The sequence below is a fragment of the Sciurus carolinensis genome, chromosome 11 (assembly GCF_902686445.1).
Source record: "Sciurus carolinensis chromosome 11, mSciCar1.2, whole genome shotgun sequence".
Classification (NCBI taxonomy): Eukaryota; Metazoa; Chordata; class Mammalia; order Rodentia; family Sciuridae; genus Sciurus; species Sciurus carolinensis.
Window position 1 is genome coordinate 62,462,334 of NC_062223.1, and position 144,179 is coordinate 62,606,512.

The 144,179-nt window shown below is 37.4% G+C and overlaps 2 protein-coding genes and 1 non-coding gene across 3 annotated transcripts; all 3 read left to right on the top strand.

The window, feature by feature from the left end:
* The first annotated feature begins 30,895 nt into the window (after positions 1 to 30,895).
* On the top strand, positions 30,896 to 42,776 carry Psma1 (proteasome 20S subunit alpha 1). Its single transcript, XM_047519472.1, has 10 exons — positions 30,896 to 31,028; positions 32,397 to 32,441; positions 32,696 to 32,797; positions 32,913 to 33,016; positions 35,194 to 35,282; positions 36,029 to 36,099; positions 36,221 to 36,350; positions 38,880 to 38,959; positions 40,517 to 40,627; positions 42,408 to 42,776. The coding sequence occupies exons 1-10, from the start codon at positions 31,026 to 31,028 to the stop codon at positions 42,462 to 42,464; spliced, it is 792 nt and encodes a 263-aa protein (XP_047375428.1). The 5' UTR covers positions 30,896 to 31,025; the 3' UTR covers positions 42,465 to 42,776.
* Positions 42,777 to 47,036: 4,260 nt separating this feature from the next.
* Positions 47,037 to 86,215, top strand: Copb1 (COPI coat complex subunit beta 1). The gene is given in 23 exon segments (XM_047518382.1): positions 47,037 to 47,197; positions 47,890 to 48,038; positions 52,593 to 52,822; positions 53,244 to 53,413; positions 55,186 to 55,300; positions 57,420 to 57,512; positions 61,882 to 62,019; positions 62,906 to 63,025; positions 65,104 to 65,211; positions 65,310 to 65,456; positions 66,531 to 66,676; positions 68,745 to 68,841; positions 70,715 to 70,875; positions 71,953 to 71,981; positions 71,984 to 72,072; positions 75,273 to 75,500; positions 75,645 to 75,824; positions 77,066 to 77,210; positions 81,459 to 81,578; positions 83,138 to 83,283; positions 84,113 to 84,202; positions 85,205 to 85,360; positions 85,831 to 86,215. Coding segments are annotated over 22 exon segments (2,859 nt in total). The 5' UTR covers positions 47,037 to 47,197; positions 47,890 to 47,947; the 3' UTR covers positions 85,891 to 86,215.
* Trnaa-agc (transfer RNA alanine (anticodon AGC)) lies at positions 69,137 to 69,206 on the top strand. Its single transcript has one exon. It is a non-coding gene; the product is annotated as a tRNA-Ala (tRNA).
* Positions 86,216 to 144,179: the final 57,964 nt, after the last annotated feature.

Consider the following 144,179-nt stretch of genomic DNA (forward strand, 5'->3'; position numbering starts at 1 on the left):
TGGCAGCTGGGTTTATAAAGCCCTATGCAAAAAGATTTCTCCTGATGGGGAAACTTACCAGTATAAGAAAAGAGACCTTCAAATAATGCCATTTGTGGGTTCCTCCTCCCCCCATAAAAGGACTGTGATGCTATTGTGAAGCCCAATAGCCAATATGCTATGCCCATACACAGTGAGTACTTAAGTTCTTACTCGTATATGAATAGACAAACATTTGTGAAAAGTTTCTAGTGTGAAATACAAAGAAACAAGAATTCGAAGGGAGATAACAATGTAGGAAATAGAAGAAAACTTCAAAAATTATAATTAATATATTTAGAGAAAATACTACATCCATTAAACAAAAATAGAATATCATTTAAAACAAAACAAAACAAAAACAGAGTTGAGAGTAGAGGGACACTCAGACAGAAAGAGCTTTTAGAAAATACAAGCATGATCACAGAAAATTCAATAGAAAAATTTAAGATAAAAATAAGAAAATTTCCTAGAAAAAGAAAAAGGAAAGATAAGAAACTAGAAGATCAGTTTAGTGATCAAATAACCGAATCAGGATTTCTTATTTAAAATAAGAATATACATGATAATTCCTCAAAACTGAAGAAAATGCATTCTCAGATTGAAAGGGTCCATTGTGTTGAAGTTCATTCTTCACAGTGGTTTAAAACAGACATGGTATTTTAAAGTTCATCATCATGAAATTTCAGAAAAAAGATTCCCAAACTCTGCAGAGGAGGTATTAATGTCAAACTACTGAACAACAACATGAAAACCTAGAAGACAATGAAGCAATGCCTTTAGAATTCATAGAGAAAATTATTTCCAATCTAGATGTGTGATATGCATTAAAGACATTTTCAGTTATGCTAGGTGTTAAAACATTTTACTTTCCATGAACTTTTTCTCAGGAAGATATTTCAAGATAAGCTGCACGAAACCCAGTGAATAAACCAAGAGGAAAATATGAGGTCTTGGACAACAGGAGATCAAACAAAAGAGGGATGGAGAAAGAATTTCCAAAATGATGAGAAATCTCAGACAGTTGAAATCTTTTCAAGTAGTTGAGTAGGGGGCCTAGCAAGCAACCAGTTTGAATCAGAGCTGGCCATGCAGGAAAGGGCTCCACCATGACAATTAAGAGCAATGTTTGTGAGAAAAGAAAACTGATAGAGATTTATAATGCTATCAGAAGGCTTGAGGAGAAATTAGTGCTTACTGCAGGGAAATTTCATAGACTTAATAATGTAAACATTGAAAATAGATTTAACCCAAATTATGATATAATGGGAGAGTAAGGAGACATATAGGGCATGTGTTGTAGTGGATGGTATAAGAAAACTAAATCTTAACCTCCATACTAAGAAATCAAGAAATAATATCTAATACTGAAAAGTGAAGGCAGTAAAAAATATAAACAACTAAAGATTTGACAGTAGTTGGCTATGTGGAGCAGAAATCAGAGGTGGGGAGATGTGGGCAAAGGGACTGCCATTTTGTTTTGTTGTTTCAAGTATTTGACTTTTTAACTATGTGCTTGTATATTTTGATTTTTAAAGACTAAAGAAAAGAAGTTGAGAGGAAATAAGAGTGAAGAAAAAATGAGGGTAGAAAAAATTAGATGACGTCAGAAGCAATATTAGGTCCAGTGCAATCATTGCTAAAGATAGGCTGAAAATTGGGTGGTGTGAAACCAAGAAAGTAGACAGGCAGCTTCTCCAAAAGGTGGGTGAACCAAAAAAAAAAAAAAAAAAAAAAAAGGAGTGGGGAGTGGGCTGGGTATATGGCTCAGTTGGTAGAGTGCTTGCCTGGCAAGCATTAAGGCCAAAGGCCCTGGGTTCAATCCCCAGCACTGCCAAAAAAAAAAAAAAAAAAAAAAGGGTGGGAGGAACTTTACTGGAATTTAAAACTGGACATTCAAAGCAGACCAGGGACACAGGAGGTTGAATATAATAAAATAAGGAGAAAATCCCCAGTGGCAAAGCCACTGCCACAGTCAGGCTAGAAGCTCCAGCCAGAAAGGGTCTGTCCGTGAGCATAGTAGAGGGATAAGGGAATTAAAGGAACCCACATTTTGTGGAGGCCCAAGGTATGTCTGGGTATGGAGCTTTTAGAGACCAATGACATTGTCCAAGAAACCTGAAGGATACGCTGCACGACATCCATCTTTCCCATGTGTGGGGAAAGAAGCCACCATCTCTCCAGGTGGCATTCAGAGGACAAAGGAAGGAACCATTTTGCAACTTCAGCTGGGGGGCTGGCAATGGAGGAAGTCGATTGCTTGCAAACCTGGGTTTGGCCCAAAATACAGACCTAGTAAACACATGCTGCACGACACAGAGTTTGCTTAAGTGACAGAAGAAAATCAAATGTGAAGAGAGGTTTACAAAGGGGACAACTGGTCTCAGAAACCCAGCTGGCTCTACCTCTCCCTCTCCAATCTGACTGCTTGCAGGACTGGCTGGGAGAGACACATCTGGCCTGGAACTTGAAAGGGCAGCGTTGGGAGAGATTGGAGACAACCTGAGATCAGGAAACGCGGGGTCTGCAGGTGACATAGGGGACAAAGAATTGGCTCCCCCACCACATGAGTGGAACCTATGGGAGATCCCTGGGGTAAAGACTTCCAGTGTGGACCAGCAAATACTGGGCACTGGAGGTGCACTGATCTAAAATTTCCAGGCCAATTAGCATTCAGCGAAGAACCTGGGGCCTGCCTAAGCCTGAACCCTGCCTCCAGGAACTCTGCCTATGGGATTACCTCTCTCATTCCAGCAATCCAGAGGGTGGAGCATCACACCCCGGAAGACCCCATCTTACACTGCTGAGAAGAGAAGCTGAGAATATTTTGAACTCAAATGGAAAGAATTTTTTTAACTTTTCATCAAGATTTCTTTTCTTTTTAATTCTTTTTCATTGTTTAATTGTGACCTTAATGGTACATGAACATTTACACAGTTTTCTTTTTTTCTTCTTATTTCTAGCATTTTTGAAGCCAGTTATTTTACGTGGATTAGTTTTTTTGAACTAGGATGTTTGATTAGTATATTTTAGTTTTGTTTTGTATTCTTTAATTTTTAATTTTTAAAAAAATTTGCTTTATGTATATTTTTTTCTCCTATCTACCTTGATTCTATTGTTCTTTCATTCTTCCTTTAATCTTTTACTTCTGTCTTTTCTCCTCCTCCCTCATATCATCACTTTCTTTATCACTACTGTTCTCTCCCTGTCCTCCATTTGAAAATGTAAACCCTTTTGCAATAACTGATCATATCATTTCTGTTTATTGTGATAACTAACATTGTAGACGTCATAGTAGGAACTATTTGATTTAATGCTGTAAATTGTTTGCATTTGTTGTTATTATTTGTCTCCCCCTAGACATTGAGGTACTGGAAACCTTCAGGGACACTATAAGTCCACAGGGTAGAAACTCTACTGCCTCAGATTCATACTGTTAGATGGGTAGACCCATAAACAATATGAAAAAGAAGGGAGCAAACCAAGATATTCCAATAACAGAATCCATTGACACCACAGTGGAAGAAATGTCAGAGAAGGAATTTAGAATGTACACAGTTAAACTGACCTGCAAAGTAAAGGATGATGTAAGAGAGCAAATAAAGGTAGCAAAAGATCACTTCAATAAAGAGATAGAGATTCTAAAAAAAAAATTCTTGAAATGAAGGAAACAATAAGCCAAATAAAAAATTCAATACAGCTTGGAAGGCTGAGACAGGAGGATCACAAGTTCAAAGCCAGCCACCGCAATGGTGAGGCACTAAGTATTATCTTTAAATAAAATACAAAATAGGGTTGAGGATGTTGCTCAGTGGTTGAGTGACCCTGGGTTCAATCCCCAGTACCAAAAAAAATTAAATTCAATACAAAGCATCACCAACAGACAAGACCACTTGGAAGACAGAATCTCAGGCAATGAAGACAAAATATATAATCTTGAAAATAGAATTGACCATGGAGAGATGTTAAGAAACCATGAACAGAGCTTCCAAGAAATATGGGATAACATGAAAAGACCAAATTTAAGATTTATTGGGATAGATGAAGGCATGGAGGTACAAACCAAAGGAATGCACAATCTTTTTAATGATATAATATCATAAAATTTTCCAACTATAAAGACTGAAATGGAAAATCAAACACAAGAAGCTTATAGGACCCCAAATGTGCAAAATTACAGCAGACCCACATCAAGGTACATTATAATTAAAGTGCCTAGCATACAGAAAAAGGATAGAATCTTAAAGACTGAGAGAAAAGCATCAGATTACATATAGGGGGAAACCAACACAGATCTCAACTGATTTTTCAACCCAGACCTTCAAAGCTAGGAGGTCCTGGAATAACATATACCAAGCTCTGAAAGAAAATGGATGCCAATCAAGAATCCTACATCCAGAAAAATTAAGCTTCAGATTTGAAGATGAAATAAAAAACCTTCCATGATAAACAAAAATTAAAAGAACTTGCAACCAGAAAACCTGTACTTCAGAATATTCTCAACAAAATATTCCAAGAAGATGAAATGAAAAAAAAAGTGAAAACAAGTGAAGAGAGGAACTACACTAAAGGAATAGTCAATCAAAAGGAAATTAATTCAAATTAAAAACTAGAAATAAACTACAATGACTAGGAACACAAATCATACCTCAATAATAAACTTAAATATTAATGGTCTAATATTATCATCACTTAGAAGACACAGACTGGCAAATTGGATTAAAAAACAAGACCCAACAATATGTTGTCTTCAAAAGACTCACCTCATAGGCAAAGACATCCACAGACTGAAGGTGAAAGGACGGGAAAAACATATCACTCACATGGATAGCATAAACAAGCAGGGGTTTCTATCCTCATATCAGATAAAGTGGACTTCAAGTCAAAGTAACTAGAAGAGACAAAGAAGGTCATAACATACTGCTTAAGGGCATTATATATCGACAAGACATAACAATCATAAATATTTATGCCCCAAACAATGGAGCATCTACATACATCAAACAAACTCAACTTCAAGAATCAAATAGAGGGGCTGGAGACATAGCTCAATTGGTAGAGTGCTTGCTTTGCAAGCACAAAGCCCTGGGTTCAATCCCCAGCACTGCAAAAAAAAAAAAAAAAAAAATCAAATAGACAAACATTTGAACATTTTTGGGTTTGAACATTTTTACCCATATGTATGAATATAAATGTAAAAATATACATGAAAATATCTAAATGGATATGGATTTATATACAGTTATTTTTCTTTTGAGATGGATGTTTACAGTTTTGGTAAGATATAGGATATGATCATGTAACTGAAAATATATGAAAATTTATGAGTAGGATTTGGGTTGCCATTAGGGTATGTACATATATTTATATGAATGTATATAAACATATGAAATATATATGTGAAAATACATATGAATATTCTGTAATATTTATAATTTTTGTTTAAAAGGCTCACAATTATGGGTAGGATTAGGTTTAGGCTTTGGTTTAAGGGATGGGTTACCTTTGGAACATATATATCAATATATATGAATATAGAGGTAATATATATCAAAATTTATATATATACTTTTATCTAGGCATTTTTTTAAGGTAAGTAATATTGTTAAATTTCATGTGAAATCTGAGTTATGCTTATGGAAATGAGTATATGTATAAAATATCTATGGGTTTTTATGTGAATTTATGAACTTATATCCCCACATACATAGGAAAATTCATGTAAAATATTATGGTTTATATGTATAGAGGTTTCTCTGAGGTGTATTGTTAGGTATAGGACTAATGTAGAAAAATAGGGTTAGTTTAGGGATTGAACATTTTAATTCACTTGTAGGAATACAAATATGAATATATAGCAAAAATATACATGAAAATATTAATGGATATAAATTTGTATATAGTTATTTTTCTTTTGAGATGAAGGTTTACAATTTATTTTAGTTATAGTTAATGATTATGTAACTGAATATATATGAAAATGTATGAGCAGATTTGGTTGCTGTTAGGGTATATTCATATGTATATATGAATGTATATAAACATATATAGGAATATATATGTGAAAATATATATGGATATTCAAACTAAAAAATAAAATAAAGATCAAAGGGAGATCAGTAGAGGAAAGGGACCATAGGGTGGGGAGTGGAAAGGAAGGAGGAAGTGTGGGGAGTGATATTGGCCAAATTATATTGTTCTGTTGTGTGCATGTACTAACATGTAAAAACAAATCCCACCATTATGTACAACTATAATGCACCAATAAAAAATGTGGAAAGAAAAAAAAAAGATAGGCTGAAAATTAGGTTCTAAGCTTTTTAGCAACCAGCACAAAGTGGGAAATGTAATGATTTCTACAGTTGCACAATGTCCTAGAGATAAAAACAGACCACTTACTCAGGAGAAATATATCTACTTCTGGTACTGAAATGAGAGACAATTTCCCATCTGTCCACCTAAAGAGGACACCATGTGACATAGTGAACCTTACCCTCATCAACTTCCCTATATTAAATGCAACAATAAGTTTCATAGAGCTGTTTTTTTCATGTGTCTGAAAGTAGGTAGATGGCAAAATGCCAACAGAGTCCAGTAAAAGGACTATGAGGAGATCAACATCTGTTCACTTATGAGGCAATAAAGCATACTGGCTAGGTGGTTAGACTGTGTTCCAAATCATTCTCAAGCAAGTTACTTTGTACTCTTTACTCAGTTTTCTAATCTATACCATTTTATAGAATTTTTGAAGGTTAAATGAGTTTACATATGTGAAGCACATAGAATAACACTTGGCATATGTAAGCACTTAAAAAAGAGAAAGAGATCCCTTATTCAAGTCATATGTGGTGGCCAACACATATTTTCTTGGCACTGAAGAGGTCAAGGGAGGAGAATTGCTCAAACACAAAAGTTTAAGACTAGCCAGAGTAACATGGCAAGATCCAGTATCAAACAAAACAAAACAAACTAATAAAAGATATTATTTAGTCATGTATTTTTAAAAATACTTTTTATATTAAGACTACAATAAAGAAAACAGTGTGGTATTGATGGAAGAATAGACACATAGACCAATAGAATAGAGTAGAGAAATAGATCTGTATAGGAATGACCAATTCTTTTCAACAATGATGCAAAAACAATTCATTGGGGGAAAACAGTCTCTCAACTAATCATGCTAGAACACTGGAACATCCATGCAAAGAAGTTTTTTTCAACCTAAACCTCATCATACCTTATACAAAGATTAAAGTACGTAAAAGGTTTAGTTAAAATATGTCAAATTATAAAATTTTTAGGTGAAAACAAAGGAGAAAATCTTTTGCACTTAGGACTAGAACTGTTCAAAGATGACACCCAAAGATGATCCATGAGAGAAAAGTTGACAAATTCCATTTTTTAGAGCTTAAACTTTTTCTTTTCCTTGTGGTGCTGGAGATTGAACCTAGGGCTTTGTGCTTGTGAGGCAAGCACTCTACCAAATGAGCCATATCCCCAGTCCTAGAGCTTAAATTTTCGCTCTGCTTGTTAAGAAGATGAAAAGACAAGACAGACTGGGAGAAAGTATCTACAAATCAAAAAGCATCACAGAAAGTATTGCAAATCAAACAACTGACAAAGTACCATAAAGAACTAAAACCATCATCAGTAAAAAAAACAAACAAACAAACAATCCAAAGCATCAGGAAAATTTTAAAAAACCAACAACAACAAAGAGAAAAAAGAAAGTGATCCAATTAGAAATTAGAAAATGGGCAAAAGATATGAAGAAACACTTCTGCAAAGAGAATTAAAAAGACGGTAAATAAGCAAACAAATAGATTCAACATCATTAGCTATTAGGAAAATGCAAATTAAAACCACTGAGATAACACTAGCCTATTAGAATGGTTAAAATAGTGGCTGGTGGAGAAAACTAACTCTCCCATATATTGCTAAAGGTAATATAAAATGATATAACCCTCTGCATACACTTTGGCAATTCCTTTAAAAAAATAAAACTAAACCTACACTTAACATATGACCCAGTCAGAAATGCAAATAAAAAATCACACTTCAGTCACAATGGCAATTATCAAGAACACAAAATAATAATATGTGTTGACTAGAAAAGGTACACTCATCCATTGCTGGTGGGACTGCAAATTAGTGTAACCACTCTTGAAAGCAGTATGGAGATTAGTCAAAAAACTAGGAGTGAAACCACCACCTGACCCAACTATCCCACTCCTCAGTATATATCCAAAAGATCTAAAATCAGCATACTATAAGGATACAGCCACATCAATGTTTATAGCAGCAAAATTCATAATAGCTATGGAAGCAACCTAGGTGCCCTTCCACAGATGACCTGAAAAGGAAAATGTAATATGTATGTATATACACATGTGATGAAACTACATAGAACTATGTTCACATATACACAAAAACACAAACACACATACATGCATGTAAAAGTGATGAAATCCAGGGGCAGGGGGTGTAGTTCATGGGTAGAGCACTCGCTTAGTATGTCAGGCCTGAGTTTGATCCCCAGCACTGAAATCTGAATAAGGTGATATCTGAATAAAGTTTGTAGTTTACATCAGTATCAGTTTCCTGAATTTGACACAGTAGCCTCAAAATAAATAAATAAATAAATAAATAGGAATAAATTTAACCAAGGAGGTGAAAGATGTCTACAATGAAAACTATAAAACACTGAAGAAAGAAATTGAACAAGACCTCAGAAAATGGAAAGACCTCCCATGTTCATGGATAGGCAGAATTACCATTATTAAAATGGTCTTACTACCAAAAGAAATATACAGATTCAGTGCAATCCCCAAATACTAATGACATTCTTCACAGAACTAGAAAAAAATCCTAAAATTTGCTTGGAAGAAGAAAAGACCCAGAATACTCAGAGCAATTCTATGCCAGAATACTCCCATAATGGTTGACTCAGGCTCTTGTGATGCATGGGACTTGGGGGCCTAGGATTGAGGATCTAGCCTCCCCAGACACTCCGTGCAGCAATTCCCCTTTGAGGTCTTGCTACATCCATGCTCTGACATCTCACCTCTCCAGTCTCAGGAAAGAACATAAAGAAGCCACTTACTTTTCTAAGATCCTTTCTCCTCCATTTCTCCAGGACACCCAGCATCATCTTATCAGTTTAGCTTTTCCAGATGTGGGAAATGAAATGACACCCAAATTCCCATGGTAAGGAATTATAAAGTCTCACTAACTTAGGAAATGTGAAGAGAAAAATTTAGGGAAAACAAAATGAAAACTAGATCAAATTAGAAAAGTCACCTTATTAATTTGCAATGAATGTGGCAACAACAGGTTACATCCACATAGCTAGTCCATTCTTCCCTCTTTAAAATAAAAATTCAAAATCCTAAGTAGAATGTTGCCTGGTGAGCTTGCAATCAGAACTAGGGGCATAAGAAAAATTCAACATTTAAAGGGGCCAAGATATCATAGCCTGATATATTAATCCCACAGTAGAATTCTTGGAAACACTGGAAATTCATTGGCTGAAATCCCTTGAAACCATGTCCACTTTGAGAATGTCCTTGCCAGTGAAACTGCAACACTCAGGGACATTTGGCTAGTACTTTGTCTCCCTGGAGGGCACTTGGATGAACATTACCAACATTTGTCCTAGAGACTATTCCTTTTCTATGCTTCCACAACTGAATCCTTCCCATCAAATAACAGACTAGTCCTGATGGCTTATGACTCATCTCTCTTCAGAATGCTTTTGTATAGATCTGTTTTCAATCAGTGTCCTGAGGACTTTAAATATGAAGTCTCAAAGATCCAATATAATTTCTTCATTCTCAAGTTAGCCTTCATATATGCCTACCATATTCTGATAATGATTTGTCAACTTTGCATCACTATGACCAAAATATCTGACAAGAACCATTGAAAAGAGTTAAAGTTCATTTGGGGCTCACAGTTTCAGAGGTCTCAGTCCAGGTCAGCAAACTTCATTACTCTGGGCCTGAGGTAAGGCAGAACATCATGGCAGAAGGGGTGCTCCTCCTGGTGGCCAGGAAGCAGAGGGGCAAGGGAGAGGAAGAGAGAAGGGAACCAGAGGGATAAGATATAATTCCCAAGGACACTGCCTTTCCAGTGACCTATCTCCTTCAACCATGATCCATTTAATTACAGTTACTACTCAGTTCATTCAAACTAGGATGGACTGATTAAGCTACAGCTTTGATAATCTAATAATTTCATCTCAACATTCCTGCATTAACACAGGAGTTGGGGTGGGGGGACTATTTTATATCCAAACCATAACAATGTTTCATATAAAACAACCCATATTAGAAGATCTTCAATCTGGGTTTCTAAATACCAGAAGCATCCAAACAAAAAAAAAACTTAAATTATTTAAAAATAATTATATATTTTAAAAACTACTTCATGGTGTACATGAATATCTATGAAATACATGATTAAAAATAATGACTGTGCTCAGAATCTGTTCAGATGACCATTTCACCAAGATACATTTTGTTAAATACAGAACACAAGGCATTAGGAAAAGACAAGACTGAGAAGAGTTAACATGCTTTGATTTGCCAAAATCAAAAAGGATCCTGGCCCACATATTTCCTGCTTGACTCCATTCTCTTACAGTCTGAGCATCAGGACAGAATCTGTTCATATTCTCATGGCCCCAGCCGGAGTTCTGACCTTGAGCACACTCTGTGACACTCATTTGACCAGGAGGATCCAAAAGGCATAAGGAGAGCTGCCTACTGTTGCTATGTAATATGAGGTGGCAAAAAAGTCTCTTTAAATTTGGTTTACATTACAAGAAACAGCAAAATTAGATTACTGAAGATAATGGGGACCACTCTGAGAGAACAGAGTGAGACTTAGAAGACGTTCAACCCACTTACAGTTCCATTTCAAATATGGATGAAACAATATTGAGCAAAGGAAGTTAATCCACATCTGGTAGATTTTATTAAGTTAAAAAAAGTTGTACAGACTCCAGGCAATGAGTTTCATGTTAAAATTCATAATAACCCATAGGTATATCTCATCAAAAGCCATAAATGGACATTGTAATATATGTTTTTCACTAATGACTCTACCTTGATTATGAATGAAAACCAAATAGTAATAGCAAATATCAAGCTTCTTTTAAAAAAATTAGTATTTTTCATTTAGCATCATAGCAGATTTAGGACTCATAGGGACCTTCCATGAGGTATCCAGAGAGTAGTATCATTTTTTTCTGTACTGAAATTTAGCTTACCATTTTATAACAAGTATCTTCTAGAGTAATTTTTTTATTTGATTTTTTGTTCAGTCTAGACTTAGTATGAAAGAAATTAGGTCAAAATAAAGTTATGCAGTCAAGAAAAGATCATTTATTTCTTGTGTTTAGTTTTTAAAAATGTTTTATGTTAAGATGTTTTTAAAAATTTGTTATTTATACTGTGAATTAACTTATATTTTTTGTTACATGTTTATCCATATGATGTATCTATGTGATATGTATATCCAGTGAGGTACTAAAAGTCAGTCCTTCAAAAAAATTAAGTCCTAATTCATGACTTTTGCCCTGTTCCATGCTGTAATTATCCCTAGCTTGGCCAGTTTCAATCTATCAATGTAATGCTACTGAATGTTGAGCTGAGAATGGATGTCCCCATTTGTCTCTTGTATACCACTACCAACAGGTTTCAGCACACCACTGTATCTTTGTGTGTGTGTGTGTGTATACAACACATATAGAGACACATATATCCCAAGAGACCTATGGAGTAGCAATGAAGACTGAAGTCAGTGCCTACCTTAAAATCACACCTCTACCACTCACTAGTTGATGAACTTGGACAAATCACTTAACTTTTCCACATCTCAATTTCCACTTCTACATAATCAACATAATGTTACTCCTTGGTAGGTGTGTTATAAGGATTAAATAAATATACACAAAGTGCTAACCACAGTAACATATAAGAGCTATTCAAACATCAGCCATCATTGTCGCTGTCACTGTTACCTGAATATACTACTCTATACATACATACAGCAATTAGTCAGAATATGGCCCACGAGAAGCAGTTGATGCTCCATCTCTACCTGTCTCTTCCTTTACTCCTCCACCTCTGATTCAGATCCCTCTCTTCCCATCTGTAGGTTCAGATTAGCCTTGTAGAAATTAATTTCTGTCCAATCAGAATCACAGCAAATCTTTAGACCGAAGGCAGGAACCGTTTCCTTACTAAGTCTCATGGCTGTCCCTGTCAATCCCTGGAGATCTCTTGGTACTGAAGTATGACCCTGAGTATTTGGTACTTTCCTTTGTCCCCCTCAGAATCTTTGAACTCATCTGATCGCTATTTTTCCTCTTGATTTCTGATTGGTGGCTTGCCACGATTCCTGCTCAGAGTATGTATCTGGATCTCTGGAGCTTGACTCCTAGGTTCTGATCTCCTGGCTCTGCTTCATCTGGGAATCCCGACTGATGATCTGGACCTTCCCCAATTTCTACCAATTTTTACTGTACTACCAATTTTCTTGATCTGGGATACTTGCCCTGAAATGACCAGTGAATCTGGGTTTTCCAGAGAGGTTCAATTTTAAATATTCTATCTTTTTTACTCTACTCTTTCAGTACCTGAAATATATTTCCCAGAGAATTTTTGAGAAGAGAAAGTAATACAAAATCCCAAAGTCAGAACTTTTGGAGGGGGGTGGGATGGGTGCTAGGGATTGAACCCATTGTCTCTCATATACTAAGCAAGCCTTCTGCCACTGAGCTGCACTCCCACTCTCTTTAAAACAAACAAACAAACAAACAAAAAAAAACCCATATATTTTTAGTTGTAGATGGACACAATACTTTTATTTATTTACTTTTTGTGTGGTGCTGAGGATTGAACCCAGTGCCTCACACATGCTAGGCAAGTGTTCTACCACTAAGCTACAACCCCAGTCCTCCCAGTCTCTATCTTTTTAAATTAAGAAAATGATCATTTAAACAAAGATTTATGTAACCTTTTAAGTGTCAGTTCTGAAATGACCACCAGTCTTATGCTGGATTCTAAACCACAGTCCAGTTTCTACTTCTAACAAGCAGTACCATATTACATGGTGGAGATGATTTGGAAAGAAGGCAAAGTAGAGAGGAGGACCCAGAGATCTCCCTGCTCCTACTTTCAAGCAATGGCCAGAATGTCTCTTACTTTAAGCTGATTGCAGTGGTGTATGCCTATAATTCACTGGAGGCTGAGGCCGGAGGATTCCAACTTTGAGCCCAGCCTCAGCAACTTAGACCCTGTCACAAAATAAAAACTTAAAAAGCGCAGGAGGTGTAGCTCAGTGGTAGAGTGCCACTGGGTTAAATTCCCAGTACCAAAAAATTTAAAAATTGTCTTATTCTATTTGTGTGTGTCTAAGGCAATTATCTGATATTTGTTGTACTTTGAATATTATGGAGACAAATAACTTGATTGCCTGTGTTCTCCTCCATTTTATCACTTAGTGACCACAAATGTATTAGCACCTGTTACGGATCTTTATCATGTGGCATGCTCTGGTGGCTACCCTCTAAATCAAAAGGACTGAATTTCCATATAGTCCAAAATAAGTGTTTGAGTTTGGTTACCTCACCCTTTCTCCAACTGACTCAATCTCTGCTGGCAGCTTTTCTGCCTTACCAAGCATTCAAAGGCAAACTGTAGAAAACATTACATCTGAGGAAACTTCAAAATTCACGTATCTGCTAAAGTTCTAAACAATAATTATTTCTCTAAATTAATGTCTTCTGCTGATGAGAAAAACAACATCATTTAGTGGTGATGCTGTATATGGGTTGGGTTTTAGTCAGCTTTTTCATTGCTGCACCAAAAGACCTGACAAGAGCAATATTAAGGAGGAAAAGTTTATTTTGGGATTCATGGTTTCAGAGGTCTCAGTCCATAGATGGCCGACTTCATTCCTCAGGTCCTAGAAGAGGCAGAACATTATAGCATAACAGTATGGTGAAGGACAGTGACTTAGGGCATTGCCCCAAGAAGCAGAGAGAGAGAGGGGGTGAGAGTGCTCCTCACCACCTGACGAAATGTAAACCCCCAAAGCAGTCCTTGGTGACTCACCAGTTCCAGCCACACCCTATCTGCTTTCAGATACCACTCTGTTAATTCCTATCAGGGAATTAATTCACTGATCAGGTTAAACCTCTTAAAACCCAATCATTTCATCTCTAAACTTTATTGCATTGCCTCACACATGAGTTTTTAGAGGACACCTCCCTCACATCTAAACTGTAACAGGTTGTATGGATGGTACTGAGGGAATGGGGCAGGCAGGAAGAAGAAAGGAAGGGTTCTAGTCAAAAATCCTCTTTCTTTGGAAGCTCCCATCCCCTCCCGCCCTCTTTTTTTTTAGAATTAACTCATTCCAGCAATGTTTTTGTTTTGTTTTGTTTTGTTTTCGAGGTAGGGGTCTTACAATGTTGTCCAGGCTGGCCTCGAACTCCTGGACTCAAATGATCTTCCTGCCTCAGTCTACCAAGTAGCTGGGATTACAGTCATGCACCACCATGCCTGGCTCAGTCTAGCAGTTTAAATAAAATGCATTTTCTTCCACCTAATCCTTTTTATTAAAAGAGAGGGGATAAAAGGTATAATTAGGTAGAAAGAGCACTGGACTAAGAGTCAAGAAGCCTGAACTCTGCTAATGTTTTAAACCTGGGATTCATGCACCCTCAAGGGGTCAAAGAATTCAGAGTGTTCATGGAACTTGGAAGAAAGAACAAAATCACATAATTATTGTCACTGACATCTTATTGAAACTCAGCATTTCATTCAGGGTCTCCCCAACTTCTGCTCTATCTTTCCCCTCCCCTCACCTATAGTTATTCAATTATTAATGCAGACAAGAAACCACAGTGTATTAGCAGTTCTTATGACTTTCACCAATAGAAATCACAAACACTTTCTTATTGCTTCTACATTTGTTGCAGGTATCTCAAAATATCATGTATTCTAACTACTATGTCAAAATTATGGTACTTAATAGATGCACTTAAGATCTTAAGATTTCATGTGTTAATAAACACAATTTCCACAAATTTGTTTCCTAATATTCTGATAATAGTATTTCAATAGACTTTCTTTCCTTTGGATTCTTAGGAGGGGGCATTGTTTGTTTTGGTATGGGGGATTGAACCCAGGGGCACTTAACCACTGAGCCATATCCCCAGCCCTTTTTATTTGGAGAAAGGGCCTCACTAAGTTGCGTAGGGCCTTGCTAAGCTGCTGAGACAGGTCTTGAACTTGTGATCCTCCTGGCTCAGCCTCCCAAGTCACTGGGATTACAAATGTGTGCCACCATGCCCAGTCTTAGGTATTTTTTCAAAACATCTTTATTGAGAATTGATTACTTTGAAGTGTACAAGTCAATTGCTTTAATATATTCTCAGAATTATACAACCTTCATTATAATCTAAGTTTAGAATGTTTTTATCATCACAGAAAGAAAATTGGGACCATTAGCAAGACTTCTCACTCTTTCCCTTCACCCTCCAGCCCTTTCGAACTCAGTTCTTTTTTTGCCAAGTAATGTTCCACTGTAAGGACATACCATATTTTGTCTATGTTGATTGACATTTAGGTTGTTTCTACTTCTTAGCTATTATAATGCTGTCATAAACATTTTATGTTTAAGTTTTTATGTGGATGTATGCTTTCTCTTGGGTTTATACTTAGGAGAAGAATTGCAGCGTCATGTGGTAACTCTGTTCAAACCTTTGAGGAACTGCCAGATCATCAAAGTGGTTGCACCATTTTACATTACTACCAACAGTGTTTAAAGGTTCCAATTTAAAGATTCCAGTTTCTCAATGTACTTTCCAACTCTTTTATTATGTTTTTTTTTATTATAGCCATCTTACTTAGTAAGTATGAAGTGATATCTCATGTTGGTTTTGATTTGCATTTCCCTAATGGCTAATGGTATTTAGCATTTTTACATGTGCTTATTGGTCATTTATGTTTTCTTTGGAGAAAGAGCTATTCAAATCCTTTGCCTTTTTTTTTTCCTCTCAGCAATAGAAGTTGAACCCAAATACTGGTGCACAGTAGGCAGATGCTCTACCACTGATCTACATCTCCAGCCCTTTTATTTTTTTAGACAGGGTCTTGCTAAATTGCTCAGGGTAGCCTTGAATTTAAAATTCTACATCCTTAGCCTGCTGAGTAGCCGGGATAATAGGCATGTGCCACCCATCCAGAACTTCACCCATTCTTTGTGTTATCTTATTATTTGACTTTAGGAGTTCTTTATATATTCTGGATACAAATTCCTTATCAGGTATATGGTTTGCAAATATTTTCTTTCATTCTGTGGACTCCCTTTCCACTTTCCTGATGGTATTACTTGCAGCATAAGTTTTGGAGGTAGTATAATTTATTTTTATTTTATTGGTTGAGATTTTGCTATCATATCTAAGAAGTTATTGCTTAGGTGATGGTTGTACAACTCTGTGAATATACTAAAAACTATTGAATAGTACACAGCAAACAGGTGAATTGTAAAGTATGTGATTTCATCTTTATAAGAATTTTTTTTTTTAAGTCAAAATCCAAAAGATGCACATGCCTGTAATCGCAGCACCTCGGGAGGCTGAGGCAGGATGATCGCAAGTTCAAAGCCAGTCTCAGCAAAAGCGAGGTACTTAACCAACTCAGTGAGACCCTGTCTCTAAACAACATACAAAATAGAACTGGGGATGTGGCTCAGTGGTTGAGTGCCCCTGAGTTCAATTCCTGGTACAAAAAAAAAAAAAAATCCAAAAGATAATAGAGACCATGGAAACAAAATGATGTACTCCATTTGTGTACAATGAATTAAAAAGTAGTCTGTAAAAACTTAAAAAATAAAAAGAGATAATAGAGAAAAATCCAGATCTTGGTATCATTGCTTGACCTTCTCTGTACAAAAGCCAATAAATTATTATTGTTTTAAAAAACATCATTTTCTAAAATTAGATCCTGGTGTTGACTGTGGAACTCTGTAAATATTACTAAGAACAAATGAATTGTGTATACTTCAAATGGATGAATTTTAAGCTGTCTCTAATAAGGCAAAAGAAACTATTGCCTAATCCACAATCATAGGATTCACTCCTATGTCTATGTTTTCTTCTAAGAATCGCACAGTTTTAGCTCTCACACTTAGGTCTATGATGCATTTTGAGTTGATTTTTGTATGTGGTTTTAGAAAGGGGTCCAATTCATGGGATTTATTTTATGCTCTTAAAAAACATTATTCTGAGAGGGAATACATAGGCTTCTCTAGCCTACAAGGCAATCTACAGCAGAGGAAAAGAGAACTCTTGCTCTAGAACTTGGACCTTTATTTCTCTGACCCTGTTTCCTTCCGGAAAATATATGGGATTGAGTTGGGAAGACCCTTCTAGCCTTGTGGTGGCATTTACTGGGCAGATATTGTGGGTGGAGAGCAATAACTCTTAAGAAAACACCTCAAGTCTCTGACACCAGTTGCTTCTAAGTTATTTTCTCCACCAAAGCAAGCCATTGTCTGGGGATTACAGGAGGGCTCAACCAGAACTTTGAGAGAAGTGTGTCAGGGGTAGAGGTGACACAATAGGGGAAGGAAATATTGTTTGTTGAAAAACAATCAATTGCCTTCAACAAGTTCCCAAAAAACTGGAAAGCTTGTTTTGTTGATACAGATTAATGCCAGCTCTTGGAAGGTAAATAAGAATAGGCAAAATGAATGGATAATAGACACCCCCATATGAGAAAGGGGATTGTTTGTACAAAGTTAGCAGGAGAAGTGATGCTAAGCATGAAACTTGAGTCATTATCACTGAAGTCACCAAAGGGGATCAAAAATCTGGAAAATACAATCAAATCCTTACTTTTACAACTGTAAAAGTACTCCTACAATTTTCCAAAATTGTTCCCTGCATTATTTCCTTTTTTAAAGAAAATGTCATGGAAGTTTTTAAATATAGATTGTTTATGTCTCTTTCAAAATTAATGAAATAATCATGAGATAAGTTAGCACCAAGTTCTATAAGCCATTTGATTGTCTGTTGCACTGCAGTTCTTTCTAGAATCTATTTCTATACAGAATATTGACAATTACAAAAAGACAAAATGTATGTTTTCAAAAGTTCCATTAAATATGGAGTTTTTAAAAGACCATGGGATATTTCCAGAAAAGCTAGCATGGTCTCCTGAGGTTTATGAACTAGCTACTCTAATGCATAGACCATGCTAACTTCTCCATGTGTTTGCAAATTTTCCATGCATGTGTTGACATCCTTTTAAATTAATAGTCCACTTTCTTATGAAGTGGGGATGTGGTGGGGGGGGCAGGAATCCTAAGAGAACCCAAAGTCAGGAGTCCTACTTTTCTCTCCCTTGTACTTATTTCTCAGGTTTTTCCCTGTTCTAAGAGGTACCAACACTAAGGGGAAGAAGAGCACGGACAGTGAGGAAGCAAAGTCAGAGATCATATGAGCCCTGCCAAGTATTTAAGGTCAACTTGGAAGGAACTGTCAGTGAAAGGACAAGGAAGCTGAACTGCTCTCAAGCCAGCTGAGCTGGATGGCAGCCAATTTCTATCTCTTTTTTTTTTTTTTTTTTTTTGGTACTGGGGATTGAACTCAGTGGCACTCGACCGCTGAGCCACATCTCCAGCCCTACTTCGTATTTTATTTAGAGACAGGGTTTCACTGAGTTGCTTAGGCCTCACTTTTCCTGAGGCTGGCTTCTTTGAACTTACGATCCTCCTGCCTCAGCCTCCCTAGTCGCTGAGATTACAGGCGTGCTGCCACCACTCCCAGCTCTATCTCCTTCTTAGGCCAGAAGAGGAGCTCTCCACAGTTCTGCGTATCCCTGCACTAATGCAAAATCGCTCTGTAGAAACAAGTGAAAAGACTTTAGGTGAAAAGACTGAGCCAGGTTTCAGCAAGGGGTTGAGGGGCAGAGAACAGAGAGGACAAAACTAGCTTACAAGTTTATTTGGAATGAATGAAAGTAAATAAAGTCTTCTTATTAATGTAGGACCAGAGTTGTGCAATCTGGTCAAAGGGTTTTATGCAAGGATGCCATATATATGTGTGTGTGTGTGTGTAATATATATATATCATATATATATAATATATATATGTATATATAAAATCTCATGGTAATGGATAAAGTAGAGAAAAACACAGTTTTGTTATTTATTTATTTATTTATCAAGGATTGAGCCCAAGGGCACTTAATCACTGAGACACATTCCCAGCCCTTTAAAAAATTTTTTTTTAATTTGTATTTTGAAACAGGATCTCAATACGTTGCTTACAGCCTTGCTAAGTTGCTGAGGCTGGCTTTGAACCTGAGATCCTCCTGCCTCATCCTTCCAAGGGAGGAAATTATCATTATATACTAAATCATAACCTTTCTCATTTCAGCAATTTTTTTTTCCTTTTACACTAGAACAAGGGAATGATGCTCTCATGTTTTTGCACCCTTGCCTCCAATGGACAAAGAAAAGTAAATTTCTTTTCACAGAAATAAAGTGTACTATAAAAAAAAAAGGAAAAGAAAAATATCAGTAAACCAACATCGTATGACTTATTCTAAAACAGATTTTCTCTAACAATTGACATCTAACTCCATGTATTAGTTCCTGTTTTGCTTTCATAAATTTTCCCCTCACATTTCCTTTCTGGTGGGAATAGTATTTTACGGTTCTGTGATAAGTCAATTGCAATCCATCAGGTATCAGTTATCAGTTAGAAAGTATGTGTCAAACTGAAAAAATGTTTATATCCAGAAATGACAAACTTATTTGCTCTTTCTGCATTTGGGTGATCTCAGCTTATTTGCTGGAAATGTGCATTGAACCGTTAAGTGATATCATATCTCTCCTGAGACATAATCTTTCGGAAATGCCTATCTAGTTCACTGTTTTTCACAGAAGGAAGAATCCTGAGGATCGGGTCCTACCGGGAAGAATGCTACCCAAGGTGGCCTGAGATACGATGTCTGTATGTAACAGTCCCAATTTTCATGATCTTAGCTGCAAGAAGACAAGGTCATAGCACAGAAGGCAACTTTGTACACTTGTGAATGAGGGAAAAGCAGAAAATACATAGGGAGACTGAAAACAAGGGAGTGAAGATCTGATCAGAGCTGGATGGGTGGAGAGGGTCAAGGGAAGCATTTCAGTTCTGAAGCCACAAGTGAATCTCGAGCCAGAGTGCCCCTTTAATGTTGGCTGTTGAGAGAGGGTCAGCTGCTTAGAGTAGACACCCACAGATGACTCCAGGCTAAATGGTATAAGTCACTACATAGATCAGATCTATTTTTATTTTCTTTTATATATTTCCATTTTTTAATCTTGGTGCTATGATTTTTTAAATCCTTTAGTTCTTCCTTGAATGGGTCTTGCTTTTAAGTTCTTCCTCACAGTTTTAGCTTCCTTTGGATTTTTTTTTTTTTTCTTTTTCTCTTCGAGAGCTCTCTAAAAGCTAGCACTTGGTAGAGTTTACCCCACTTTGTTCACATAGTCTGTAAAGCAGGACTTATGTTGGCCTTGATTTCTCAGATCTCTAATCAACTCTGCAGAACATAGAACAACTTGCAACAGGAATAATAATAATAATAATAATAATAATAATAATAACAGTCAGCACAGAAAAGTAAGAGGGAGAGTGACATGAAGTCATAAGCTTTCATTTGGAAATATCTGTTCTGCTCAACTGAAATGCATCCTTGGAGATCAGTTACTAACATCTGTCTAGGTGGAAAAAAGCAAAGCCATAAGGAAATTCTGCCTTCAAGTGTTAAGTCTGCTTTTGTGGATTACCTTCTGTTGAAATTCCCACATACAAACAAACATTTGAAAACAATGGCTGCCACTAATAAGATTTCCAAGGGTACCTTTTAAACAGAGTAGATTTGTTTTCCTATCACAACTGCCTCAGAGCAGTTCCCGCTTAAATACATGTATGGCTATTTTATATCTGCCATTATGCATTTTTGTTTGCTTAACCTAAGTCTTGTCAATGAGTTATTTTAAAAAATATTTTTTGAAATTACCCACACCCCAAACAGTAGAAATGCTCTGTGAATACAAATGCTCTGGTAAGGCACAGCCAGGTACTACTGGGTGTAGGCACAGGACAAACCGCATGGTCTGCCTTGGCAGCCCTGTCCTCACCTGCAAGCTGCCCACACACACTCCTTTCCAAACGGCACTTCTCTGATGCCAACTGGCTGAGCTACTGAGAGGAAGCCTACGGTGGGTGGGGGAGGTGACATGGATAAATATTTTATAAACTTAACTTCAAGCTTAAAATTTGATTTACCCTTTCAACCAAATTCACATTAGAAGTTCCACCTCTTGGGCTGGGGTTGTGGCTTAGTGGTAGAGCACTCGCCTAGCATGTGTGAGGCATTGGATTTGAGCCTCAGCACCACATTAAAAAAAATAAATAAAATAAAGGTCTTGTGTCCATATACAACTGAAAAAATATATATATAAAAAAAGGAAGTTCCACCTCTTAAAAATCTAGGACATTCAAGAGTTAAAGGAGTATGGAAGCTGGTGCAGCCCGGGGCTGTCATCCAAGGCCAGCTGAACATGCAGCAGGAAGGGTTTGGTTCTGGCTAGGCTACAGACAAGACATCTGGATGCAGGAAGGGTCTAGAACGCCAGAAGCAGCTTTGCTTTTTGGTGTTAGGCTTCATTGAGTCCAGCCTGGGAGAATATTTGGTTTAAGATCCAAACTGAGCTTCTTCTTTGAAGAGGGATTTGATATTTTGAATTTTATATAAAACAAACATCATATATATATATATATACACACACACACACACACACACACACACATATATATATATATATATATATATACACAAATATATATGTTCTTCTTGGTGAAGGTTATAGGAGCAACAATATACACAATTAAACATACTTAGAAAAGGATGCAGACCAGATTCATTAGATTTCTAAATACATAGAACCTATTGTCTTTAAATAATTTTGCTAGGAATCTGGATAAGTTGCCTGAAAAAAATTTTTGGTTTCTATATTGTACTTCTCTTATTACTCTTATGAAGAATTTTTTTTTCCCTTACAGGTCACTTGAAAAAGCAATTTTGCCAGAATGAAATTGCTTTTAGGTCTTTAAAATTCTTTTCCTTCTCCATTTTTATTTTATATTTCCTTATATTATATTTATAATTAATTGCATTAGGCAGAATGTTGGGCCAGTTGTAATGCCTTTCACAGAAAATTTTTCTTTACTAAAACTAGAAAAAAATACAGGGAAATTATTGCAAATTCCTACTCTATATTGCTCCTGAATATACACTCTGGAAACCACCTACTTTAAAAGACATGATCTATTCTTTTTTAGCTATAGCATTCTATTTTTTATTTATACATGTAATTCTTAACAATTAAAGAAAAAAGACAAATGTAAATTCATTTACACAAAGTGGGAAAAAAGAATATTATCCTTAAGAGACTTCTCACCTTAAAGAAGAGAAAATGCACACATCTTTCTGGTTGTGAAAAATCATTGGTAAGGGAAGGGTATTTTTGTTGCCACACCCCCCACCCACGCCCGCCCGCTTCTCCAAAGCATTAATTGCCACCTAGCAGTAGAGAAAGGAATTGCATACTTAGCTTTGGATAGAATTCTAGAAAACAGCTGTAAAGAGGCACATTACTTTTAGAGTGAACAATATCTTAGAAATTATTAGCCTACTGGTAGACTAGGGATTAATTTTTTTCTCTCTCATCTTGAGAAAAGAAAAGGAAATAAAACAAGTGAAAGTGTTTGGCTTATGTATAAAAATACTTTCCATCATAAAATGTCTGCTCTTTTGTTACCTTTGCCACCCCAGCAACAGCCCAATGAAAAAGAAATTCTGAAGACATCCCTGATGCTAAAAAAATGCTGGCTGTGACCCATCAGAGGAATAAATACTTGCTTTTAGTACAGAAAGCAGTTTTCCAAATAATCTCAGAATAGATTTCTAAAGAAATAAAAGCAAAATTTTCTTTGTTGTTGTGAGTACAGTAAGAGGTTCATTTTTTAAAATGAGATATTTTATAAAGAATACAATAATTTCCAGTTAAAATTATTATTCAGATTTATTAAAGAAAGGTGTCCTTGGGCTGGCATTGTGACTCTGTGGTAGAGCACTTGTCTTACATGTGTGGGGCACTGGGTTCAATCCTCAGCACCATATAAATAAATAAAATAAAGATATTGTGTCCATTTACAACTAAAAATAAAGAAGACTTAAAAAATTAAAAAAAAAAAAGGTGTCCTTGATTCAAACCCCACCAACTATATATTTTTTTTAGCAGTCAGCCACCTTGAATGTTAACACTTTAAAGGGTATCTTCCACGATTATGCTTCGTAGACTGGCAGCTAACTAAAAGTACATCAAAGTAGTCAAAACATATAAAATCAAAATTAAATATTATGAAAAAGGTGGGTTTGGCTAAAAGTGTAGCATTTCAGAGATGAGATTTGAGTGGGGAGAATACAATTATGGTTTGTCACTCTATCTAAATAATAGGCATTGCTACTATTGTGATTGTATGAATATGTATTACACTAAGGCAACCAGCAATATTTTGGAAGACAAAAGCTTATTCCAAAAGTAGCAACAATAATAGCTAATATTTATGGAGTACTTACCACATGCAGGTAGTATACTAAGCACTATAAATGAGAAATTCTCCAAATCATCACAATAATCATCAAACACACCAGCCAATGTTATTTCTTTTTTTTTTTTAATTGTAAACAAATGGGATACATGTTGTTTCTCTGTTTGTACATGGCGTAAAGGCATACCATTTGTGTAATCATAAATTTACATAGGATAATGTTGTTTGATTCATTCTGTTATTTTTCCCTTCCCCAACCCCTCCCACCCCTCTTTTCCCTCTATACCGTCCTTCCTTCTTCCATTCTTGCCACCCTCCCTAACCCTAACTCTAACCCTAACACTAACCCCTCCCATCCCCCCATTATGTGTCATCATCTACTTATTAGTGATATCATTCGTCCTTTGGTTTTTTGAGATTGGCTTATCTCACTTAGCATGATACCAATGTTATTTTTTGTTTTGTTTTGTTTTGTTTTTTTGGGTGCTGGGGATCGAACCCAGGGCTTTGTGCTTACAAGGCAAGCACTCTACTGACTGAGCTATCTCCCCAGCCTGTTATTTCTATTTTACAGGTTTCATCAACACCACCACCACAAAGATTCGAAGAGGTGAAATAAGTCATCAAAGATCTCCAAACTTATAAGTAAGTAAGCTCAACTATTAACCAAATTCTTTTTTAATATTGGAGTGTCGCAGCATTCAATCCTCCAAACTCTTTTCTGTCTCTTCTCACTCTAGTCTCATGGCTCTAAATAACTTCTCTACAAAAGTGACCCCAATTCTGGATCTCTAGCCTAGATCACTTCACCAAACTCCAATTCATATGCTAATCAACTACCCCATATTTCCACCTGGATGTCTAATAGGCATTTCAAACTTGAAATGTAAAAGCCATATTCATTATCTTTTCCCAAAAAATCTATTCCTCCCGTCACTTCAGTTATTGAAAACTCTGTTCTTCCATTTGCTCAGGTCAAAACACTGGAATTTGAATTCTCTTTCTCTTACACACCACATGCAAACCATTATCAAAAGACTGTTGGCCTTCAAAATATATCCATAATCCAACTACTTTCTACCACCTCACCATTACAACTCTGAACCAGGATATCGCCAACTCTCACTTGGATTGCGATAAGAACCTTGATCTTGTTAGCATGCCTGACCCCCTGTAGTCTGTTCTCAACACAAGTATCAGGATCTTTTAAAAGTGTTAGGCATGAAATTCCTCTGTTCAAATTCTTCTGTTGACTTTATATCTCAAAGTCTTTATTACAGACTGAAGGTCAACAACATCTGTAATACCTAACCCATCTCCTCCCTGATTTCATTCTTTTTCTCAGGAATATTTGTCTGTTTTGTTTACATAGATATTCTTGGCGTCTTACTAATAATGCTTAGCATAAAGTGATGAACTAATACTTGCTGAATGAATGAGAAATATCTGATTCCAATCCCCACCCTTTTCAATACTTCTTATGCATATTTTGGAGGCACTGTGAGGAGAAGGCAGTGGGCTGGACTCTTCAGAGTGGCTCTTATATAAGAGCCTCACTTGGGCACCAGAAAAAGAGATATTTGGTCTCTTGGGGTTTTAACGGTTTTTCAGCTCCTCTAAGCATGACTTAGGGATTTTGGCTCCAGGATACACCCTGATTCCTAACCAGTAGTTGCAAAATTGATCAGTAAGAGTATTGTGTAGGAAGAATAATCGAGAAAAACACACTACTTTTCTGAATTAGATACTGCTGTTAGTTATTTCAGGATTTTTTTAGAATTAAAAAAAAAATCTTAATAAGAGCCAAACTGAAAATCTCCCATAGACATGTTTTATTGTTACTCAACTATCAAGATGACGTTCTGTAATAATTGCTTAATTTCTGGAAAAAAAAATTTCTAAACAACTCAAGTATGCCAATGGCTTTTGTACAGGCCTCCCTCGGTCACATACAGAGAGAGGGAAATTATACAACTTAGTTGTAACTCTAAATTATTATTCTTCCTAAGTATGTCTATTAACTCTGATTTGCCCTGTTCCAAATGTTGCCTCCTACCAGAAGAGAACCTTAGCATCTGAATAGCTAGGAAAAAAAGAAGGTAGGAGTGGGTACAGACAAGCCTAGTTTAGAGTGAGCTATGTAAGAGCTATGAAATATTGGCCAAATAAATTATCAAAGTCATATGATGGAATACCTTATAGACATTTAAAAGTATGGGACATGAAGAAATGTTTGTGGTACAATGTTATTAAATTAAGTTTGGCCTTAAGCTGTTTCATACATATTTTAATTTTGGCCTAATGGTTTCTTATGTATATAATGAATTGTTATATAACCTGTAAACAGATTGTAGCTTAATCTAAGAGTATATTCTTTCAAGCAGCAACCAAGTCTCAGCTAATCATAGCTGTTAAACCTCTAGCCAATCAGAGGCTGAAAGCTGTCCCCCACACACAAAAAAAGTGACCATATAGGGCAAATGCCAACAACAACCAATCAGGTTGCTTTTTCTCTAGCTATAAATAAAACCAGTACCTGAGGTGGGGTGGAGCTTTGTGAAACTTTATGATCCAGATTACTACCCAATTCATGAATTCTTTGCTCAGTTAAACTGCTAAATTTAAAGTTTTCCTTTAAACATGTAAAAGCAGGTTAAGGGCTGAAGTTATAGCTCAGTTGGTAGAGTGCTTGCCTCGCATGCACAGGACCCTGGGTTCAATACGCAGCAAAAAAAAAAAAAAAAAGAAAGCAGGTTAAAAAATAATCATGTCTCTTGAGAACAAGATCTCTTTGTAGCAGTTTATTTTGTGCACAAATAATCTGAGGTAAATACTGGTATTTCTGCAATAACTAAGACCTTAGAAACTTTGTACAATCCTGAATGTAAAGGAAATGCTCAATGATAATTGAGATTGAATTCTCTACCTGCATGGCAAAATGGGAACTCAGTTAGATTCAAGTTAATCTAGAGAAATGAAATATTTCCATGGAATGAGAATCACACCCACAATGTGTACATGAGCAAACACATAAACATACACATGCAACTAGAAAAATATATTCTTGGGATAATTTTCCTCCCTTCTCTAGACTGATATTTGAGGGGGGAAATTACTAATATTCTAACAGTGATTTTTCTCTACTTTGTGAATTATAGAGATATTTCATACCATCTCTGTTTGAAAAAAAATTAAATGTTTTATATATCTTTTAATTTTTATTTGTTCTAATTTGTACATGACAGAATGCATTTAAACATTTTGATAGATCATACATAAATGAAGTATAATCTCTCATTTTCCTGATTATACATATTTTTTAATCAGAAAAAATATAAAGCCCACTGTAAGCTGAGTTTTTTTTTTTTTTCTTCTGAATACTTGAGCAGGTAGAAAACAAGGAAGGACATATGCCATTAATTTAGGTTCTGTTTTCCAGTTACTTCAAACCTACCCATATTTTTTCCTAAAAGTATAATAAATATAATAAAGATATATAAATTCAACTTTAAGAGTTTAAGTTTACTTCACAGAAAAAAGTATTAAATACCTCTGTATCCTGAGAAAATAAATAATAGTATCAGTCGTTGTCTAAGAATGAAACAGTACACTCCAAAGAGGAGACAAGAGAGTATAATAAGGGCGAGCAAACAAGAGATGGCACTACCATCAACAACCAGGGGCCAACACAGAGGGAGGAAGGGTAAGTAAATAAATACTGATCTCACTCTCCTACTGTTTTCCCATTTCCTGCTGGTGCCTTCATTAGCTAAGCTTAACTGAGAGTGGAAGGGACTCTACTGATGCAATCCCTTAAGAGTGAAGTAGATCTACAGGGGCAAGCAGGAATATTGAGTACAATAACTTTAAAGTGCTAGCAACCCATAACTTTGCTAATTAAAAAAAAAAATCTGCTAGAAGAATACTAGAAAAAAGTATTGCACTTCAACCTTTGGTACTATGTAATGTACTTGGAATTATTACAAATATTAAAGCACTTCTATTTATTCACTAACTCTTTTAACTAAAATTTATCGGGAGTACGACGTTTGACACATTAGATGTATACACAAAGGGAAATGTGATACAGTTCCTGTCTTCCAGATGCAGACAACTTGTATATATGGAAACAATATGCAAAGAAATAAGTGCAATTAAGTATTATATGGCACTCTGTCTCATTTTTGCCATCTATTTCCACATTCCACAATAAAATGGAAAACCACCAAACAGAAATTGCCAATTAAGGGGAAAGGGGGCTTCTTTTGCAACTTTAACTGTCCACACTTACGTCAGAAAAAAGTTGGAGTTTAGAAGAGTTTGAGTTTTTGGTGTGCTGTGAGTGGTCATTGCTTTTGCCTAACTTTATGCTTAGGGAAAGAGGCTTTTTTCACCTCCTGGTGTTGAAGATTGAACCCAGGGCCTTGCACCTGCTATGCAAGTGTTCTACCACTGGGAGCCATTCCCAGCTCCAGAAAGAAGCTTTCAGACTTTAATGGACATTTGACATATGGTCCCTGGAGCTGAGGGTTGGGGTTCACAGTGGACTAGTATCTGGCTCATATCTGAGGAACTCATTGATTTGGTACTTACATAGTGAGTTCCTACTATATGCCAGGCTTTGTTCCACATACTAAGAATATTTCAGTAAAATTTTTTAAAGCAAAAAATTCCTGCTTTGGAATATCTATGTGATTCCCTATTACATATTTATAGCCACTCCCAGCTTTTACTTAAGCTAGCTTCATTAGGTCTCTTTGTACTCAAAGAGTTCCTTCTATGAAAGTAATAATAATAAGAGATCACCATCCCTATTGGCAGGGAACTCTTATAAATCAACAATAGAATGATTAAAACAATAAAAAATTAAGAAAGTAAAATGACAATTCACTGACGTAACAGCCAATAAATAAAAGAAAAAGCTTTGTTTACTAGTAATCAAAAAAATAAACATTAAAATTAAAATTAGTAGGTTTTTTCTTTTTCTATCAACTTAAAGGTAAAAAGTACTTAATATCCAACATTGGTGATGGTTTGATGAAGGTGAAATGTCAGTACAGTTAAATATAAATTGATGTAAAACATTTTTTGCAACTTTGCTATATTTATCATAATTATAAATATGATCCTTGACTCATTATTCTACTTCTAAGAATTCATTAGAAGGTGGCAATCAGGAAAATACATAAAATATGTTACATGTACAAGAGTAATCATTACATTATTTTTATAACAGCAAAACTTGGAAATACTTAATTTCTCATCAATGAGTAAATTGCTGTATTTCCACACAATGGACCACTATGAAACTACTGAAAATAATATAGATCATTATTTGTAAACATAAGATGGCTGTAACTTTTAATTTTTTTAAATTTTAGTTGTAGATGGACACAATACCTTTCTATTTTATTTATTCATGTGTTGTTGAAGATTGAACCCAGTGCCCCACACATTCAAGGCAAGCACATAACCACTGAGCCACAACCCCAGCCCTGGCTATAACTTTTTAAATGTGTTAGTTAAAACAATTTAGTATGATCTTATTTATAAAAAAAATTTATTATACATTTGTGTGATACACATAATCAGAAAGATATACAGAAAAGATTTGTGAATATATTCACATTACATGACAATTAAAAAAAATATTTTTAGTTATAGATTGACAATGATACCTTTATTATCTATTTATTTTTATGTGGGGCTGAGGATAGAACCCAGTGCCTCACATGTGATAGGCAAGCACTCCACCGCTGGGTCACAACCCCAATCCTACATGACAGCTACATGACAATTTATAAATAAACCATTCATTCAGTATTCATTTTTCATCCATTCAGCAATGTTTATTAAGCACATAATATGTACTAGATGTGGGACAAACAAAAGAGAAAAGTCTGTTTAAATTGTTAATTTAATCTGCTAAATTATCCGGTATTTTTTTAAAAATGGTAATACCCAGTTTTGGTGAATCTAAAGATAAGGGCAATTTTGTATACTATTAAGAGGCTAAACTGGTAAAAAATATATTTCTGAAAGGCAAATAAGCACTTTTTATCAAAAGTTTTAAAAATATCCATTTCCTTTGACACTGCAACTCCATTTTTTAGGAATTTATTCTTTAAAAAATGAGTATGAATTACACAAAATTATAAAGTAGTTTATAAATGAGTTTTTTGGGGGAACCTATATATTAAACAATAGGGATCTGGATAGATGTCATATATTTATAATGCAGACTACTGTGGAGTAGTGTTTCCCCTGGAAAATGTTTAACATGGAAAAAAATGCCCCAATTATAAACATGAAAAATTTAAAAGATACTAATTTGCTGTGAATTTCGAGCAATCAGTCAAGTGATCTATTTCACCATCACCTACAAAGCTCAGATCCTTAAGAACCCTTACCTTACCTGAGTCTAAGTACTCTTCTTCTTTACAAAGAAAATTAGCAGTCGGTAGATGTTAAGTCAGCAGCTGTTTGCAGAGCTGTCTGTCTTAAGATAGATCACTTAAGGATTTACCAGATGCTTCCAAAAGAGAAAATAGGTAATTCGTAAGAAAATGTCAGTTTTTTCGTCAGTGGGTTAATCTACCAGGTATAGTGCATGGTTTTGAGGGCCGACTGTACCCTCGTGAAGCTCAAAGTCTGGCGGAAGAAACCGATAATAATAACAATTTGTGATCAATGACAACAAAGCCTTGAAAGATAAGATCTCCGGGGAGTAAAGAGGCGTATTCCAAAGTAGAAAAAAAAAAAAAAGCATGTACACAAACAAGATACTCGAGGAAAGGTATAATTGACACACACAAACAGACCATTATTTTGTGGGCTTTTCTGGATTACACAACTCCCAAATCTCTTTGAACAGTGAGTGAGATGTTGAGCGGCACGTGCGTATCATCCAGAGTTGCAGCTATAGTTTGCAGCAATTTCCGGCTCATTCAGCCGGTTGGATAAGAAACTGGCTGGGCTCTACAATAGACGGCGAACGTCGCTGAGGATCCAAAAGGGCGACGCGACGGGGCGAACCGGCAGCTCTTAGTTGCGGCGGGGACTCGGGGATCAGGGTTCCCCACCAATCTCAGTCCCTTGTTCTTCCAAGGCCCCGCCCATCCCCGCCGTGCGCGCCGGGAGTTTTAAGGGCGGGGAAGCGTTGAAAGCCTATCGATAACTCTGGAATAGACTGCCCTACCCTGCGCCACCGCCGTCAAAACGCCGCAGACTTCTCTATCGGTCGCCGAGCCGTGGTTTCGGCAGCGCTCCTGGATTCGCCCGCTTTGCCGGAGCTCACAGCCAGGTCCGCGCCGGAATTATGGTGCGTTAAATCCCGGTCTTTGGAAGCTTTAGGGCAGAGGTCCGATGACTGGGAGAAGGTGATCTGCCGCTCTTGTCATCCTTGAGGCGGCCTGGGGCTACGGGCCAGGGAGCCTTAACCGACGGGAGGGCTCCGGCCGTGATTCAGCATCTCCGGCCTGTCTGAAGGAGTGGCGGTCGGTAGTCAGTGAGGCCTTTTCGCCGCGGTTTATTTCACCTCCAGGGAAGGAGTCTCTAGCATTTCTTTCTCCATCAGTTAGCCGAGTTCGCCCCAAATTCCTTAAGAAAAATAGATTCCGAGAGGTCGTGAGTGAACCCTCGTGCTATGTATGGGAGAGGAGAAGAAAGGGACTTAACTTGGAGGCCTCCCCATCACGGACTTGACTCCAGGATTTGTGCTATTGAACCATGTCCACTTTCCTGGTGTCCTGCTTTACCTGTCATCTAGAAAAGGCCCGTTTCAATCACTTTGTTCAGTCATCTGGCTACAGATGAGGAAAGCTAGACTGAGGGAAGTGTTACGTCAGGGTACAATATAGGTCTCTGAACTTCAAACGAATCTGTCATTTCTGCACTCGACCTTCTCATCCCCACGATTATTCTCCAAGTACTGACAGACTTTAATAATGTCATTATGGGCGGTAATGTTCTATCACTGTAGCTATTTGTATCCACCGCTAACTTCCTGAGAACATTTTTGTGTTCATTCAATATGAATATTTACATGTGCATAGTGAGATTTCAAAGATAAATCAGACAAGTCTCTAATCATAAAGACAGAGATGTGTAAAGAACTGTGGGACTACGTGTTGGGGGAATTTGGGGAGAAAACATGGAGAAGACTTCAAGAGATAGACATTTGAGCTAATTTAAAGAAAAGGAATGTTTTTGACCGTTTATTAGTGTCCTTTGTAAGACAGCAGCATAAGCAAAGACTGGAGAAAAATTAATGCATATGAACTTTAACACTTACTCACCTGGAGGGAATGCTATGGAGAGTGGCGGAGTAGGAAACTGGGAAGATAGGACCTATCTAATCTAGTCTGTTCTTCCCTCCCTCACCACTAAATGGTAAATGTAGAATTGGCTTGTAACAGTATAGTAATAAAGTTCCAGCCACGTTGTGTTAACAGAATTGCTTTAATATTGAATGGAAACACATGGAAGCACATTTTTTGCTGTTAAGAGTAGGGGTTTGGGCTGGGGTTGTGGCACTTGCCTAGCACATGTCAGGCACTGGGTTCGATCCTCAGCACCACATAAAAATAAATAATTAAAATAAAGGTATTATGTCCATCTACAACTAAAAAAAATTTTTTTAAGAAGTTGGGTTTATAATATACTTAGATCTTTTTTCTTTTACTTTCAGTTTCGCAACCAGTATGACAATGATGTCACTGTTTGGAGCCCTCAGGTAAAATAATGTTTTATGCCATGTCTGTGAAGAGGCTTTTCAAGGCTGTAATAGGTTTAGAAACTTGTGTGATTATAGACTGTGAGGAAATTAAATATCATTTTGAACATTTCTGGAACTTAAATTTATAACAAAAATAACTTTCCTAGTTTTAAAAACATCATTTGAAAAATAACTATGCTTGTCTGAGGTTTGGGAACTCTTGATTTTTAATTTTCTAAGGTGACTCATGATGTGTTATTTTTTCTCTTTAGGGCAGGATTCATCAAATTGAATATGCAATGGAAGCTGTTAAACAAGGTTCAGCCACAGTTGGTCTGAAATCGAAAACCCACGCAGTGTTGGTTGCACTGAAGGTAGGTAAAGCCATACGTGTATCTTCCTCCTTTAGAAAACAGAACTATGTAAATTTCACTGTATAAACAATAAAGTTTTAAATTTACTTTTACATCTCATCATGTCTTTATTTAGAGGGCACAGTCAGAGCTTGCAGCTCACCAGAAAAAAATTCTTCACGTTGACAACCATATTGGTATCTCAATTGCCGGGCTTACTGCTGATGCTAGACTGTTATGGTAAGTAGAATCATGAAAAACAAAAGTATCTCTTAATTCATAATTGATTTCTTTTCTAGAACAATTGAGGTAAGATATACTAACACTTGAGAAATCACTGAATAATGTACTACTTGTTAACATAATGTATTATTTGAAGCCATGTATGTCTAAGAAGAGCTTGACATTTTTGTCTAATATAGAGAGAGGTGAGCCACCCTTACTTTCTTTAATACTTCAGTATTTATTAGACTTTTTTTTTTTCAAAGCTCCACAGTGGATAATGTTGAGTATAGAAAGGTGATTCAGATTTGGATCACGTCTTCAAAGAACTTAAAATCCAGTTAATCTAGGTAGGAAGTAGAGAGTAACAGGTAAATTTCTATGAGCAACAAAAGGAGATAGAGATTGTTTCTGGTTAAGAAGCAATATGTAAATGAAGAAGTGAGGCTTTAAGATCAGACAGATACAATTCCTATTTCATCATTTAATTTCTGAGATTGAGCTAATTACTTAACACTCAGATTTTTCAGTATTTTATTTTTCAAGGATATCTTGAAGTAGGCACTTAACACAGTGCCTTTCAGGTAGCATGTGAGTGTTTGTATGTTAAGGGTAGAAGGTAGTTAGCCAAACTTTTAAATTCATGATTTGATTAGGAAAGAAAGAATACAAATAGTAAGGGTAAGCCTTTTGTTTAAGAGTTTCAAGTTATCCAGCCAGTCCCTTCCTAAGTCAACAGTATAGTGAAGTAAATATTATGGGATTCTGTTTGCTTCTAAAAATGTGAAATGTGTAATGTTGTCAATCATTTAACCCATTCTATCTAAAATATTGCTATGCCAACATATATTTAATGTAAAAACTTTATTAATGAGATATTATACATTGGTGCAAATCTTTGAAATTTGATGTGCATTATATATGTACATCTCAATAAAGCTACTTCTCAGTGGCTTAGTTTCCACATATCATTAGTGTCTGCCATATTGGAGAGTGTGGTTTTGGACCACCTTGGGTAATTGACTTTTAAAACACGCTAAACAGATTGCTTGGTTCCTCTTAATACACATTTGATTATCAGGGACTGCGTAAGTAGCTCAGCGGTGGTACTCTAACATGCATGAGGTCCTGGATTTGACTTCAGCATTGCAAAACAATATAAATATATTTGACCATCAGACGTGACATACAGATACTGGACAAAGCAACATGGAAAGAAGGAGCATGTTTATTTCTTGTTATTTAATCCTCTAATAGGTATGAGTTCCTTTTTCCCCCAATGTTAACCTCACTTAAACCTTCACAGGTTTAACAATGAGATTCAGCAGGCTAGTGTCTAATATCTAATGCAGCTTATGATGAAAAGTAACATCTGCATAACGTGTAAAAACATCCTCTGTTGGGCTAGGGTTGTAGCTCAGTGGTAGAGCACTTGCCTAGCATATGTGAGGCACTGGGTTCGATTCTCAGCACCACATATAAATTAATAAAATAAAGGTCTGGGGCTGGGGAGATAGCTCAGTTGGTAGAGTGCTTGCCTTGTAAGCACAAGGCCCTGAGTTCGATCCCCAGCACCCAAAAAAATAAAATAAAATAAAATAAAATAAAGGTCTACTGACAACTAAAAAAAAAAAAAAACAAAATCCTCTGCTTTGGATTCTATTTCTTGCCATTGCTCTATTGGAGAGATTTTAATCTGTTTTCAAGGATAAACAAAAAAGAGTAGGTTTTTTTTTTTTTTTTTTTTTTTTTGGTTAAGACTTAGAATTAAAGACCTGCTGTTGCTGGCAGGGTCCTGTGTCACGTGCCTCTAATCCCAGCTACTCAGGAATTGCTGAGGCGCGAGGATCATGAGTTCAAGTTGCCCACGAGTTCAAGGGCAACATTGCAAGACCCTGTCTCAAAATAAGGACAAGAGAAGAGACTGAGAAGAGAAGAGACTGCTATTTTTCTCTTCCACCAACCTTCTGTATTCTATAAGTGCTCTGAGACATAAGATTTTCTAGAGCTAAGGAATAGTCAGTTGTAAGACCTCATATGGACCTAGAATTTAGCACCTAAATGTATCTTCTTACCTTTCTGGTTTCATTAAATGGATGTGATCCATGAAAATGTTTGGAAGTGAATTCAAACTGCTTTATTTGGATTAGCTCTCTGTGATTTGAGATTACTAACTTTTCTTGTTTCTTTTTTAGTAACTTTATGCGCCAGGAATGTTTGGATTCCAGATTTGTATTTGATAGACCACTTCCTGTGTCTCGTCTTGTGTCTCTAATTGGAAGCAGTATCCTTTTTAACATTAACATTTGTGGCTGTGAACTTTAAAGGGTTTTGATACTTCTTCCCTAGGGTATTAGGAACATGACTGTAAAACATGAGAATGATTCTAAAAACTTTTAAGGCATTGCATTGCTCTTTCACTAGCCATTATAAGCAATTTATATTTTCCAGACATATATAAACCCAGTTTTATGAAAACCATCCAAGCATAATTTTTGAGGAGATTTAAAGTTTCTTATTGATTCTAGATATCCCCAAAAGTCCTTCACCTCTTATATCCAAAACAAATGAGGTTCTATATAGAAAGAGATCATTTTGCTAGTATGTATCCTTAGGTTTGATGGAAAGTCAAACACATAATATTGAGTCAAAGTAGCCCTGTTCTATTTTATTTTCTCCCTATGAATTATGCAGTGATTAAGGAAGAAGTTAGAGGTCTTTGTTAATAATGTTTAATTTGAAAATAAAGTTAGTAGTTTAAGCTGGGTGCAGTCATGGACCCCTGTAATCCCAGCAATTTGGGAGGCTGAGGCAGGAGGATAGTGAGTTCAAAGTCAGCCTCAGCAGATTAGCGAGACCTTAAGCAACTCGGTGAAACCCTGTCCCTAAATAAATAAAAAAGGGACTGTTGATGTGGCTCAGTGATTAAGCGCCCCTGGGTTCAATTCCTGGTACCAAAAAAAAAAAAAAAAAAAAAAAAAAGATAGTACTTATTCCTTGGTAGAAACAAGCTCTTTAACTAGTTTTAAGAGACCCAGATACCAACACAGCGGTATGGCCGGAGACCCTATGGTGTTGGGCTGCTTATTGCTGGTTATGATGTAAGTTGATAGGGTATTGTTATATTTTAATGATTTTTTGAAACTAGAAAATCACTCATTTTTAGCCCAACCAAAGTCAAGAATTATGAGGTGTGTTTTTTGTTTTTTTTGTTTTTTGTAGGATATGGGCCCTCACATTTTCCAAACTTGTCCATCTGCTAACTATTTTGACTGCAGAGCTATGTCCATTGGAGCCCGTTCTCAATCAGCTCGTACTTACTTGGAGAGACATATGTCTGAGTTTATGGAGTGTAAGTGACAGCTTTTTTTGTTTTGTTTTGTTTTGCCTCCTCCAGTCTTTGTATAGTGAACAAATGGTAGTGTACTAAATAAGGAAAACTTTCAGCCTTACAGAAGGCGTTTTTAAAAAATTAAGCCTATGAAGTGTTTATTGTTTCTGTTATACATACTAGATTTTACTCATGGTTACCATAGTCATCTCAATCACTAGTAGACCTCTTTCAATATATAAATGTATCCCTAGCCTTAAAACTTCTTGATTCATTTGGTCTGAAATATGTCCCAGCCAGAGTTGGGAAGCATTTTCCCAAGTTGCTATTTGTAAGTTCTCTGTTTACAACTTTCAGTTTTCTGTGATTCAGTTCCTATTTTAAGCCACATAGACATTTCTGCATTAAGTAGTCCATAAACAGAAGTAAAAGGCGTGTAGCAATGGCAAAGTAAAGTAAAAGATGTAAGATGAGAGATAGGGAAGGTTTTCAAGTGCTTTTCTTCACATTGAAAGGAGAATCATAGGGCCATATAAACTTGGGAAGCACTAATTAAAGTTTAACATTTCAAATTGTGATAAATGGGTTGGGAGTTCTCAAGATAACCCTTAACATCTGGAGATTTGCTAGGACTCAAAGGACTTAGTGTGTAGTTGTACTCACAGCTAAGGCTTAAGCAATATGGTAAGGATATATAGCTGAATCATTAAGGAAAGAATCTAGAGGAGGCTTCCTTATGTTCTATCCCTTCTCAGAAAGAGTCACAGAGCATACTTGAGAGCATGTGTGTAATATTTCTGACCAGAGAAGCTCATTAATGAAACTTGGGTGTCCAAAGTTTGATTGAAATCTGGTCACATGAGCATGCTCTGCCTAACACATCCCAATCTGGATAAAATATTAATAAGGATTATATTGAATCTATAGATCATTTGGGGAGTACTGCTATTGTTATTATCCAGATGGTCTACTACTTAAGAATGGTTCAGTTTAGGATTTGACTTTATGATGGTGTGAAAGCAATATTTATTCAGTTCAAACTGAACTTCAGATTTTGAATTTTGATCTTTTTCTGGGCTGGCAATATGCAGTAAGATTCTCATGATATAACATCAGTGAGCCATAGGTCTCAGTCAGCTACACAGTTCTGAGGGTGAACAACTGTTATCTATAATGTACTGTGTTGCTAAGCTATGACATTTGATAGGATAGGTGTATTAAATGAATTTTTTCTTACATTTCAATTTACAGTGGGTTTATCAGGTTGTATTCTGATCATAAGGTGCATCTATGCAAATCTTCTGACCTCTGAACATGGGTGTCTTTCCATTTACTTAGGTCTTCTTTAATTTCTATGATGTTTTGTAGTTTTCAGTGTATAAGTCTTATATCTTGTTAAATTTATTCATGAATATTTTATTTTTGGTATTACTATGAACAGAATTTGGAGATTCTTAAGATCCAAGTCATGTCACCTAGGAATGGAGAGTTAGTTTACATCTTCCTTTCCATCTTAATTGATGTTCTTGCTAGACCCTCATTGTAATGATTAATAATTAGATGTGATAAGAGCAGACATCCTTTATTTGTTCCTGATTTTAAGGGAGAAGTATTATTTATTTATTTTGGTTCTAGGGATTGAACCCAGGGGCACTTAACCACTGAGCCACATCCTCAGCCCTTTTTAAAAAATATTTTATTTTGAGACAGGGTCTTGCTAAGGTGCTTGTGAGTCGTACTGAATTGCTTAGTCTGGTTTTGAACTTGTAATCCTTCTGCCTCAGCTTCATCATCTGCTGGGATTACAGGGGTGCATCACCGAGACTGTCAAGGGAGAAGTTTTATTAAGTATACTGAGTTTTCCTAAATACTCCCTTCGATTATTATTTTTATTATGCAAGCATTTGGGGTTTTATCACATGCTTTTTCTGCAACTCTTAAGGTGATTGTGCAGGTTTTTTCCCTTTAGTCTATAATGTATCATTAAATTAATTGACTTTTCAAATGTTAAACCAACTTTGCATTCCTAAGGGAAAAAAATCCCTTTTTGTCATGTTGTATAATCTTTTCAATGTTGCTGGATTCAGTTTAGATTATTTTGGTAAGGTTTTTTGCACCTGTATTCATAAGAAATATTGGTTTGTAGTGTTCTTTGATGACTTTGTCTGGTTTTGGTATCAGGGTAATACTGGCCACAATTGGAGACTACTTTTATATGGAGCAAATATGGGATCTAGCATTTTACAGAACACATTCTACAAAATTGTGAATGACATTTTCAAATCAGGGTTTCGATTTAGCCTAGCAAAATAACAGGTCAGGGTTAATAATAAAAATAATGGGTCATCTCATTAAGTAAAATAATAGCAATATTATTGCTGTTTAAAGAGTATATTACTAGCATTAAACACTTGGCTGTTATTGTTGTAATAACAAGAGTATGTAACTAACATGATTTCAGACTATAGACTTGATATAAGAAGCCTAGTATGAAATTACTTCATGAATTTCTTAATGAAATTAAGAAATAACTTAATTTATTACATACAGGCAACTTAAATGAACTGGTTAAACATGGTCTTCGTGCCTTAAGAGAGACACTTCCTGCAGAGCAGGACCTAACTACAAAGGTAAATATTATGTTTTCCAATTGTAGATAATAATATTACAGTTTAATCTAATATTGTATAAACTGGTAATTAAAGTGTGTATATTTATTTAATTTGGGAGGTGGTTGCCTTGGTTCACACTTTCCCTTTAAGTTGTTCAGAAAGTGATCTGGTTTTGAAATGCTATTTTTTAAACATGTCTTTTTGATATAAAGCAATAAATCATTAAGTCTAATGTAGAATATCCTTTTTTTCTCTGAGTAAATAGTAAATCTTTCTTTTATTAATGTAGTTAACAAATATGTATATATTGTGACTTACCATGTGCATACACTTTCTAAGCATTCAGCATATAGCAAGGACAATGAATAGCTGGACTTTTTTTTTTTTTTTTTTTTTTTCCACAGTAAAAAATAACAGTTTTATTTGTGACAAGCCCAAACTTTAAATACTCTAAAAATCCATCAACAGGCAAATGGGTAAACATCCTGTTGAGTATCCATACAATGAAAGATTACTCAGTAATTAAAAGAAATAAACTATTGTTACATGTTATAAGATGAATGATCTCAAAATTAGTATAACAAGCTGGACGAAAAAGAGTGATACTGTACAATGCCGTTATGTCAAATTCTAGTATACAAACTATACTAACAAAGAGTAGAAAAGTTCCCATGCCTAAACATGGAAAAAAAGGGCAGGAAATCAGAGAAGATTTACAAGTGGTCATGAACAGATTTTGGGAGTGACAGATATTTTTTTGATCTTGATTGTAGTGATGGTCCACGGACAGGGTTGCTACATTTAGCAAATAAGCATACAGGGTACCCAGTTAAATCTGAATAGTGGATAGAAAATATCAGTATTTGTATATACCATGTAATGTTTGGCATGAACTTATCCTAAAAAATGATTCATTGTTTATCTGAAATCCCAATTTAACTGGGCATCCTGTATTTTATCTCAAAACTCTTTTCATGTGTGGAATAGCTGGACTTTTATTGAACATTCTAGTGAGAGGAGTTAAATTGTATACACTCATAAAAATCATATAGGGTATTAAAAGATGATAAATGCTATAGAAAAAAATTTTTAAAAAAATGAATGATCAATTGGATGCAGGAAGATAATGTGGTAGACATAACTTAAAGTAGGGTGATCAGCTGGGCACAGTGGCACATGCCTGCAATCCCAGCTACTTGGGAGGCTTAGGCAGGAGGATTGTGCATTCCAGTCCAGCCTAGGTTATTTAGCAAAATCCCATCTCAAAAAATAGGTTATTATCATTTAATATCTCTGTGGAGACTTTATAGCTTATATAATCTTTTTTAGTCAGTGTTTACAGACAACAGACCATTAAGGTTCACTCAGGATAAGTAACAGTGAATATTAAATCTGTGTATGGCAGCAAGTGCCTACTAGTGTTCTTTACATATAAGTAGTTTTTAAAGTCTTAAATTCAAGTACTATATTTTTATTGTGATATTTTCACTTAACTTTTTATCATAAGCATTTTTCTGGCTTAAATTCTCTTTACTTATTTATTTTTTTGTTATCACCTGCTCCCCCCACCTTTAGAATGTTTCTATTGGAATTGTTGGTAAAGACTTGGAGTTTACAATCTATGATGATGATGATGTGTCTCCGTTCCTGGAAGGTCTTGAAGAACGACCTCAGAGAAAGGCACAGGTATCTAATTAGTTACAACAAAAGAGGTTTTAATTTTGTCATAAACTGCTGTTCCTAACTACTGTGTTAATCTACCATTTTTCTCTTTAATATCGAGATAGGCCCCTCATTCAAATAGCAACAGAAAAATTAAGAACTGAGTAAAGTAAATATTGACAAAAGGGAAAAGAATTAATGATTTGGTTATCTATTCCTGTGTAATAAGCTACCCCAAAACTTACAAATTTAAAACAGCAAAATTATTTCTCACAATTCTGTGGCTGACTAGGCCTCAACATTGATGGTTCTTTTGCTTGTGTCTCTTGGGATCTCATGAGTGCTATAGTCAGATGTTGAGGTGGAGCCAAAACATCCAAGAAAAATTTACTGTTGTCTTCTTTAGTCACTTTCTCGGTGTGTTAAGAGAATCATCTAGAATACTGGGTCCTGTGCTAGAATGACTGTGCCTCTGTTCATGTAGTCTCAAGGCCTCTCCTTCAGCAGGTTCTCTCTAGCAGGGTGGCAACTCAGAGCTTTCAAAGGCAAGCTGTCAGCTGTTCTTAAGGCTGAGACCTAGCATGGCATCATTTCTGCACATTCTGCTGTTTAAAGCAAGTCATGGGGCCAGCATAGATTTCTTTGTGAATAGGTACTGGGAGAAGTATTCACTGGAGACCATTGAACACTAGGTTGGCTTTTCATAAATAGTGACAAAAACCAGGTGCAGTGGCACACACCTGTAATCCCAGTGACTTAGGAGGCTGAGGCAAGAGGATTGCAAGTTTGAAGCCAACCAGGGCAACTTAACAAGACTCTGTCTCAAAATAAAAAAAAGAGCTCCTGGGATGTAGATCAGTGGTAGAGTACCTCTGGGTTCCATCCCCAGTACTGCAAAAAATAAAATTAAATATAAATAAATAAATGAGTGACAAGTATCAAAAAGTGTTTGTGAAAAAAGAAAAAAAAAAACCCTTTGATATGGATCTTGTTGCATATCAATGGATGTTTAGAACTATACACATTTGCATTAATAGATGGTTATTTGATAGCTATGTACCTGAAGATATAGTGTCTGCTACATAAATTTCTTCAAACTCGAAAAGATACGGTTGATAATGTGGGGGAACAAGATTTGCATTGTGTAAGTTGTCATAGCACTATTAGGAAGAATGCAGAACTTGCCATGCAGCTGGTTGGTTTGATTTTATTTTTGCTTTGTTAGCAGTAAATGGGCAAAGAATGTTTAAAAAAGTGCTGATTGGGGCTGGGTTTATGACTCAGTGGTAGAGAGCTTGCCTAGAATGTGTATGGCACTGGATTCAATTCTCAGCACTGCATATAAATAAATAAATTCCATTGACAACTAAAAAAATATTTCTTAAAAAAGTGCTGATTGTGTAGTAAGCTTAGTAGTGATAATACAAAAAAGGCTTTTAACTCTTGAGCAAGAGAGAGTCTGATAAAGTGGTGGAATTGTTTGATGAGTTTTAAGCATCAGAACTGAAATTTAATGTAAATCTTAAAAAGCTTTATTCAGGCTGGGTGCAGTGGCACATGCCTGTAATCCCAGCAGCTGAGGAGGCTAAGGCAGGAGAGTCTTGAGTTCAAAACCAGCCTCAGCAAAAGCAAAAGTGCTAAGCAACTCAGTGAGACCCTGAGGGCTGGGGCTGGGATTTAGTGGTTAAGTGCCACTGAGTTCAATCTCCAGTACCCCCCAAAAAAGCTTTATTCGGAAATTCAGTATTCAAAGTATCTCTCTTAACATCTTCTTTCTTTTTTTTTTTTTTCCTTCCCTATTAAGCCTGCACAACCTGCTGATGAGCCTGCAGAAAAGGCTGATGAACCAATGGAACATTAAGTGATAAACTTACATTATGTGTATTATTGAATATTTGAGAATGCAGAAACACATACTGATGACAGTAATGTATACTTTGAACCAAAAGATGCAGGGGTGGAGCTATCAGTCCAGACTGATTTTAGGAATCAGTCCAAATGTGTTTTTTCCAAGTAACTTCCCCAAACCATATAATGGGGTACATTTTTCTTTGAGAGGGTCTATATAATCATTTTCTAGAAAATATAGGTATACCCGTGTTTTTATATGAAGAAAGTAGTGTCTTTGGGGTTTTAAAGACAATTGTGAAATAAAATTGTTTCACCTTCTGGTGTACTGGGTTTTTGTTTTTTAAGTAACTTCAACTATGAATAGTAGTCTGGGATTACAAGTGGTCATTTGCCACATTTGCAAGATTATATTATCTTGTTTTTAATGATATATAAAAATGCCTCTTACCACTACAGGCTTATAACAGCTTCTAGTATATGGACTGGCTGCATGAAAATTCATGGAGATTTGACTCAGACTGCAAATTTCAGGATAGAGATTATTCTGATTAAAATCAAAGAAATAGCTAGGTACACTAGCACACACCTGTAATCCAAACTACTTGGGAAGCAGAGACAGGATTGTAAACTCAAGGCCAGGCTCAGCAATTTAGTGATAGCCTATCTCAAAATAAATAAAGGGCTAGTGCTCATTGGTAAGAGCATCCCTGGGTTCAATCCCATTACTGGGGGGAAAAAAAAAAAAAGCCTACTTAAGAAACACCACTTCCCAACAAAAGTGGTGAGATTGGACTGGGGCTATAACTCCATGGTAGAATTCAGGCTTAGCCCACTCTAGGCCCTAGGTTCAATCTCTAGCACATACAATAAAAAGCAGCAATATTATTAGCGTATGAACAGTTTTTCTATCCAGCCAGCAGATGGCAATAGTTAGAACTCTGAACTTGGGAGTTTTTGCAAAGATAATAAAAGATTTTTTTTTTTTTTCTCAAACTTCTTATCCTACCCAGGGCAACTCCAGCATAATTTGTAGACTGCCTTCTATTCCCATGAGCTATGTCCTCAGATATTTCAGAAATTTTTATCTTAGATCATGCAGAATTAAATTAGGAAATCATAAAACAAAAAATCAAAAATTTCACTACTCCAAAACCTAGAAGGTTTATTTTCTTTTCTGAGATAGTACGTATTTCTAGAGAGGAGAGGTTTTATTTGTAAATACTAACCCATATTTTTAGACCTAGTTCTACTAATTAACTGCTATTGGCTTTGGGCAAGTTACTTAGCCCTGTTTTAAGGAAGCCCATTGGAGAATTTAAGGATAAATGAAAGAATTGATAGCTTCTAAATTTACAAAATGTTAGTTTGTTTTTTTCAAGTTTCCCAAAACTTAAAAAGCATCAGTTTAAATCTCTGTGACTACTTTTGGGAAAGTAATGGTAAAAGAAATTGGCAGCCCTGTTGAAGGAAAAATCTCTAAGCATTGTGAGGAGTTAGTCCCTGCTCTAGAAGTAGCCTCAAGGGTCTGCCATTTAAGTTCAGGAACAGACCACAAGTATCATGACTATCTGAACTACAATGGAATTTCATCAAGTACATATAACTTTCACACATAACAAAAAAATACAGTTAACAGAGGGACTCTAACCACCTACCTCCACACTCAATGCATGTATAGTCTGGGGAGGGAACAGAAGTCGGCTATATGATAAGCTGCTCTTTGCTTAGAAAAGTCTATCACCTGTGCCTTTCATTGGGTGAGTTGTCTGCTGAGTGATTCTGTTTACTGTGTGTGCTTATTTTTTTGTACCTACTCCCTAAATGCAAACTACTAATAGTTGACTGGAACTCAGCTGAAAAATAAAAAACAGTGGTCTTTATTTTACTTTGGAGGCAATGTCAATTTTTTCAATAAGTTTTTTTTTTTTTTTTTTTTTAGTCTAGCACACTGACTTTAGGACTTAAAATTCTTGGTGGGCTTGGTGGCATACACCTGTAATCCCAGCGGCTCAGGAGGCTGAAGCAGGAGGATGACGAGTTCAAAGCCAGCCTCAGCAAAAGTGAGGCACTAAGCAACTCAGTGAGACCCTGTCTGTAAATAGAAAATACAAAATAGGGCTGGGGATGTGGCTCAGTGACCAAGTGAATGCCCCTGAGTGCAATCCCCAGCACCAAAATAAAAAAAGAAGAACTTAAAATCTCCATACCCCAATAAGACTTTACCCCACTATGTTACAAAGTTTATCATTATGCCCTTTGCTTTGTCTGGTCTGTAGTTATTCCATTTAGTCTGTGTGTTGAATAATGACAACCCATAAGAGTCCTAATGTCTTATAAGTCTTACCACTTTGATATAAAGATAACAGTTTACTTGGAATTTATTAATCTTCTATTATGTGCAGCTCTTAAGAACCAGCATGGTTAAAGGCCACAAATTAGATTACAGGATTCAGGTTCTAATCCTACATATTAGTGTTTGACAATTACATGATTTGGGGCAAATCTCATTGTTAGGTCTTTATTTCCTAGACTTCTAAATGCTTATGATTCTTAATATATAGAAAGGGCTTTGCATTCAAATTGGTCATAATTTTTAAAGTATTCAAATTATATAATTACATGATACAGTAAAAAGATCCAAAATTGCATTTTGTAACAAGTAGAGAAGAATTGGTGAGGTCATAAATTGTCTTTACATCTGTTCAAGAAGTTCTACATTTAAGAATATGTAACTAGATACTACCAATGACACTTAGGTGCAAACTAAAATGCCTTCATTTCATGTTTTCATAGTTTCCTTAACTCAGGGTCATGATAAACCCTGAAGTTTAACAACCCCTGGGATAACTCAAGTGCTGTGGTTAGTCCCACACCATATGGTCCTAAAGTCTATCTTTATACCTTGTTTAGCCTAATTTTACTCTTCGGTAAGTCAAGTAGGCTTGGAAACCAGATAACTGCATTTGCAAAGATTCCATGGAAAATGCACAGAAAAGAAACTGTTGAACGCACATCTTGGATTGATCTTGGGGAATTTCCTGAGTAAGAGCAAGTCAGGAAAGATTACATTGTGTAATTCCACTTAAATAACATCATTGAAATGATAAGACATTGGTAGTGGTTTCCAGGGGTTAAAGGAAGGTGGCTGTGACTAAATGACTAGAGGACGGCATGAGGAATCCTTGCAATGGAACAATTGTGTATCATATATATATATATTATATTAGTATTAGTAATATATATATATATTAGTAGATGGACACAGAACTGTTATTTTACTTATTTTTATGTGGTGCTGAGAATCAGACCCAGTGCCTCACACACACCAGGCAAGTGCTCTACCACCTAGCTACAATCCCAGCCCCAGTAGTTCTGTTGACTGCTAGTGATCATACAAATCACCTGTCTAGAACTAGACATAAGTAAGTGAAACTGGAGAAATCTGAATAAGGATGGGTGAATTGTATCTTAGTTTCCTGAATTTTATAGCATACTATAAATATGTCAGGTATTACTATTGGGAGAAACTGGACGAAGAGTATATGGGATCTCCATGTTCATTTCACTGCAGTTATTTCTTTTTTTTTAGTTGTTCAGTTATTGTGTTTATATACAGTGCTGAGATAAAAAGCTTTTTGAAAATGAGTGCATAGAGCTGAAGAAATAACTCGTTTTGGAGAGCACCCGCGGTGGAATCCCCAGCACCTTAGAGGGGTGAAAAATAAAATGAGTACACTGGAGGAGGGCATTCTTCAAGTGCTGTAGACATGTGATCTTTATATTTTGGGAGCTTGAATTTTTTGTTTAATGGTTTAAAAATCAAATCTCAAAATAGCTGGAGTCTATGTAGATGAGATTCTATTTGTGTTATATCGCCCCAAATGAGGTGACCCTATTAACAGCCACAGGTTGGTCAGACCTTTTCTTTGTTTTTTTCCTAGTGGGGAGCAGGGAGTGAATTCTGGGACCTCAAATGGGCAAAACCTAAGGTGCTGACTGTAGCGTTAATCTTTGGAGATAGGTAAAATACTTAAGAGGGACTGTCTCCCTTTATTCGTTTTTTAAAAATTTAATCTACTGGGTACTCAAAAAGGATAACGAAGTCATTACTAAATAGCAGAAATTACACCAATGCAATTCCAGCTCAACTGCAAAGAAGATTCAGACTACTGGAGATGTTAGGAACAGAAATGGGTCTTTATATTATCTAATGACTTAACTTAAAGAACTGAAATTACTTTCCCAATGGTAAGTAGTTACTTTTCCAGTTTATTAGTAGGAGACCAAGAAAAGGGACTCCAGCTCCCAGTCCTGGGTTCCTCCACCGGATACAGTACGGAAGAATTACATGCCCTCTCTCCAAGCGCTTCCTCCCTTCGGTTTGCGTCCCTGGAAAAATAATAATTTCCGAGTAACTATGAAATGACCACAAGGCTTAGATCTGCGCTTGGCTTACGGGAAACTTTTCATAAATACGTATTTCCACTCTTCTTTGCGGTCTAAACCAACCATGGACGAAAAAGAAGGGGAAAAAAAACCGGACATGCTTGCAGCGCGCAACTGCAGGACCAAGAAAGCATGTCCTCTCTGCGTCGCCGTAGAAGCTAGGTGGCTGCGGCTACGGACGTCTCCCCACCCACTTCCACGTCAGCCAAGGACTCTGTGGAGCTTTCACTGCTGCCGCTGTTTGGAGCCGGGGTAGAAGGTCCAGCGGTTGCTTTAACCGCTGCCCCTCGGAGCCAGGTAGCGGGCCACGAGCCCCCGGTCGCGGAGGCGTGGTGGGCTGTACAGAGTCGAAAGAACTGGTTCTGTAGCAGGGAGACGCGGAGCCGGAGCTACTAGGCCGCCGGCGTCGGGGCCTGGCAAAGGGGAACGGTGGGGGTGGGCCTGGAAGCTCTGGGCTGGTCGCCCTGTCGGGGCCTGCTTACTGGCTAGGGGTCTTCGCTCTCTCTAGACCCCGGCTTCGCGCTTTGAAATCCGGGCCTGCTTGAGTGGAGGAAGGGAAGGAGCTAGTGGGTGGGGCGAGGTCGGGGTGGGGGTGCAGCGCTCAGGGTGAGCGACCCACTGCGGATCGCAGCAAACGCTCCGAAGTTTTGACAGTATTTATGCATAGGATCTCTTACTTGAGCAGTTTTGGGAGAAATGACTGTTCTGTAACAGAGTGGGGTTGGGGGATTATCACTGTTTTGTACATTTCCAACCCTGGGCCCGGGAAAGGTATGAGATAGAGATTTTAAACCTTAGGCTGAGGCTGACAGGTGGGTTTTTTATTAGAATTTACTTTTATGACAATGCAATATAATAGGTTGATTCTCCCCTTGTAAGATTTTAAGACTCAAGGGCCAAACTGAATGAACTTTATATAAGAATGATTATTCATTTGTGGGATTAAAAAAAAAGACAACTTGTAATGATATCACTATTTATTTTTCTAGATTTTCTGGCATCTACATCGCTAAAATCTTGTATTGGGGGTTATCATAACCAGAAACCATGACGGCTGCTGAGAACGTGTGCTATACTTTAATTAACGTGCCAATGGATTCAGAACCACCATCTGAAATTAGCTTAAAAAATGATCTAGGTAAACTTCTATAAAGTTTAAGTTAAACTTGAATTTTTAACAGATATAAACAAATTTGCACATTAACGGGGTACTATGTGATGTTTTGATACCTGTTAACATTGCATAATGTTTAAATCAGTTTAAATGAATCACAGACATTAATTATTTAAGGTGAAAACATTTCAAATCCTTTCATCTAGCTTTTTAAAAAATACATTACTGGGGGCTTGGGGATGTGGCTCAGTGAGACTGGAGGTTCAATCCCCAGCATTGCAATCAGTCAATAAAATATACAGTACATAATTGTTGTCTGTAGTCACCCTACTGTGCAGTAGCATGCCTGAACCTCTTGCTGCTATAAGGTAGTACCCACTGATCAACTTTTCCCAGCCCCTGGGAACCAGCTTTCTACTCTCAACTTTGTAAACTCTGATAATATTTTGAGAATGAAATGAAAAAGAAAAACTCATTTATATTTCATGATCCTTCATAATTAGAAATGCTTAATTTTCATCTGAATATTTTTTCTTAGAATGTCTTCAATAGATCTTATGAAAAATGAAAACTTGTTACCTTTAGACTTTCAATATTGGTTTATGGAACTAGAATAACATCTCAGTTCATCTTAGGCAAGCTAAAGAAATGTAATCATCTAAAAAAAGAAATATAATCGATCACCTAATTGTTAGATATTCTTCAAAATAAAGTAATTGTTTCTGCATTTTAATGTGTTATATTTAAATGTAGCTGACAATTCTTAGGTATCAGGTTGAAAATGTGGGGTGGAATATCACTTTGTTCAGTTAACTTACTTAGCTTATAAAATCAAAAAGAACTTTATTCTTTGGGTTTCTGTTCCAACAAATGAAGTCAACACTGGAATAAACATGTATTTTCCCTAAAAGTTTAAGCTTTTCATTTTGAAAGTTTTTTTGCAAGAAGAAAACAAGAACTTTATTTCTGAATTTTAAAATTGTATATTGTCTCTACTTTTAAAGTGCATACTTACATAAGTGATTCTGTCAAGGAAAAAAAAAAAAAAACTTTTCCCCCACAGTGCTGGGGATAAAATTCCAGGCCTTACACATGTTAGGCAAGCACTCTTATCACTGAGTTATATTCCTAGCACACCCCCCCCCTTTTTTTCCCCAAAGTAATGCTTCTTATTTAATTGAACTATTAAGAAAAACTATAAATTAAACTGATAGTTTTAAACACAGCTGAGTGAAAATTATACTTCAAATATTGTTAAGTATCTTTTAGAAGGCAGTTTTAATGAGACAATATTTCGCTTACCTGTTCCCACCTCTTAATTAGCATTAATGGAATACCTCCTGATCTTATGTTACTTAGTATTAGATGCCTGTTGAAGTCTATTTTTACTTTTTATTTTTATTTTTTGTCAGTACTGGGATCCAACCCTCTTGCATGCCAGGCAAGTGCTTTACCACTAAGTTCTACCCTCTGCCTGAAGAGGTTTATTTTCAGAGAAGGGAAAAACAAACTCGCTTTTATGGCATTTAGCTGATACTATTAGATACAAAGCCATGTAAATTTTCCTTTTTCCCCCATATTCACATAAGATAGTTGAATGGAATACAAATTAATAAATATACTTTTATTACTATTTTTTCATAATAAAAGTTTTTTATTATTAGATCCCCCAAATGCTTACAACTATAACTGGAAGGGTAAAGAACTGACTCATAATTGGAATATTACCCTTGTCTTAATTGCAGTTGCTTTAACTGTCTTCTAACAATACTTAAATAAATAGTCTCTAATTTTGTGTATATTTTTGCCTTTAAGAAAAGTTGAGGGCTGGGATATAGCTCAGTGGGTAGAGTGCTTGCACCCTGGGTTCAATCCCCAGCACCACAAAAAAAAAAAAAAGAAGAAGAAGAAGTTGAGAAAAAAGAACTAGTTTCTAATTTTGAGTAATAACTTCTTTGTTTGGTTAAATATTGTGTTACTCCCACAATTTACCATTTTTTTTCCCTTTAGTCACTGAATCTGAACTCAGATAACTGTACATTCCCCAAAATAGGAAGTGCTTAGTATATTATTGTGAATTGAATTGATAGTTGAAATTTTCCATGTGTTTTATAGTGTTCATAGAGAGCAAAAGTTCTAGAAATTGTGAAGATATGGAAAGAAACACATATCCTTCTTTCACCTTGATTTGGATTGTTGGAATAAATGAAAATTGAGATGGAGGTTTTTGTTTTGTTTTGTTTGTTTTTGTTTCAGGGCTGAGGACCAAACTCAGGGCCTTGTGTGTGCTAGGCAAGCATTCTGCCACTGAGCTTAAATCCCCAACCCCTGGGGTGGAGGTTTTTAAAATATAAATGGCACAGATTTTTTTTACAAGTTTACTGTTAAACTTACTTTAAAAAATTTTTTTAAGTATTGTTACAAGTGGAGTTTAGCCTACTAAATTACATTTAGGAATTTTCTGCTTTGCGAAAAATAAAAATACTAGAGCAAAAGAAGCCATCAAGATTATAGTGTTACAATTTTATGACTTTTGAATTTTGTGTACTTAATGTTATGAAACAGGATATGAAAAAAAATTTTTTTAAATCAGGGGTATTTGGAGCAAAGAGGAAAAAACTATTTACACCTAGTGAATACAACTTTAGCCACTTAGAACTTTACCTGATTAGTCCAAATATCTGAGGGTATTCTCTATTCTGCAATATGTGAAAAATATCATACTAACCTAGTAATAATAGTCTTTAACAGCTTAGAAAAGTCTAAATTCATTTTTTTTTTCTGGAGTTTAAGCCCTTCCTGTAACCCTACCAAGTGGTCTTATATAGTCTCTTTCTCTTTGGCAATAGGAAGTCTTTAATAGACACTTGACTTTAGTTGTTAGAAATTTATTTCTCACCAGGCATGGTGGTACATGCCTATAATACAAGCAACTCTGGAGTCTAAGGCAGGAGAATTGCAAGTTCAAGGCCACCCTGGGCAATTTAGCAAAACTGGGTAGTTGGACCTCAGTGATAGAGCACCCCTGGGTACCTAGTACCTCAAAATAAAGAAAGAAAGAAAAGAAAAAAAGATTTATTTCTCATATTTTGGCCCAAATCTGCTTCCTGGTAACTTCGACTTGTTTCTTTCTTTGTTTTTTGTGGTACTAGGGATTGAACCCAGGGCATTTAACCATGGGGCCACATCCCCAGACCTCACCCCCCCCCCCCTTGTTTTTTTTTTAAAGAGACAGGGTCTCACTGAGTTGCTGAGGCTGGTTTTGAACTCAGTTCTCCTGCCTTAGCTTCCCAAGATGCTGGGATTACCGGCATGTGCCACCACGCCCAGCTCCACCAGTTTCTTCTAATTATTTTCTTCATGAGAGCTTTAGGATTATTGAAGTCTCACTCAACATTCTTCTTTATCATCTCTCCCACATATTTATTTATTTATTATGATCTAGACAAGTGTAGGACTGGAAATGTAACTCAGTAGTAGAGTGCTTACCTACCGTGTATAAGGCTCTGGGTTCAGTCCCCAGGACCCCTCCAAAAAAGTATAGTATACAACTGTAGTAGCAATGTGTTTGTTTTGTATTTCTTACTTTGAATTTTGAATTGAAGAGATTTTTAGTACCATAAACTTTTTAGCATGTAATGATAATAATGTGAAGTTATAGATTATTTTGCATAGAGTACTTTGTATTCTACAGTTTTTAGCTAAAGTTAACAGTAAAAATATTTTATCTAAAATACCCTTAATTCTAAACAGTGATTACTAATATGGAACATTTTAATTCTCTTCTAGTTTTTCAGATGGTATCTTGAGAGTCTAAAATTGTGTCGTCTGTAGAAACATGATAGGATTGGAATTATTTACTCTGTTCTCAGCCTTAATTTTGAGTATTCAGTAACTCTCCTCCTAATATTTATAACAGGTCACCATGTCCCCCCACTTCCCATAATAGTGGTTGTAACTTTGAGAAAATGCACACAAAATGAGCTGCTTTAAATTCAGAAGCATATATCTTAACATCTGTTTATGTATTGAAAAGTAGTTACATGTATGTTTGAAACACACCAGGTAACCAAGTAGATTCATGAACTCTTATGTTAACTCAGTTGATAGGGCCTAGAAATCTAATCCACTGTCTTCACATTATATGTAAAGAATCCGCAGTTTAGAGATAAATGAATTGTGCAGAAGTACATAGCTCGTTTGTGGTAGGGCCAAGTAGAGAAAACTTGTCACTTGAATTTGTGCCTTTATTACCATTGCAGATAATAAAGTATGTTTTATTTTGTTAATTTGTTTTTAAAATTATCCAGGAAGCCTGGCACAGTGGCGGATGCCTGATATGCCAGCAACTCTGGGGGCTGAGGCAGGAAAATCACAAATTCAAAACCAGCCTCAGCAACTTAGGGAGGCCGTAAGCAGCTTAGTGAGACCTTGTCTCAAAATCAAAAATAAGGACTGAGGATCCTTGAATAAACTGGGTTCAATTCCCGGTACCAAAAAAAAAAAAAAAAAAAAATTACCCACAGAATTTTCTTTTGAAATAATTGTGCTTTTTTTTTTTTTTTTTTAATGACTCAGAAAAAGGAGATGTGAAGTCAAAGACTGAAGCTTTAAAGAAAGTAATCATCATGATTCTTAATGGTGAAAAGCTTCCTGGACTTCTGATGACCATCATTCGTTTTGTGCTGCCTCTTCAGGATCACACCATCAAAAAATTACTACTGGTATTTTGGGAAATTGTTCCTAAAACAACTCCAGATGGAAGACTTTTGCATGAAATGATTCTCGTATGTGATGCATACAGAAAGGTAAGCCAAACCATATTTATTTCTGAATATTGCTTTGATTTTAAATAATTGTAAAATTAGTGGAATGGGCCTCATTGGTTTTTAAAATTAAATCTTCGATAAGATGTAAGCTGTGGATATTTGGAATGGAAGTTATGAAGTGTTACAAAAAGTTTTCTTGTTTACTGTTTTTGACATTTTCTATGCAGTTTATGTATATGTGTTATTAGTTGAAAGTTGTAAAATGTATGTATATATCTGTGTGTATATACATATGTAAAAATCACTCTAATCAAAAGGAATCTGATAGAAATTGTCTGATAAAATAGGTCTTTTTCCTTAAACTTACTTCGACTGTTTCCTTTGAAAAATTTTACTATTAAAATTAATTTTTGTAAAAAAGCTGAAACTCAGCATTTCATTTTTTAAATTTTTGTGCCAGGATCTTCAACATCCTAATGAGTTTATTCGAGGATCTACTCTACGTTTTCTTTGCAAACTGAAGGAAGCAGAATTGCTGGAACCTTTAATGCCAGCTATCCGTGCTTGTTTGGAACATCGACACAGCTATGTTAGAAGGAATGCTGTTTTAGCCATCTATACTATCTATAGGTAAATAAAGATACTTCTTTGTCTTGGTTCTGTGACAACCTTTTAGCTTTTCAGACTGGAGTTTCCGAAGTGGTTACTTAAAGGCTATATGTATTGACCAGCAAAATATTTTTTCCTTATTAAGTTTGGCATTGGAAAGTCAAAAAGAAGTGGCAACACTTGGCCCTAGTTTCTGCCTGACAACAATCTGCTGAAATTGAATGATGCTGGCTCCACTTTAAAAAGATTATAGTGTAGCTCAGTGGTAGAGCTCTCACCTAACGTGAATGAGACCCTGAGTTCATTCCTCAGTACCAACAAAAAGAATTAAAAAGTTAAATTAAAAAAAAGTCAACAAATTTATACACTTTAAGCCAGTACCTGTCATTCTCAATTGTATTACTTTGGTCCACTTTTCATTGAAATATATTTGCTTATCCCCTAAATACTTTAAGCTTTGAGTTGTTCACCATATCACCCACCCCCTACTGAGGATCAAATCCAGGACTTCTTGCATGCTAGGCAAGTACTCTACCACTCGGCTACCTCTTCAGCCACCACCACCTGCCTTTTTTTTTTAACTTCATTTTGAGACAGGGTCTCACTAAGTTTCCAGGGCTGGCCTACTTGCCTCCCAGCCCAGCTCGAGTTTTTGACCTTGTTTTAGACTTCTCTTTTTGTGGATGTGGATCTTACCTTTTTACCCTTAGAGGCTTTGATGAGGGAACTTTTTTAATGAGAAGGGCTGCAATTCTTAACTGATTCCTATTGTTAGAAGGCTGAAGTATTTGAACTTTTTTTTAGAAACAATTGAAAGAAGTTGTTAGATGAGGCTGCAGTGCTTGGTTTTTATAATCAATTGGTGTCAATTTATTTAGAATTAGAATATAATTTTATAAACATCTTTGTACTTCAGTATCTTACTTGACTTGAAATATAATTTCACAGGTACCATAATGTTATAGTAGACTTCATCTGTTAAGAAAAGTGGTATTCTGATTAATAACAATTTAATTCTTTGAATGTCAACATACAAACCATACAAAGTTCAGGATTTAAATTACAGGGCACACAAAATAATGACATTTATAAGAATATTGGAAATTTGAACAGTGACTGGCTTTATGATGGTATTAAGGAATTCTTAATTTTTATAAGTATGATAATGAAATTATAATTAGCTTTAAATTTTAGAGAAACATACCAATGTTATTTACAGAAAAAACAATAAATTGGGATTTTTTTCAGAATAACATAGAAGGAGAGGTAGACAGGGATATAGGTAAAATAAAACTTGCTGAGAATTAATTGTTGAAACTACGTGGCATTTTTATTAATCTAGTGTTTATCATTCCTTGTACTACAATACTTTTAAAATTTCTAAAATAAGACGTTAGTTAGTAAATAAGTAAATACAGTGCACAACCAATAAAATTCAAGATAATTTTTTTTCTCTCGTAAGAATTACGAGAGGATTATTCCTTCATTAAGAAAAAGTTTTAACTTTCTTAGTATGTATTCCTGAAGTATATGACAGATAATTATTAGAGTTATCAGTCAAACAAATGTATGTCAAATAAATCAACTCTTTCTATATTGAACTAGAAAACAAAATTTGATAACTTCATGAATGAAGGTATGACCTTATGATTTCTTCCCCTACTTCTAATTGATTTTAAAAAGCAGAAGAATCAATAGTGTTATAAAGTTTAACTTTAATTTTGTTATTATCCAGAAAGTTACTAAAATAGTAAAGCACGTTTTTAATAAATATATCACTGTTTTATTTAAAGAAATTTTGAACATCTTATTCCTGATGCTCCTGAATTGATACATGACTTTCTGGTGAATGAGAAGGATGCAAGTTGCAAAAGGAATGCATTTATGATGCTAATTCATGCAGATCAGGTGAATACTAAAAAATACTTCTATGACTGTATTTAAATGAGAATAAAAGTGTTATGTAGTCCTGATCATGTTTTCAGTTAGTAATTTTGTTTCTATTGTCTGTGATTTGAGTGTTCCCATATTTTTTAGATTTTTGATGTAATTTATATAGTTTATATGATTTCTTAACCCTCTGAGCTATATCCCCAACCCTATTAATTTTATTTTGAGAAAGGGTCTCACTAATTTGCTAAGGGTCTTGCTAGGTTGCAGAGACTGGACTTATACTTGCAATCCTTCTGCCTCAGCCTTCCAAGTAACTGGAATTATTAGCATGTGCCTCTGTGCCTAAGTCATATTTATTTTTTTTAGAAAATAAAGAGACATTTCAAAAAAAAAAAAAAAAAAAGAGGCATTTCCTAACAGTCACTTCATAGTTTTGGGTCATGGGGGAAGGTTGGTGCTGGGGATTAAACCCAAGACCTTACACAGCTAAACATGTACTCTGTGTTTGAGCTATGCCACCAACCCCATTTAATAGATTTTCTAGATTGAAGTTGTTATAGCTGTATTCTGTGGCACACTACTCTAGGACTTCTTTGCTTATTTTTCCTTATATAATCTAAAAATGTTTAATAGAAAAACAGAAGTTAGTTTGTATAGGTCCACCCTTAGCCACGTCTGTGGAAATAAGATGGCCTTTATTAGGCTCTACTAGTTTGATAAGAAGAGACCAATTCCATATCCAGCTCTGCTTGGGGTTAAAATATGTGGATCTGCTTTTGGTTAGCAGTGATTCTGCATCTGCTGGTGGCATCTAATTTGGAAACTTTGATACCCAGTATTGATTATCAAAATGTGGGAAATAATATGAAGACTGAAAAATACGGAGTCTGTCCATTTCCTCTGAAATCTATATACTGTCATTTTCCCCTCAGATCTTCCATTGTTTTTTTTTTCCCATTTATTTTCTGTGATAAAATACATATAACATAAAATTTACCATCTTAACCATTTTTAACTGTGCAGTTTAGTGGTATTAAATACATTCATGATGTTGTGCAGCCATTATCACCATCCATCTCCATAACTTTTTTCATCTTGTGAGACTGAAACTCTGTATCCATTAAACAATAACTCCTATTCTCATTTCTCCCTGCCCCTAATAACCACCATTCTACTTTCTGGGCTCTGTGATTTTTTTTTCCTATTCTAAGTACCTCATATAAATGGAATCATTTAATGTGTCCTTCTGTGACTGACTTATTTCACTTAGCATAATGTCTTCAGAGTTCATCCATGTTTTAGCATGTGTCAGAATTTCCTTCCTTTTTAAGGCCAAATAGTATTCCACTCTTAAGTATATACCAAAACTGCTGGATTATACGGCAATTCTTTTAATTTTTTGAGGAACAACCATACTGTTTTTCATGGCCATTGTAACACTTTATATTCCAACTAGCTGTACAAAATGGTTTCAGTTTCTCCATATCTTTGCCAGCACTTACTATTTTCAGTTGTTTGATGGGTATGAGGTGATACTAGGTACTATCATTTAATCTTCCTAAACAAAATTATGAGAAAGCTACTTATATGACCACAATATTTTGTTCTCTTATAGAATTGGTTTTACTAATCTATACTTTTTTTTTATATTGTTTAACTACATACATAATAAAGGGCATAATCAAAACTACTTCAATTAAATTTATTGATATTTTTCCTGGAGAGTTATTGTTGAGGCCCTAGTTCCCCAAATCACAGTATATATAAGGATCTACATGAAATTTTTCTAGATCTCGGTAATAAGAATACTATGTTTGTAAGTAGCTAGTTTGTTTTGATTGCGTGAATACACTGACTCAGGTAATGAGTAGTATTTTTCTCTTTGGTTTAGCTGCAAAAAAATTCAGACCCTCGATTTGTGGCCTGTTTCTAGAAAAATGTATTTGACTTTCTGTTTTATATTTTATGTTAACTTCTTACTTGGTTTCTTCATTTTTTTTCCCAATTAATTTTTCTATGCCCTGATTTCTTCATTTATTTTATATTTAAGCATAATATGTGTATTTTTAGAAGTTGCATTAAATAATTGTATCAAATGAGGTAGGGTATGATAAATATATTCTTATTTCTTTAGGATCGCGCTTTGGATTACCTAAGTACGTGTATTGATCAAGTTCAAACATTTGGAGACATTCTACAGTTGGTTATTGTTGAGCTAATTTATAAGGTAAGAATAATAATTTATGATGAGTAAATAAGCTCAACATTTTAAATCAAAACTAAATAGCCTCTTTCTGGGCACTATTAATTGCTAGGAAAATATGTTGTAATAATAGCTATGCACAGCATGCACATGAAAGTCATTTTTTTTTTCCTGTTGGTTTATTGTATTTTTCAAATATGTGCTTCCATCCTTTCTATACCTTGGTAAGGGATTCTATAAAAATTCATGACTTGAGTTAGTAGAGATGAGAAGAAATCATTGTGTCCAACCACTGAATAGCTTTGGAATAAAATTCAAGATTTTTCTTGAATATACACCAGACTACTTTGGATATCTAAAAAGCTCCCCCCGTCCTAGGAAAAAAAAGCCATAAATGTTTTTTATGCTCCTTGTTTATGAAAGAGAATAGAGAAACTTTAAGTGCAGACATACCTCTTTTATTGTGTTTTGCAGATACTGTGTTTTTTAGCATTTAAAGGTTTATGGCAGCCCTGTGTTGAGCAAGTCTATCAGCATTATTTTTCCAACAATATGTATTCTATGTCTCTCACATTTTGGTAATTCTTGCAGTATTTCACACTTTTTCATTTTATCTGTTACAATGATCTGAGATCTTTGATATTAATATTATAATTATTTTGGGGCACAGTGAACCACACCCAGATAAATTACAGACTTAATTGATAAATGTTATGTATGTTTTAAGGGCTTTATCAACCAGCCCTTCTGCCACCTCTTTCCCTCTCTTGGACCTCCCTAATCCCTGAGATAATGATATTGAAATTAGGCCAGTTAATAATCTTACAGTGGCCTCTAAGTTTTCACATGCAAGAAATAATAACATCTCTCATTATAAATAAAACTAGAAATGATTAAGCTTAGTACTGTGGTTTGGATATAGTTTGCATGTGTTTCCAAAGTTCACATATTAGGGAAGGCTCAGACCATAGAGTGGTGGAACCTTTAAGAGAGAGAGCTAGTAGGAGATTACTGGGGTCACTGCCCTTAGAAAGAGTTAAGATAATTCTAACAGGACATTGAATTAGTTCTCCCACAAGGGTTATAAAAAGAGTAAACCTGGCCTCTCTTGAAAGCCTAATCGAGAGCAAAGTCCTAACTCTAATTCTGTAAAGGTTGAGAGAGGAAGGGAGCTTCAGAAGAAAAATTTGAAACTAGCAAAAGTTTCTTCATAAGGTTTAAGAAAAGAAACTTTCTCCATAATGTAGAAATATAAGGTGAAGCAGCAAGTGCTGATAAAGAAGTTGTAGCAAGTTACCCAGAAAAATCTAACTAAGATTAATTGATGAAGTTAACTGCACTAAACAACTAATTTTCTGTGTAGATGAAACAGCCTTATTTCAGAAGAAGATATCATTTAGGACTTTCATATTAAAGAGGTAGAGTCAATGCCTGGCCAGAGAGGTCAGACTAACTCTCTTATTAGGGGCTTTAAGTGGAAGCCAGTGCTCATGTACTATTCTGAAAATCCTAAGGCCCTTGAGAATTATACTAAATCTGCTCTCCCTGTGCTCTAAAAATGAAACAGCAAAACCTGAGTGATAATACATCTGTTTACAGCATGGTTTACTGAATATTTTAAGACTGGTCCTCAGAAGAAATGATTTCTATCAAAATATCACTGTTTATTGACAGTGTACCTGGTCTTCCAACAACTTGACTGGGAATGTATAATTAGATTAATGTTGTTTTCATCCCTTCCAACACAGCATCCATTTTGCAGTCTGTGGATCAAGGCATATTAAGTTTTTTTTATTTCAATATTTATTCTTTAACAAAAACATTTCATAAGACTATAGCTATAGCTACCATAGACAGTGATTCTTCTAATGGTTCTAGGCAAAGTGAAAGGATCATTAAAAACCCTTGTGGTTCATGGGAGGAGGTCAAAATAACAACATTAATAGATGGATGACTTTGAGGGATTCAAGACTTAAATTGGAGGAAGTAACTTCAGATGTGGCCTGAAAATGTGGCCAGATTCCTAAAGTCTCATGATAAAACTTTAATGGATGAAGAGTTGCTTCATATGAATGAGCAAAGAAAATTTTCTTGAGATAGAATGTACTCCTGGTAAAATTACTGTGAACATTGTTGAAATGAGAACAGGAGTTTAAAATATTACATAAACTTTGTTAGTGAAGTGGCAACAGGGTTTCAGAGGATTGACTCTTAATTTTGAATGAAGTTCTACTGTGCTATCAAACAGCATCACATGCTACAGAGAAAGCTTTTATGAAAGAAAGAGTCAATTGATGTGGTAGACTTCACTGTTGTCTTGTTCTAAGAAATTGCCACAGCCACCCAACCTTTAACAATCAGCCCTGATCAACTAGTCAGCAGCCATCAACATTGAGGCAAAACCCTTCCAGCAAAATGATTATGACTTGTTGAAGGCTCAGATAATCATTAGCATTTTTTAGCAATAAAATATATTTTAAACAAGGTAAGCATTGTTTTTTAGACATTATTATTACACACTGCATTACTATGATAAAAATACCAAGAAAAATCAACTTAAAGGAAGAAAGGTTTATTTGGGCTCACAGTTCCAAAGATTTCAGTCCATGAGCTCTTGGCTTTGTTGTATCTGGGCCTGTGGTGAGGCCAGGACATCATGGTAGAAGTGTGTGGCAGAAGAAAACTGCTCACCTCATGATGCCAGGCAACAGAGAAAGTGACCAGGTGCAAAATATATGCTCTGAGGATTCATCCCTAGTGACTTACTTCCTCCAACTAGGCTCTATCTTTCAAAGTTTTCATCACCTCCCTCCCAGTAATGCCACTAGCTGAGGACCAAGCCTTTAACACATGAGCCTTTGGGCAACATTCCAGATCCAAACTATAACATATACTTAACAGACTATAGTATGTGTAAACAACATTTTGGTAAAACAAAAAATTTATGTAACTCACTTTATGATATTTGCTTTATTATGGTAGTCTGGAACTGAATCCATACTCTCTCTGAGGCAACCTTGTATGTTAATATGACATTGTAGGCCATTGACTAGTAGGAAGTATAAAACCAGGTAAATGAAACATATTATTGAAAGTGCTATCCCCCCCTTTTTTTCCCAGTGCTGGGGATCAAACCCAGGACTTGCACATGCTGCATATGCTAGTCAAGTGTTCCCCCACTCCTATATCCTTTGGAAGAATTTTTTATTTTTTAATGTTCTGATAAAAGGTACCATACCATCTAGTTTTGCTACTTATACTATTATAAGTTAACAAAAATACAGATTCAGGAATGGCGTTATGAAATTGGGTAGTAGAAACAAAAAAACCTATGGCAGGCACAGCTAACAGATTATAATTTTCTTTGCTTCTGCAGGAAAGGGGCCCCTCTCAACACAGGGTATTAATCATTTAGAACTGACATTTAAAATGAAATTGGAATGGTAAATATATAATTTCTCTGAATTCATGTGTATGGTTTAAGGATGCCACTGAAGTTCTTAAAAATAGTTAATACCCTGCTGTGTAGTGAATTCTTTGTTTAGTAGGGTCTAGATTATTAAGAGGGAATAATTTTTAAATCATGCCCAAGTAATAGAGATTTGACTATATATATATTTCAGGAAAATCTAATATATTAAGTTTAAAAGAGAAAAATAAGGGACATGTGCTTTACTGCTAAAGATGTCTGAATGTGTTCAGAACAGAATACAATTTTTTTAGTTTCCTCTCCAATATTGAATATGGTCCCAAATAATGGAAAATATAATTGAATGAAAAAGATTATCTTTCATGCTTGAAGAACTGGTGTTTTCCTTTTATCAGCTGTTGATTTACATCATTCATTATGTTTTCCTTTCTGACATGGTATCCAGAAGAAAAGTTTATACCAAATTTAATATCTGTCACAGTACTCAAATTAATGGGACTTGGTTAATGTGTTTGCTTTTATGTTTTACATTTTCTCTTTCATGTGTATACAGTATATATATCTTTTATCAATAAGTCGTCTAAGGCACTGGGGTTGTGACTCAGTGGTGGAGCGCTTGCCTGGCATGTGTGAAGCACTGGGTTCAGTCCTCACATAAAAATAAAGTTAAAAAAAAGTAAACTTTAAAAAAAAAAGTCATCTAAAACTCTTTTGTGAAGCAGTGAATGTACAAATTATGGTAGAATAAATAAAGGAATGAGTAGTTGTGATAGATATTTGAAATAAAAATTCTTTCTGAAATTACCAATGTTGTGTCACATTGTCTCATCCCATGTTGGTCAATATTTCTATATGTCCTTGTAAGAATATTTTTAGCTTTTGCTGGGCGTGGTGGCATATGCCTGTAATCCGAGTAACTTGGGAGGCTAACATAGGAGGATCACAAGTATGTTTGTTTTCCAGGTCTGTCATGCTAATCCATCAGAAAGGGCTCGTTTCATTCGTTGCATTTATAACTTACTACAATCATCTAGCCCTGCTGTGAAATATGAAGCTGCTGGGACATTAGTAACACTGTCAAGTGCACCAACTGCAATCAAGGTACTGCTTATTTCTTTTGGGGCCAGATTAGATATGCTGTTTTATCACTCATGATTTAGTAACATTGCAATTCACTATGTGCTTACATGGCAAAGAGCAACTACAAATTTATAAAATTATTTGCCTCGTTACAGAATCCAATCTTCTTTCTTCCTGCCTTCATATACACAGACACTAAGGATTATTAATAAATGTTATATACTAAAATATTTTAATGATTCATAGTGATCTTTTTTTTAACAATCACATTTTTAAAAAAATTTTGGACCTTTATTTTATTTATTTATTTATATGTGGTGCTGAGAATTGAACCCAGTGCCTCACACATGCCAGGCAAGCGCTTTACCACAGAGCCACCACCCCAACCCTCACAGTGATCTTTAAATGCCTGTTTTTTATGTATTATTATGTAGATGTGTTAAGCTTTGTCCTTAAAGTGAAATTTCCTTAACAGCTATACCTACCGGGATTCCCTATCTGCTTTTTTTCTTAGTTTCCACTCTTAAGTTTTTGGCTGTTAGAAAGTATTTCTGAGCCTGGTGTTGTAGCGCATACCTATAAGCCTAACCACTCAAGAGGCCGAGGCAGGAGGATCACAAGTTTGAGGTCAAGCCTAGGCAATTTCAAGAGACCCTGCCTCAAATTAAAAAATAAAAAGGACTGGAGATGTAGTTCAGTAATAGAGCACTGCTGGGTTCAATCTCTATTAACAAATTTAAGTTTTTCTGCCTGTAGTAGCCCCTTTCAGTCCACATGCCTTTGAACAAAATGCATAATAAACTTGTACAGGGGCTAATGAGTGTATTTTGGCTTCTTAGGGCTATTTTAACACTTATTTTATGACTGTGTTTATGACTTCTTAAAATGTCTTTTTTTATATATATAGGCTGCTGCTCAGTGTTACATCGATTTAATTATTAAGGAGAGTGATAACAATGTAAAGCTCATAGTTCTGGATCGATTAGTAGAGTTGAAAGAGCATCCTGCTCATGAGCGCGTCCTTCAGGTAAATGCTGTCTCAAAGAGAGAGATTCTCAATAAGCGATTATTCAAATATTAATCATTCCCAAACTTTACTATCTTAGTTAACTTAAAACTTTGAAGACTGGACAGTTTAAGTTTGTTCAACTAAAGTGAAACTCTTCTTTATGGGTTATTGTCTTTGCTATAAAACAATATTTCTAAAATACTCACTAAATGCATTACTAATCTTTGAGCAGAACAACAACAATGAAAAATTGCCATAAAGTACATTATTGGAACAGTTTGAGAAATGTGAATATAGACTGTATTTTACTTAAGAGTCTAAATAAGTGTTAAATTCTCTGAATGTGATATTTATATTGTGTTTATATAAGAAATTATCCAGAAGTGGGAATTTAGCTCAATGGTAGGTGGTTGCCTATCATGTGTGAAGCCTTGGGTTCAATCCCTAGCACCACCAAAAGAAAAGAAAAATTATCCTGTACTCTTGGGAGATATATACTAAAATGCTAGGAGAGTGATAAAGCAAATATGGCAAAATATTAACAATTGGTGAATATAGGTGAAGGGTATATAAGAATTTGGGTGAAAATCCTAAAGGTAGCCAAGTTGATAGTGGTTCCTGTAGTGGTGTTTACAGCGGCGGCGGTGGGTTACAGAATTAAATGACAGTGGGCAGCATGTTTTGAAAAACTGTTTAAAAGTCTATTTGGGAAAAAAGAGATGCAGATTCTTATAGTGGGTTTGGATGCAGCTGGAAAGACCCCTATCTTGTATAAATTGAAACTGGGAGAGACTACTATGACTACCCTTCCTACAATGGATTTCAATGTGAAGACAGTAGAATATAAAAATAGCAACTTCACAGTCTGGGATGTTGGTGATCAGGACAAAATCAGACATTTGTGGCAACATTATTTCCAAAATAACCAAAGTCTGATTTTTGTGATTGATGGTAATGACAGAGAGTCAGACCCAGGAAGAACTAACTAGAATATTAGCAGAAGATGAATTCAGAGATAGTTTTATTAGTGTTTGTAAATAAACAGAATCTTCCCAGTGTTACGAATACAGAGAGATAATGGACAACCTTGGCTTACATTCCCTCCACCAGAGGAATTGATATATTCAGGTTACATGTGCTACCAGCAGAGATGGGCTTTAAAAAGACTTGTACGGGCTCTCCAACCAGCTCAAAAACTAGAAGGAACCCAAAGCAATCCATCCCTGTGCATTGTGGCAAAGCCAACTGGCCTCCTCTGAATACATTTGCATGTGTGAGGAACCTCAGTGGCTGTGTGGCTGGGAGTGGGGGCAGCTTTCTTACTCTGTGCCTTATATACCCCACCCTATAATATAAGAAAACCAGTATTACCTTTTTAGGGGAAAAAAAAAAAAAGAATTTTTAGAACTTTTTTAACATCTTGAAAAACTTTTTAGATATAAAGCTTTATAGAAGTAAAATCATTTGTAAATTAGATTTGTGCTATTTAAAAATATTTATCACAGTTTTGAAGCATGCACTTTTAAATATTACATTTTTCTATAGAGCCAAGTAGTAATCACACTTAACATAGTTAGCAATTTCTTAATACTATCTAATACTAAGTGTAGATTCAGATTTTATAGTTGTCCCAAAAGTACCCTTTTTATTTAGTTTGTCCAGTTCATGATGATATATTGCTCTGGTTAATGTGTCCTTTCAGTCTCTTAATTTTGAGCAGTATCTTTTTTCATGACACTGATTTGTTGAAGTGAGAGAACCAGTTCTTCTTATAAAATGCCCTTCCTGCATCTGACTGGTTGCTCTTGTGGTATCATTTAACTTGTTCCTCTGACTTCTGTGTTTCCTAAAAACTGTAAATTGGATATAAAGTTTGATAGAGCCACAGTAAACATTGTCAGTTTGAATGCAACATCTGTGATGTTATTAGTTCATATTGCATTACATTGGGAAACCCAAAATGGATAGTTCTTTTACCAGTAGTAAATCTATTATTAATCAAAGGATCATGGTGATGATAAAACCATTCTGCAGTTAAGCTTTTCTTCTTGTGACCAGAAAAATTGGTGTTAATCTTTGATTGTTTGCTTTTTTAGGATCTGGTAATGGACATACTAAGAGTGTTAAGCACACCAGACTTGGAAGTACGCAAGAAAACTCTGCAATTAGCATTAGATCTTGTTTCTTCTAGGAATGTTGAAGAGGTAAAAAAAAAAAAAATAAAGGAATAAAAAATGATGCCCCTTTTTAAGTGGTCAGGCCAAACACAATGTAATTCTGACTATTTCTACTTTGTCTATAGTTGGTTATTGTCTTGAAGAAGGAAGTAATTAAAACAAATAATGTGTCTGAGCATGAAGACACTGACAAATACCGACAACTCCTTGTACGAACATTGCATTCCTGCTCTGTCCGATTTCCAGATATGGCTGCAAATGTTATTCCTGTGGTATGTAATTTTGAAGATCTTAATTTTTAAATTCACTACAAGAAATTTTTTTTTAGTTTTTAATTATTCAACAGTTAATCTGAAATGTCAACTCTCTGGAACCACAAAATCTCAAGGTAAAACCTCAGCCCTTTTTATGGGTCTTACTAAGTTGCCAAGGTCAGCCTCAAACTTGCAGCCCCCTTTTGTATTCACCACCACGAGTTTTAGTTCTGAAAGTTGAAAGAGTCAGTTGTGGGAAAAATTTAAGAACTAGAATATTTTGCTTTCTATTTATGTTAAATAAATGTGGTAGGTTATTAGTAGAAGATTTGCCTCTGAGTTTTTAATTTTCTCTAAAATGATTTTACTTATAATTTAGGATTATCTAATAGGAATTGTAGTGGGTTTTTTTGTTTTGTTTGCTTGTTTGTGTTTTGGTGGTACTGAGGTTTGAATCCAGGCTCCTTCATGCTAGGCAAGCACTTTACCACTGATCTACATCCTCAACTCTTTTCATTTTTTTTTGAGTCAGAGTCTCTCTCAATTACTGAGGCTAGCCTTGAACTTGCAAGCTTCCTGCCTCAGCTGAGTAGTTAGAATTATGGGTGTATAATACCAAGCCTAGCTTGACTTGTTGATTTCTAGATTCTCTTTTAGAAAGTGAGTTTTATAATAAACTTCAGTGCATATAGAGAAACCTTTTGTGACCTTTTTCATAATAGTACTTGTCTCTCAACTTATATTTGTTTTGTTTTTGAAACTTATTAAGTTCCTTTCTTCTCAAATTTCTTAATTTTTTTTTTTCTTTTTTGTGGGAAAGGATACTGGGGATTGAACACAGGGGTGCTTTACCACTGAGTTATATCCTCAGTCCTTTTTTATTTTTTATTTTGAAACAGTGTCTCACCAAGTTTCCGAGACTGGCCTTAAACTTGCAATCCTCCTGCTTCAGCCTCCCAAGTCTGAGATTATAGGCATGCACCACTGTTCCTCGATCTTAATTTATTTCTTGTCTTAAATCATTTTCTTCCTGAAAATAATGTAATTACTAATTCTATTCCCCCACCCCCCACCTTTTTTTTTTCCTTTTAGTTAATGGAATTTCTCAGTGACAGTAATGAAGCAGCAGCTGCTGATGTCTTGGAGTTTGTTCGCGAAGCCATTCAACGCTTTGATAGCCTGAGAATGCTGATTGTTGAGAAGATGCTTGAAGTCTTTCATGCTATTAAATCTGTCAAGTAGGTTTAAAATATATTTTGGTATAATGTCAAGTAAGCATTTTACTAATTTCTGTCTTCAAAGAGCCAATTGATAGAAAGTATAATGGAAAGAGATGGGTTTAGTGGGGCACATCTGTAATCTCAGCTACTTTGAAAGCTGAGTTAGAAGGCTGTCAATTTGAGGCCAGCCTGGGCAACTTTGTGAAACTATCTCAAAAAATAAAAAGAGTTGGGGATATAGCTCAGTGGTATGGTGCTTTGGGTTCAATACCTAGTACTGGAAAAAATTTATACATAATGGAGAGGAGCTAAATTTCCTTTTGGGTTGATTTATCTAGGTTACTCTTTTCAGATTTCTTCTAAAAAGGTGTGAATTCTAAAGTGACTAAGCATATTTTTATATATTTTTTAAGTTATATCTTTTTGGAATATAGTTATTATTTATATCTCCCTTTGGCATTTGTTGAAGAGAAAGATTGAAAATGCAACCCAAATCTGACATGTGTTTCTCTTCAGATGGCCCTTACTAATGAGAAAGGATTATTTGTTTTTTATTGTTTATGGTAGTTACTCAAACCCAGGACCTTGAGCATGTTAGGCAAATACTTTACCACTGGACTATATCCCCAGCACTGAGAAAGGATTGTTGAATGCAAATTCAGCTTCATTTTAAGAATCTGATGGCCGGCTAGGTGCCATGCACACTTGTAATCTCAGCTACCCAGGAGGCTGAGGATGAGGATGGCAAGTTTGAGGGCAGCTTAGGTAACTTAGTAAAACTCATCTCAAAAATAAAAAATAAAAAGGTCTGGGAATATGGGGATGTAGATCAATGGTAGAATGCTTGCCCAGCATGTGCAAGGCCCCAGGTTCAACTCCCAATACCACACACACACACACAAACACAAAATAATTTGATGGATGTACTATGACAGACTTACATTTTGTCCACTTAGATAAAAAGGAAGGGAACAACACAAAATTGCCTTTATAATATGAAACTATTGGTATATATGGAAGTGAGCAAAATTTGTTCCCTTTGTGAGAAAAAAAATCATATCATTGACAGCCATTAAGTCTTAAAACTTCAGTTTCTGTAACTGATTTTTTTTTTCTGAATAAATTTAAAATCTTAGGGAAAGGAAAAGTAAAGGCTTTAGCCAGTTTAACATTTGAAATTGGAGAATTTTTGCTGTGTTTTCCCCCACTGAGCATTGAACCTAGTGCCACCTGCATGCTAGGCAAGCACTGTACCACTGAACTGCCATCTCCGGCTCTTTTTACTTCATTTTGCCCAGACAGGTCTTCAACTAGACATCCTCCTGCCTCAGCCTTCCTACTAGATGGGATTATAGTCATTGTTGCTGTGTTTAGGTTTTGTTTTGCTTTGTTTTATTTTGTTTTGTTTTTCCTGTGCTAGGTATTGGATCCAGGATCTCTCACATTCCAAGCAAATGCTTCACTACTGAGCTACATGCCTCAACCCCTACTTTATGTTCTTGTCCCTCTGTATTTATTGTTCTGTTCAGCATTTTGTCTCTTCTTTTCAGTGACTACAAATAAGAAGTAAATTAGTGTTTCATTAAAGTAATACGTTTTTTTTTTAAAGAAAAATGTTTTATTCTTATAGCCAAGATAGAGTACATCTTAATATTTTCCTATATTTGCTTCTGAATTGTATTTTAAGAATTAAAACATTCTAAATGCATTTGAAAGGCATGACTGTCCCATCACTGATCTGCTGATCCTTTCTTAAATTTCCAAGTTAATGTCTGCTAAGGTAATAAAGCCAAATTTACCTTAACTGCCATGAGGGACACTTTCCTAGGAAATGTTTCAGCATTTTGTTTTTAATTCTGGGCTTATCAACTTTAGAATATTCCCAATGATGATAAGTGAGAAACATTATTTTCCTTGTGATTTTTGAAAGAATCAAAACTTATTGTTACATTCTATCTGAAACATTCTTCCATATTTAGAACTGCAGAATCTTATTTTTTCCCTTGAGCTTAAATTCACAAAGAAATATTCTGTTTCAGGATTTATTTTCAAGGTCTGTGTTTCAGATTTTGTATTCTTATCCTAGGATTTATCGAGGTGCATTATGGATCCTGGGAGAATACTGTAGTACCAAGGAAGACATTCAGAGTGTGATGACGGAGGTTCGCAGGTCCCTTGGGGAGGTATGTTTTACTTTAGTAAATCCTGCTTACTTATTTTTGGTACTGGGTATTGATTCCAGAGGTGCTTTACCACTAAGCTACATCTCTAGTCCTTTTTATTTTTTATTTGAGACAGGCTTTTGTTAAGTTGCTAAGGGTCTCCATGAGTTGCTGAGACTGCCAAGATTGGCCTCAAACTTGGGATCCTCCTGCCTCAGCCTCCCAAATCGCTGAGATTATAGGCATGCACCATCACATCCAGTGTAAATCCTGCTTTATGTAGTGATTTATGCTTCTGAAAAATCTAATGAACTGAGGACATAGCTCAGTGGTAGAGTGCTTACCTAGCATGTGAGAGGCCCTGGGTTCAATCCCCAGCATCACCAAAAAATAAAAAATCTTTTGTGTGATGATTTACATTTGTGTTTTTATTTAGTAGTGACTAGACTGAAGAACACTGAAAAATGTATTTTAATTACACAGATAATTGTGCCTCAAGAACTATGGAAAATTAGGGGTGCCTCACCCCTATGAAAGCCATACACCTACCTATATTATTTACACTTCTGGATAAGATTTTGTTCGAATAAAATATTCCATGTTCAAAAAAAGGGAAAATGGCTGATAAAATTCTGTTTTAGCCTGTTAGTTCTGAAAGAATGCCGTAGAACAAGGCTAAAATTAGGATATTTTTGTACTAGAACTGACAGTATTTCCTCATCTAAACATCCTTGTGGTAGAATACAAAGAACAATGGACTACTTGTCAGAAGACCTGGGTTATACTCTTGGTTCTGTCGATAATTAACTGTGGAACCTTGAATTTAAGTTTCTGAACTGGCTGGGCTCTAGTTTTTTAATCTATAAAATAAAAGGAATTAAAATTGGTAATGATTAAAGACTCTGGAGCACTCTCTTTTTTTTTTTCCCCTGGTACTGGGGATTAAACCTAGGGGCACTTAACCACTGAGCTACATCCCCAGCACTTTTTATTTTTTAATTTTGAGACAGGGTATTGCTAAGTTACGTAGAGCCTTGTAAAGTTGCTGAGGCTGGCTTTGAACTTGGAATCCTCCTGCCTCAACCTCTCGATTTACTGGGATTACAGATGTGCACCACCATGCCCAGTGAGAACTCTTAAATTAGACTAGCATTAAGGAATAAATACATAGTAGCCCTTTGGTTAACTAAACAGGGTAGTTAATGAACTGATTGGTACAAATGAGTCAGATTTATTTCTTTTTTTTAGAAAGATGAGTGATGTTTTGGGTTAATATTCAAGGGAAAGGATGAAGAATAAAGCCAATGTCAAACAGAAAGCAGATGCTCGCTGCTTTCTGTCAGACATTGTCGTATGCATTTTTCTAGAAAGTAACTTGGTGTGGAAATAATTAAAATTTCCATTTAACAGATTAAGAACTGGGACTCAAAGTTGTTTAATTCACTTTCTAGAACCATACAAGTAGTGTACAAGTACAGAATGAGAAATGTAAAGCCAAGAATGTCAGCCAACTCCAAAACCCCTGATCTTCCCATTGCATTATCCTGAGAAGGAAAAAAAATTAAAAGCAGAGTTAAAAATTCCATTGGGATGGTGTCTTTTTCAGAAATAATTTGACTATTTAAATGTGGTTTTACAGCTGGTCATAGCACACCTGTAATCCTAGCAACTTGGGAATCTGAGGCAGGAGGATTGCAAGTTTGAGACCAGCCTAAACTTTGAGAAAAAACCCTCTCAAATTTTTAAAAAAGGTTGAGGATGTAATTCAGGGGTATTAAAAAACAAAAAACAAACAAACAAACAAAAAAAAAAACCTAGCCCTAATACTACAAAAAATAAGTAAATAAACAAATAAATGTAATTTTGCTTGCTAATTTTTCCAATTGATTTTTAGATCCCAATTGTAGAGTCAGAAATAAAGAAAGAAGCTGGGGAATTAAAACCTGAAGAAGAAATAACTGTGGGGCCAGTTCAAAAATTGGTTACTGAAATGGGCACCTATGCAACTCAGAGTGCCCTCAGCAGTTCTAGACCCACCAAGAAAGAGGAAGACAGGTAATTTATGGCCCCTGTGCCCTGCCGGCTGAACTATTTTTATTATAACTCTCATGTATAAAACAGTTGCGTAATTTCTTTTATTAGTTTCCTTTTGTGACCAAAATGAAAGTCTGTGCCATTTAAAGTACGTGAATGAAGGAAGATGTTTAAGTTTTCCCTCATTAATTGTGTTGATGGTTTTAATTCTCCGCTCTTCTGTTTTCCTGTTTTCATTGAAGTAAATGTGTTCTGTTTAAAGTAAAATTATTTTACTCACATGGAAAATGTGAAGTGAAGGTAAGTATGATATTTGAATTTGACAATTAGTATCTGGAAAGATATTTTGAAGATTTTCATTTCTTCTTCTTATTTTTTTTGTTTTGCTCTCCTTTTTTATGATGAAGATGATGAAATGATGCCTAAAATTTATTGAATACTTATTATATGCTAAGCATTGTGCTAAGTAGTTTGTCTCATATGGTCTTGACAAGAACCCTTTGAAAGGAAGAGATTTTTTTTTTTTTTTCGTGGTGCTGGGGATGGAACCCAGGGCCTTGTGCTTGCAAGGCAAGTACTCTACTGACTGAGCTGTCTCCCCAGCTGACAAGAACCCTTAGAGATAGAGTATATCATTTCCATTTTATAGAAGAAAAATTTGAGACTTAGAGAATTTTGTAACCTACCCAGTAAATAAATAGATTTGAAGGTAGATCATTAGCGCCAATATATATACCCTTTCCTTTTTAAATTTTTTAAATTTTGAAACAGGGTCTCGTTAAATTGCTTAGGGCCTTACTAAATTGCTGAGGCTGGCCTCAGCCTCTGGAGTCTCTGGTATTATAGGCCTGGGACCATATGCCTGGCTACATATACCCTTAACCAAACATTTTTTTATTTTCATTCATTTGGCTCTTGAGTCATTTGAAGACTCAAGAGTCATTTGAAGTTAATGTCATGTGTTCTTTTTCTTTTTGAGAGTTAAAGAAGGATTTAACTGCAGGGTGGCAGTGAAGGTGACTTATTTGAATCATTCATACAAAAACTGCATGCTGCTTAAGAAGTTAGTGGTTTTCATTTTCCTTGATTGGTTTGCAGACCTCCCCTGAGAGGATTCCTTCTGGATGGAGATTCTTTGTTGCTGCCTCCCTTGCCACTACTCTAACCAAGATTGCATTGCGCTATGTAGCTTTGGTTCCAGAGAAGAAAAAACAAAATGTAAGTTAATTTATTCTACATTTACCCAACAGTTGATTATTGAGCACCAATAGTCAGTGAGAAACTCATAAGATAATGCTTAAGTTCCTATAATGAAAGCTCATTGTTTAATAGACATAATGGACATAATAGTACAATATAATTGAAAAAAATGATAAAGCAATATAATAATGATAACGTGTTTAGTATAGTGAAAGAGACGTGATGGTTTGTGAAGTTACTTCTTTTGTTTTGATTAATCAAGGATCATTCAAGGAAATGCCCTTCTCTCCCCAGAATCTTCATCCAGTCCATTCATTATTTTATCCCAGAATGTCTCTCAGATCGTTCTCATCTGTATTTCATACCTTTATCATAGTTTCTGACCATTATCCTACATTCGTACTCACATGTTATGAACTCTATGATACATTGCAGTTTTTATTTTAAATAGTTCTTTTTTTTTCATAATTTTTTTCCCCCGTTTTCTTCTTTTTCCAGTGTTTGGACCATTGTGGGGAGGGACATGCTTAGCTTAGCCAACTATTGAGAGCTGGAAACAGGACAAAGTTCAAGAATCTTCCTGGGTGGGGTGCTGCTTTTTTTCCTTCGTTTTTTTATTTTATTTTTTTGTAGTTGTAGATGGACAACCTGCTTTTGTTTGCTTTTTTATGTGTTGCAAAGGATTGAGCCCAGTGCCTCACAAGTGCTAGGCTAGCACTCTACCACTGAGCTACAGCCCTAGCTCTTTCCTTCATTTTTTAATTTTGGTAAAATGTATGTAACAAAAAATTTACTATTTTAACCACTTCAGGTATACAGTTAAGTAACAAAAGTTCAGTGACATTAAATTCATTCACATTGTTATGCAGCCGTCCCTCTCCAGTGCTTATTCATCATCCCAAACTGACACTTTGTATCTAGTAAACAGTAACTCTCCATTCCTTCATGTCCCCTTTCTATCCATGTAGATTTGCCTATTCTAGGTAGCTCATATTAGTGGAATCATTAACTTTTTGTCCTTTTGTGTCTGATTTATTTCACTTAATCTAACATCTTCAAGGTTCTTTTATGTCATAGTATATATCAGAATTACCTTGCTTTTTAAGACTGAATAATACTCCATTGTGTGCATGTTTCTTTATCCATTTGTCTATCATAATATAGTCAATTATCTTTGAAAGATTTGTTTCTTTTTTTTCTTCTTTGTAGTGCTGGGCAAACCCAGAACCTCATATGGTAGCAACTGAGCTACAACTCCCAACTACACAGCTCATTTTATTTTTGAGACAGGGTCTTATTCAGTTGTCAAAACTGTCTGAAGATCCTCCTGCCTCCTAAGTAACTGGGGGTAGATGGGATTCAAGACATGCTCTGCCCTGCCCAGCTGAAAGATATTTTTTTAAGTGAGAAAGAAGTCTTATATTTATCATTTATAGTGCTTTTCTTTTTTTTGTGTGTCACAAAATTCAGATTTCTGTCTTCTTTTTAAACAACTTGATCATGCTTATAATGCAAATGTGCTGGTGAGGAATTCTTTCAACTTTCATTTTTCTTAAACTTCTTATTTTGCTTTCATTTTAAAAAATCTTTCCAAGGAACCAGATATGTTGGTGCATGCCTATAATCCTAATGACTCAGGAGGCTGAGGCAGGAGAATTGCAAATTTGAGGCCAGCCTCAGCAACTTAGTGAGGCCCTAAGCAACTTAATGAGACCCTGTCTCAAAAAAAAAAAAAAATAGAAAGGACTTAGTGGTTAAGCATCCCTGGTACCCACCCACCCCCCAAAAATCTTGCCATGATAAAATTATGGGTGTTTTTATTTTATTTGTGTTCATTTCTTTTAAAAAATTTATCACTAAAATAAACAAGGAATGACATAATCAAAACTATGAAAGGGGCTGGGAATGTAACTCAGTGGAGTGCTTGCCTCACATGTGTGAGGCTCTGGGTTCAATCTTCAGCACCACATGAAAATAAATAAAATAAAGGTATTATGTTCAGTTTGGCAAGGGCATAGAGCATCTGGGTCAGAATGCTACATGCGACTGAAAAAATAAGCTGTAGTTCACTTGTGGAAGACTTTGAATAGCAGACCATGTAATGTGGACTTCAGTATGAAGATGAAGGGAAATCATTGAAGGTATTTACATGCAGAGTAAAATGCTTGTGCAGTATAGAAATTAAGATAGCAGTAGGTGATCACAGTTAGCATCACTAGTAGTGGAACAACCTATTATGTGCTTCCTGATACAGTGTATTTAGGAATGTAAAACAATGTATCTGGTATTTTAGCCATAATGGTGGACTATTCTATTAAAAAGAAAAATAAGAGGTCTGGGTTCTTTGAGAAAGTCAGTGTAATTAAAAACAAAGAGGAAACTAGTCTATATTAAAAGGGACTAAACAGAATAATAGCCAAATAAAATGCATGAAGCTGATCTTGGATTTAAAAAATAAATACATTTCAAGGGGTTTGTAGCTCAGTGGTTGAGCACTTGCCTAATGCCTGTGAGGCACTGGGTTTGATCCTCAGCAGCACATAAAAATAAATAAGTAAAATAAAGGTATTGTGTCCATCTACAACTTAAAAAAATATACATTTTAAAAAATTAAAAAACATTTTGATACATTATAGGAAGATATATTTGATTTCAAAATATAGATCTATTTTGGGATTGTTAAATTTCTCAGGTAAGAAAATAATATTGTTGTTTGACCAGAAGCTGTCCTAATTCTTAGGAGATGGATGCTAATGCAGTTATGAGATAAAGAACCTTACTTTCATATGGTCAACCAAAAAATAAATATTTGTATATGAGAGAATAAGAAAGCATATGTGGCAAAATGTCAACAATTAGTGAAGTATATCATTCTTTTAACTTTCTGTAGTTAGGATAAAAGGGAAAACCATTAAAAGGCATTGCTGTATTTCAATGTATGATAAATCCACAAAAGTGCTTTGTGGAGTTTTTGTTGATTTTTCAGTCCCCATATTTGAGGCTATTAATGAAAATCTTAAAAGGTGGCAGTTAGAATTTAAAAGGAGAAGTATGCAAAAAAGATACTGTGGAGATAACATAAAGGATTTGAAGTCTTATTCAAGTGAAACGAAAAATTAGGTTTATTTCTTGAGTTATGAGTTATTTCTTGAATTATAAAGTGACATTACTGCAATTGGAGAATCATGACACAATGATCAATTTTTCTATTTTTCTAGTCTTTTGTTGCTGAGGCTATGTTGCTCATGGCAACTATCCTTCATTTGGGAAAATCCTCTCTTCCTAAGAAGCCAATTACCGATGATGATGTAGACAGAATTTCCCTGTGCCTCAAGGTCTTATCTGAATGTTCACCTTTAATGAATGACATTTTTAATAAGGAATGCAGACAGTCCCTTTCTCAGATGTTATCTGCCAAACTTGAAGAAGAGAAACTATCTCAAAAGGTAAATAAACATAAGGTCATAAAAGTACTTTGTGGGTTTTTGTTGTTGATTTTTCAGTCTCCATGTGATGGGGCTGTTCCTATTAAAGGCCTGTAAAAAACTGCCTTTCCATGTAAAGCCATGTGTCTTGTTTTCTCAACACAGAAAGAGTCTGAAAAGAGAAATGTGACAATACAGCCTGATGACCCCATTTCCTTCATGCAACTGACTGCTAAGAATGAAATGAACTGCAAGGAAGATCAGTTTCAACTGAGTTTGTTGGCAGCAATGGGTAACACACAGAGGAAAGAAGCTACAGATCCCCTAGCATCTAAACTTAACAAGGTAACAAAGTCTCAAATATACTGTGAATTATTTAAATTAACTACTTAAGAAAGTAGTAATCAAATATCTGGGTGCAGGGGCACACATCTGTAATTCCGGTGACTTGAGAGACTGAGGCAAGAAGATCACAAGTTCCAGGCCAGCCTTAGCAACTTATCGTGGCTCTAAGCAACTTAATGAATCCCTGTCTCAAAATTAAAAAAAACAAAAAGATTTGGGGGTTAGCTCAGTGGTAAGCATCCTGGGTTAAATCTCCAATACCAAAAAAAGAAAGAAAAAAAGTAATAATCAGTGGAAGGGTAAACAGGAGGATCTAAGTTTGAGGCCTGCTATTTTGTTTCGTTTTGTTTTTGTAGTGCTGGGAGTTGAACCAAAGACCTCACATGCTAGGCAAGCATTCTACCACTGTGCCAGCCCTGTCCTGCCATTTTTTATATGTTTATTGGCTATTTGTATAACTTCTTTAATTGATCTGTTTTCTTTTTTGTTGTCTATGCTTTTGATGACATTATTACATTTTTTAAGTGCTATACCTTGGGAGTTGTTTTAAATTTTGGAGGGGCATTTTCAATTTTATCTTGGTGACCTTATCTCTTGCTGTTATGATCCATTTACTTCTTGAGCTTGAGTAGAAGAGACTACCACATTATCTTAATTTTATTTGGCTCCTGAGTTTCAGAGACCAAATTTTGAGCTTAGATATTTACTAAGAGGTCTAACTGAAAATGTATCCAAATGTATTCATTTGTTGAGTTGAGACAGTGTTTAATGTATTTGCTAAACATATTTAATGTCTTTCTGCTACTGAACTACTAACTACTAATCAAATACCTTATATGGAGTTAATTAATAAAATACCTTAAATGGCATTAACTTAAAAAATAGATGGACTGGAGTTGTAGATCAGTGGTAGAGCTCATGCTTAGCATGTACAAGGCTTTGGGTTCAATCTCCAGCACTAAAACAAAATAAAAACCAATAGATGCCTGGATATCATCTTTTAAATTAGAGTTGTAAATTCTGTATTGTTTAACTTTTTAAGCTTTAGGACCTGTTATTTCTAATTTTCCTGTTTCAATTTCCATTTCTGTATTATGTAACCATTTTATTATACCTATCTCAAAATATCTTTTCTAATCTGAGCACATCAATTACCAAACTTAATCATTTGACTAAGATATGTTGGTTAAATTGCGTCATTCCCGTGATTATGTCTATTATGTTTATTTTTGTTTTGACAGGTCACTCAGTTGACAGGTTTCTCTGATCCTGTATATGCAGAAGCTTATGTTCATGTCAATCAGTATGATATTGTCCTGGATGTACTTGTTGTGAACCAAACCAGTGATACTTTGCAGAACTGCACATTAGAGTTAGCTACTCTAGGTAAGGAAATTTATCATAAGTGCATAGGTTTCGGTATAAGAATTTTTTTTTTTTAATTGGTTCTTCTTAGTTGTACATGACAGTAGAATCCATTTTGATAAAATTATACAAGCATGGACTATAACTTATTCTAAATTGGACCCCCCCCCTTTTTTTTGGATCAAGTAATGTCTTTAATGAAGAGAAACTGCAGCTTCAAAATGTAAAGTGATTTTTTTACTCAAAAAGAGAGAGCTAATACTCTTCTATTTAGTATAAGGGAATAAAACGCTCCAGACTCAAAGACTGCACTATCCCTATTATTATTAACATTATTTTGCTAGGAGTTACACACAACTTTAAATACACAGCTTCAACAGAAATAGACCACCTTCAGTAACAAACAAAAAAATTGCCCAAGCTTGGTTTTCTTCCTAGCTTTCTAAGTTGCATGCATTTTTGACATTTTTTTTTAAACGGTAAAAACAAAAATGGTCAGAAAACAAAAATCAAATATGCACGAAAAGCATTATTTAACTAAACATCAGCCTATGCACATGAGTTCTTTTTCTTCCTCAGAACATAATGATGTTCCTGAAGATACAAATCCTGTCTTAATCATTTTTGTTTCTTTTGTAAAATCAAGCCCTGTCTTAGGCCTTAGGCATATGTTAAAATTATATGTGTGTGTGTGTGGTATATGTATATACATGTGTGTGTATGTGTGTATATACAGAGAGAGAAAAAAAAATTTTAAATACTTTACTAGTCCAGTGCCTGGACTTCTTGGACCAAAAGGCACCATCTGTAAGGCTTCTGTGAAATGAAATATGTAAAAACTATGTAGTTCCAGATGTAAATGTTAAAATTCGGTCACCAGGCACATTAACCCTTAGAAGTTGCCTCCTTGGCCTGTGCTATCCAAATTAATGCCCACTGGGGTGTGAACCCTTAAGTTGACTTAAGCAGTCTCCAGAGAGGGCGATGGCAGAGCTGTGATTCTTGGATGTCTATTCAACTTCTTACAGATCAAATAATGTCTTTAATGAAGAGAAAACTGGGTTGTAGCTGGGTTGCTGGGAAATGCAAAGGCATTGGGCGGTGCCCAAGTTTCCAGGCAAGGCTAGGAACACAGAACTACTTGTGAAATAAAGCCAAGCAGGCCCAGGTTCTTGGAACCGATAAGGCTCGCCCAGAGCCACAGCTGTCCCACCAACACAGGGAGTCTGGCTGGACCATTTTCTACCCATTCCTACCAAAGGCCCACTTCAACGCATACACAAAGCCCTTGTACTGAGCCAGGATGGGACTCTCCCTCTCCATGTAGGGGACCACCCACACCTCCACCGGCCTGTGAGGCGGCTGATTACAAATGCCACCTTTAGAGTGTCACTTGAAAATCTGGCCTCAAAGAAGTTCATGTAAAGATACCACTTGGATCAAAAAAATCAGGAAGTCGAGCAGGTGGGTAGAAGCACCTGGACCAGCAGGTTGGCTTTCTCGAACATCAGGCACAGCACCTGGTCCATGAGCTTGTTGTTTTCTGGTGCAGAGCATGATTCTGGATCAGTCCCTACATCATGACTGCCAAAGCGTCCATCCCAGCAAAGCCTTGGTGGACCTCGCTCCCTGCCTTGGACCCTATTCTTATCAGTGGACACGATGGTGGGATTCACTTAGGTACATATGTGTACATAGGAAAAATTACATTAGATTTATTCTACTGTCTTTACTATTCCTATCCCTTTCCCTTCCCTTCATTGCCTGTTGTCTAATCTGAACTTCTGTTCTCCACCCACCCTTAATTGTGGTTTAGCTTCCACATATCAGTGAAAACATTCAACCTTTGGTTTTTTGGGATTGGCTTATTTCACTTAGCATGGTTGTCTTCAGATCCATGCATTTACTGGCAAATGTTATAAAGTCATTCTTCTTTATGACTGAAAGATATTCCATTGTGTATATATACCGGTTTCTTTCCATTCATCTGTTGATGGGGATCTAGGTTGGTTCCATAGCTTAGCTATTGTGTGCTGCTATAAACATTGATATGGCTGTGTCACTTTAGAATGCTGAATTTAAATCCTTTGGATATATGCCAAGGAGTGAGATAACTAGTAGGTCAAATGATGGTTCTATTGCTGGTTTTTTGAGGAATTGCCATACTGCTTTACAGAGGGGTTGTACCATTTTGCAGTCTTACCAATAGTGTATGAGCATTCCCTTTTCCCCACATCCTCACCAATATTTGTTGTTACTTGTATTGTTGATAATTGCCATTCAGACTGTTGTGAGATAGAATCTTAGTGAAGTTTTAATTTGCATTTCTCTAATTGCTAGAGATGTTGAACCTCTTTTATATATTTGTTCACTATTCCTGTTTCTTTTGAAAAAGGTCTCTTCAGTTTCTTTGCCAATTTATTGATTGGGTTATTTGGTGTTAAGCTTTTTGAGTTCTTTGTATATTGTGGAAATTAACACCCTATCTGAGGTGCACATGGCAAAATTTTTCTCCCATTCTGTAGGCTCTCTCTTCACACTTTTGTTTCTTTTGCTGTGAAGAAGTTTTTAGTTTGAAACCTTTCCATTTATTGATTTTTTTTTTTTTTTTTTTTTCTGGGTGCTGGGGATCGAACCCAGGGCCTTGTGCTTACAAGGCAAGCACTCTACCGACTGAGCTATCTCCCGAGCCCCCCATTTATTGATTTTTAAATTTTATTTCTTGTGCTTTAGGAGTCTTGTTAAGGAAGTCAATTCCTAAGCCAATATGTTGAAGTGTTCAGCCTATATTTTCTTTTAGTATGTGCAGGGTTTCTGGTCTAATTCCTAGATCTTTGATCCACTTAGAGTTGATTTTTGTGCAGCGCAAGAGATAGGGGTTAACTTTTATTCTGTTACATATGGATTTCCAGTTTTCCCAGCACCTTTTGTTGAAGAGGCTGTCTTTTCTCCAGTATGTTTTTGGTGCCTTTGTCTAATGTAAGGTAACAGTATTTTTGTGGGTTTGTCTCTGTGTCTCCTGTTCCATTGGTCTTTTTGCCAGTATTGCTGCCAATACCATGCTGTTTTGTAGGTATAGCTCTGTAGTATAATTTAAGGTCTGGTATTGTGATACCTCCCGCTTTGTTTTTCTTGCTAAGGTTCACTTCAGCTATTCTAGGCCTCTTGTTTTTCCAAGTGAATTTTATGACAGTTTTTTCTATTTCTATGAAGAATGTCATTGGAATTTTGATGGGAATTGCATTGAATCTGTATAGTTCTTTTGGTAGCACAACCATTCTGACAGTATTGATTCTGCCTATTCAAAAACATGGGAGGTCTTTCCATCTTCTAAGATCTTCCTCAATTTCTTTCTTAAGTGTTCTGTAGTTTTTCATTATAGTGATCCTTTACAAAAGTCCTTTGTGGTAGTTTGAATTTTACGTTTAAAATTTAGACTTCAGTTTTCTGAACTTTTGTCATAATGACCATGCTTATGCTCTTGGCTCATTCAAATAGGTTCATTTCTGAGTTTGATCTAGCAAATGCCATTTTTTCTAGATATATTAAGAGCTGTTTAAGTAACCAGATTTGCCAAGTAACTCACTTAATTTTAGTTTTAATTGTCTTAGTTCAGAATTAGATATTTTGTAAATTCCATTACCTACCACATGTAGCTAAACTAATGCATCATTATTGCAATTAGCAGGGTGATGTCTTTTTTCTTCTTAATAAAGACACTTGAATCAAACTTTCTCTGACCACTTATCCATCTGGTTTTGAAAATGTGAATTGTATACAGGAACAAGTGTACGGTCCTCAGCAAATTCCATATGGCTTATGTAACATTTAAGGGTTTCGAGGTATTAAGGGAAAACACAATTTTGCCCTGTCTTCCTCAGTATAGCTTGATGCCTATATACACGGAACTGTCTCTAAGAATTTCTTTTTACAGATTGTTTTATCTTTCATTATAAATGAGTACATAGTTTAAGATTTAAACTTTTTGAGAAGTTTGTATTCATTCACTGAAATCAAATGGTATACTTAAAGTGCCTCTCCACACACATAAATTAAACAGACTTATTCTGAGATGGCTATTACTTTTTAAAAGAAAATGTACAGATTGGTATGAATAGTAAGGATATTAAATGATTTATTTATTTTCTCTTCATAATATTTGAATCATGTTCTTCTCATGTTAGAAACCTAAGTTTTATATATTTTAATGTTTTGTGGCACATACATATAATTTTTTTTAAACCACATTCAAAATCTTTCTCTATCTAGGGGATCTGAAACTTGTGGAAAAGCCATCTCCTTTGACTCTTGCTCCTCATGATTTTGCAAATATTAAAGCTAATGTCAAAGTAGCATCAACAGAAAATGGAATAATTTTTGGCAATATAGGTAAGAAACTGTTCTATGGCATGTGATGTTTGAATATTTTTATTCAGGAATTTCTGTAGGGGAGTAGCTGTTGACATGACTTGAAGATAGGACTTGAATCTATCTATGTATCACTTATGGGGCACTCTATGGTATCAGGTATATATTGTTCTAGATGTGTAGAAATGAACCAGACAGAGTCAGTGTCCTCAAGAAACTACTAGGCAAATGAACAAGATAGATATTATGTATTAGAATATAATGTAATAAGCTTAGTTGAAAAAACGACATGCTTTAGGATCATACAGGAAAAGAAATGCTAACAGTAGAGAAAGTCTTATAAAGAAAGAGAGTGTTTTATCAAAATATAGCATTTAAATTGAGTCTGAAACTTCATGTAAGCACTTATGGGCAAGCACACAGCTATTTCAAACTTAGAGATTAGTTTGTACAGAAGCATTCAGTCAGGAATCATTTTTTTAAACAATTTTAAAAGATCAGTGTTCTACAGATAGATAAGGAGGCAGCTGGAACAGATACAAATAACGTGGTGCACCTAGAGTTTAGTAACCATCTCCTTAATACCTTAAGAAGTATCTGAAACTGTAGGAGATCAAGTAACATTAAGTCTGAAAAGTGGGCTCCTTTGGATTTGTCAGTCAGTGATCTTAATACATTTCTTATGGCATGTTCAGTTGAAGACTGAACTGGAGTTGAAGAAACAAAAGTAGTGAGTGTAAACTATTCTGAATGTAGGCCCTTGGCTTTCATAGGAATAAGAGAGGGTAATAGCCAGAAGAGAATGCAAGGATTTTTTTTTTTTTTTTTAATGAAAAGAGATCCTCATATATATGTATGTACTGTAGGGAAAAAAGTTGATAGAGAATGGGAAGATAAAGACCAAGACTGAAAGAGGTAACAGTCAGTGGAGTGAAGTCCTGAACCATAGCAAGAATCACAAATGGCTGGAAGATTAATCTTGAAAAGAGGCAGCACTTCTGATATGAAAGGGAAGGAGGTGAGGGTGGATTCCAAGAGAGAGAGATCACTTTTCTCTGAAAGTAGAAAGAATAGGGGAATGTCAAGAGAAGACACTTGAAAGAGGAAAGGTAGACTCCAATTCGATTTTGACTTTTTACTGTGGAAAAGACAGTCATTGAAGCAAATAATTTTGTTTTATAAATTTTACAAATTTTGGTTCAGCAATTTTCATTCAAAAATATTAATTGGAACCTACTATGGATACACTGTCCTACTTGTGTATCCACTCTGTAGTGCCTATCATTACATCTACTATATAAGTACTCAATGAATTGAATTATTTATTTAAGAGCAACCAAAAAGAGTATGCCTGAGTTTGGATCCTGGCCTCACCACTGATCTGTTGGATCACCTTGAGTAACTTATTTTTCTTCTGTGCTTTTGTTTCCTCATCTGTACAGTGTAAAACAGTATTATCAGATAGGATCTATTGTGTTAAACAGATAGTGTTTGTAAAGCACTTAGAATAGTATTTTAAAATTTTTTGAACTGAAATTCGACCTTGTGATTAAGGTTCTTTTTGTGTATGTGTATTATAGTTTATGATGTCTCTGGAGCAGCAAGTGACAGAAATTGTGTGGTCCTCAGTGATATCCACATTGACATCATGGACTATATCCAGCCTGCAACTTGCACTGATGCTGAATTCCGCCAGATGTGGGCCGAATTTGAATGGGAAAACAAAGTTAGTCCTTGGGAGACCTTGTTCTTCTTAATCTTTCTTTTGAGTAGTACTAAAGGATTCTCTGATGAAATTAATTCCACTAAAAAATGTCAAACATGAAAAACACATATCTGTTCTTGTAAATTAGCCTTAATTAGAAATCATTCTGTAGTTTGGTATTTGCTATTATAAATCAATTGAGTAATAATTCTATAATTAATAATAAATCTGATTAATAAGACATAAAGACAATATTCTATCCCTTCTTTGTATGAATGATAATTTGCCATTGAATTTAGTGTCCAAAGGGACTTTGCAAAGTCTGTTGCCTGCAAGGAACTTTGTTTCTTTGAGCCTTGATATTTTAAAGTTTTTTTTGGTTTGTTTTTCTTTTGGTTCAACTGGTTATTAAACCCAGGGTGCTTTACTGATGAGCTGCATCACCAGTTCTTTCTTTTTTATTTTTTATTTTGAGGCAGAGTCTTGCTAAGTTGCTGAGTGTCTCACTAAACTGCTGAGGCTGGCTTCAAACTTGCAAGCCTCCTGCCTCAGCCTCCTGAGTCCCTGGAATTATAGGAGTGTGCCACCATATCCAGCTCAGCTTTAGTTTTTTTGTTTTTTTGTTTTTTTTATTAGAACTAGTCTGTTATACCTCATGTTGATCTTCTGTAAAGTTACCTATATCCAAAAGCACTAATACCAACCTACAAGTAGTGGATTTTGTAGATGTCATTTCTTTTTTGTTGCACCCTCTTCCCCTAAATAATTGAAGGAGGTTCTAAAAATACTAGTGATTCACAACTTTCTTATTATAGCATTATCATCTCCTTGACTTTTTTCTCCTCTACAGGTGACAGTTAACACCAATATGATTGATTTAAATGACTACTTACAGCACATATTAAAGTCAACCAACATGAAGTGCCTTACTCCAGAGAAGGTAGATTCCTGGTTTTCTTATATTTCCTTTAATGTGTTTTTGTTATAATTCAGCATGGAAAAAATAGTGTTGTTTTGGAGTATATGAAAAAAGTTGTGTATATAATGTTTGAATCCACTTACCTGTTTCTTTTTAAATGTATCATCCTACTTATTCCTGGTGTAGTTACCCAACTGAATGGTCACAATAGTCAAATTAATTTTTCTTCTCAGTTTTCTTCCCCTTTCAGATAGAGGCTTATTCCAAAACAGTTTGTGATACTGGATTAGAAAGTGTCCATGACTTTCCAGTAGACTCTGATTGTAGGTCAGAATATATCTGCTTAAATTCAGGATTCTATTTTTTTTTTCCCCCCAAGTTCAGAATTGTTATACTGTTACTTTCTTCTTTATTTGTGAGTATATGAAGAAAAGACTAAAAAGAAAGGCAAAAATAAAGCCAGCACTCTAAGGATTATTTTTCTGTATAAAATTTGTGTTAATGTTACAATATTTTATCAATAAAAGAATGTCTGCTTTTGAGCTGGAGGTGTAGCTCACTTTAGAGTGCTTACCTAGCTTGCACAAAGCCCTGAGGTCTATCCCCAACACTGCAAAAAGAGAGAGACAGACAGACAGACAGAAACAAATAAAGAATGTCTGCTTCAAACAGGTAGGTTTTAATTCATGTATTAGTTTATTCAGCACATACTGAGTCCAACAATAATAGTCTATTCCTCATAGAGCTTAAGGTCCTGGGAAGGAAGCAAATGAGTAAGGCAGAGAATATATAAATACAAACTGGAGTAAGTACTATTTCTTTAAAGTCAGGTTTATTGAAAAATAATGCACACACAGTAAAATTCACACTTTTTACATGTATACTTGTATGAATTTTGGCAGACTCATGGTCCTGTAACCATCATCACATAAGTACTATTTTAAATAATTAACTTAGGTTGTTTGGTTTTGCCAATGTGTAGTTCTCTAGTAAACTATTAAATTTATCACAAATTTCCCCCAGGCCCTTTCTGGTTACTGTGGCTTCATGGCAGCCAATCTTTATGCTCGTTCCATATTTGGAGAAGATGCACTTGCAAATGTCAGCATTGAGAAACCAATTCACCAGGGACCAGATGCTGCTGTTACTGGCCACATAAGAATTCGTGCAAAGAGTCAGGTAACAATTCCTTTTTATGAGAGCATCTCTGAACTAAACAAAGGGAGGAAGAATTTATGTTTTATTATTTCTATAGGTAATATCTTCTGTTATACTCATGTTTTGTCCCCTGTATGCAAATATATAAGAATAGTATTTGATGAATAGAAATGTAACTGTTGATTCATTTAAATGGCCCACCTTTTGACTCTATCATTTGGGATATTTGCTTAAAACCAGACTGATTCCTGTGGGGTATTTGTGAAATGGATTCTATAAGAGTTGTTTGTTTTGAAAGTCAAGGTATAAATATATTGACATGTGTATCTAGCATAGAAATATACTCAACACAGTAAAATTTTGGTGAGTCTGTTTTTTACATACTTGGTTTTGTTTTGATGTGGTGTCATTGAATGGAAGCTTAGTTCAACTGGAATAACCTGGTTGTACACAGTTTCAATAATAATAAACATCTTCATTCTTCTTTTCAGGGGATGGCCTTAAGTCTTGGAGATAAAATCAACTTGTCTCAGAAGAAAACTAGTATATAAGAATAATCAAAAAGTCCTGGAAGCTTTACAGTTTAAAATTTAGTTATGAGCTTATTGGACTCCAACATCTTTTGTACTCCTTCATGCTTTGTTATGTAGAATCTGAGTTCATGCTGAATGCATTCCAGCCAATAATTTATAGCCTTCCCTTAAATCAAGATTGAGTTTAAAATTATGGTTTATCTTTTGTCTTAACAGTTCTGAATGGTGTCCTCAAAAACTATGTGTTTCTCACATGTACCAAGACCATTTTCATAGTACAATAAACAGATTTATTCATAAATTTTTGTTATTTTATAAATAAATAATTACATGATTTCCTTTATGTAGCAATGAATTTCTTTTAGTTGGGTTATAGATTTTCATTATAAATTAAAATTACTCTTTAAACTTAATATACACAGCTTTATAAACACAGTGATATAAATGAAACAAGCCTTGACTTACTTTATTGTTTTTTACTTATTCAGTATTCCAATGTTAACATCTCTAAAAATGCCTTACCATGTCGTAAAGGTCTTTTCTCAAACTTAGCTCCAGAGGGAAGGTATCAAAATAATTTGAGAAAAAATATCTATCTTCAGTTTAAAGGAGTTATTATGGACCCTGACTGAAACAGGCACACTGGTCTTAATTATCCTAAATCATAATGAAAAGTAGGTAATCCAAAATGGATTCTTTAAATTATTTACATTTAACTTTGGTATTCTATCTTAGAAATTAAATTGGTTCTAGTCAATTACTGAAACTTTACTGGGAGGATTAACTCTAGAGGATTCAAAAAGCTGTTCTAGGACCAGGCACTGTGGCACATGCCTGTAATCCTTGCTATTCAGAAGGTTGAGGCAGAAGAATCACAAGTTGAAGGACAGCCTCAGCAACTTAGTGAGACCCTGCCTCAAAAAAAAAAAACAAAAAAAAAGATAGAACATAAAAGGACTATTGATGAAGTCCAGTGGTAAAGTCCCCCTGGGTTCAATTTGCAGTACCAAAAAAATAAACAAAAGCTATTCTATTTCCAAATTACCCTTCACCTTTTTTGTCCTTTGCACTAGGACTAGGCACCATAATTCCCAACTATGATTCCAAATGTGTTTCTGAACTGAGTTTTTAGTCTATTTGTGCTGTCTTTTTGGCTCCTGTCTTCACTGGGGATGATTGAGTTATTCTGATCTTTTAAGTAAATCTGAATTTAAACTATTATTGTTTGTCTTCCATCTAGGACTTGAGTCTCTATTACCTGTGAGTGCATAGGCAAAGTCTGTGAAAGAGGGAAAGCAGGGGCTGAAGGTGTAGCTCAGTGGTAGAGCAAGCATATGCCTAACATGCACAAGACCAGGGTTTTGATCCTCGGCCCTACAAAAGAAAAAAAAGTGGCATCTTCTAATTCAGTAAAAATGGAACAATTTGCTTGGAATATAAGGAGATTAATACCTTGTTAAACTTTAAATCATAAACTTTAAAGCCACTTTCTTTTTTAATCATTAAGCCAGAAAATTACAGAGTATTTGCAATTCCAGAACTCTGAGATCTTAAACCCAGTAACTTCTAAATGGGAAAGACACAGAAATATAGGAAAGGGGTCATTTTGATGCATTGAGTCGAAGAATGGAGATTTGTGATGAGAGCAGAGGAATTTAACTCTTCTACTAAATATTAGTCATTAGATAAACTGGGAAAAAAAGGATTCCATAGTTAATTTGGGGAAACTGCATACTGTCCTGTATTAGGCATTCATAGTGCACATTAGCATATCAATGAAGCTTCTCAGAAGAAGCGCCAGTAAAGATGCAGATTATTTGGTTAGCTCAGAGTATTTTGATCTTAACTTGACCTAAGATTCTTTGTTCTTATAACACCTACTGATTTAGCATATTCACAGCTAAACAATTTAAAATCTCAAGGAGGGCAACGGGTAGAGCACTTGGTTAGCATGCACAGGGACCTGGGTTCCATCTCCCACACCACCAAAAAAAAAAAAAAAAAAAAAAAAAAGGAATTGTGCTTCTGTATATGCTAAAATATATCTCTGTTGATAATCTTGGGAAGCTTCCTGCCTAAAATTTTCAGGTCATATTTGTTGGATCAGATCATTTTGTTTGCCTCACTTTGCCATTTTCCCAAAATTCTTGAAGAAGGAGAGTAATTCAGTTGTCAGAAGTTAATTATAGTTGAAGCTGTTTACTTAATTAGCTAGCTATTTACTTTATTTCTCTAGTACTGAGAATTGAACCCAGGGATGCTCTACCACCCAGTTATATCCTCAGCCCTTTTGAGACAGAGCATCACTAAGTTGCCAATGCTAGCCTTAAACTTGCAATCCTCCTCCATCACCCTCCTGAGTAGATGAGATTACAAGTGTGCACTATCATACTTCACTTTTTTTAAAATTTTTTGCAATATTGAGAATCAAACCCACAGCCTGGCACATGCTAGGCAAGCATTCAACCACTGAGCTACGTCCCCAGCCCCTTTATTAGCTTTTCATTACTTTTGTGCATGTAATGATTATGAATGGGAACGGATAAAAGCACTTTTAGAGAAGCTGTTTACACTGTACCCTCTCAGTCTGGATATACTGTACATTCGAAGGTATGGATGTTCATACTAGAATATATCATGTATTTAGGGCCGGGATGTCTTAGAATAAATATATTATCTAACACTAAGTGAGGGCTTAATGTACTGAATGAATAAACCTGTAAATCTTGGGACACAATTAAATGGCCCTTAATATTTCACTAATGTCACGACACTAGAGGGAGCTCTATGCAGCTATTTTCATTTTCTCCCTTCTACACTATTTTTCTAGTCAATTTTTTCCCCTACACCCATTGCCATTGTCCTGGTTTATAGTATTGTCATCTTTAATGTAGTCTACCACAGGAGTCTAATCACACATTCCACATATAATTTTAAAATGAAAGCCTATGCTTTAAAATAGTAACTATACATCTCCTCGACCTGCTCAGACATCACTGCTAAACTATTTTGAGAGACAAACCAAAAAAGAAGTTCAGAGATTTTAACACTATTTATAATAACAAAAATTGGGCTATTTGGGAGGACGACCCAAGAGGATCTCAAATTCAAGGCCAGGCTCCACAAATTAGTGAAGTCCTGTCTCAAAAAAACAGAAAAGTGTTGGGGATGTAGCTCAGTGGTACAGTACATCTGGGTTCAACCCCTGGTATTGCAAAAAAACTAAAGTTCAAAAAAGCAAAAAATTTACAAAATATTAAGACTCACCCAAATGAGGGGCCAGGCACAGTGGCACATACCTGTGATCTCAAGAACTTCGTGGCTGAGTCAGAATTGCAAGTTCAAATCTGGTCTTGGCAACTTAGACCCTATCTCGAACCAAAAAATAAAAAGGGTTGGGGATGTAGCTCAGTGGTAGAGTGTCCCTGAACTCAATTCCTGGTAGTCACCAAAATGAGTATTAATAATTAGTTGGATAGAGCGCTAATTTCCAGAATCTATAAAGAACTCAAAAAACTCTACACCAAGAATACAAATAATCCAATCAACAAATGGGCTAAGGAAATGAACAGACACTTCACAGAAGAAGATGTACAAGCAATCAACAGATATATGAAAAAATGTTCAACACAAGCAACAATAGGTGTTGGCGAGGATGTGGTGAAAAAGGAACACTCATACATTGCTGGTGGGGTTGCAAATTAGTGCAGCCACTCTGGAAAGCAGTATGGAGATTCCTCAGAAAGCTTGGAATGGAAACACCATTTGACCCAGCTATCCCACTCCTAGGCCTATACCCAAAGGACTTAAAATCAGCATACTACAGAGATACAGCCACATCAATGTTCATTGCTGCTCAATTCACCATGGCCAGATTGTGGAACCAACCTAGATGCCCTTCAGTTGATGAATGGATAAAGAAACTGTGGCATATATATACAATGGAATATTACTCCTCAATGAAGAATGATAAAATTATGGCATTTGCAGGCAAATGGATGAAATTGGAGAATATCATGCTAAGTGACATAAGCCAATCTCAAAAAACTAAAGGACGAATGATCTCTCTGATAAGCGGATGAGGACATATAATGGGGGTGGGAGGGGTTAGCATTAGGTTTAGGGTTACGTTTAGGGTTAGGGATAAGGAGTGTAGTAAGAATGAAGGAAAGAAGTACTGTATAGAGGGAAAACGGGTGGGAGGGGTGGGGGGGAAGGGAAAAAAAAATAATGAATCAAACATCATTGCCCTATGTAAACGTATGATTACGCAAATGGTATGCCTTGACCCCATGTACAAATAGAGAAACAACATGTATCCCATTTGTATACAATAATAATAAAAATTAAAAAAAAAATCAGTTGGTGTGGTCTAAAGTGTACCTAGAGTACATAGTAGATAATAAATATTCAAAACATATTTATTGAGTGACCAAATGAATGAAACATGTAGCCATAAAGATAACAAGGAGACTGAAGTTATATCTCAGTGGTAGAATGCTTAAATGCCTAGCATGCACAAGACCCTGGATTGATCGCTTGCACCACACACACAAAAAGATAAAAGGCGTTGTGTATAGCTCAGTGATAGAGCACAAAGTAAAGGCCATAGTTTCAATCCCAGCACCCAAAATAAGCAAGGCTATAGATTTAATTAATCCATGGACATGTGCCTATGAAATAATGTTAGTAAGAAAAACAACACTGTAAGGTTGTGTCTCCTACATTAAGATGAATTAGGATATGATAGATACACCGCCAGTCTTTCCAACTAGAAAATTGAAATATCACATCAGTCATATCACTAGGACAGCTTGAAAATAAATGCTATCTACCCCACCCCAGTTACTGGGTGTAGCTAAGATATTTCATTGCTGCAGACCCTGATTCCAGCTCTTGTGATTTTTAGATCTGTGATCTTGATCTCTTGGGCTTCAAAGTAGCTAAAACCTCAGCCTGTTCTGGGCCCACCCAGAGAGCTGGCATCCCCCTTGTGAGAAAGCACTGCATTCTCTGCAGAGGGTGGGGTCTGACTAACCACACAGGACTTCACCAGCCTGGCTGTGGGGAAAATGCCCATCTGACTCAAGGAGTCTGTGTGGGAAAATTACTGAACTTTCCTAAGCTGTGTAAACTATTTTTTAAGGACAAACAGCATAAAAAAGTGAATTTGATGAATTATAATTAAAATTTTCTAACTACAAAGTTATTTAAGGTCATAGTTCTTCTTCTTCTTCTTCTTCTTCTTCTTCTTCTTCTTCTTCTTCTTCTTCTTCTTCTTCTTTCTTCTTTCTTCTTCTTCTTCTTCTTCTTTTTTATTAAAATGAGCCCTTGCTTTACGTGAAGGTTTGACTGTTTTCTGTTAGGCTAAGAGCATGGTTTTCAAACTGTCTGCTAGTATTCCACAAGTTAGACCAATGTGTTCCCACTGCTAAAATCAGAGAATGATGGTATTTTTCCCAAGTCCAGGAATACACAAGTCAGTTAAAAGAATTTTGTCAATTCTATGTTTCTTCTCTATAAATGTTTTAACATTTTAATACCTACTACCAAATTTTATAAAAGTACTAAAGAAACATTATGAGAATATTTGGCCATTTGAATGTTCGTGATCTAACAGCTTGTCTTTGTGGCCGTGTGTGCTCCTGGTGGTTTTTTATTACATATATGAATTTTTCTGCTAGTAAATTGTTCCTTATTCATCATATTGAATTAAATGTGTCAATATTTTGTGGTGGTAACAAAGGACAACTTGACTTGTAGGCACTCTGCCCTGTGCTAGGTTTTTGTGTGAAATAGAATTTGTAAAATCCAAATGCTTATCTAATTCATACAGATCATGTTCTTATGGGCAGTATTTAATGACAAAGCCATGATAATAGAAGTATAGATCTAAGTTCAGGTAGTCCCTGGCTTATATCTTCAATGTAGAGAACTCTAGAAAGCCCTGGGAGTGTGTGCCATGGTTTTTGGCACTTAATCTATAGATATAATTTTTCTCTCATTCCCTAAGTGAAAGCACAAGCTGAGGACTTACTAGGATCCCTAGATTTTGACTGATAATACCTGCTACATGTCTAGTGTTATGCTATGTCCAGATGTTACTCAAATTAATATAGAGTCAGGTGAATATTTTAGGACAAAAACCAGCTAATCAGAGCACTATTTAAGTCTTAGAAAAATACACTAACTGCTGTGAGAACACAGAAAACCGGTGGTTATTGAATGGAAGTCAGGCATGGATTCATAAGGAGATGACATTGAACTAAGCCTTGAACAGCCTATTTGCCTGCTGAATGTCAGCTAAGGGATAGTGAAAAGGTAAGAGCGCCATTCCAAACACAGCACGGTTTAGATGCTGTCATTGAGGTAAGAGGACAGAGAGGTTTGCTGGGAGACAACTGCACATCAATGGTGAGACTGGAGATGGTAGTCAAGGATTATATCAGAAGGATCTCATCAGAGGCATTTGAACTTCATGTTGCAGGGAATGAAGGAAAACTACTAACGGTCTTAAGAAGATAAGTGGCAGATTTGCATTTAGAAAAAAGCACCTTTGGAGAATAGTTTGGAAATGTAGGATGCCAGTTAAAAAAGCCTGTTGTAAAAATCACATCAAAATTGATTTTGACAGAATATGATATGAAGAGTGGGACTTGGTTGAATGGGGAGTGGGGGACAGTAGGAGCCTTAAAGAACTGGTTACCAGTCTCCCTAATGGCAAATGCTGCTTGACAAATGGGTAGGGTTGCCAAATCTGCTTTGGTCATATAAATTAAACTATCTTTACCCTTCCTGTCTTAAAGGGTTATAGAGATAACAATGAAATGTAATTGTGTACAAATGAACAATGAAGTCGTTATTAATAGTGTTGTCAGAGTGATCTTCATCTACCCATGAGGTTGAATGAAATGGAATTGCCTCTTTTATGGGCTAGGAAAGTCAAATATCAGCAATTTATATGAATTACTTAATTTTCTTGTTACTTTCAGCTTACTTAAGGCCATATCATTATTTTTTAAAGAGAAGCAATGTATTTATTCCATCAAGGGATTTCCAGGAATGCTGGGGAGGCAAGTGTGGTAGAAAGTGTGCAGACTTTGGAGTCAAATAAGCCTAAGATTAGATTTTCTTCTAATTTATCAACAATGGTCTTGGGCAAGTCTATGTCTTTCAGCCTTATGTATTTTTTAATCTGGGAAATGGAAAGAAATAATATCTACCTCATTAGACTTATTAAATGAGAAAATTTGTGGCTTGTTAATATGTGGTATACAAAAGACATTTAATAAAAGTCAGTCTCCACTGCTCTGTATGCCCCCTCTCCCTCATTTTTCCTACTTGGCATAGACATCAGAGATTTCTGTTTCCTGTGTTCCAGAAAAACAGAGTTATACTGGGGATTTGGTGGGGATGTTCAGTTATCCTAACTTCAAGCCAAAACCTTTTCAACTGAGTGGCCAATGAAACTATCAAACATTCTACAAAATGACTTTGGGCACAATTTGTGTCAAGTTTTTCCGGAATGCCACAAGTCTCATCACATTTCACATCATTCAGGAAGTTACTCATTTAGCCCAGATTTCCAATAAACCCATACATATATACTGTGTCATTTTCCCCTGGAAATGTCATCACCATTTTCTTTTTTTTTAATGTCATAACTGCTTTTTGAAGGGGGGTGGTGCAAACAGTTCAAATGGTATTTATTTTCTTAAAGTCCTAACTCTGAAACCAAACCCAAAAGGTGAACTCACAGTTATTGATTCTCCACCCTCCTAGGGTTCAGTAGCACAGCCAGATTTCTGCTTCATTTTCCTTGCTTAGCATTTTTCCTTCCTTCCATTTAAAAAAAAAATTTTTTTAGGACACTGTGGGCATCAATTCTAGGGCTTTGTACATGCTGGGCAAGTGCTCTACCACTGAACTACCCTCCCACCTCCTTACTTGCTTAACATTTGTGTTCCCTGATGAAGGGTTCTGATTTGAATTAATTCAGTCTTTTTTTTAATTGCTTCTACTTTGTGCAGGCACTGTTTTGTCACAACATGAAATGTTTACAAGACAGACAATCTTTGCACTCATGAGCTTACATTCTTATGACAGCAACCAAATAAGGTATTTTCAGAGTGGATGAGTACAAGGAAGGAAATAAGCAGGCTAATGGGCTAATGGAATATACAGTGACTGGTAGATAGATGGATAACTTAGAAAGGGAGGTAAGGGCAGAAAGGACCTAAAGTGGAAATTTGCTCAACATATTTGGGTTTCTTCTTTTCTTTTTTCTTTTTCTTTTCTTTTTTTCTTTTCTTTCGGTACTAGGGATTGAAACTGGGAACCCTTTAGCACTGAGCTACACTCCCGGTTCTTTTTTTTTTAATCTTTATTTTTATTTTTTTATTTATTTAATTTTTTTGAGACAAAGTCTTGTAAAGTAACCAAAGCTGACCTCAAACTTGTAATCCTGGTGCCTCAACCTCCTGCGTATTGGAATTACAGGTCAGCTTGTAACGCCAACTTGTCTAGAAGTTGATAGACTTTTCTAACTTAAATTTTTTTTTTTTTTTTTTGTGGTACTGGGGATTGAACCCATCACTCAGCACTCCACGACAAACCTATATTCCCAGCCCTTTTCATTTTATTTTGCCCAGGGTCTTACTAAGTTGCTCAGGTTGGCCTCAAACTTGTGATCCTCCTGCCTCAAGCCTCCAAAGCAGGTGAGATTATAGGCATGTGCTACCACACCCAGCTTAAAAATTACTAACTAAATAATGTCTGTTCACTGAAGATAGAAAATGAAGAAAGGCAAAAATAAAACAAGACAGATAAATTCTGGTTAACATTTTGAGATATGTCATTTCAGATATACATTTATATTTTAATCAAATATGATCAGAATATCTTAATGGTATAAACAAGTCCTAATGTCAATAAATTAATGTCTGCTTCTGTAGCACTTTATTTTTTATTTTTTGAGGTACTAGGATTGAACCAGCACTCTATCACTAAGCTATACTCCAGACCTTTTTTTTTTAGCTTAAAACTTACAAATTTAAGTTTATGATCTGTATAATATGGGAGATCATAAACCTAAAATGGGTTGGCAGGGTTGTGTTCCTTCTGGAGGCCATAGGAGAAATTCCATTTCCTTGCTTCCAGTACCTTCTAGAGGCTGCCTGAATTCCTGGGCTTTTGGTCACATCACTTCAAACTCTGCTTCCAGTGTCACATCTTCTCTCTGACTTTACTCTGATCTTCAATCTGACCCTCCTGCCTCCCTCTTATAATGACTTTGTGATTATGCTAGACTAATGGGTAATTCAGGATCATCCCAAGATTTAAAATTTAATCACATCCACAAAGCTTGTTTCGCCCAGACCTTTTTATTTTTTATTTTTTTTTTTGAGACAGGTCTCACTAAGTTGCCCAAGCTGACCTCAAACTTGCTATCCTCCTGTCTTGGCCTCCAGAGTGGCTAGGATTATGGGGTGTGCACCACTGAGCTAGATAAATTACTTTCCTACCTCTGCAGCACTTTAAATAGTTTCTGTCATGCTAATAATGATAAACCACAATTGATTCAGTCCATTCACTGTTTGGGGGACAAAAGAACCATCCTAGCAGTTATTAACCACAAAGCACTTAATACATATTAGAAACATTGGTAATTTTACACACAGTGTTTCTGAGGCAAAGAATGTTCCCCGACTCACCTAATACCACACAGATAGTTACAGAGTGCTGAGCACTGAGCATCAGTGCTGAGTGACAGACATTTGCTAAGCATGTACTGTAGGCTAGGCACTATGCTGGCATCAGTAGAGACTTCTGCTATTTCCCTTAAACCCCACAGGTCAGAATTCTGTAGCCCTTCAATAACTATAGAGTCCACTCACACCAAGACTGCACATGAAGCACATAAACTGGACAGAAATCAGAAGGAGGAAATGGATACCACAGAGCCAAATACGGACAGAGGTCTTTATTTCATTACTTTAGGCTTTATTCCTACCTCATGACAGGTGTCCCTCCAAGATGGCTTCTCTACCCTGAGCCTCTCATTTCTTACCCTCTCTGAGGTTCAGTTTCTTCTATAAAATGGATACAGCATAGTTTTTATTTTTGGTTATTAAATAGCAATAAAGGCTGGCCCTGGGTGAACAAGTTTTCAGGAATAGGCTGGATTACTGAGTCCCCATCAATGCTCTTGGAAAGAGCAAGAAAGAAACAGTCGAGAGTTTAGAAACCTAAATAATGGGGGAAGAAAGAAACTGGATAGGATATGGCTTTTCCCAGGATATTGAAAGAAATAGAGATGGGAAAGAGGTGGGGGTAGAGAGACCTCCAGCAACCTCATTCAGGTATGGAATAATCAGTATGCATGACAAGTCGAAATTCCTTTAAACCCTGCAGGTTCCTGCCCAGTTACTCACAGAGTAGCACTCAATAATTTTTTTTTTAGTTTTGGGGGCTGTTATTGTTTTTAATAATTGGACCTGCCTTGGTTTTTCCACCTACAAAGTAGAGATGGTATTTGCACTGTGTTCTTCCTGAGACCATTCTAAATTTAGAGTCAGGAATCAAGAAATTTGGTCCAGGCCCATCATGGTGGTGCGGGCCTGTAATCCCAGCAACTAGGCCCATAGACTGAGGCAGGAGGATCACAAGTTCCAGGCCAGTCTGGGTAACATAGCAAGACCCTATCTCAAATTTTTTTAAAAGGGCTGTTCAGTGGTAGAATGCCTCTGGGTTCAATTCCCAGTGCCCCACCTCCCTGAAAACTTTGGTTCAAATGCCACCATGAACTCATGGGGCAATAATAATAATAACTTGTATGGATATCATTTTATAGTTTACAGTACAATTTTGCACCCATTATTTCATTTGGTCCATACAGTAATCCAGTCATTACTTCATTATTTCACAAATGGGAAAACTGAGTTCAAAGAGATTCAGTAATTGGTTGTTTGCTTAGCAAGTAAGTGATAGGCCCTCACCTTTGACCAGGGCCTGTCCCCTCTCTATTACATGTTGTTACTTTTAATGCTGGAACAATCCTTGCTCTGTTGAAAAGCAAGCAAATATACAAAAAACCTTTAAGTTCATGAAAGATTATCATCTCTACCTCGGGCTTAATAGAAATTGGGTTCTCCCTTTAGGTCATATCTCCCTCACATGCTCTTCTTATCTCTTGATTAGAAGCTGCCTATTCTTACATATTCCATATACCTCCAAGGCCTCTGTTGGCCGTTTTGTCTTTTCTCATTAACATTAATTTGGCACTACACTTCTACCACACGCAAATTTGCTTCCTTGAGGTTTACACCATCAAGCTCAGCCCATCAGACTCTCTGTTCTAGAATTTTGACTCTTGAATGGCCAATCCAAGAACAGAATGATGGGAGATACTGTGTTTGAGTCTGGTGCCATCCTCTCTGCTATAATTACAGTGGTCATCTTCTGACCTACCTTGGTCCATAAATATTTTAGCACCTGATACAGCATCTTCACTTCAAGTCTTGCTGTCACTCAGGTAACTTCACTATATGGAACCATTTAACATGTTAACCTCGATCCTTATTATTGGTAAAAAATAAATAAATAAATAAATAACCACCACCTCAGAGATACTCCAGCTTTCCTTTCCATGGTTATACTCTGGACTTCTCAAAACTAGAATTGTGCCCCCCTTCAGAGGTCTTAAGGCCTGATATACTAAAACTCTGTCACTTCCTGGCTACCTAGCTCTCTTACTCTTATTCTTACCATACGTGCTCTTAATAACTGGATACCAAAGCTGGGCACAGTGGTGGTGACTGTGGCCCTATTTACTCGTGGCTGAGGCAGGAGGTTCATTTGAGCCTATGAGTTTAAGACCAGCCTGGACAACTTAGTAAGACCCTGCTTCAGGGGAAAAAATATTCTGGATAATACCCATGTCTATCACTCCCCCCAGTATCCCCTTTCCTCTCCTATTCTGCCTAGAATTTATTGCAGTAGGAAGACCAGCATTGTCCTCTCTCTTCCATACTCTGAAGTCTCAACCTTGTATCAGTCCAACTCTGCCTTCTCCATCCCTACCTATACTTGAGCCCCTATTCTTGGCTATGCAGCAATCCTGTGGTCTACATCATTCACTGGGCTGTTGTAGGTATTGTAACCCTGGTCATCTCTTCACAATCGTGTATATTAATTAACAAATTGATTAATCCACTCATCCATTTGCTCACTCTATCAAATATTTCTTTGCTACCAGTTACATGCCAGGTCATGTACAACATATTTAATGCACAACAGTAGACCACACAGACACAGTGACTATCTTTATAGAATTATAGTCTAGTGGAGGAGAGAGCTTTTGTCCATTTTATCCAAATATATAATTGCAAAGAGTGCTACGAAGAAAACACTACTAAGAGCATACAGTGGGAAGACCTAACCTCATCTGAAGGGTCAAGGAAGGTTTCTCTGAGAAAGTGACCCTTAATTTGAGGCCTAAAGAAAGGGTTTGAATTAGCTAAGTGAAAGGAATAAGTGTGGAGTGGAAGTGCTTTGCAGGGTGGAGGGAAGTGCTTTGAGACAGGAAGGAGGAAGGAGGTGAAGAGGGGACACGTGTCAGAGCGCTTAGCTTAACTAGCATGCATCAGGCCCTGGGTTCCATTGCCAGTAACACAAAAATGGGGAGAGGGATCATGCAAAAGTGCACAGAGAGGGTTGAGGGCAAGGCTGAAAAATAATGTGAGCCAGATCTCTGCTAGTTTTAAAGATTTTGAACAAAAAGTATAGGACTTCATCCAGAGGTGTCATGACTTGATGTGTCCTCTTTTAAAAATGGTCCACCTGTTTGTAGTATTAAAAAATGTTTAATGGAGTTAAGTAAACCATATAAGAAGCTATTAGTTGTCCTTTGAAGGTTGATGGCTTAGTGGAGATAGATTTCAGAACTTCCTCTAAACTCCTAAAAGCCCATAACCTATCTTTGGTTCCTCCCCCACCACACCACCACTTCTACCACTTTTTGAAATTGACTTGCTTCCTACTTCTTAGGAAATTAAAAATATTACGTGTGAACTTCCTCAATTTCCTGCCTTCACACCCACAGATTCATCTAACTGTACTTCCCTCACTTCCTTCCTACCAATATCAGAGAAGGAGGGTCAGGTTTCCTTTCTGAGGCTCATCATTTTCCCCTTCCACCTTCTCCAAGACCAATACCATGGTCCATTGCTTAGCCACTCCCCAGCCTCTAAACATACTGGATTCTCTTCTAATTGCATAAGCAAAACTCAAAATCCACCCGCCTCCTGTTACGCTAGCTGCTACCTTATCACTCTCCTTACCTTTATAAAAACGAAAAAAAAAAATGTTATAGGGCTGGGGTTGTAGCTCAGTAACAGAGCTCTTGCCTAGCATGTGTGAGGCGCTGGGTTCAATTGTCAGCACCACATAAAAAATACATAAAATAAATAAATAAAATAAAGGCAATGTGTCCATCTACAACTAAAAATATTTCTTAAATGTTATATCTTCTACTTTCCCTGTGTCAGAGATAGCAATGCTCACCAAATAGTCCCTCTGCTCCCCATATTTCCCAGTAACTTTGCAGTTAGGCTGGGCACGGTGACTCATATCTCACTCTGAACCAAAGCAGGGAAGAGCTGAGCCAAATATAAAGGAAGTTTTTTCTTCCAGGAGTTGCAACGTCAAGATGATGGAACTTCCATCTCTCCAAGCTCATCAGTGACTCTGTAGTGCAGACCCAGGCCCCACTACCACCCCTGATTCACAGTAGAAAAAAAGCAAATTTCTTGTGTTAAAACATGAAATTTGGGGGTTCTTTTCACTAGAGTGTAGCCTAGCTTAACTATATATGAACTTTCTCACCTCCTATGTACTTTTTTTTAAAAAGACAGAATACATTATTTCTGACATAACTTTTATCATTTCTCCTCTCCATTGACCTTACTCGGGTAAGTGCCACCACAATTATTTTATTGCTAAGTCAAATAACATTTTCATTTCTCTGCGTCATTTGGCCCAATAGGCTGTTCTCTTGTAGAAACTTCTTTCCTCTGGGTCCTATGACTCTGCCTCTCTGTTTTTCCCCCACTTCTCTAGAACACAGGTTTGGGAGATAAACAGATCTTTTCCTCACTCTATCAAAGAGGAATCAGATGGCTTTTATCAAGCCAAGTTCCCATTTAAATAACGTCTGTGGCTTTCCAAATCTAAGCTTATTAACCTGAGACTTTTGAGAATCTCCATATTTAGCCCCAGCTTATCTGCCCAACTTTATTTTCTACTGTTCTCCTTTACACAGCTTACATTTTATCCAATATGGGCTTGATGAGCTCTTCCTTCCCTTTGCTCTTCCTCATGCTGTTCCCCACATCTGTCGTGTGCTTCAGTTCTGGTTACTCCATAAAGTAATTTAGGATGTGTCCAAACATGTTTGAATAAGGATAGCTTAAAATAGTAAAATACTGGGAACCTAAACGTTCATTTCTAGGTAACTGCTTAAATAGGAAACAGTGAATTCATGCAACACATTCTATGAAGACAATAATGGGTATAGTTATGGAAGTTATGCACAATTTATTAAGTAAATAAAGCAGAAGGTATATACATCATCTTATATTTGTTAAAACACAGAAAACACCTGGGGTACTAAATTAAAATATTAATGGACATGGGTTAAAAAAAAAACCAGATAAACTGAATTTTATCAAAATTTTTAAAACTTTTGGGCTTCGAAGTCACTATTAAGAAAGGTGGCTGGGCTAGCTGTGGTGGTGCACACCTGTAATGCCAGCAACTCAGGAGACTGAGGCAGGAGGAGCCCACGTTGAAGGCCAGCCTCAGTAATTTAGCCAGATCTTGTCTCAAAATAAAAATAAAAAGGGCTGAGATGTAGCTCAGGGGTAGAGTGCCCCTGGGTTCAAGTCCAGCACTAGACCAAAAAGAAAAACGAAAAAAGAATGAAAAGACAACCCACAGAATGCAAGAAAATATGTGCAAATCATGTATCTAATAAGAGGCTTATATCCACAATATGCTTAAAAAACTCTTACAACTCGATGATAAAAGACAACCCAATAAAAAAAATAGGTAAAGAATCTGTACACATCTCTCCAAACAGATGTACAAATGAAAAGATGCTCATCATCACTAGGCATGAGAAAAGCAAATCAAAGCCAAATCCTCCTACTCCCTAGGACAACTATAATAAAAAAGACAGATGTCTTGATCAACAAGTGTTCGTGAGGATAGAGAGAAACTAAACCCTTGTACACCGCTGATAAGAATATAAAATGGTGTGGCTGCTTTGGAGAACAGTCTGTCTGGCATTTCTTAAAAAGGCTAAACATAGACTCACCATTGATCCACCAGCAATTCCACTCCTAGGTATAAACACAGAAGAAATGAAAATGCATCCACACACAAACTTGTGCTTGTCTAGCGTGTGCGGGAAGTCCTGGGTTTGATGCCCAGGACTACAAATTAATAAATAAAAATTTTAAATGAAAATAAAAAGTAAGCCCAGCACAGTGGTGTGTACCCATAATCCCAGCTACTGGGGAGATTGAAGCAGGAGGATTGCAAGTTTGAGACCAATCTGAGCAACTCCGTGAGACTGTATCAGATAAAAAGGAGTGTGTGTGGAGGGGTGTATCTCAGTGAAAGAACCCCTCTATGTTCAATCCCCAGTGCTACAGAAGACAAAACTTTTTTAAAAAATGCCTGTGCATGTAATAATTTGAGAAACATTAAATAAAGTGAAAGTATAGACTGCAGGTGTGACTCAATGGGAGAATTCATGCTTAGCATGCAGGAAGGCCTGGGTTCATTCCTAGCATTAAAAAAAAAAAGTGTCTAAGTGTATAAAAATACATACAAGAAACTGTTTACATCAGATGTCTCTGAAGAGTAGGATTGGCAGGGAGAGGGTTTTTATTTACCACTTTTATCCTCTGTACTGTTTAAATTATTTTTATAATTAACAGGTGTTACTTTTGTAATTATAATAAAAAACAATAAAACCAATGTAATCTCTCTCTTTTCTGACTTCATGGGAGTACTCATCTACCACCTGTTGAGATGCCTGACAACATTCTCATCATTACTAGTCTGAAGCCCTGGCAGTAAGTTCGTCTCCTTAATTCTGAATTATAGGAGGCCAAGGCCTCTGTGGGTTCTACCACCTCTATCACAGTGTTCATCGGACTCCTATCTTCGTGTCATCTGCAAAGAGCAGGAAGTGTTGGCTCTTATGCCAAGTTAGCAACCAACCTGCACACCAAAGAACCTCTGTCAGACCAGGTACTGCTGCGCAGTGTATTTCTTTTTTTGTGAAGTTCTCCTCCTCCAACCCTCACCCTATTTCCTGCTAGACTATCTTTTCCATTTGGTACACTCCCTTCCCCTGCCCTGGAAGAGGTCTTTTCTGGAACTTAGCATCATAGCTGTCACTAATTAAGGTCATACTTGGACCACACAAGAGAAAAGACCCTGAAATCAACTTTAACACTCATAATGTATGATTAAAAGTTGGAGGCTGTAGGCCCGCCTGCCAGCCTTCACCCCAGACAAACATTACCTTTATTAGACCAGTCAGGGAAATCGGTCTGTCTTCTGTCAGGGAGGCACATTTTCCCATCTTCCAAGATATGCAAACATCCTTAAAAAGACCATCCAAAAAAAAAAAAAAAAAAAGCTGATACAAGGAACATGGAGAATTGTCTACCAAGACTGGTGCATAGAAACTGAGATAATAAATGTGAGTTATTTAAGTAAGTTATTATATGGCAATAGATAACTAACATACCCATATGTTTTTATGCCTAGTGTTCTTTATTGCATTGTGTGTACATCTACATTTCTGATTTCCCTTTTGCCTGGTGTCCTTTTTTTCTTTTTTGCAGTGGGGGGGGATGCTAGTGATCCACACCAGTGCCTTATTCTATCAAGCACATGCTCTACCACTGAGCTCATCCCCAGCTCTCCTGGAGTGGTTTTTTAACCTTTCTTCTAGGATTGGTTTGCTGGTGATTAATTTTTTTCAGCATTTTTTAAAAGATCTAAAGTCTTTACTTCCCTCTCCTTCTTTTTTCTTCTTTTTTGGCATTACTGGGGATTGAACCTAGGGCCTCACACATGCTAGGCAAACATTTCACCACTAAGCTACACCCCAGCCCTTTTAATTTTGAGACAGGAATCTACTACATGTCTGACTCTTCTCTGCTTTCTTTTAAACAGTTTCACTGAGTCTGATTTACATACCATAAAATCCAAGCACTACAAATGTATAAATGCAGGTAATTTGGTAAATCATAGAATTGTGCAACTCTCACCACAATCTAGTGTTAGAACATTTCCATCGCCCAGAGAGTTCCCTGATGCCCATTTAGTAGTTAATCTCCACTCCTACCTCAACCTAGACAACCACTTAATCTGTTTTCTGCTTCTTTAAATGTGCCTTTTCTAGATATTTTATATAAACAGAACCATACCTGTAGTTTTTGTTTTCTGGTTTCTTTCACTCAGTATGTTTTAGATTCATCATGATGTAGTATACATTAGCAGTTTATCTTTTTAAATTATACAATAATATTCCATTATATGGATTATACCACATTTTTTTATCCATTCACCAATTGGTGAACATTTAGATTGTTTCCCTTTTTTAATGTTATGAATAATTGTAAAAAATTTTAGAAACATGTCTTTGTGTGGACATGTGATGAGGAAGATTCATAAAAACTGAATTTCTGGGTTGTATTGTTAAGTTTATGCTCAGTTTTTCAGGAGATTGACAAACGGTTATCCAAAGCATTACACCATTTTATAGCCCCTCAAGCAATCCATGAGGGCTCCGATTTCTCCACATCCTCACCAACGCTGCGTATGATACTGTCTTAATTTTATTACATTTTTTATTGTCCTTCTGGAGAGTATATGGTGGCATTTCAATGAGGTTTTAATTTGCATGTTGTTTATCTCCTGTATTCTTTTAGAAATCTTCTAGAGCCAGGAGTGGTGGGCCACAATCTCAGCTACTTGGAGGCTGAGAAAAGAGGGTTGCAAGTTAGAAGTCAGCCTGGGCAATTTGATGAACCTTGCCTCAAAAATAAAATTTAAAAGGCTGAAGATATATGTAGCTCCATGGCAGAGTAGTGCATGCCTTAAACTCTGGGTTCAATTCCCAGTACTAGAAAAAAAATTCTTATTGTGTTAGCTCTTAAAAGTTTATAATCACTTTGAAATAATTTTTGCATATGGTCTAAGGTAAGGGTCTGAATTCATGTGTGAGTGTGTGTGTGTGTGTGTGTGTGTGTGTGTGTGTGTGTGTGTATTCAGTTTTCCAAGTACCATTTGTGGAAGAGACTGTCTTTTCCCTCAATCAGTTTTCCTTGCTCCTTTGTCAAAATCAAACAACTGTAAATATAACGTTTTATTTCTGGGACTATTATGTTCCATTGATTTATGTGCATATCTTCATGCTAATACCATACTCTTGATTACTGTGACTCTAAGTTTGACTTCCTTTATTTTATTTATTTCTTATTTTAGGTACTGGGGACTAAACCCAAGGGTTCTCTACCACTGACTGAACCACATCTCCAGCCCTTTTCATTTTTATTTGAGGCAGGGTCTTGCTAAGTTGCTGAGTCTGGTCTTGAATTTGCAATTTTCCTGCCACAGCCTCCTGAGTGGTTGAGAGGATCAAAATAAAATAAGAAAAAGGGCTGGGGGTGTTGCTCAGTGAGTGAGGCCCTAGGTTCAAATCCAGTCCTGAAAAAAATAAGAATAAATAAATTCAAGAGTTTCTTTACTCTCTCATGGCTTGCTGAATTATTTTTAATTTTTAAACTTCTTTGTCTTTCCACATTTTTATTGGTGCATTATAGTTGTACATAATAATGGGATTTGTTACATATTCATGCATGCACACAATATAACAACATAATTTAGCCATATCACTTCCTAGTACTTGCCCCCTCCCTCCCGTTTTCCCTTCCCCTGGTCCCTTTCCTCTGCTGATCTTTCTTTGATTTTCATGAGATCCCCACCCTCATGACTTCCTTTTCCTTTTTCCTCTCTAGCTTCCATATATGAAAGAAACATATGACCCTGACCTCCTGAGTTTGGCTTATTTGCTTGGTATAATGGTCACTAGTTCCATCCATTTTTCTGAAAATGGCATAATTTTATTTTTCTTTATGGCTGAATAAAATTCCACATTTTCTTTACCTACTCATCCATTGATGAATACCTAGGCTGGTTCCATAGTTTGTATTGTGAATCATGCTATTAGAAACATGGGTATGTGTGTGTCCCTGTAGTATGATGACTTTAATTCTGCAGGATAAATACCAGGAATGGTATAGCTGGGTCATATGGTAGTTCCATGTCTAGTCGTTTGAGGAAACTTCATACTGATTTCCATAGTGGTTGTACTAATTTACAGTCCCACCAACAATGAAATGTGTTCCTTTTTCTCCACATCTCTCGACATTTATTATTGTTTATATTCTTGATGATTGCCATTCTGACTAGTGTAGATGAAATCTCAGGGTAGTTTTGATTGCATTTCCCCAATTACTAAAGATGTTGGACATTTTTCATATATTTGTTGGCCATTTGCATTCTTTTCATGAATGTTTAATTCATTGCCAATTTATTAATTGAGTGATTAGGTCTTTTTTGTTGTTGTTGTTTTTGGTGTGAGGTGTTTTTGTTTTTGTTTTTGTTTTTGGCACTGGGGATTGAACCCAAGGGGTTTAACCACTGAGCCACAATCCCCAGCCCTTTTTTATATTTTATTTAGAGACAGTACTGCCGAGTTGCTAAGGACCTCACCAATCTGCTGAGGCTGGCTTTGAACTGGCAATCCTCCTACCTCGCTTCCCAAGTTGCTGGGATTACAGGTGTGTGCCATGGTGCCTGGCAAGTTGTCAAGGTTTTTGAGTTCTTATGTATTATAGATATTAACCTGTGTCGGAAGAACAGCTGGTCAAGATTTTCTTCCATTCTGTAACCTCCTTCTTCACATTCTTAATTGTTTCCTTTGCTGTGCAGAATTGTAAATTTGATGCTATCCTATGTATTACCTCTGACAGTATTTCCTGAGCTTTAAGGGTCTATTGAGAATTCATGCCTGTGCCTGTATGCTGGAGTGTTAACCCTACATATTCTTCTAGGAGTTGCCTGGTTTCTGGCCTAATTCTGAGGCCTTTGATCCATTTTGTGTTGATTTTTCTGCAGACTGAGAGCTAAGGGTCTGCTCTTATTCTTTTACATGTGGATAACCAGTTTACCCAGCATCATTTGTTTAAAAGACTCTCATTTCTCCAATGTATGTTTTTAGCACCTTTGTCAAGGATCAGATGACTGCAGATGTGTGGGTTTCTCTGTGTGTCTTCTGTTATATATCATTGGTCTGTGTGTCTGCTTTTATTCCAGTACTAGGCTTGCAAAATTTCACTTGAGAAGTCTGATGTTATTTTCTGTGTTCCTCTCTGTGTAAACATCTTTTTTTCTTTATCTCTGGTTTTACGTAAATTAATTATGATGTGCCTTTATTGTCTACATGCTCTTCTGCTTGGGGTATATGAAACTTCTTGGGTTTGTTTTCATCAAATTTGGAAATTTTAGGGTCATTGTTTATTTATATATTTCTTCTTTCCCCTCCCTATCCTGTCCATCAGGATTAGTTCACCAGTGCCCCGCTCTTCTTTTTTTTTTTTTTAAAGTTTTATTTTCGATAGTCTTCAAATTCCCCTTCTGTGGTATCTAATCTATTAGTCCCACTTAGTTTTTTGTTTGTTTGTTTTGTTTTTAATCTCAATATTGCCTTTTCATTTTTCTTTTAGGTTTGAGTTGCCTTTTTTATATTTATATTTCCATCTGTCTCCTGGATATGCTCATGTTTTCCTCCATCTTCCAAAGCATATGAATGTATTTGTAATGTATTATTTTATTCTTGTCTCCTAATTCCATCATCTGTGTGATATGGGTCTGTTTCTATTGGTTGTTTTTACTCCTCATCGTAGGTCATAATTTCCTGCTTCTTTTAATATCTGGTAACGTTAATTCAGTGCCAACAATATGAACTTGATGTTGTTGTGGTGTTGCACTTTTTCCCCCTTGTTTTGAGTTTTGCTCCAGGGTGCAGTTAACTTACTTGGAAACAGTTTGATGATTTTGAAGTTATTTCGGTGTTTCAGGAGCAGAATCTATTCTAGGGCTAATTTGGCTCTGTTGTGAGATAATATCCTTTTGAGTATCTGCTTCATGCTTAATATGAGTTTCTTCATTCCATGTTGCTGGTAATATAAACTATTTCCAAACTTATGTGAACTTCAAATCTGTTTCTTTCCTCAGCTTCTAGTAGCTTCCTCTTAGGCAAACAATCATCGTACTTAGGTGAAAATTTAAAGGGAGCCCTCTGTGGATCTCTGGAGTTCGTACTCTTCCCTGTGAACCTTAGCTTTCCTGGCCTCCCTGAATGACTAGTTGTCTCAACTCAGAGAATGTGCCAGCTCTGCCTAGGTTACTCCTCTATGCACTAAGTGTGAAAACACTCTCCAGGCAGTAAGCTAGTGTAATATTAGGAGTCTGATTTTTACCCCCTTTCAGGGTTCAGTGTTCTTCATAGCCTGTTGTCCAAGGTTGGAAACAGTTATTTCATATATTTTGACAGGTTTTATAATTAGGTTATGCAGAAAACTAAGTCCAGTACCTATTATTCCATCTTGACTCAAAGTAAAGTCCTTTATTCCAACAGCCTCCCAAAATCTCCCCAGGTGTTCTTATTGTTCAAATACTACCAAGACGGAGTGGTCCAGAATTGAGATAAAGAGTATACAAATACCCATAATCCCCCAGAGTAAGATTCATGCTTTAGGTATTTCACATTTCCTTCCTTTTTTTTTTTTTTTTTTTTTTTTTTGCAGTGCTGGAGATTGAACCCAGGGCCTTATGCTTGCAAGGCAAACACTCTACCCACTGTGCTATATCCCCAGTCCCTCTTTTCTCTTTTGATGCTGTGTGGCTTTTACATCAGTCCTCTGCTTACCTGACCTCTTTTTAAACTTTGACACTAGTGATCACTTCTTCATTCTTAAAACTTTGTATGTCGTTAGCTTCCAGGTGATACTTCTCTCCCGATTTTACTCCAGTTCTTCCAAATCTTAAGAGTCCTCTCTCAAAGTCTCCATAATGAATTCCTCTTCTTCCACGTATCCTTCAATATCAACTTCTTTCTTATTCCTCTTCTCATTCAATATCTCCACTCTCCCTCCGCCATCTCATCTAGTACCCATGACTTTAATTATCATCCATCTGCTCATGACTCACAGATTTGTATTTCCAAACCTCTCTTCCCAATGCTTCAGATCTGCATAGCCAGTTGCCTAAGGCACACCTCTACCTGGACATTTCACATCTGTCCCAATGGAACTCACTATCTTCCCTAAGAACATCAAAGCATCATGGTTCCATCTCAGTGAAAGGCTCTACTATTCACCTTTCTTCCCAAGCTGGAAACACAGAAGCCATGCTCAACAATTTCTTCCTGCTTCTTAACCCCACACATTTAATGGGGAACCCATTTTTACTAGTTTATCTCCTAAATTATTTTCTTCAAACCCATGCTCTAGTTTCTTCATATTCCTGTCATTCACACTTCTCTCACAGGATCTATTGCAACAAACCTCTTATTTGGTCTCTAGATAAATGCTGGATTCATTGTGGTCTTTGCAAAACATCAATTAGATCGTATCACTCCCGTGTCTAAGAGCTCCAGTGATTACAGGATAAAATCCGAAACGTTTGGCTTAGTAGGTGTGAGACCCTTCAGGGGTCCTCCTCCCAAACTCCCCTTTTAACCTTACTATCCTGCTCCTCCCACATGCATTGCTCCCTGATCACAGCATCCCTTCTGCTTTTGTATGCTCTTCTTTCAGACTGGAAAGTCCTTCCCCATTCTGTTGACCAAACGCCTTCTTACATTTCAATATCCAGTGTAAATGTCCACTTCTTTGGTGAATCCATTCCTGGAAAACCCTCAAGAAATGCCTCTCTCATTCCTCCCATGCTCTGGTAGTTCCCTCACCCAACCCTTGCTGCACTTGTCACAGTCGCCTGTAGTCATGCATTTGTATCTGTTTCTTCAAAAACAGTGGGCATCTTATTCCTCTGTGTATGTATCTCTCTAACCAGGGCCAGTACAATAGGCACCCAATAAGTGTATAATCCTTGTTTTTTTCTAACTCAAGGTCCATGCATAGTCTTTGGAGGGCACCTTGAGCTCCATGGTATTGCATGTGAAATTGTGTGTTTTGAGGGTATTTTCCTGGAAAGATACATTCTGGTCACCAGATTTTCAGGAGGGCCCTAGATTCACAAGCAATTAAGTATCTCGTCCTTAGGGAAACACAATGGTCAGGAAGTTGTTTTTTTTTTTTTTTTTTGGGTGCTGGGGATTGAACCCAGGGCCTTGTGCTTACAAGGCAAGCACTCTACCGACTGAGCTATCTCCACAGCCCCAGGAAGTTGGTTTTTGAAATCTGAAGCTCAGCCAGAGCCTAGACTTTACTTGGAAGTGGGATGACTTTATGCTGCTGCTGCTGCCTGTCAGTCCTGTGAGGAGATGAGGACTGTAGGAAGGGTCGTTTGGGCTCTCTACTGCAGGTGGGAACATTCGAAAGGTTGAATCCTCAAAACCCAGGACCTTTCTCTCCCCACCCCTCTACCGTCTCTTTGTCTCTTCCATGTTCATGAACACATATCAGAATGAATACAAGCTCAAACACACACACACACACACACACACACACACACACACACACACAAATACACAACCAGGCAGGATCATATACTTTCATCTGCAGATATACAGATAAACATGCACAAACTGGCCACATACAAATGTGCATCTGGATAATACACAACCTCACTCCCGCATCTCCATATGTACCCCCCAAACACACACACATCTATGCATGTGAACATGACCTGGCTTCCGCCTCTCCCTCCTGCAGAGAGTGAGCTCTGCCCCCCTGGCATTAGGCCCATGAGGACAGCCGACTGGAGCCATCTGTCAGGCTGAGGTTCCTGAGTACCGCCCATCCTGCCTGAGCTCAGACAGTCGGCATGCTGGGCATGCAGCCTCCCTATTCTCTCTGGTTGAATCATGCTGAGTGAGCTGGCCTGGCTAGAGTTTATCAAATCGGAACAGAATTTTGGCAAAACAGATGACTTCTGAGTTTGGCATTTGTGGGCTTGGGAAGTGGAGACCTGGGGTGGAGTGGGTAGAGTGGAAGAGGGAGGAAAATCGGTTTAGATATACTGAGAGATGCCAGAGAACTGAATTCAAGAAGCAGTGTGACAGAGGGACTTAGATGCCAGAAAAAATGTAAAAAAGAAACCTGATTCAAATTCCAGCTCGCCACTTAAAAGCCATGTGACTTTGAACATGGGAACTTATCTCTTTAAATCTCTGTTTCTTCTCTAGAAATGACCTAATAAATCACCTAACTCATAGAGTTGATTACAAAATTTTATGACATAGGAATTACCAACTAGCCCAGTGCACTGGCACATAGCAAGGACTTAAAAGGTGGTAGCTATCATAGTCAAAAAACACAAAGTCCAGCTAGCCCAGCTGCACTGCTCCTTTTAACCCACCAACCCATCCCCACTGCTTAACCATCTTGGTACCCTCACATGGTGTCTGTCTCCATCTAAAACCATATGCCCTTTCTCACCTCAAACTTCATTGGCCATTTGTTGGTTACTCCTCACATGAAGCTTTTGAATCTTGGAACACGACGGGCTGGGGAGATAGCTCAGTTGGTAGAGTGCTTGCCTTGCAAGCACAAGGCCCTGGGTTCGAACCCCAGCACCGCAAAAATAAATAAATAAAAAATAAATAAATAAAACCACTTCTTGGAACACTGACATCAACTTTCATCTCTGCACAACCCCTCAGATTGCCTCTGCCTTTGGCTGCTCAGCCTATGCAGCTCCCACTACCTCCATTAGCTGGTCTGAAATAATAATAATAATAAAAACTGGAATTTGTTAAGTTTTTATTATGTGCTAGAAACTTGCAAATCATATCTAATTCAGACTCTGCAACAACTTTATAAAATATATCTTTTTCATTTTTGTGGAACTGGGAATTGAGCCCAGGGTCACTCTACCACTACATTAAATCTCCAACTCTTTTTATTTTATTTTATTTTATTTTACTTTTTTTTTTTTGTGGTGCTGGGGATTGAACCCAAGGCCTTGTGCTTGCAAGGCAAACACTCTACCAACTGAGCTATATCCCCAGTCATTATTTAATTTTTTTAAAAATTTTGAGACAGGTTCTTGCTAATTTGCTGAGGCTGACCTTGAACTTATGATCCTCCTGCCTCAGCTTTCAAGACACTGGGATTACAGGTGTGTGCCAATGCACCCAGCATAAAGTATATACTACTAATATCCCCATTTTACAACTGAAGAAACTGCGATACCAAAGGATCAGGTAACTTGCCCAATAAAAGACACTAATTGTAAAGACACACATATAGCGCTAAGAGACACTGACAGGTGGGCACAGTAGCATACATCTGTAATCTCAGCTACTCAGGAGGCTGAGGCAGGAGGATCACAAGTTCAAAGTCAGCATCAGCAACTTAGAAAGACCCTGTCTCTAAATACAAATTTTTTAAAAGGACTGGGAATGTAGCTCAGTGATAGAGCACGTGCCTAGCAAGTAGGAAGCTCTGGGTTTGATTTCCTGCACCACAAAGAAAAAGGATACAAAGAGACACTGGCAATAAAATCACATTACAATGCTAAGGTGCACCTTAACTTCACAGATGTTTAAAATAATGAGGTGGGCAGTAAGAAAAGTACATTACAGAATTAATGAAATCCAATAATTGTGTTGGAACCAGGATTTGTAAGTCTGTACTGTCCTCGAAATCACATTTATTGATCATCTCTATGGAACAGACATTGTGCTGCATTCTTAATTGTGCTGCCTCATTCAGACCTCGTTAGCCATCCAGTGAGGTAAGTATTGTTCTCCACTTTGTTCTACTAATGAGGAAACCAAGGCTCAGAGAAGTTGTATAATTTGTTCAAGGTAACATCCTAACTCATGAATCAGATTCAAAACCAGGGCTGTCTGACTCCAGAGTCTCTGCTCTTAACCATTATGCAAGGCTCTCTGCCTTCTCTCCACCTAGATGATTGCTTCCACAGCTCCCCCCAAAGTTCTCCTCAGGGTGATCCTGAGGCTCTGCCACAGCTGCTGCCTGGTGATCTCTAGCTCTGGACTTCTTTTTTTTGGGGGGGTGCTGGGGCTCGAACCCAAGGCCTTGTACTTACAAGGCAAGCACTCTACCGACTGAGCTATCTCCCCAGCCCCTGCTCCGGACTTCTTTTTGCTATGGATGGGAGAGGGAGGGCACAGTCCTGGGCTGGAGGGCAGAACGCTGGACTTCTCAGCCTCTGGATGGGTGTCTCTCAGTAAGTATCATTTTTTTTCTCCCTGTGGTACTGGATATTGAACACAGGGGTGCTCTACAACTGAGCCCCATTCCAAGTCCTTTTATTTTTTATTTTGAGAGTGGGTCTCACTAAGTTGCTCAGGCTGACCTTGATCTTGTGATCCTACTGCCTCAGCCTCCCAAATTGTTGGAATTACAGGCTGTGTCACTAAATCAGCTTCAGCAGGTGTCTCTTGCATTGGACCTTGCTTACCCCAGTGGTAACTGGGGGGAAATAATCCTATTCTTGGTGCCTGCCCAAATCAGTATGTCTTTTTTTTTTTTTTAATATTGTTTTAGTTGTATGTGGATACAATATCTTTATTTATTTAATTTTATGTGGTGTTGAGGATTGAACCCAGTGCCTCACATGTGAGGCAAGCACTCTACCATTGAGCTACAACCCCAGTCCCCAGTATGTCTTGCTTTGAGATCATGTATAGGATAAATCTGCATAAAGGATTAAGGGTTAATTAGATTGTTCATGGATCTAGCACCCAACCCAAATCCCAGTTTTGAGTCCCTAAAGTTCCCTTTTTGTATACCTGAAAGTGTTCTTTGCTACCATACTCCTACAAATCCCAAATCCAAAAGAATTATAATTTAGGTGTTCCTGGATGACTGCCCTTGTCATCCTAGTCCTTGACTGTAAGCTCTTAAGACACACATAGCTCAGAACCTTGCTGTATAATTGATGTACAGGACAGCTCTGTGGAGGACATGTGTTGGTTTTTGCTTGCCTTACATTCTCTCCCCCTTTGGGTAAGACTATCTTGATTTTGCTCTGGGAAGCTACCTTCTCTCACTTATAGTCCATATTACTTGAATGAGATTGACCCCACCTCCCAAATCCAGAGGTAAGCCTCTTCAATCAGTCATTGTGATTGATTCAGGGAATGACAGGTCATTTAATTAAACATTGACAATGACTCCTGGGGCTTTTTCTGGAATCATTGGGGAGAAATTTTTTTAATGGTGATTTATGGTAAACATGGAGTTGTTAGATTTTCACATGGAAAAAGAATTCCTAAGGATGAAGCCACCTAAGAGCAAATTATAGAAAGACAACTAATTTGTTTTTCCTCCTCAGTGGAAGAAGGCAGTTACTGAGGATTGAACCCAGAGTCTCATTAAATTACTAAGATTGGTCTCAAACCTGTGATCCTCCTGTCTCAACTTTCTGAGTCACTGGGATTATAGGCTTGTGCCACAGCACAGGAGAGCTAATTTTGAGGATAACGATGTTGGAAGCTTGGAATCTTAAATTCAGCTATTACTGAAGCTAGAAGTAATCTGCCTGGGACAAACACATCTTACCCATACCTTTTTATTTCCTTTTAAGTTAGTTTGAATTGGGGATGTGTAAGACATCCTCAATTTGTTTATGAACTTCAAGAAGACAAAGATCTGCTCTTTTTAGTTTTACATCTCTGCAAGACCTTGTGCAGTACCTGGTAAGACAGAGTATCTTCAAGAAAGGGTGATGATTAATGGACATGAGTGCTTCATTCAATCCTACTTTTCTTGATTCCACAGTCCCACTGACCATGAGCTAAGCTAAGCACCAGGACCACAAGGAAGAATTAGATGTAGTCCTTGTCCTCAAGGAGTTCTGTGTTTAGTAAAAGAGGGAGGTGTGAAAACAAACACCTTACAAATAACCTGGGCTATAACGCAAATCTGAACAATTTTTTTAATGAGATCCCAGAGGACTAGAGGTTTAGGGAGATGAATGTGGGAAGGCTTCTCAGAGGAGGTGACATCTGAGTCAGGTTCTTAAAGAATAAATAGAAGTTGCTAGATGTGGACATGGGAAAAGTTATCCCAGGAAGAAGGCACTCCAGGCAGAGAGAATAAGCCTACATAGAATTATAAAATTAATAAAAGTATCACTCTCTCCTCTTCTGACTTCTCATGCTCCTTCCTCTTTTTTTGCCTTTGCCTTACATAGCAATAGAAACATCAAACTGGCACAGACTCTGAGCTCTGAAAGATTTGGTTCTGCCGCTTAACACCCATATGATCTGGGGCAAAAATCCCTTATATTTTACAAGTAAGGGCGACAGTTGTATTTGCCTCATAAGGTTGTTGGAAACAATACATGAATTAGAAATATAAAGAGAGTGCCTGGCACAAGGTAATTCTTATGAAATGTTAGTCGTTACTGTTTTTATTGTCATAGTTGAGAACTTCAGAGCACCAAGAAACAGAAAACCTAGGCAGAACTGATGTGGACAGTAAGGAGCTTGTTCATGGCAAATAATGGGGAGTCTTGAAGGGAAGCAGGCTCCAGGCATGGAATAATCAGGGCTCTGACTCCCTTTCTCTGCAGTTCTCCCCACTCTGCCCTCTTTGTGTTGGCTCTGTCTGCAGGCTGGCTTCCTGCATTGTCCAGAGATGGCTGTGTCACCATGTCCTGAGTAACTGTGACAACATGCTTCCTTGTTCACATCCATCACAAAAGAATAAAACCAACCAACCAACAACAACAAAACAACTCCTCCCCCAAACAAATCTAAATTCCTTCTTTCAATCTGTTTAGGCTAACTTAGGTTATCTGCATAGTCCTGCCTACTGACAGTGATGGGTTTTGGGGGGTGGAGAGACTCCGTTTGCTGACTGGCTTAAGGTTGACTTCCTGAACCTGTCACTAGTAAGTGAAGTTAGATTTCCATGATTGGCTCAGACAATTTGGGATTTAATTGGGAGCTCCCCTGGGGTTAAAGATAGAGTCCAGCTTTCTCTTGACCACATGGCTGCATCCTGGCCTGTGGGGAGGGGTTCTGTTAGACACAAGAAAGAAAGAACTGGATGTTAACTGGACAATCGCTAGCCTCCTCAAGAGGTGATAACTTTCATTTATCTCATGCTAGCTATTTTACCACATATTTGTTGTCACCGCATAATCATTTCACTGTTTTTCCAGTTCAAAAATTGGCTTATAACCTTTCATTGCATGAAAAGGTATAACTCTGTCAGGCCACTTTAAAGGTAAACACAGCAGCAATGTATTTGCCAGTGGCATCTGGTTGTGCATTTGTCTTCTTGCGCACTGCAAGGTCTGAGCCTACAATTCTCAACACATTGCGTGTTGTCAGTGTATTTCTGAAAGTTGACTTGCATGGTTTGTTTAGAGCCCTGCAGATCTAACAGTAAACACACCTTATATGAGTGGTACTGAGGAGGACACATCAGATAACCAAACCAATGAAAGCACCACAGAATCTTCAGAAACAGAAGATTAAATTTTGCTAAGTCTATACTTTGCAACACTGTAGTAAATTTTCTCAAGTGTAATATTTTGACTATAAATGCACAAATTAACAGCAACTAATGTGTTTTTTTTTTAATCAGAAAAATGTTCACTAACCTGTCATGAAAAATGACGTGCATGGATTCGGACTTCAATTTTAACATATGTTCGATGAGTAGTCCACGTATCCTATCTTGCACCAAAGACAGTTTAATAATAAATGATTTGAAAGTAATGATGGTACGTTTAAAAAAAAAGAAAATCTTCCCATAATGGTTGCATCCCCACTATTTTCCAAAACAATTTGGCATAAAATCTGTGAGAATTATGTGGTAAAATACAGTAAGTAGTTCACATGGATTTCCTAAGGCCTTGGCTCAAATGGCTCCTTACCAGCATGTTCTTTTCTTGACCATGCGACTGCTACAGGAAATAACACACACACACACACACACTCCCATCTCTCTTCCCCACCCCTCCTCTGCACTTCCTAGTGACCTTGCTCTGCATTCTTTTTTTTTTATCTAAAGCACTTATCATCATCTGCCATGTCATATACTTTTAGCTTTGCTTGTTTATTGTGTCTCCTGCCTATAGAATATAAATTCCATGAGGGTAGAGGTTTTGATTTGTTCGAGGCTATACTTCTAGGACCTAAAAGGTCTTGGCCTATAGTAGGCACACGATAACAATTTGTCTAATGAACATATGATTCTGACCAGAGCCAGATTTGAGGTTCTTCTCAGAGACTGTCACCTGCTCTGGGTCAAGGAGCTGCAAGCCTTCACAGCTCCTCCTCTCCTTCTCTCACTGGTCTCTATTGCTCTTCATCTGTCTTCCTGTCTTTAATATCCATCTGCTGAGTAGGATGGTATTTGCAATTTTGCTTTTTCATACATAGTATTGATTATAAATCTTTTCATGCTGATTACCTTTATTCTTTACATGCAAATATTAAATGTTTTGTGTTTCAAATAAAATTAGAAAGCTTTAATACTCCTTATGTATTGCAAAGATTTAAGACATGAATTTTTTTTTTTTTTGAGAACTACATTGGTGTTTTTACATTATGTCTGAAAAATGCATTTGGAGTGTTTCACTGTGGGTGCTTCTGAGTCTGCCATTCCAGAATTTGTATCTTCTTGAAAGTCTTCTTTGGTGTGAATATTTCTTAAAATTTTAAGAGAAAAATAAAAGCCCTCTTCTTCCTCCCATACCTTGCACCCTGAAACTGTTTGTCACTAGTGAAGGACATGGGAAAGGGCATTCTTTTATAGGACGATATTTTCTCTTCCTTTTCTTAATACTAGGGATTGAACTCCAGAGGTGCTTTACACTGAATTACATCCCAGGGTTTTTTTTGTTTGGTTTGTTTGTTTTTGTTTTTTAAATTTTGGGACAGGGTCTTGCTAAGTTGCTAAGACTGGCCTTGAATTTGTCATCTTCCTGCCTCAAGTCATGGGGATTATAGGTGTGCATCAATGCATGGCTTGGCTGATATTTTCTGACCCCAGCAATGGAAAAAAAAAAAGAATAAGGTGCTGGGGGTGTGACTTAGTGGTAGAACACATGCTTAGTTTGCTTGAGGCCCTGGGTTCAATCCCTCCACACACACACAAGATAAAAATAACAACAGATAAAATGTATTTACCCAGTTCCTTTCTGTGGAGTAATATATCCCCATTGGTACAAAATACCAAACCCTCAAATAATGGGGAAGGTTCAGTGTCTTCCTCAGAATCAGAGGAAGACAGAGAATCTTTAGAGGACAAAGATAAAGGAGCCAAGTGCAAAATCAACTTATCATCATCCACGGAAGCACTATGTTTTTGAAGTATAGCTTCAGTGGAGAAACCATGGAGGGACACGATGATAGGTAGGAGAATCAAAAGAAGGACCCGCATCCAGATTTATGGGTATAACACAAAACATAGAACAAAATCCTGAGAGACGCTTATAGTGCTGATAGGGGCCCTTACCCGAGAGCCGAATACCACGGGGATGGAGAGCCGAAGAAAGGGGCCGACCAGCGGCGCTGGCCCCACCTTGGGCGCCAAATATTGCTTACCACGGGGGCTCGTGTAATGGGGGGGTGAAGGGCGCAGTGTCAATAACCACCAGACCCCGGGAGCCAGGTAAGAGCAGGCGAGAGCTGCTGACTCATTTATTGCGGAAACAGCACACTCTTTTATTTGGTTCCTATCCAATCAGCGCATCATCACACCATTCGAAACCACCAATCATTTAGTCTCCTAGAACCACCAATCATTTGAGGCTTTTGTATTTTGCACCAATGGGGATATATTACTCCACATCTTACAATGAACCATGCCCATTTCTGTCTTCTCATTTTAAAATGAATATGGGCTTATATAGTGTGCCCATTCCAAGTACAAAGTGAAAGTCTATCTTCTTTATTCTTACTTCTCAATAATAACCACCATTAATACACTGGTGTGTGTGCTCCAGGTTTTTCTTTGCATATGTGACATGACAGTTTCCCCTCTGGTACAAGATGTTGCCCAGAAGCAGTGACCAAGGCAGGGTTGACACTTCCAACCTCTGGTGCCTCCAGGTGTGGCCATGCGTATAGTTTTTGCCAGTGGAATGAGAACAGAAATAGATACCATTTTTGTGCCAAAGTTTTCAGGAAGTGAGCATGACTTCTCCTTACCCTCTTTCTCTTTCTGCCTGCTGAAGCCCTGGGGGATGGCAGAAACACAGAATGAAAGGGCCCTGGGTCTTTGAATTGATGAGGGGAAAAGAGTCACCTGCCAAAAACCTTGAACCCAATGTGAGTAAGAAATAATCTTCATTTATGTTTGAGTCTTTAAACACTTGGGGAGTTGTTATAACAGCTAGCACTACCATAATTAATAAAGCATATACAAATACATGCTAATTTTATATTACATTATATTCACCCACTCAGATTATTTTTAAAAGAGGGGATCCACATGGTACCACTGTGTTATTTGGTTATCACAGACTGAGAGTTTATCTCAAAAATATGGCCATGAGGTTAAAAAGCCAGAACTAGAAGCTGGGTCTTATAGCCCCAAAGCGCAGGCCCTTTTCAATCCCCCCATTCCGGGTATTCAGTTGACCTTTATCTACCTCTTTAATGGTGTGAACATGTGAGAAGGTGTTATTTGTTCGGCATCCTCTATGACTCAGAGGAGCTGCATTCCCCTCTGAGGTGTGGGTAACCCCAGGTAGGCTTTGCCCACCCAGTAGTCTGTGGCTTCCTGCTTCCTTCAGTTCAAGGGTTTCTCAGACAAGGAGGAGCCTGAAAAATACTCATATTTCCCAGAAGACAGTTTGATTTGACAAGTGCAGGCTACCAAGGCTGGCTGAGGGTAGAAGGTGCTGGGTTGTAGTAAATAGCAATGGAGATGGAAGAGTCCAGGGCTCAATGTCTCCTCCAGCCTGACATCAGCTCCCACTAGGACCTCAGAGTTTACAACTAGTAAACTTATATCCCCAGAGGGACTCCCTCCTGCAGGACCCATATACCACCAGAAATGAGATTTAGAAAACCAGGTGGTCTCAACTCTCACAGGCTTCCAGGAAACCTAGACAGTTCTAAGAAGCCCCCATTTCCTGTTTTACACCCACAGCCTGGGCCCTTGGTGGAGAAAGGCAGGGAAGCCCTACCCTCTGCTCCCTCCACCCTAGGCCTCACCCTGGGGACCCCTCTATGTGTACAGCTAGCTACTCACAGAAGCAACACAGGCAGCAGGAGGGAGTGGAGAGGGAGAACCCTCTGCTAATCCAGACCCTGGGATCCTCCATTCTCCAGGACACCCTCTATGCCCATTTCTCCTAACCCATCACCCTTCCATCACCCTCTGAGCCACTGATGGGCCCAGGAGTGAGCCAAAGCAACTGATAACCCAAAAGGCATTTCACTGGGTTGTGAAATTTGATAAATCAATGTTTTCCAGTATGAGAGTCATATAGTATGGGTGGGACATAAAATGATTTAAGGTTTCCAACAAACACCAACATTAAATTATATTTAATTATGCCCTTTTTCATTCCTTTTCAATACTTCTGATTACATCAGAAAGAGTCATCAAAAAATAATATCTCCATTCAGTGCTAGTAGGTCATTATCACTCCTTAAATAACATTAAGAATCATCAGAAATAGAGAAGGTACAAACAAATAAAGATGGTGTCATAACAAACATTTTCTAATGTAATATAATAGTGTTGAGAGATGCCCTTCACAAAAGCAACACAATTTTATACATCTAGAAACAAATTCAATACAAGATGTTTCCCTGCTGGGCACAGAGATGCAAGCCTGTCATCCCAGCAGCTTGAGAGGCTGGGGCAGGAGGATCACAAGTTCAAAGCCAGCCTCAGCAATTTAACTTAGCAAGACCCTGGTCTCAAAATTAAAAAATAAAAAGGGCTAGGGATGTGGCTCAGTGGTTAAGAGTCTGTGGGTTCAATCCCTGGTACAAAAAAAAAAAAGAAGAAGAAGATGTATTCCTGTCTTTATCAAGAAAACCACGCCAGTGTGCCTGAAATTTCAGCTACTCAGGAGGCCGAGACAGGAGGATGGCAAGTTCCAAGTCAACTTCAGTAATTTAGGGAGATCCTGTCTCAAAATTTAAAAAAAGAAAAGAAAAGGGCTGGGGGGAGGGGCAGGCGGTGTGACTTGGTAGTAAAGTGCCCCTGCATTCAATCCTCTGTACCCCGTCCCACACAAATTGTAGCATTTTAATGAAGAACATAAAATAAAACCTAAACAAATGAAGAGTTAAAGCATGAATTGGAAGAAGATTTAATATTATAAGACTATCATTTGTCCCAAATTATTCTAAAAAGGTAATGCAGTCCCAGTCAATATTCTGACAGGATATGCAAGTGTGAACATTTTCAAGATGATGGTAAAAGTTATTTGGAAGAGCAAAGAGGGTTACTATTTTGTATAGGGTGTTTAGGAAAGTCCTGTCTGAGGAATGATGTGTCAGGAGTGAAGCATTCCAGCAGGTTGAGCCAAGACTGTGAGGCAGCAGCTTGCTTGGAATGTTGCAAGAATAGGAAGGGGGGGGGGTGTCAGTGTGGCTGGAGAGGACTGAATGAACGGCAGAAACGAAGTCATAGAGCTAAGTAGCCAAGGGCCTGATCGTGTAGGACCTTGCAGGCTGTGGTAGGAGCTTTGAAACTTAACTAGATAAGAAATTGCTGGAGTTTTGGTTTTGTTTTTAGTGAGGAGTGACTCAATCTGATTTAAACATTTAAAGATTTTGGAAAGGTTGAAAACATTAAGTAAACACTTTTGCAGGTGGTATGGAAATACAGTACGAGTCATGAAGGAGACACATGAATAACAAAAATTTTGAAAATTCCACATTAAGTAATAACTTGGGCCGCAGTTTTGACCTTTTTAATTCAGTTCCCTCCAAACAGAATGGGAAAAGAATCATAGTTCTCAAAGCCAACACTGACAAATGTGCAGCAGGGACAGCCAGCCCTGTCTTCTTCCTGCCACTCTGACTTGTGACTGATGTCCCAGGAAATCTCTCCCATGGCTGGACCTCCAGTTACAGCCTCCCAGAGAGTACATCCAAAAAGCAGCTTCTCTGACCAGCTCCTGAAAAGCAACACAACCCTCAAAACTAATGAAGTTTAAAGAAGGTCAGGGATGAAAGGGACCCCACAGAGAATAATAAAAACAATTATATTAAAACTAGCACGTCTCTAAGGAAAGTCATTATCTTCTCCCTCAAAAACAGTTCCTGCCTTATTATTCCCTAGACCAGTAAATGACAAAGCCATTATTCATTTAGTGAGTCAACAAAAATTCATTAAGTGTGCACTACCTGTCTGTGTTGAATTCACTGTGATGAACGAAACTGGGGAGAAAACAATGAACAATAATGGCGCTATTACAGGACAACACTTAACTGCTATGCAGGAAACAAAATAGGGTCATGTAATAGAACAACAGTCAGCACACTGAAGTGGTGGGCGGGTCAAGTCTGATCCACTGCCCCCTTTTTTTTTTTTTTTTTAAGTTTCAAAAATAAATTTCACTGGAAACAGCCATGCTTATTTACCGTGTGTTGTCTGTGCTTGCTTTCACAGTATAGTGGTGAGTTTGAATCATTGTGGCCCTTCAAAGCCTAAAATATTTACTGTTTGTCCATTTAGAGAATAAGTGTGCCTCCTGCTGTTTACTACTGAGTAAAAAGGGGGAAGCTCTGTCCCAGCAATGTCCAAAAGAACTTCTGAAATGATGGTAATGTTATAACTGGGCTCATACTGCAGAAACTACATGTGACTACTGAGCACTTAAAATGTGGTAGTTACTGAGAGTCTAAAATCGTACCTTATTTAATCTTAATTATTTTAAACACAAATTTGAATAACCACATATAACTAACAGCTACAGTGTGTGACAACATAGTTGTATACAATCACTTAACAGGGGGGTCTTCCCAGAATCCTTTGTTCCTCATCCTCCTAGATACCTCTTGAAGTTCCAATAAACCAATAAAATCCAAAGTTAAAATGTGTGTTCACCATAATTAAAATTGTGTACAAATTTGTACGAGATACACAGAAGTGTGTATTCATCAATATCCTGGAGGGACTGGTTTTGAAACCCCCTACAGATACCAAAATCTGGGGATGCTCAACTCCCATATGCAAAATAGCATAGTATTTGCATATAACTAACACACATCCTCCTGTATACTTTAAATCATTTTTAGATTACTTATAAGACCTAATACAATGTAAAAGCTATATAAATAGTTACTGAATTGTTTCAAGAATAATAACAAGACAAAAAGTCTATACGTGTTCAGTTCAGACAAAATTTTTAGGATGGATGTAGGAATGATTGGAACGTGAAAGCTACAGTTACCATTATTTTGCTGAATGAGGAAGCCTGGTGGGTGACTTTCTTTTTCTCTTTTAACATTGTCATTACTACCAAATCACATTTATTAAAATCTGAAATAAGGCTTGCTTGATTCTTTGGTTGGTAGGGAGAGAAAATCATTCAGTTTACCTCAAATAATATATGGGGAGAGAAAAAGAGAGGAGAAGGGAGACAAACTTCTCACTGAATCTAAGGAGAGGGCTCCTACTGGACTATAACTGGACCATGTGGTCTGGGAGATCATGCTGCATCTAAAGAGGCCCAAAGGACCTCACCACAGGGTTTCTGTGGGCCTTCACTGCCCTGGACTATTCATGTGACTCTGTTTCTCATTCCGTACATCTACATGTCTGCTCCATGTTCTCAATACTGGCCCCACTAATAGCTTCTGGCTCCTGGTAATCCCTGATACCTTATAAATTATTTTTGCTCACAGTTCATCATGGTTGTCCCACTTCCCTCCAAATCATTTTCTTTGAATATCTGCTCCTGCTACTAACATTTCATTCTCTCAGTGTTTCCCTTTTTTAATTCTCAAGTGAAAAAAAAATGGCCATCTCAGATCTTTTTGTGTCAATCCCTATTGTGGGTTGTTGCTGAGCTATGGATTCATTACACTTGGGCTTAGCTTTCCACTTCTACCTGTCCAGTCAGTTACGACCAAAGGGAGATAAGGTCACACGGTAAAAACAGGGCTACCTTGGCTGCCTCACGCTCCTAGAGATGATGAGCAAAGGACTGTGGTATAATCATTGAGTTAACTGACATGTTGAGTACCATCTTACAATGTCTTCACTAGCTGGGACCATCTCTAGGGTGCTCATATCTATATTTCTATGATTATCCTATTGGACTTTGCCCTTTAAGGGGGCCTGAATCTGTGACTTTGAATTGACTGTATAGCTAGAAGTTTCCACGTATTATGGTTGATTGGTTGGGGGAAACCCACTGTTCTTCCCTCAACCCCTTCAGACTCCCCCATCCTTTCCCCAATTTAGAGACACAAGCAAGAAAGGGAAGGACATCATTTCCCGCACATGGGTCTCAGAGCCACAAAAACAGTGCAGTCCCTTGAGAGGAAGCCTGTTGCAGAGGCTGCTGGAGTATTTCTGATTTTCAGCTTTATGCCTTAGTAATTCAGGGATGATGTGGTTGGAGCCTGAAGGGATACTTTTGCAGTTTCACCCCTGACAGCATTGGCTTGGGCTTTGACACTTGGGCCACCTCTGACTCAGAGCTGAGTTAAAGAATTAAGTCTGCTGCCTCCCAGTTCTGGCAGAGATGAGGATGGGTGTTGGCTGTGTGGGCCTTCGGAATCTCCGAGGCAGGCAGAATGGGTTTCACTAGGCCATGTGGCAGGACAGGAGAAACTAGAAATCTTCCATTCCCAGCATGCCTTCCCCAGATGCTCTGAATGCCGAAAATAAGCCCACAGACCCTTCACTACCTGGAGGCTTTGGTCTCAATTAAATGCAACTCCCGAGACTGCCCCAGACAGTCCACAAAGGTGATATCAGTCCTGTAAGCTTTGTGGAAGACCGAATTTCACTTTCTTTCCTCCTACTGTGGGATCCCAAGGGTGTGTGTGTGTGTGTGTGTGTGTGTGTGTTGGGGTAGATGTGGAAGGTGAGATTGAAAGAATAAGTGTGTTCAGAATTGGGGCTGAGATGCTACTGAAGGCAGAGATGCGCTTCTAATAAAGACCTCCGTCTTACCCTGGCCTGGCTATGCCACTCATTCTGCGTCCTTGATTGAGCCAGTCACTTAATTTTTCCTGCCCTCAGTTTTCTCATATGAAGTAAAGAGACTGGGCAAAGGTCTTTCCAGTTCTGCATCATGGACCTGAAATAAATTCCTTCTGGAGGAGAGTGAGTGAGAAGAAGCAGCTTCTCCTGGAATCTCCCTATTCAGGCTTTTCGTGTCAAAGCAGTAGCTGTCGCACACACCCAGAGAGCTGGAGAAGGACAGGAGGGCTCACAACCAAGATCAGACTACCCCAGCTCGCAGCCTTAGATTCCAGCCCTTGCCAATCTCATCTCCAATCCAATTAGATAACTGTGTCCCTTCTTTAAGACACTTGTGTGCTGTCTGCCAGAAAATTGTTTAATAATTGTCCAAATTGCAATCTGTGCAATGTGAAGGGCACACCATGGAGTGGAACAAAGCACACCCCGCAGAGTCCTTGACAGCCGCCTGCTGTGTCATTGTGTGTCTACATGGCAGGCCGTAGTAGGCTCAGGAGGCACCAGGCACCACAAAGACCATACCATTTACAAACTACTGGGCCCCATCTCAGTGTTTATGAGTCAATAGGTCTGGGTGGACCTTAAAGTTAAGCATTTCTAACAATTTCCCAGGTGAAGCTGATGCTTCTTGAATGGAGACCACATCTTGAAAATCACTACTGTAGAGTGTCAGAGGAGAAAAGGGACTTAGAGGTCATCTAGTCCACTCCCCAACCTAGAATCCTTTCTTAAGACAAGAAACCTGAGGGAAAGCGAGTTGTCTACATAACAGAGCTGTGACCTGATTTCTTATCCAGTCCTCCTTCTTAGAACTCCAACATCTTGCTATTTATTCCCAGGATAGTGATATTGATGGAAAATCCAGCATCTTCCCCAGCCTCTTTAGAGATCTTTGAGGAGAGTTAAGGTCGAGTCTGGGCTCCCTGGAAGCAGAGGAAGAACCTATGAGCCTCTAGCAAACTGGAAATTTCTTCCTCAGACTCAGGCTGGTGAAACATAGACTCATGAAGGGATCCTGAAGGCCTCAGCAAGCACAGCTGGTTCAGAAGCCAGTGTGTGGAGCTACAGTTTCCTGTCCAACTCTGCCAACTTTGCTGACTTTCTATTCCATCATCTTTGTGAAAGAAAAGAAGGAAAGGATTTCCTGACCGGTCACAGACCCTTGCTTAGCCCCCTTAAGTCTTTGTTTGAATAGTCAATATATATGTATATACATAGAGAGAGAGAGAGATAGATAGAGAGAGAGAGAGAGATATCACTTGGCCTAGACACTGAGATAGGTATCTCCAAGAGATAGCCTATTTAAAATAAAGAAAAAAATATATATGATGGATGTTAGGATAAAGGCTAAGATGCTATAACAAAGGGGCCCAAAATACAATGACTTAAAGAAAACATGAATTCAGCACTGGGGATGTAGCTCGACTCAGTGGTAGAGTGCTTGCGTAGCACATATGAGACCCTGGGATCAATTCCCAGTGCTTGGAAAAGAAAAAGAAAATGAATATCTTTTTCACAAAAGCACCCCAAGGTAAGCAGGCCAGAATGGCATAGTCCGTCTGATCCACACACATTAAGGGACCCAAGTCCCTGTAGGGTATCGTTCTGCCCCAAGGCCACTGACTTCATTTGTCTGGTCAAGGATGGGCTACAGACTCTACATGTTTCAGCTTTATGAAAGGAATGCAGTAGAAGTCCAGGGAAAATTATTTTTTAAGCAATTGAAGGAAAGTTTCATCCTTTACTTCCATTCACAGCCCCTTGGTGATAATGAGGCACAAGACCACATCTAGCGGACATTTGCCTGTTGCCCATTGACAACTTCTATTACTATGAAAGAAGGGAAGAAAGGATTTGGGGAGATAACTGGCAGTCCTGTCATGAGGACTTTTAGGATAATAAATATTACTCTGGAAATTTAAACTTAACCCAAATTAATAAGCCCAAACCAGTAAGTTCTATCTATTAATTAATAATTAATAATTTTTCTTCATGGATTAGACTGCTTTTCTAAATGTGTACAAGAATACGTCCCTCCCAACTGGGCACGGTGGCTCACACCTGTAATCACCTGTAATCCCAGAAACTCTGGAGGCTGAGGCAGGAGAATCATAAGGTCAGCCTCAACCTCAGGGTCTCACTTAGCAGGACCCTGTCTCAAAATAAAAATAAAAAAGAACTACAGACATAGCTCAGTAGTAGAGCATCCCTGAGTTAAATCCCAAATCCCATCCCCCCAAAAAAGAATAGGTCCCTCCACAAGACAGTAATATGTATCAAAACTACAAATACTCATATTCTTTGACCTTTCAAGTCCATGTTCAGGAATTTCAGATACCTTTGCCCATATTGGAAATGAAATACACACTGTTGGTAAAAGGAAAAGATTAAATAAAATATGATCTCACCATAGAACAAAATAATATCTAGCCGTTTTTTAAAATGATAAAACTATGGACCATGATGCAAAGATCTCTAAACTATATTGTTAAATGAATAAAAAAGGTATAGAGCAGTATGTAGAGTATCCTTCTATTTTCATAGAATAGAGTTAAAATAATATATGTACTATATAAATACATTAAAACATTTTTGATAAATAAAAACAATTTTGGTGAATAGAAATAAATTTGTTTGTATATTCATAGGATAATCCTGAAAGAATTCCAAAGAGGCTCAGTGACAAGAGTAGGGAGGTGAGGAAATTGGGTGCCTAGATATCTGGCATACATATTTTTATTTAGGACCACGTGATTATGTTGCCTGTTTTAGAGGGAGGAAGGAGGGCTGGAGGGGTAGTCAGTGGCAGACCACTTACTTAGTATGTGTGAGGCCGTGGATTCATCCTCAGGACCAAGTTTAAAATTTAGTAAATAAAAAGAAGGAAGGAAGAGAGAAAAAGAAAAGGAGGAAGGGAAGAAGGTGGCCTCCCCACCATGCAGCCACATTGCTGCCTCTGCTACGATGACCCCTGAGGTTGCTGCTCTAGGCATCTAGCTGTGTCCTCTGCCTGAAACTACTGCTGATACTCTATGAGTGTGACTGATGGAACAAGTGTGAGATGAAAACCTTCCCTTTGGTTTCCCCTACCCAGCAGAGACCAACCCATAATGTGTAAAGAGCAATGACTGATGACTCAAGAATAAAGAAAGGAAAGAATAATAACAGATGCTAACTTCCACTGACTGTACAAACTCAGATCCTCTCCCAAGAACCCCCACTGACCTATCTCCTGCTGTGTTCCAGGCCTGGCATAGTAGCAGGAGTCAATATTCATCACCACTAGGAGCTCTTCAGGAACGTTCCCACTTTAGAGTCCAAGCCAAATAGGCCCCAGGCCCTGGAGGGAGAAGGAAATGTTCCCTTATTCCAGTCATGAGGTGGCACCTCGGACCTTATTTATAGCCACAGGACTGAACTCTTTCCAGGATGATTAGCAATAGGTATATCCATTGCCTTTGAGAAGCATCTTCTGCATGCCCACAGGGTGTATTTTGGCCTATGGTCCTCAAAAAATAATCCAACACAAATGCTTTCATCATGTCTGATCAGTAAACATTTAGATAACAGAATCAAATTAAGATATGTGAACTGGAATATCAATTGCTGACCCAGGGGGAAATGTGCCAAACTAAGTCCAGTTTCTTTTGGTCTCTCATAGAGATCTCAATAATCTGGGATCTGGACTTTCCCAGCAGCAGTTTATTACATAAAGAAACAACCAGATATTAGACAAACTTTTAGAGAAAGGAGAAACATAGTGGTACCAAGAGCCTGGGATGAGATCATCATGGCTATTGAGCACTATATATAGCTCTGAGTTTCACGGCTGCAAGAAAGAGTGATTATGGATTGTGCAATTGTCCTTGTTTAGTGAGAGAATATTTGTCCGAAGATACAAACTTGTAATTCAAGAAGAAATTCATCATAGATTCTTAGATAAGGGATATGAGCAAAAGCACAAACACTGTCTTCACTCGTGGTATAGCAAAAACTCAAGGTAAAACCCAGCCATGCCTGAGGGGCCAATTCTGGAACTCAACAGGAAGGTGAATAAGAAAGGAGAAATGTTTTGGGGAAGATGTCAGCATCAGAAGGGAGGAGAGGGGCTGGGGTTGTGGCTCAGTGGTAGAGCACTTGCCTAGCATGCATGAGGCACTGGGTTCAATCTCTGTACCACATATAAATAAATGAATAAAATAAAGGTCTACCAACATCTAAAAAGATTTTTAAAAAAAGAAGTGAAGAGAGTGAGAACAACCCAGTGTCTCTTACAGAGATCATTGGCTGCCCCAGACCAACAGATTTGAATGTCACATGAAGAGTTACACCATGTGGGAACCTGCAGTGGACACTTTGTATGGCCTCTAGCTCATTCTGACAGAATCAGGATTTTGTAAAGCTGTACACTCCTCCCTCAAGCAGCCATGAACACTGGGGGAGGCAGATCACAGCTCCTGACTCCCACCTCCAACAGGAGGCCTGACTGAGGAAGTCTAGAGTCAATCTTGTCACCTTGCCCATGATTACTCCAGGCGTATGTATATAAACCAGTTCTGACCAATGGATGCTGAGAAGTTTGCAGGAGAATTCTGGAAAGTTTCTTCATTTCAAAGACAGAATCAGGAGAGATTCCCTCTGTTCCTTTTGTGAATTTTGTGTGATACCTGGAACTCTTATAGTCATCTTGCAGCTTGGGAATGAAGTCAACACCAAAGATAGCTTATAGAGAGTTGGAAGAACCTAGATTCCCTTTTCTTTCTTCCTCTCCTACTGCCGCACCCTCCTCTCTCTGTACTGGGGAGTGAACCCAGGAGCAGTCTACCACTGAGTTACTTTTATTTCCCTTTATTTTAATATTTGGAGATAGTATCTCTAAGTTGCCCAGCCCAGCCTGGAACTTGTGATACGATCCACCTGCTTCAACTTTCTGAGACAGTGGGATTACAGGCATGCACCACTGTACCTGTGAGAACCTGAATTTCTTTTTGGCAGGGATGGGGGCGGTGCTGGGGGACAGAACCCAGGGCCTCGTACATGCTAAGCAAGCATTCTACCACTGAACTACAACCCCAGCCCCCAGAACTGGAATTCTTGATGACATTGTTGAATTGCTAAATCAACAAACCTACCCTACCCCTAAACTTCTTCTTATGTATAACACATTTTCTTTAAAGCAAATTTCAGTTTTCAGTTGGGGATTCCATCACTCGCAGCTGAAAGCATACACTGTACAAATATAATTTTTTTGAATATGACTCTTTATTAGTGTTTTAGTCAGCTTTTTTGCCCCTGTGACTAAAAGACCCAACTAGCACAACTGTAGAGGAGGAAAAGTTTATTTGAGGGCTCAAGGTTTCAGAGGTCTTAGTTCATAGAAGGCTGGCTCCATTCCTCAGGTCTTGAGTTGAGGCTGCACATCATGGTGGGAGAGGGTTGGAAAGGGAAGAAACTCACATGATGATCAGAAAGCAGAAAGACGGGGGCTAGGGAGATAGCTCAGTCGGTAGAGTGCTTGCCTTGCATGCACAAGGCCCTGGGTTCGATCCCTACCACTGCAAAAAAAAAAAAAAAAAAAAAAAAGAAAGCAGAAAGAGAGTCACTGGCCAGATGTAAATATATACTCAAAGCCATGCCCCAATGCCCACCTTCTCCAGCCACATCCTACCAATTCAGTAAACTCAGTTAATCCCTATCAGGGATTGACTCACTGGTTGGGTTAAGACTCTTAGAACCCAATCATTTCTTCTGTGAATCTTGCATGTCTTACTGGTGAGCTTTTGGGGGATACCTCACATCCAAACCATAACAATTAGGTGCTGTGGGAAGTAGTTCTAAATGATCACACATTCCTAGTCCCATAGAATTTATCTTACTTACAGTGGAAGAGGGCTGGTCCTTAAACAACTGATTTCACAATTAATTATTTAATCATAATAGCATGAAGAGCTACAAAGGAGAAAGTGTATAAGAGAGGATCTGATCTTATCTGAGAGTGGCAGATTCTTTCTCTGTCTTTCTCTTAACTGGGCTTTTAGGATTTCAACTGTGCTTCTTATAAGAAGTCAATTTGTATTCAGTTCCAGATTTTACTTCTTGGCAAGGTCTTGTGACATCCATTTGATGACTAAAGATAGGCTTTCAATGTAAGACCCATAGGCACCAAAGCTGTCAAGCTTCTTTGAGAATCAGAGCCTAAATCGCAGTCCTTCTTGTATGGAAGGAGTCCAACCTGTGATTTGCCGAGGATGAGCAAATCCCACTTCACTAATTGGCAAAGCCAAAGAAATCCTGGGAAATGAGACAACCTGGGAAATGAAGAGCTGGGGACTGAGCTTGGGGACTGTTCACAGCAGTGCAGCCAAGTATTGAATACATTACAAACAAGTACTATATTAGTCATCAGTTAGTGGACTTCAAATAACAAGATGGTAAAATCAAGGTCTTCCCCCTACCACCTTTTCTGTACCAGGAATTGAAACAAGGGATGCTTAACCACTGAGTCATTCTCCAGTCCTTTTTCTTCTTTATTTTGAGACAGGGTCTAAGTTGTTTAAGGTCTCACAAAGCTACTGAGGCAGGACTTGAATTTGCGATCCTCCTGCCTCAGACTCAAAGTAGCTGGGATTACAGGTGTTTTAGTCAACTTTTTCACTGCTGTGACTAAAGGACCTGACCATTGTGAAGAATTGTGACCATTCTTCACAATTTTAGAAGAGAAAAAATTTATTCAGGGCGCACAGTTTCAGAGGTCTCAGTCCATAGATAGCAGGCTCCATTCCTCGGGGTTCGAGGTGAAGTAGGATATCATGGTCGAAGAGTTTTGTAGAAGGAGCAGCTTACATGATCAGGAAGCAGAGAGAGAGACTCCACTGTCTAGATACCAAATATATACCCCATGGCCACGCCCCCAATGAACCACTTGCTCCAGTCACACCCCACCTGCCTTCAGTTACCACTCAGTTAATCCCATCAGGGATTAATTCACTGATTAGGTCAAGGCTATAACCCAATCATTTCTCCTCCAAACCTTCTTTCATTGGCTCACTTGAGCTTTTGGGGACACCTTCCATCTAAACCATAACAACAGGCATGTGATACCACACCTGGCTTTCCTCTCCTTCTTTACTCAGAAATCAGCCTACACTAACAAGGAGACCAATAAAAACACAAACTCCATCTTCGATGGCACAGGGAGAAATCCAGAATAGAGGAAGCAGGTGAGGAAATTGTCTTAAGAAAATGGCAGAAGGTAAAGCTGTAGTGACAGATATGTCTAGTGCCCAATTCGTATCTCCTTAGCCCACCTCAGACTTCGGCCACAACTCAAATATACTTGTACTGACAGCATCTTTCTTCAAGCATGTAGCCCATACCTTTTCTTTTTTTGCCCTGGATCTTCTTCAATATTATGAAATCTCTGGCTCATGTGCAAGAGAAAATGCATTTAATGCCACTGAGATGAGTCTCAACCAAAGGGGATCATAGAAAGAGTAGATGAAATCTCCAGTGTACAGTGCTTTAGCAAGAAAAAAAATTTTTTTTGATGTTGGAATTTAACCCATGACCTCACACATGCTAAGTGTGCACTCTTCAACTGAGCTACAATCTCCTAGCACTCTCCCAATTATTATTTTTTGTTTTGACACTGGGGATTGAATCCAGAGATACTTTACCTCTAAGCTACATCCCCAGTCCTTTGATTTTTATTATTTTAATTTTTATTTTATTTATTTATTTTGGGACAGGGTCTCACTAAGTTATTGAGTCTGGTTTCAAACTTTCAATCCTCTTACCTCAGCCTCCCATGTTGCTGGAATTACAGGCATGTGCCACCACACCTGGTCTCCCCCGATTATTTTTGGGATGAGATCTCTAATATGTTGTTAAGTCTGGCCTCAAACTCCTGGATTGGAGCCATCCTCTGACCTTAGCCTCCCAAACAGCTGGGTGTGTGGTGCACACCACACACCTGGCTCTAGAAGACAATACTGAAGCATGCTTCACACTTTTGAGCCTCCACTGCCATGGTGACAGCCTTAATAATCACCCTTCTGTTGCCTTTTCCTTCTTCCGTTGACTTGCTTTTCTCCACTTCTTTATCCCTACTTCCCGAGATCTTCTCCCAAATAACAGTTTCACCTAAGTTCTCTCAGATTTTACTTTTAGGTGAAAACAAACTAGGCTGGACATACTGGCAGAAGGAGACACTGACAAGGAACAGGTTAACTTTCCTGGTAGAACACTAGACTCGTACAAACACAAGCTAGGAATTGGAAAGACCAGATAGATTCCTTGGAAGGATGCTGCAAGATCCTCCAGTGAACAGGTCCTCAGGCTAGGAATCTAAAGATCTATCTCGATGGCAGAACACTTGCCTTGCATGCCTGAGGCCATGGGCTTTTTGGGGGCGGACAGTACCAGAGATTGAACCCAGGCCCTTGCACATACTAGGCAAATGTTCTACCACTGAGTTAAATCCCAGCTCTTTTTATTTTTTATTTTGAGACAGGGTCTCATTAAGTTTCCCAGGCTGGCCTCAAGCTTATGATCCTCCTGAGGATATGGTTTAGGTCTCCAGCATCACCAAAAAAAAAAAAGTCAGCCCTCCCCCTAAGCAAGTGACAATGAAGCTCTCAAGTCAGTAAATCTGGCCTATGCATGTCTTACAATCAGCATTTTAGTGATTTACTTTTTTATTCTTTTAAAAGATTGCCACTTTAATAAAAAACTTCAACCTATTTTTGAAAAAGTCACAAAAACTGTATGAAGACCTTTTCCCCTCTTTTTTTAAAAACAGTTTTTATTTTTTTAAAAGTTAATGTATGCACTACAGGAAAAATAAAAACACAACCCATTTCCACAGACTAGTGTGTATTTCCAAAGCACAAGGGCATTCTCCTGTATGAGCACCACAATACAACCATCAAAATCAGGAAATTGATCTCCACACATTATTACAACCATCTCATTTTTCAACTTCATACAAGTTTCACCAATTATCCTGATGAGGTCTTTTTTAAGCAAAGGAGCCAGTTGAGCATCACATGTTGCTTTTAGTTGTGACATCTCTTTAGTCTCCTTCAGTCTTTCCTTGACATTCATAACTTTGACACATTTGAATATTATAGTTCTAATTATTTTATAGAAGGTCTCTCAATTTAGGTTTGTCAAATGTTTCCTCATAATTAGATTCAAGTTATGCATTTCAGAACTGATGTTATATTCTCGATACCTCCTATCAGGTGGGACATAATTTTAATTTGCACCATTACTAATTATGTCCACTTTGATCATTTGGTGGAGGTGGTATCTCTCAGGTTTCTCTACCAAAAACTTACTCTCTTCCTCCTTTGTAATGTATAAGTACTTTGTGGTAAGTTTTTGGAAACCATGCAAATAAACCTCTCTTCATCTAACTTCTAATTATTTATATCAATTTGTACTCATGTTTTCCTATTTTATTCAGTGGTATACTAGTTTGGATTTTCCATGGAAGCAGAACACACACACACACACACACACACACCACAGAAAGGAAACAATATAAAAGTCCACTAACTGATGAATGGATAGATAAAATGTGGCATATCCATACCAAAAAATATTATTTGATAATCAAAAAGAATGAAATACTGATACATGCTATGATATGAGTGAACCCTGAAACATTCCATTAAATGAAAGAGGCAGTAGAATACCTCTATTTTTATCGCTAACTTGTCTATGTATCTGTGCATCTATGTATCTATTGTACAGAGGCCAACATAGTAGATGAACAAGAAAATATCTGCAATGCAGAGTGTAAAGTACCTCAGTGATAAACCTTGAATGCTTCAGAACAAACCAGAAGCATAGAATCAGTGACAACTTCATAGAGTCAGTGATGTTTTAGATCAGTTTTGATGGATAAGTAAGAATTAGTTAAATGGTAAGGATGGGAAAAAAAAGCATTCCTCAAAAAGCAAACAGCATGAGGTGAATGCAAATATAAAACCTTATATCTAAGAAATATTTACCATGGGCTGGGGATTTAACTCAGTGGTAGAGTGCTAGCATGTGGAAGACCTTGGGTTCTATTCCTAGTACTAATCCTGCCAAAAAAAAAAAAAAAAAAAAAGAGGCAGCTTGATTGATTTAGCAAGTACATACTATGTGCAGGACACAGTGGTGAATTCTGGTATTCTGCAATGAAAAAGATCCAGGGGAAAATCTCTTGGGTCAGATGTCCACCCTGGACCAGTTAGCCAATGGTGGGGATGAGGAAAAGGGAGTTGCAGCAGAAACCTGGTTTCTGGTAGTAACTCTGGGGGTGAGGCGCACGGTTCCTAAAAAGAAACCTTATCATACCTCCATAGGCATCCCACTGGGACAGTGAAGGTAAGGGCTGCATGTCCCAAGTTCTGTTGGAATCTGTGTAGTGTTGACAGCTTTCTCTAGGTCTCCTTCAGGTTATCAGGTTATACAACTGCTTAAGTTGTGACTGTACTCTTTGCTCCTGATTGTAATTGTGCCACCAAGAGATGGACAGTAAGTGAATAGCCAGGACAAAAGGTATTTTGAGTCTGAAGGAAACAGGGATGATGAAGATGCAGCCCCTGAAAGCCTGGCTTGGGGACAACTGGGCTGGCCCCACAATAGGCAGGGAAGAGATAGGAGACAGATGCCTCCAGTGTAAGTGGCTCTCTGCTAACCAGCTCAGTTGTACCTCAGAATCATTTCCATGAAATTACCATACTGAGGCACTAATAAGGTGATCCTAGAGACAGCCAGTATTTTGCATAATTCCCAAGAACCAAGTAGAGACCAGGATGGATTCCCTCACATAGTCTAAGAACAATAAAGGCATTTGGATGAATGTATCATTATGGTAAGAGCAGAGGCCAAGGGACATCTGGTGGCTCCTGTTAAGGGATCAGCCCTAGGGACCCTCTGGAGTGGCCCAGGAGACAGAAAGAACTCCAACTCTTAGAGTTTTGCTCCAAAATTGACCTATATCTGGGGCAGTGTAACCATAACACCTTCCTATCTTTGGGCTCCATCCTTCTGCCTACAAACATGCTTGAGCACCATTCTACATTTATAAAATTCTCCCTCTCTGCCTCAGTCATGACATCATTTCTCTACCCTCTTCATCCTCAGACTTCTAGAAAGAGGTATTGCATGTGCTGCATTTATTGTGTCACTCAGTCATTAAAGTGGAAGCCCATCCCTTATCTTCCTTGGCATTCTGGTCCATTCTGTGTGGAAATCCTCTCCTGATGCTCTACGTCTCTGTGATTTCTCTGTATTCAATTTTTTTTAACAGAATTCTCATGAATATCTCATTTCCTAAATGATGCTCACTCAGGGATCTATCCTTGGCACCCCTCCCTTCTTGCTGTGGGTGATCTCATCCATTCCTTTGACTTTAACCAATCTCTCACATGCTGACAACTCCCAGCTCCCTATCTCTCTCCTGAGCTCCCATCCTTCATATTGTCCTATTTGGATATGCCTTGGTCCCCAAAATCAATATTGACCCAATTGAGCCAATCATCAGCTCCTTCAAATTTTCTCCTATGATGGTCTTCAATTTCATTAGTGCCCAAACTCTTTTACTCAGACACAAAATCAAGAAATCCAAGTAGACTTCTAGTCCATCAATCTCTGTGTTTAATGCCAGTGACAATTTAACACTCCAATTCACTTTATCTTTCCTAACTCCTACTCTCAATGCCCATTGTCAATACCAAGGTTCAGATCTCCTCATGTGTCATGTGGATTTTACAGCAGTGTGCTAACAGGTTTTCCTGCTTCTCATCTTTCTCTCCCTCTATCCCATCCCCTATTTGCTCTCTAGACAATCTACCAAAACCAGAAATTTATGACTCTTAGCCATGAGGGAAAACTCTGCAGATATGACAAAGACAGAAGAGCAGAAAGGTGGAGTTTTTTGAGTCCTGCCGATACCACTGAATTCACCAGCCCTGAGATGGCTTACTTCCAGATTTTCTGAAGCATGAGATAATAATTGTCCTGATTACAGATATTCCTTGGCTTACAATGGTGTATTCCAGCATTGCCATCATAAACTGAAAATATTCCAAGTAAATATTTTATACACCTAACCTACTGAAGATCACACTTAGCAATACAGTATACTATAGGATATTGGTGGTCTATCTGGTGATCAGGTCTAAGAACACTGACCCACTGCCAACTGCCCACCATCACAAAGGAATATCACACATATTACAGGCAAGGAAAAGATCAAAATTCAAAAGATCAAAATTCAAAATTCAAAGATTTTTACTATGTGTGAATTACTTTTGCACCATTGTAAAAATGAAAAATAGTAAATCAAACCATTATAAGTTGGGGATAGTCTACATTTAAGCTACTTTAGTCAGGTATCCTGTTACTTGCAACTGAAAGTACCTAACACATTCATAGTATGTTTCCCTTTTTATAAATAGAAAAAATATCAAAGATTTTGTAAAAATGAAGTCTTCTATGATCCTCTTAGGAAGAATCGGGTCGGAATTCTCATGTTCACATAACAGAAAGTACCTTCCTCTGTCATGGCATTTAGAACTGAAGTTTTGTTTTGTTTTGTTTGAGAAAAAGGAAAATGAAGGTTTATTGCTTTGCTAGCAAAAGAGAAACTCAGGGAACTCCTGACCCAAAGGCTGTGATTTAAGAACTGAAATTTTATTTGTTTTTAGACTTCTTTCAAATTACAGTCAAAAGTCAAAAGTTGGACAGAGTGGCACACTCCTATAATCCCAGGAACTCAGGGTGCTGAGGCAGGAGGAATGCAAGTTCAAGACCAGCCTCAGCAACTTAGCAAGACCCTGTGTCAAAATAAGAAATAAAAGGGCTGGGGGTATAGCTCAGTAGTAAAGCACCCCTGGATTTAATCCCCAGAATCTAAATACGTAAGTAACAGACAAAACAGTTTCTGCTGCAATGAATAACCAAGTGGATTCTCAAATCTGGTCTCCATCTTATGCAGGCACAAACTTCCCCACCCCTCTGGGCCACATCCAGCCTGTTTTAGTCCTGAGGCCAGTGCAAGAAAGATAATAATAGCTAGTCAGCTATGTTCTTTGGAGAGCTGGGTGTCACAGCTCCTCTCTGCTGAAACATCTAGTTGTGCTGGGTTGGTTGTCATGGAAACACAGCTATGCTCTGAGCATATGGCCTAGAGCCTCTCTCTGTCTCTTACATTCCCAGTGAGGGAGAGGAGCTGGTACTTGAGAACAACAGGACAATGTCTTATATTATCTGTTGTGCTTGTTGAGTGAAAGGGGAGAATAGATCACTGTGGAGAGAGCTGGATTGAAAGTACTGTGAGAAATGAGAATTTAAGAGAGCTCTGGTTCCTCTGTGTACAGTCCCTGATTAAGGCCTATGCACCTAAAATGTGTGCAAATGGACCTGGGGAGGCTGGAGAAGGTATGGAGGAGGGGGGGAACCAACACTTAATGTGTGCCAGATTCTCTTATCATGTGTAACAACTACATGTACAAAAATTAGCATCTTGTGAACCTAGTAAGTGTAGGATATTTTACATAATTACTTCATTTAATCTCTGCATTGATCCCATGAGGTGGATTCCATTATTCTCTCGGTTTTTCAGAAAAGAAAACAATAAATAATTGCCAAAAGTCATGCAGGCAGGAAATGGTAACCAGGGAGGGATCTCTATCCCTAAAACATCTGTATGCATCTATGCTATACTATCTACTCCAATGAGCTCTTTGAATATATTTTGTTCAAATAAATTGTATTGATATTAGACTTCTGTCTTAGTCATTCAAGTTGTTACAACAAAACAGCATAGCCTAGGTGCTTATAAACAACAGAAATATATTCCACTGTTTTTCTTTTTTTTTTTGCGGTGCTGGGAATTGAACCCAGGGTCTTGTGCTTATGAGGCAGGCACTCTACCAATTGAGCTATATCCCCAGCCCACAACAGAAATATATTGATCACAGTTCTGAAGGCTGGCACGTCCAAGAACAAGATGCCAGCATGGCTGGGTTCTGTGTAACTTAGCTTTTTCACTGCTGTGACCAAAAGACCTGGCAAGAACAATTAGTGGAGGAAAAGTTTATTTGGGGGCTTACTGTTTCAGAGGTCTTAGTTCACAGAGGGTCAACTCTATTGCTCCGTGCTGGAGCAATGGCGGAAGGGTACAGCAGAAGAAAGCAGTTCAGAACATGGCACCAGGAAGGAGAGAGAGAGAGAGAGAGAGAGAGAGAGAGAGAGAGAGAGAGAGACATTCCCCTCACCACAGACAAACTATATACTCCAAAAGCATGCCCCCAAGGACCCACCTCCTCTATTTACACCCTACCTGCTTGCAGTTACCACCCAGTTAATCCCTTTCAGGGGAATAATGCACTGATCAGGTTAAGATGCTCATAACCAAATCAATTCACCTCTAAATGTTCTTGCATTGTCTATTACATGAGACTTCATAGCTAAACCATAACATATTCTAATAAGGGTCAGCTTCCTTCCTCAAACATCCATCTTCTCACTGTAGCCTCACAAGGCAGAAGGGGTAAGATCTCTTTGGGGTCTTTCTTTTATCAGGACATCAATTCCATTCATAAGGACTCTGCCCTCATTACATAATCACCCCTCAAGACCCTGTATCCCAGTACCACTACCTTAGAGGTAAGAATTTTAGGACACACAAACATTCAGACCATCGTAATTTCACACCAAGCTTATAAAATATACTGCAAAGTGCTTCTCTGAAATATCCTTATATATAGTAGATAAGTCTTTTGAGCTATTAATTGTAATATAGTATACTTGTCAAAGCAATTTGGTGAGGAAGGAAGTCATTTCAATTTTACAGATGAGGGGTCTTATGCTTGGAGTGATTGAGCACCTTGCCAAGGTCATATGGCTGGTGGTTAAGGGGGCACAGAAGCCAGTGGGTGCCATTGCAAAGCCTGGCCTCTACTTACTCCTACTGTGCTTTAGGGTCAGAGAGGCTGCCTTTGTCTTCCCTGTGACTTCAGTTGCCAAATGCCATTGCTTCCAAAGCCCAAACCTCTCTTTGACCAAAGAACCCTCAACTGCTTTCTCAATTTCAAAGGGGAACCCAGTCTTTGAAACTAAACCAAACTAAAACACAACCACTACAACTGCAAAATCCAGTATTTCAAAGTTGAACTAAAGATCTTCCTCACAAAAACTGCTCCTCTTCCAGTACCCTGATCTCATGAAATGCCCCCATCAGTTACCCTGTTTCTCATTCCAGTCACATGGGAGTTGTCTTTAACATGACTTTCTACCTTCCTTTTTTCACACCTAATCCATCATTGAGTGCTGATGGATCTACTCCATTGGTCAAGTCTCCCAACCACCCTAATCAACATCATTCCCGTCCCTTGTCTGGATTATTGCAAGAACCACCTAACAAGCCTCCATGTCTCCACTCTTGTGTCCTTTCAATCTTGTCTTCATTGCAGCAGACTCTTACTATCCCTCTTTTGCTTAGATGTTTCCTATTACTCTTTGAAGAACATGTCATGTTATGATCTGTTTCATGTTTGCATAGCATCTTCTACTTTTCTTTTGCAGGACCTATCACATTTATGCTTAGCCTTGAATTAATTATTCATAAGATTATCTGTTTGCTATGTCTGTAAATTAGAGTCTGGGCTTTGCATTTTTAGTCCCCACTCTGCCACTCACTGTCCATGCTGACTGGAGTAAGAAGAAAGATCATTACTTCTGTGCCAGCCTCTACTGTAAATCTGTTTATGTGTCTGTGTCCTCCACTGCACTCTGAGTTCCTTTGGGAAGAACTGGGCTAGAAACCAAGTCTGTCTAACCTCAGAACCTAAATTTCCTCATTCTTGTAGCAGGACAAGAATCAGGAAAATAATTGTGTAGATGAGGAAACAGAAGCCTGGAGTGGCAAATTGACTTGCCCAACATTATACAGCACCAGAACAAAAATTCTAGCTTCATTCAGTTGTCAACACAACAACTAGACTTTGTAGAGTTGCTGCACTCCCCATCCCAACCTGATGTTTGATGAAGGTCCTCTGGATGAGGGAGACACATTCCTGTCTGACCCAGAGGATACATCTGGGTTTCAGGTTATGTAACCCTGCAGTCTTTGACTGCCATAAATTTCTTCTTTCTTTTTGGTACCAGGGATTAAAACCAGGGGCGCTTAATCACTGAGCCACATCTCCAATCCTTTTTAATATTTTATTTAGAGACAGGGTCTTTCTGAGTTGCTTAGGACTTCATTAAATTGCTGAAGCTGGATTTGAACTTGTGATCCTCCTGCCTCAGCCTCCCAAGATGCTGGGGTTACAGGCATGACATAACTTTCCTTAAGGCCCATGTGGAGCTACCATTCATATAGAACCTTAAGTCATATTACATGCAGGCATTTCCTCCAGTGGGCAAATTACGGGAGGGAAAGCCTTTGGGATCCCAGTTAAAATGTCTGCCCTTCCTCTGATTAATTGACTCAATCTAAGGTGTGGGGCGGGGATCCTAAGTCACCTCCCCTGTAGGTTATTTTTCTTCAGGGCACAAATTGCCCACTAGAAGCTTCTGCCTGCCAACAGCTCTAAGCCTTGAAAATTCTTCCCCTCCTCTTGTCTCTCTTTATCCTGTGTAATTTGCCCAAGGCTTGTTCACCACTATTGGTTAAAATGAGGTCCATAAATATGGTCTGCCTCCAAATTTATTGTTCTGCACCAATCTCTTTAATCGTATCTGTTACCCTCCTGGAGTTCATGATCTAGGGAACAAGACTAAGAAAACATCCAAAGTGACTTGGGGGGACACCCAATTATATCAATTTACCCCCCCTAACAATTGGATTCAGCATGTTATGGGATTCTGTGGGCATTCACCCTGTCTGAGGGGTCAACAAGGATGAGGGTGGGTACCTAGGAAGGGAGTAGGTAAAAATGTAACCAAGGACTGTGGAAGTCACAGGACTCAGTTCCACTCATGATGTGTGATCTTGGGCAGGTCAGATCCCTTTTTTCAGCCTCCCTCTGGGCAAGTGTTAACTATGAAAGGAGTTGGCGCTGGGATTTCTGTCAATGTGGACGTTCCATGATGGGCTCTGTAAGGGGTTCATCAAACACAGAGAACACATTTTCCCAAAGCATGGTATGCATAGTTTAAATATATTAGGCACACATACACCTCCTATGGCATATAAAATGATCTCTGGTACTTAGGGGATGAATATTTTCTAACTTAGTGGTCATTTTTTAATTAGAGTACCTTAGGAGAATGTATAACAAATACTTTAAGGAGTGATATATATTTTTTCTTTGGAAATAATTTTTGTTAGACTTTTGTTTAAAAAATCATCATTAAAGTATATGTGGCATATAAATACAGCAAAACATATGAATAGCATGTAAATGACTGAAATATGTCAACAATACAGATTTAGAAAATATTCCATTTCCTCTGTGGGCTTTTAACCTGCTTAAATTTCTCCTCTGTACTAATCTTCTTTTCCAATAATGAGTACAACATACCTGACTGTGGCTCCTTCACACCTTGTCTGGTTTGAAACTCAGAACTAAATTTAAAACTCAATCTCAGATATCCCTCAAAAAACTAGAAATGAAACCATCATATTACCCAGCTACCCCACTCCTTGGTATTTATCCAAAAGAACTAATATCAACATACTATAGTGACATAGCCGCACCAATGTTTATAGCAGCATAATTCAAAATAACCCAATTATAGAACCAGCCCAGATGCCCATTGATAAATGAATGGATTAAGAGAATATGGTCTATATAGACAATGTAGTTTTACTCAGCCATAAAGAAGAATGAAATTATGACTTTTGCTGATAAATGAATGGAACTGGAGAATATCATGCTAAGTGAAATGAGTCAGACTTAGAGAGTCAAGGATCAAATATTTTCTCTCACATGTAGAACCCAGAGCAAAGTAAGGAGGAAGGTGCAGAGGATCAGATGTCACAAAGATATAAGAAAAATCAGTGGAGTAGAAGAAGGAGATCAAAAAGTGGGGAGGAGGAATGGGAAAAGGAAGAAAATGCAGAAGGAATTTAATGAAATCACATTATATATATGTATAAATATGCCATGGTGAATTCCACATTTATGTATATGTATAAAGCATCAATCAAAAATAAATAAATGGGACTGGAGATTTAGCTCAGTTGGTAGAGTGCTTGCTTCACATCCACAAGGCTCTTGGTTCAATCCCCAGCACAACAAATAAATGAATGAATGAATGAATGGATGAATGAATGAATAAGTAAAGGAAAACCAGTAGAGGAAGGAAAATAGGGGGAGGTAAGAGGGAGGGAAGTAGCGGGGTGGGAAAGAACTGGGGACTGAAATGGAGTAAATGAAATTCTATGCATGTATAATTTTGTCAAACGGAATCTAACTATTATGAATAACTATAATACACTAATAAAAATAAATAAATACAAATAAATCATTTTTTAAAAAACTCAATCTCAGAACCTGACATGGAGACATATGCATGGAATGTCAGCTACTCGGGAGGCTGAGGCAGGAGGATTCCAAGTTCAAGGACAGCCTGGGCAATTTAGTGAGACTCTGTATTAAAATAAAAATTTTAAAAGGCTGGGAATGTCGCTCAGTAGTAGAGCACTTGTCTAGCATACACAAGGCCCAAGTTCAAATCCCAGTACCAAAAAACAAAAACAAAAGACCTTGATCTCAAAAATTATATTGATCTTTCAATGTTGGCAGATTTGTGCTTTCCTTATTGGGTCTGATTTCCTTCCAACTCCTGAACTATCATTTCACTACAGATTTCCATTGAGAGCTGTGGAAAGTAGAAATTGGTGGGATACCAGTATATGCAAATAACATTCAAAAATTAAAGAAATATTAAGTCCTTAAAGTATGCATTTGGGACCGGGATTGTAACTCAGTAGTAAAGCACTTGACAGGTACATGTGAAGCACTAGATTCAATCCTCAGCACCACATAAAAATAAATAAATAAATAAAATAAAGATATTGTGTCCATCTACAACTTTTTTTTTTTTTTTCTAAAGAAGTATGCATCTGGCAGGTGGTAGTGGTGCACACCTATAATCCTAGCAACTCAGGAGGCTGAAGCAGGAGGATGACAAGTTCCAGGCCAGCTGGAACATCTTAGCCAGACTCTGTATCAAAATAAAAAATTAAAAAAGGGCTGAGAATAGAGCTCAGTGATCGAGTGATTGCCCTTGTGCACAAGGCCCTGGGTTCATAAAGTATAGATATGAGGAACGAGGTCTGACCCCAGCACAGTTCTTCGTAATTTATAAAGTATTTTTCACACATCCTTTCTTACCTCATTTTTTTGTTTTCATTAATAAGACTCATAGCTACCTATTGGGATACTTAGTATCATTATTCTTATCACAGACGGAGAAATTGAGGCTTATAGAAGCAAGAAGATCTGCTTATGGTCGAGTGGATTGAAAATCAAATCTGGGTCCTTTAACTCCCATATCCATATTCCTCAGCGTCACTCTGTGGTTTTTGTCTTTTAAAAATAAAACCAGCAACCCCTGGGTGGATGCGAAGGGGAGAACTGAAGCTTGCGAGGAATGCCCAGGGCTCCTAAGCAAGAAGCACATGATCTCCGCCTGCCCTGATTACGCTGGCCAGCAGGCCTCGTGGGCGGCCTTGCCTGCGATCCACTGGGTTCATGCTCCTCTGCAGCGGCACTCAGCAGGTCCGGGCCGCTGGGGTTGAGGCTCTTGCAGAGTCGCTTCCGCCCGGTTGGCTTGACTTTTCCCCAGCTTAGAGCTTCCTACCTCCGTGAGCGCAGCCTGTTAGTACCCGGTCAGCTG

What these genes read in the sequence shown, in the direction of transcription:
- Psma1 (XM_047519472.1), top strand. An exon ending in TGTGTCTCTAATTGGAAGCA is followed by an intron (nt 35,283 to 36,028) that starts GTATCCTTTTTA and finishes ACTAGTTTTAAG; the next exon opens with AGACCCAGATACCAACACAG. An exon ending in AGCAGGACCTAACTACAAAG is followed by an intron (nt 38,960 to 40,516) that starts GTAAATATTATG and finishes CCCCACCTTTAG; the next exon opens with AATGTTTCTATTGGAATTGT.